Source organism: Cetorhinus maximus, chromosome 13 (assembly GCF_964194155.1).
Source record: "Cetorhinus maximus chromosome 13, sCetMax3.hap1.1, whole genome shotgun sequence".
NCBI classification, from domain to species: Eukaryota; Metazoa; Chordata; class Chondrichthyes; order Lamniformes; family Cetorhinidae; genus Cetorhinus; species Cetorhinus maximus.
The window spans coordinates 73,252,654-73,396,832 of NC_135891.1; the positions used below are offsets into that span (position 1 = coordinate 73,252,654).

A 144,179-nucleotide genomic window follows, 5' to 3' on the forward strand; every position below is an offset into this window, starting at 1 on the left:
CAAACATTAAACCAAAATGTGATTAAAGGGGTCAACAAAACACCCCAGTCCCCGCGTGCCCACCGGGCACGGAAGGCCTTAAGAAGATGTAACTCTTTCGAGTACATTCACAGTTCTTGGTTTCCGGGAGTGGGACATGAACCCACAACCCTCTGATTCAAAGGCAAGGGTGCTATGAACTGAGCCACAGCTGACACCTCTCGTTAAGAAGATGTAGAATCTTTTGAGTCAAAACAATAAACTAAATGAGCAAAAACAAGGGAGAAATCAAGCACAGCCCCTAAGTCAGGTCAGCTGTAAAATCAAGGAAAAACTTTAAAGGAACCTTACAAACATCAAACTAAGATGTGATTAAAGGGGTCAACAAAACACCCCAGACCCCGCGGTGCCCACCGGGCACGGAAGGCCTTAAGAAGATGTAGTTGCACAGCCTGGGCACAAGTGTTAATCACTTGTACATAATATTCACTATTGTCAATTAACTCCCAAGAATGTCTCCCTGCCTATGGCTCCTTGTTCTGATGAGCAGTGCTCTAGTCACTCAGATGTGAAACCATTCCGAGCTGAATTTCTGAGATGGCCCTGATCATGGAGCACAAGCGAGCTACCCACGGCCAGACAGGAGTCAGATATTCTCAGAGGCTCCCTCACAATTTACTTTCCTACCTATCTTTGCATCATCAGCAAATTTAGCAACCATACCTTGGTCCCTTCATCCAAGTCATTTATATAAATTGTAAAAAGTTGAGGCCCCAGCTCTGATCCCTGTGACACACCACTTGTCACATCCTTCCAACCAGAAAAAGACCCATTTATGCTGACTCTCTGTTTCCTGTTAGCTAGCCAATCTTCTATCCATGCCTTTAGTTTTGTCCTTTTATTATTTTTGTACCCTCTAGCTTTATCTGCTGATGTACTCCTGGATTGGCACTCTCTGTCCCTTCCTGTCACAGTCTGTATATCATTTCCCATTTTAATACCTGTCTCCCTTGCCTTGTCTCTCCTCTTTGGTTTGCCACATCTTCCCAAATTTGATCCCTTGCCCCCACTATTCAGTTTAAAACCCCCTCTACTTCCTTATTATGTGGCTCGCAAGGACACCAGCCCCAGCACGGTTCAGGTGTAGATCGTGCCAACGTTACAGACCCCACTTTCCCCAATACTGGTACCAGTGCCCCACAAACCAGAATCCATTTCTCCCACATCAGTCTTTGAGCCACGCATTCATTTCTCTAATCTTATTTGTTGTATACCAATTTGCACATGGGTCAGGTAATAATCCAGAGATTATTACCATTGAGGTTCTGTTTCTTAATTTGGTGCCTAGCTCCTCATACTGACTACTCAGAGCCTCCTTCCTCATCCCGCCTATGTCGTTGGTACCCTCATGGACCATGACCGCTGAAACCTCCCCCTCCCAATGCAAGATCCTCTCCAGCCCTGAGCAGATGACCCGATCCCTTGCACCGGGTAGGCAACAAGGCCGTCTGGACTCTCGCTCTTTGCTACAGAGAACAGTGTCAATCCCCCTCATTATACTGTCCCCTACTACACTACATTCCTTTTTGCTCTCCCCACTTGGATGACTTCCTGTACCACGGTGTCATGGTCAGTTTGCTCATCCACCCTGCAGCCCCCAGTCTCATCCAAACAAGCTGAGAGAACCTCAAACCTATTGGACAATTGCAGAGGCTCACACTCTTGCTCTCTGGGTCCTCTTACCTGCCTCACTCGCAAGTCACACCTTCCTGTCCCTGGCCACTGACCAAATCAGAAGTCCCTATTCTGAGTGGTGTGACTGCCTCCTGGTATAAAGCATCCAGGTAACTTTCCCCCTCCCTGATGTGTCGCAGAGTCTGCAGCTCAGCCTCCAGCTCAATGAATCTGAGCCAATGTTCCTCAAGCCACAAACACTTACTGCAGACGTGTTTTCCCTGGATCACAATGTTATCCAGGAGCTCCTACATGCTGCAGCCTTGACACATCACCTGTCCTGCCATCCTTAATGTGTTTCAAATAATTACTTAATTATATTAATCACTTATTTATGTTGCCTTCTTATATATTTTATTAACTGTACCACCAAATTGTGCACTACTTTAAACCTTTGGGATATAATAGAACTTACCCACTTACCAGATACTCACCAAACAGCCAGCTCCTGTTAGAGCAAGAACCACTTTCTGTGGGGTGAGAAAGTTAGAAAAAGGAAATGAACACCTCCTCCCCCTTCACTGAACTGCCCCTCTCACCAAACTCCAAGGGCGGAAATTTTTGTACCCGCTGACAGCGGGTGTGATAGATGGCGTGAGCAGACAATATGCTGTGATCGGTTTCACGACAGCAGGAAGGCAGGTCGCGACACCGCGTTTCCCACCAATAGACATCAGGAACCTCATTGTAATACATCAGCATATCATTATCAGGCCAGCCCGCCAGGGTCTTGCACACCCACTGGATCGTCCATCCACATCAGCGGGAAAGCACTCCGACATGTTTCACAACAGCACACAGGCGAGGTGCACTTGGCAGCCTTCACTTTGGGGGAACTGGAGGTGAGTGAACAGCATCGTTCTGCAGAGCTCGCCAGGGCCGCCTGTTGCTTTGCAGGCTTCAGGTGCCCAGGGGTGCAGGGGTGAAGTGCCACCCTGCCACGGAGGTGACTTTTGAGGGTGAGGGGTAGCGGGGATAAATGCTGCCTTGCCATTGCGGTGGCTTGTGAGGGGAGGCAAGTGCAGCCTTGCCGTTGAGATGACTGGTAGCGGGGTGGTGTGATGGTTAAGGGCAGCCCTGTCTCTGACAGGGGCTGGGGGTGGGCATGTGCAGCCCTGCTGTTGAATATAGTGCACAAGTATTTGAGGTTGGGGGGACGGGGGGTGGGTGAGGGAAGTGACCATGGACTCGGGAAACCTGTAGAAAGTGACCAATCCTCTGCAACTGAGACAGTTCGGGCGCAGCCACATTGATATGGTTGGAGTCGGGCTCCTAGCAACGCAGAGGCATGAAAGTGCCACCAAGTTCTGCAGAGCTTCCCCCCAACACCTGCCCCCCACCCCCCTTCCCCTGGCACAGACTGCAAATTCATGAGCATTTTAGTGGACAGCAGAACAGTTGGACAACTGCGCACATTGTACAATCTCCTTGCTAAATGTAGTAGTCACTGCTGGAGGCGCTCACAGCCCCTTGCAATGTCGTCATTCCGGTTTGGACCAGTCTCCCCCACGGTTCAGGCTAACAGGGCAGCCAAGCAGTGCACTAATCTTTGGCCATCCAAGTGGTGGCCAGCACTCTCCAGGAAGCATTTTAGGGGCCGTTACACTTAACCAGGACAGGTTCTTGGTACAGCCATGCTAACCATGTATCTCTGTCTTTCATCCTGAAGGAGGAGTACATCAGGATCATGGAGCCTGGTGAACTAGCTGTCTGCCTCATGGCCTACAGAGCACAAAAATGACAGAGGAGAGAGCGACTGAAGCTCCTGGCTGTGCAGATGCAGGAACAGCAGCCATTGGAAGAAGGGCACACACTGCCCAAAAACCACAGCGAGCCATTGCAGGCTAACGCCTAGCAACACCCAGGATCTATAAGCACCGCCTTTCATTCCTGCAGATGACTGAGAACCAGTGTCGCTGGAGAATGTGCATGTCTAGGGACCTGGTCGGTCATATCTGCCAGCTGCTGCAGGATTTGGCACCACGGGGACATGGAGGGCATCCACTGCCAGTGATCATGAAAGTGACCGTGGCACTCAATTTCTATGCCAGTGGCTACTTTAAGGGCTCTACAGGTGACCTCTGTGGGATATCACAATCCTCCAGCCACAAATGCATCCATGAGGTCACGGATGCCATCTTTGCGAGGGCACACAACTTTGTGCATTTCGCCGGGGACCAGGACAGCTAGGATGCAACAGCGATTGGATTTGCCCAGATCTTGGGTTTCCCACAGGTGCAGGAAGCCATCGACTGCACTCACATGGTGCTCAGATCTCCATCACAACATGGGGTCAACTATATCAATCACAAGGGATTCCATTCGCTGAATGTTCAGTTGGTGTGCGACCACAACAAACGCATACTGCAGGTCTGTGCACGGTTTCCAGGGAGTGTGCACGACTCCTGCATCCTCATCAGTCACAGATCCCTGACGTCTTCCAGGGTCCACAGAAGCTGCAGGTTTGGCTCCTCGGGGACAAGGGCTAACCACAGAGGCCGTGGCTGATGTCACCCGTGTGGCAGCCTCAGACTGCAGCAGAAACCATCGGGATGCTGAAAATGAGGTTCCGGTGCCTGGACTGGTCTGGTGGAGCCCTGCAATACAGTCCACAGAGGGTATCGCGTATCGTCATCTGCTGCACCCTTTACAACTTGGTGCTGCAACGAGGTGAGGGGCTGGCTTAGGAGGAGATGGAGGAGGTGAACATCTCCTCCGATGAGGAGGACGCTGATGAGGATGAGGGTGAGGAGGTCCTCGGAGGCGACAATGAAGGGGATGAGGCTCTTGCATTGGACAGACGAGGCAGGCGCATTTGGGAGGCCCTCATAGCTGCTAGATTTGTGGAGGATGATGACGACATGCAGTGAGGTGACCCCATAGATCCTCACATCGCATTTGTGAACGTTTGACTCCAGTCTGGCTTATGGCAGCGCGAATACCCTCTGTGAGAAAGCTCCTGTCATGGAGACATGATAGAGACCCTAATAGTCACTCGATTGCAGGAGGATGATGACGACATGCAGTGAGGACACTCAATAAATCTTCACACAGCCTCTGAGAATGCTGACTCCTGTCTGGCTGAGGGCAGCTCGCTTGTGCTCCATGCTCAGGGTCATGTCAAGAGATGCAGCCATGAAAGTTTAGAAGCATCTGATGCTTTGTCCTGTGAAAGAGGACAGATCACTCACAGCATGGTTGTCTGATGGATGTTGCACTGCTGGAGCCTCACTTAGTGGAGCAGCACCGACCTCACCGTCAGCACAGGAACGGTCCAGATCCTCGTTGGCCAGCTGGATGGCTCTGTTTTCAAAGTCCATGAGGACCTTGATTACGGGCATTCCGCCACCGGCCTGCAACCTCTCCCTCTTGTCATGTGCCAGCTTGTCCTGCATGAATAGAGATGGAGAAATTATAAGCAGGACACCTGCCAGGCCAGATAATAAGTATGCCTGGCCTGTGTGGGTGGTGAGTGGTCCCATGGATGGGATGAGGACAATGAAGGTGTGTGTGAGAGGGTGATATCCCTTGCCCTGGCAGTGAGTGAGGGCCCTGTGGATGTGTGATGGGTTTGTGAGTGTGTGAGTTGGGAGTGATGAGAAGAGTGACTTACCCTGGTGGAACGGAGGAGACCATTCATCTTCTTGTGGCACTGGGTGGCTTGTCCTCTTTTGCAGGGCATGTGTGCTGACCACTGCTACCATTGCCTCCCAAGCCGGGTTAGTGCTGCTGCTGCCCATCCTGCGGCCAGAGCAGGATAGAGGACATCCCAGTGAACCTCCACTGCATCCAAAAGTCGCTTGAGAGACATGCCACTGAACCTGGGGGCTGCAGTCTTCTTCAGCTTCAGGGCTGTGTCTTCCCTGTAGCAGTGGTGAGCTGGAAGCAATGAACGCTGTGCTTGCGGCTGGACTTTAAACATGGTGCCCAGCGTGATGCAGCAAGGGAGTGGGTAGCGGCCGGCAAATGAGAGCCCGCCCGCCATGGAATCGACGTGTTTCCTGGCAGTGCTTAAATAAGGAGGCGGATTTGGGACGATACAGTGTGAAAACCCACCATTGTGGCCGACGTGTAAAACTTCGTTTTACCCGCCCGCTACCTCACTTAGTGCAAATTTGGGAAAATTCTGCCCCAAGACTTCACTCAATTAGTCGGCTGCACTAAAGAACCCTGAATTTATAGTAAACTGAACTGGGACTACAGTAATCAGATTCACCCAGTTAGCTAATTAACTACTCAGCTCCTATAACTGAGAGTGACTTTACCCTATCTAAACTGCAAGAAAAGGAGAACTTAGCCTGCTTACACAGTACTTTCCAGTTACTGCTAATTACAGACTCGTTTGGATTTTAAGAGGAAAATTTCAGAACAAAATTAACACTCTCACCTCACTGATACATTGTTACCCAGCACAAGACTGCAGTGTGACAGGGAACGTGGCATCCCAGGATATATATTCACATAACAGCTAGTTCATAACTCTTAATAAATAATCTAACAATATAACAGTGTTCAGAAAATATAGAAAATGAAAAAGGGAGGTGGGGTGGCAGTACTGATTAGGGAAGGCATTGTAGTGCTGTAAAGAGAGGATGTTCTTGATGGGGTAAGGACAGAATCCATTTGGTTAGAGTTGAGAAGCAAAAAGGGTACAATAACACTACTGGGGGTATTCTATAGGCCTTCAATAGTGAGAGAGAGTTAGAGGTGCAAAACTGCAGGGAAATCACAGGGATGTGCAAGAACTATAGAGGTGATACTGGGGGGCTTTAATTACCCAAATATTGATTGGGATAATGTTAGAGTAAAGGGTAAAGAGGGGGAGGAATTTATGAACTGTGTTCAGGAGGAATTCCTTGACCAGTATGTTCGGTCCAATTAGGAAGGAGTCATTACTGGATCTGGAGCTGGGGAATGAGGTGGGCCTAGTGGAGCAAGTGCCTGTGAGGGACAACTTGGGTAAGAACGATCATCATATCATAAAGTTTAGATTGGTAGCAGAACCAAAACCAGGGCTGCTTGAATGATGAGGGAGATAGAGATTATGATGGAACAAAAAAGGAGTGTGTATGATGCATGTCAGGTGAATTCTTCAAGTGACAACCAGGTCAAATAGGTTGACAGGAGAGGTGAAGAGTAAAATAAGAGAGTATGAGAATGGAATGGCTGTCAACATATTAGGGAACCCAAAATTCTTCTACTGGCATGCAAATAGTAAGCGGGTAATAAGAGGTGGAGTGGGATCTATTAAGGACAAAGAGAGTGATATTTGCTTAGAGGCGCAAGGCAAGGCTTAATGAGTTCCTTGTATTGGGCTTTACTAAGGAAGAGGAATGTGACACAATATCAGTAGAAGCAGAGATATACAAATAGTTGTTTGGTAGTACAGAACTTGAGCATTGCTGAAAAAAAGAGACACACAAACTTTTCGTTTTGCACTCATCAGGACATTTCACAAGAATACCAACATAAGGGGGAAACAACAATTTATACTGTATGTGAAGAGAGTGCTGATTGGTAGAGGGGTTGTCATGGAGAATGCTCCAGTGATGGTGACTGACAGTTAACTGCCAAGCATTGTTTGAAATTTAAACCAGGCTGCTTGACCCAGATTGGTCAAGGCAGTGCCCTGAGGAATGAGTCAGCAAATGGCTGTCACTTATTTTGTTTAGTTGAAACAGATGCAATGTGTGTACATGTTCTTTCTGTTTGCAAAGAACAGGGCCTGTGTATTAATATACGTAGCTTCCAGTACACGCAAATGCACCACACTGCGGGCCCAACTGACAACCTTAAAATGGTTGTCAGCGTAATTCTTAGCACACAGGATTATTTAGCAAGTGTTGTCCAATCACAGAATCACATCCAATGTTGCTCACTGCATTTTGAGTTTTGTAACCATGGGCTGGGGTTGGGTATGGTCTGTATCTTGCCCATTACGAGGGTCAGGGACAAGCTGTTTGATATGATCCACCAGTCTTTGGGATGTATGGCCTACATGCCTAGCATCACGCTGGCACTGAAATTCATATACCACATTACTCAATTGTGAGATAGGCAGAACATCTTTTTGGCTTGACGGCAGCATCCTGTTAGTGGGGAAAACAACTCGTGTTGCCACTGCATAGTAGCAGCGTGAAACAGCTAGGCTTCACCTGTTGCTCAAATTTTTGAGATACCTTGTCCTTCCAGGGTAATCTGAGGTAGACTGGGCACTTCTCAGAGCCAAAGTGACGGCCTTAGGCCCGTTAATGAGTCTGTGTGATACACAGCATGAAATGATCTGATCAGGGTTACCATTATCCTGCAGGATGTCTTTGATGCACCTATTTCAGCATCAAGCTTGTATGGTGAACAAATGGTTGTTATTGCCAATTTTTATCATTGATAAGACCAATCTCATAGTGTGTGGAACTGTAAAAATCCCAACGCGTATACTGACCAGTGAAGGCAGGCTTGTGGTAGACCGTAGAACCATAGAACCATAGAACACTACAGCAGAGAAAACAGGCCATTCAGCCCTTCTAGTCTGTGCCGAAATATTATTCCGCTAGTCCCATTGACCTACACCTAGTCCATATATATATATTTAAAAAAATAAAAAATAAAAAAAAGTTTTTTTCAATGATTTAAAAAAAGACAACCCCTGGCAGATTTCTCAACTAGTTCATCAAGGAATGAGAGTTCATTTGACTGCTCCATTTCAAAGGTGAATTTGAGTGCAGGATGGAGCCCATTAAGACATGTAAGGAAATTATTACATGCAGCTGCAGATTTAAATACAATAAATGTATCATCCACATATTGGAAATATGTGAGGGGTAGAAGGTTAGGTGTCATTCCATCGAAGATGCGTTTCTTATGGAACCCAACAAAGATGTTTGCAAGAGCTGGGCCTAGAGGGGATCCCATGGCAACACCATCTATTTGGGCAAACATGGTGCCATTAAAACTGAACTCAACTGTGTGAGTTGCCAAGTTTACAAACTCAATGAATACTGATTCACGCAATGGTGGCGGGTCTAGATTGCCATGATATAGTATTGCAGTGCAAATGTGTATGCCTTCCTTAAGTGGAACATTGTGAATAGGCTAGCAATGTCAAATGAGCACATGGACACAGCATTGCTACTGATATGCAAGTCCTATGTGGCCTTCACAAATGTGAAAGAATCCTTCACCGTGAATGTGGAAAACCTAGTCAAAACTGGTTGTAACAATTCACCCACTTGGCCAATTCATGTTGTGCAGGATCATAGATAAGATAGGGTGTAAAGGGACATCACTTTTGTGTTGGGCAACCCATACATACGTGGACACAGTGAGCTGTGAGGACCAACTCTGTCATATATATCACACGGTAGCTCATTGCTCTTACACAAATCCAGAAAGTGATTTTTTTAGTTTACTTTCGAGCAAGACTATCAGGTCATGTTGAGCAGCAGGTCCAATGGATACAAATTTTGGCATGAATTTTGTTGATATCGTTATGGCAGGCGGATGGTAAATGCCAAGCTGCCCAAATCCCAGAGGGAAACTTGAAGCAGCTGTCACAACTATTTGCAATTTGTACTTATTTTGAGATGCAGGCTTTGAAGAAGGCCATCAAGTCTTATAGGTTTCTTACAAAACTAAATTAAACTTTTATTAATAGAAGAAATGATTTTGAGGACTTACATAGATCTACAAATTATTATTATGATAACTTCTAAACCCCCTAATTAATCTAAACCCACCTCCATTAAGGCAATAGTGAGACACAGATTTTAAAAGACCCAGGCAAGGAACACACAATACCCTGAACAGTCAAATTCAAAGTGAGTTTTTCTCAGCTTAAGTTCCTTGTAGACAGCAGCTTGAGGCTTAGATGCTGGAGGCTTTTCACACTTGTTAAATCTTAGAATACCTTCCCTTACACACAGCCTCCTCTCCTTTATACATATTTTCTCCTTTGAATGCAAATTCCCATTGTTCCACTATGTCTTTGGACTTTACCTCTCTAAAAATAAAATCTATCATAGTACCAATTTTACCAGTAATCTTTGGGGAAAAATAAACACACTGTTTCTTAACTTATCCTAGTTAGGTGAAACATTTAACTCCCTCTTTGGAATTCAAGCTAGTCTAGTTTATTTAAAAATGTAAATGTTCCCTTTACCTTACATTCTAAAACTTCCCCCATGTTTACCGACTTAACATTTCAAACCTAGTTTATCTTCTGATACATCAAAGCTTTCAGATCAGCTGCCTTTAATTCAATTAAGTCCCACACACACACACACACACACAGACACAGACCCCACTATTACTCTACAATAAATTCCAATAACATTATGAAAATTATTATATCTTCCTGACATCCCCCTCCTTATTAAAAAATGAACCACCATAATCTAAAAAGATGGCATTATTTTCTGGACCCATCTTACATTACCTCCTATGCTTATTACACTATTAAACTACCAGATGCATGTATTAACATAACAATGGGCAGAATTTCACCCATGTCGGGCAGTCTCAGCGGGGGCGGGAGGGGGCGGCTGGAAAGCCAACCGCCACCCGCGATCGGGGCCGGACTGCCATTTCACACTGGCAGGGGGAGGAGGGCAAGCAGGGTATGCGTGAACTTCGCACATGCACGTGAGTCCGCGCTTCATGATCTCCCGGAGGCATAGAGTTGCCTGAGGGAGATGAAGAGTTATATTTAAAAAAAATAAAGAAAATAAAAATGTAATGAAACATGTCCCCTCATGTGACTCTCTCATTTGAGCAGGGACATGTTATTAATTAGGTTTTAAATTTTTTATTTTTATTTGCTTTAGGAAACCTCATCCTGCCCACGGATGAGGTTTCCTAAAAAGTGCAAAGTCCGCTTGGCCTTTTCGCCTGCCCACTAATTGTAAGGTTGGATGGGCAGGGAAAAATTCAACTTAATTAATAATTTAATGGCTTTAACAGGCCTTTTAATTGTTGGTGGGCACGCTGCCAACTCTGGTGCGTGGCCGCCGAACTAAATATCGCGCGACTGTCTGTTGACGGCTGGACACTCGCCCAAAATCAACGCGCATCATTTTACACTCAAGCAGGTCTGACATGTGCTCACCCACTGAGCTAAACATTTTTCCCAATATATATACAAATCCTTGGTATCAACAGAAATCATTCCAGTCCAGTGTCCATGTTTTAAATGTCTAACTTTCCCTTTAAGCTTCAAACCCTTGACAATGCACCTGCAATCAGAATTTCCCATCCCGCCACATGTATAACCTGTAGATTAAATGGTTGCAGTAATAAACTCCATATGAATAGCCTTACACTTCTGTCTTGAAATTAGTCCAGAAACTTTAAAGGATTGCGATCTGTATAAACAATTGTTTCTGACAAATTTTTTACAACATAAATTTCAAAATACTGCAATGCTAACACCAACCCCAAAGTCTCCTTTTCGATTGTTGAATATCTTCTCTGTTGTACATTCAACTTCTGTGAAAAATACCCTGTCGGTTTTTCAATTCCAGTGTCATTGTCTTATAACAGTACGGCCTCAATGCCTATATCGCTTGCGTCAATGGTCAACTTGAATTGCTTGGCATAATTGGGTACTGCCAAAACTGGTATCGTAGTTAATACAGTTTTCAAACTGTCAAATGCCTTCTGTCACTCCTGTGTCCATTGAACCTTCTTGTTCCTTCTTAATAGTTTAGTCAATGGAGCAAACACACTGCTGAAATTTGGTTCAAATTTCCGATAAAACCCACTGATGCCCAGAAATCTCAAAACTTCTCATTTTGTTGTAGACACTGGGAAATCCACGATAGCCTTGACTTTCGCATCTCTCAGAGCCACCTTACCATGTCCAATCATCACTTGCGCTTTTGCAAATTCACCTTTAGCCAAGTTCACCACCAAATTAGCTTCTTGTAATCGATTAAATAATTCTTCCAGATGCTATAAATGCTCCTCCTGCGTCTGACTGAAAACTATCAAAATATACAGAACACTTGCCCAGACCTGCAGTTACTTTGTCAATCCTTGAAATGTTTCAGGTGCATTTTTCATAACAAATGGCATGAATTTAAACTGATATAGTCCATCTGACATCACAAAAGCTGATATGTCCTTTGCTCTCTCCGGTAACACTACTTGCCAATATCCTCTTAGCAAGTCAATCTTTGTGATAAAATTGATTTTCCCATTTTCTCAATACAATCTTCCAACCATGATATAGGATATGAACCTGCTTTTGTCACTGTATTCATCTTTTGATAGTCCACACAGTCTTTGTGTTCCATCTGGTTTTGGTACCAGCACAACAGGCGATCTCCAGTTACTGCAACTGGACTCAATGATATCATTTTGAAGAATGAATTCAATTTCTTTCTGTTCTTGTGATAACTTTTCTGGATTTAATTTATAAGGATGTTGCCTTATCGGATGTGAAACTTCTATACATACATCATGCATAGCTAAATTGTCCTTCCCGGCTTATTCCCACAAATAGCTTTGTGTGACCGCAATACCTTTTCCAAATCACTTTAACACTTGTCTGGAAGGTAACTCAATGTTACATTTAAATTTTCAAGTACCCTCTCATTATCCAATTTGATTAGAGGGAAATCAATTTCAGAATCCTGCATTTCTACCTCTTTCTCAGTACCTACCACCGCTAACACCTCCTTTTGGTCCTCTTCCTTGTCAAAGTACTTTTTAAGCATATTTACATGACACACCCTCTGCTTCTTTCTTCTATCTGGAGTATTTATTAAATAATTTACTTCACTCAATTTCTTTTCAATCGTGTAAGGCCCACTAAACCTTGCCTTTAACGAGTCACCCAGTAGTGGTAACAGGACTAGCACTTTCTCCCCAGCAACAAACTACAAGCTGTAGCTTTCCTGTCTGCCTTCACTTTCATCACTTGATGTGATAGCTTTAAATGTTCCCTAGCTAACTCACATGCTCTGTCCAATCTCTCTCTGAAGTTTGATACATAATCCAGGAAAGTAGTTTCTGAATTTTAACCCACCAATTTCTCATGAATCAATTTCAGTGGTCCCCTTACCTCATGACCATAAACTAGTTCAAAAGTACTAACACCAGTCGATGCATTAGGAGCATTCCTAATAGCAAATAACAAAAATGGAATTCCCATATCCCAATCCCATAGATAATCCCGACTATATGCCCTCATCATAGTTTTTAAAGTTTGATGCCATCTTTCCAAAGCCCCTTGTGACTCCAGCTGTTGACTTAAACTGTTTTATCCTCAAACTGTTCAGTACTTCCTTAAACAGCTGTGACATGAAATTTGAACCCTGATCTGATTGTATTTATTTAGAAAAACCATATCTTGTAAAAGATTTAGTCAATTCTTCCACAATTTTCTCTGTTGTAATATTTCTTAAAGGTATTGCTTCAGCAAACCTGGTACACACACCTTTATTGTCAGTAAGTACTGATTTCCACTTTTCGTCTTAGGTAGGGGGTCCTACACAATCAATCATAACCTTAGTAAAAAGGTTCTTCAAGTGCTGGAATGGGAATTAAAGGTGCCGGCTTAATCACTGCCTGTGGTTTCCCCATCACCTGACATGTGTGACATATTCTACAGCATTTGACTACATCCCTATGCAATCCAGGCCAATAAAAATGTCTTTTTAAATCTTCGCCTGTGTCTTTCTAACTCCTAAATGTCCTAAATTTGGAATTTCATGAGAAAATCAGATTCTCATTTCTATATCCAAATGGTGTTACAATCTGATGCACCTCCCTCCAACTTTCATTTGCTGAAGCATGATAAAACCTCCATTTTCTCATAAAAAATTACCATTAAGTTAATAACATTCTGGAATACATTTTGCCTCTGTTTATGACTAAGCTGCCTGATATAACTGTTTTAATTGTGAATCCTTTTTGCATAACTCCACTAACTGCCTTGAGTTAAACACTTCAGCTGCATTGTCTTCCAGTCTTATCACACAATCTGGAAACAATCCAGAATGCGCTCTCTGCAACTCTTCTGTTGAAAATACTTCTATAGGCTGCTCAACTACCATAGGCATCACCCACATCTGTGATACAGCTATATCATCACCCAAAATAAACTGAACCCCTGCAATGAGCAATTTTTCCACTACTCCAACAATCGCTTCACCTGCTTTCTACTTACTCTTTAAATTTAGCTCTCACAATGGAATAGGTTTAGCATTTCCATGAACCCCACTTATTATCACTGTTCCTGCAATAATCCCTCTGAACAACAAATGTCACTATCCCACAACATTAAGGATTGACTTGCCCCTGTATCTTTTAAAATTTTAACATCTTACCTACTCCGCCCTATACACATGGAAAGACTTTCCCTTCACACATAAAATCTTTAAACCCATTTCTGCAACCTGCTCCTCAGAACTCTATTGGGTAAATTGGGAACAAATTCCCATTTCTTTATCTATCACTGATTCTCCCTGTTTTGTCTGTGCACAAACCATTCGTTTTTCCTGTGCTTGAACCTCAGAACCCACAGTGCTTTTACTTCCATAACTTTTCTGCACCCCTATAATTCCAACAGATTTTTCCATTTCCATTTTTCCATTTTTGCAATTTCTAACACACTGACTTCATGTGCCCCACTTTATTACAATCATAACACCTCAATTTTTGAATGTCACTTCTACCCTCATTCTACACACCTTTTTATTTTGAGACAAAACTTCCTGGAAATTTCCACCTACACATTCTCTTCCCTGACTACCCTCCTTCCCACTTTCTACCCATCTCTGATTTAATAGGGTGATCAAAAAAAGATTTAGCTCTATGAACTAATCCATAATCATCAGCTGTCTCTGCGACTTGTCTTACCGTTGGAACCTACTGTTCCTCCACGAGTTCTCACTACCGAAGGAATTGAATTTTTTAATTATTCCAAAAGAAATACCTCTCTAAGAGTTGCATATGTCATCTCTATCTTTAATGTCCATATCCACCAGTCAAAATTACTTTGTTTTATTCTTTCAAACTCAATATAAGTTTGCCCAGGCTGTTTTCTCATATTCCTAAATTTCTGCCTGTATGCCTCAGGAATCAACTCATATGCACTCAAAATAACCTTTTTTACCACATCCTAGTTCACCGACATTTCTTCTGGCAGTGAAGCGTAAACCTCATGCTCTACCCATGCTCTGAAGAAGAGTCATATGGACTCGAAATGTTAACTCTGTCTTTCTCTCCACAGATGCTGTTAGACCTGCTGAGTTTTTCCAGCATTTTCTGTTTTTGTTTCAGATTTCCAGCATCTGCAGTAGTTTGCTTTTATGTTCTACCCACCAACCTGGATTGTAACAAGAATGTCTAGTTTCCCTGTGGCCATTTCATCTGTTTAGCTATCTTCTCAATTGAAATAAAGAATGTTTCAACATCTCTTTCCTCAAACTTTGGAAGAGCTTGTACAAATTTAAACATCTCCCCACTGGGTTTTAGGTTAAAGGTTTTCTCATCATCAGAACTTTCCTCAGAATCTGAGATCTCTTTTTTTAACTTCCAGCCTTTTAAGCAGGTATGCCCTTTCTCTTTCCTTTTCTCTTTCCCTTGCCTTTCTTTTTTTATCTTTCTCTCTTGCCTGGAATTCCAGTTCCAGCGTCCTTTCTGCCGCTTGCTCCTTTTGAAATGCCCTTTCTTTGTCTTTTTCTGCCCTTTCTTTTTCTATTGCCTCCAGCTCTAATTTTTTTCATTTCCTCTGCTTGTTCAAGTTCAAACTTCTTCATTTCTAACTGAAGTGTCGCTATCTCCAGCTATGACTCACTAGTGTCAGGTATTACTTCCAACTTTAAATGCTGTGCTACACCTTCAATTATATCTGCTTTCTTAGCCCCTGCAGGTAATCCCAATTGTAATTTATCTGCCAATTCCATTAAGTTAACTTTAGTTACCTTTTCTAAACCAGCCAAAATTATAACTTCAACTCCCAGACAAGTCTTAGCAACTGCCCAAGCCATACTGCAGTCTCAACACTTAAAATCCCTCACACCAACTCCTGAATTCAAAGTGTTTCTTGTACTCATAACCTTAAGGCTCACCAACTCCAAACCAATCAAGGAATTTCAAATATATCCCGCAAAGAGCCCCCAATTTCTGTTATGGCAGGCAGATGATAAATGCCAAGCTGCCCAAATCCCAGAGGGAAACTTGAAGCAGCTGCCACAACTATTTGCAATCTGTATTTATTTTGAGATGCGGGCTTTGAATTCAGTAAAACAATGGCAACCAAGTCTTATAGGTTTCGTACAAAACTAAATTAAACCTTTATTAGGAGAAGAAATGATTTTGAACACATACATAGATCTACAAATTACTACTATGATAACTTCTGTCACGACTCACTAGGGATAGTGCACATCAAGCCCACTGTTCCCTGAGCCACAACAAATGTGAAACGTATGACCAAACCACCAATTTTACCTAACTGTTTAATTTAGGTTAACAGAATACGAGAACCAGGTTTGTAAACTTAATAAGTAAATAACTGTTTATTGAACAAACTGCAGTTAACCAGTGGCAAAAGAAAGAAATATGAACGGCTAACTTCTAACATGATAAATTAAACTCTACCCCCTTCTTAAATCCCTATACACATACAAGACATAAGTCTCTGAAATGTAGCTGGGGCATATTTAAACCCAAACAGGATGATTAGACATTGATACCCATTTGGTGTAACAAAGGCGGATATTTCTTTAGCCTTTGATGTTAATGGCACTTGCCAGTACCCCTTCAATAGATCAGTTTTAGAAAGAAATGAGGTACTTACAACACTATCGATGCAAGCTTCTAATTGAGGAATCGGGTACAAATCTGTCCTCATTACTACATTCACTTTCCTGTAGCCTATACAAAATCTAGTGGATTCATCCGGCGTAGGAACCAGCAATATCGGTGAACTCCAGTCACTTTGGCTAGGCTCAATCAATTGATTGTCCAGCACATATTGGATCTTTGTTTCTAACTGAATTTGTTTTTCTGGGCTCAACCAATGATGATGTTGTTTTATCGGCACTGAGTCTCCTACATCCACTTCATGTTTAGCTAATGTAGTATATCCAGGAGTATCCCTACAAATTTCCTTATACTTCTTAAATTACCTTATTGGATCTTCCCTTGGTCCTTCCTCTAAATATGAGAACACAGTGTCTAACTGTCCCAATATTGTTGTATTGGCTAGTCGAATTGTAGGAGGTTCGCTTTGGGCACTGTTTACTTCTCCTTCTACTTTGCCCTTACTGTCTCTGTCATCCTCCATTACTCCTACCACCTGGCACACTTGCTCTGTCTTATCATCTTCTCTGCGATGATATGTTTATGTGACATAATCGTTTCTTCTTCCTACGTTCAGGAGTATCTATCAGATAAGTCATTTTGCTAACTCTTCTAACTATCTTGTAGGGGCCACTGAATTCCACTTTCAGGGGTCCACCCTGCAAAGGCAACGATATCAATACTTCATCTGCTTCTTGAACGTTCTAGTTGTAGCATGTTTGTCTGCCCATTCTTTCATTTTGGCTTGGGAAATTTTTAAGTGCTCTCATGCTACTTTACATGCTCCTGTAAGTCTAGAAACATAGACACTTAAACCAACATGGAAGATTCGTCTTTCTGCTTTCGGAACTTATCCTTAATCACTATTAAGGGATCTCTTATTGCATGACCATGGATCAATTCGAATGGATTAAATTCAGTTGATTCATTTGGAGAATCTCTGGTAGCAAATAGTAAGAAATCTAATCTTTTGTCCCAATCCTTTGGGTATTCATGGAAATAGGTCTTAATCATAGTTTTGAGGGTCTGATGTTATCTCTCTAAAGCTCCGTGTGTCTGAGAGTGGTGGGCGGTAGACTTTAGTTGTTTGATACCCACATTGCTGATCATGTCCTGGAGAATTTTAAACATGAAGTTAGATTGTAGTCAGATTGTATTTCAATTGGTAGGCCATAATGAGCAAAAACTGAATTAACTTTTCCGCTACCAGCTTAGCTGTAATTGTCCTCAAAGGAATAGCTTCTGGAAATCGACATCCATGATTGTGAAGATATACTGATGTCTTGCTTTCGTTTTGGATAATGGTCCTACACAATCTGCTAATACCCGACTGAATGGTTCCTCAAAAACTGGTATGGGTATTAAAGGTGCTGGTTGATGACATGTTGAGGTTTACCTATTACCTGACATGTATGACACATTTTACAAAATTGCACTACGTCCTCATGAAGTCTTGGCCAGGTAAAATGTCTACTTATTGATGCTTGGGTTTTCCTTATTCCTACATGTCCTACATAAGGAATTTCATGTGCTACTCACAATATCTCCTTGTGATATTTGGGCAGTACCACTATCTGATGTACAACTGTCCATTCCTCATCCACAGGTCTGTGAAGGTGTCTCCACTTCTGCATCAGAACTCCGTTTTTAATGTAACAGCACTCCGGAACTCCATCAGCCTCAGCTTCTGTGTGAGCTGATTGTGCTAACTTGTTTATCTCTGGATCTGCTTTCTAAGCCTCAATTAATGAAGTCCTGCCAAACACTTCCTTGAATTATCCTCATCCTTAAAGAAAGTTTGGGCTACTCTAACATCTGCTCATAGTGTTACTTTGACCTCTGGAGATGGATTTTGTTTAGCCATTGCTCTGGTTACCACACATGATGGAACAATACCAAGAGCTTGATCTTGTAACTGCTCTGTCTCTTTAGCCTCTCTTGGACTTTCTGTAATTATGGGCAAAGCTATAACCTTCACTCCTGTCAAATCATTCCCCAGGAGTAAATCAACTCCATCCACAGGTAATTTCTTAACCACTCCTTCAGCCACCGATCCAGACAACAAACCACACTCCAATTGCACATTGTACAATGGAACCGAGATATATCCACTTATCCTGTTTACCAGTACTTTAGCTTTCATTGACCTCTCTGGAGGAAAAACTAGGTCCTTCTCCAGCAAAAGAGTTTGAGTAGCTCCTGTGCCCCTTAATATAGTTATGCGTTTGACTGCATCATTTGATGAAAAAGGGGTTACCTTCCCTTTAAACAAAAACCCTTTGTATCTCTCATCTGCCTTATTCACTTCACCTGCATTCACAGCAGTGTTTACCTCCAGTCCCTTATTTGTAGTTAAAGCTACAATTTGATCTGTGGCAATTTCTTTTTGAGTTCCCTTTTTGGACTCATTCTTATGAACTGCAAAAAGTCCCATGGGCTTCCCTTGCAACTTCCAGCATTCTGAACGAATGTGTCCCACTTTATTACAATGGAAACACTTAGGCCTTTGAGTTACATCTCCACCCTCAGTACCTTCCTTCCTGATCTGGGGAGGAGGTCTCAAGGTATCCCCAAATATCCATTCTTTACCCTGGCTACTCGCCTTCCTTTTACTCTCCCACTGTCTATCCTTTTCAAATTTATTGGGGTGATGGGAAAAAGATATAGTTTTATGGATTAGCTCATAATCGTCAGCCATTACTGCTGCCTGTCTAGCAGTTACAACCCTTTGGTCTTCCACATGGGTTCTTATTACAGAAGGTCGGGAGTTTTTAAATTCTTCCAAGAGAATGGTCTCTCTGAGAACTTCATAGGTAGTTTCAACTCCCAATGCTCGTATCCACCTGTCAAAACTACTTTGCTTAATCCTTTCAAATTCAGTGTAAGTTTGCCCAGGCTGTTTTGAAACTTTTATTTTTAAATTTTGAAACTTTTGTCTGTATACTTCTGGGACCAACTCATATGCACTCAAAATTGCCTTTTTCACTACATCATAATCCCTACAAACCTCCTCTGACAATGAAGCATAAATTTCCTGTGCTCTACCTGTCAATTTGCTCTGCATGGGCAACGTCCAGTTTTCCTTTGGCCAGTTTATCTGTTTAGCTATCTTCTCAACTGAAATAAGGAATGCCTCAACAAACCTTGCCTCAAATTTTGGAAGAACTTGTAGAAATTTAAACATCTCCCCACTGGGTTCTGATCTGGAAATAAGTCCTGCCTCACCTACTGGTGTCTCTTTTTTAACTGTCAGCATTCTAAGCTGGAATTCTCTCTCTTTTTCTCTTTCCTCCCTTTCTAACTTCACCATTTCTAAGTCCCTTTGAAATGTCCTTTCTCTTTCCTTCTCTGCCTGTTCCCTTTGGAATGCCCTTTCTGCCTGTTCCCTTTGGAATGCCCTTTCTGCCTGTTCCCTTTCTCTTCCCTTTTCTGCTGTCTCTAGTTCCAATTTTTTTATTTGCAACTGATTTGAGCCCATTCCAATGAACCGCCTCTTGGAGAACTCGGTCTCTCGGGTATTCCTTCCAATTTCAAATGCTGTGCCATCTCTTCTATTATCTCTGCCTTCCTAGCTTTGGCAGCCAATCCTACTCTTAATATACTTGCCAATTCGATTAACCTGCCTTTTGGGATCCCTTGTAAAATTGTTAGGGACATCTCTTCCACTTGCAGGAAAGCTTTAGCAGTTTCCAGTGCCATCTTATTTTTGACAGTACAAATCTGGTGTTTCCTTTTTAGCTTTTATTACTTACTAAATCTACACCCACATCGTTGTTGCCTTTTGTTCCAAAATATCCCAGACCCAAGCCCTCAAACTTTGTCATAACTCATTGGGGATAGTGCGCTATAATATCAAACCCCATTCTTCCCCGAGCCGCAACAAACGTGTAAAGTTTGACCAAACCACCAGATTGCCCCAGTTCTACCTAACTGTTTAATTTAGGTCAACAGAATACGAACACCAGATTTGTAAACATAATAAGTAAATAACTGTTTATTCAACAAACTGTCGTTAACCAGTAGCAAAAGAAAGAAATATGAACTGCTAACTTCTAACACTATAACTTGAACTCTATCCCCTTCTCAAATCCATACACACACACACACACACACACACACACACACACACACACGCAAGACATGTAAGGCACACAAAACATGAATTTTAAGGGTGCGATAAAACAGTTTAATCTGGAGTACAGGATTTGGTGGGTTGATTTTGATGGATGTCTTCCAAGTTCTTTCCAGTTCTTGTTGATGGTCGTCTTCCAGAACTTTCAGTATTGAGTTCACTGGTTGAGAACTTGCTTTTCAATGTCTCTAACAGTGGTATACCCCTTTTCATTTTTTCAGCGGTTTCCTCAGAGCGACAGCAGGTTATAGAGATATGAGGAAAAGAGATTTAGGATGTTTTCTCTTTGCAGGCCAGGAGCTTTCTGCTGCTCTGCTTCTCACACAAACCCTAGTCACCTGGTCAGGAGCCAATTAAAATGTTGTTGTCAGGCAGCTCCCTTGGTCCAGGGCTCCTTTCCGGCACCATTCTGTCTTTCATAGCACACCCTGTTCAAGGACTACAACATTGTATATGTCTCTCATCCTGTTCCAGAAGACATGTCTGTCAACCTGCAGCTGTTGTAATTTTAACCCACAGTCCAACAGAAAGTAAAATGACATGTTCCTTACGCTTCTAAATCTGCTAATTAATCTAAACCCCTGTTACACCTCCGTTAAAGCAACAGTAAGACACATAGGTTTTTAAAAGACCCAGGCAAAGTAACATGCAATACCCTGAACAGCCGAATTCAAAGTGAGTTTTTCTCAGCTTTGGTTCCTTGTAGACAGCAGCTTGAGGCTTAGATGCTGGAGGCTTATCACAGTTATTATATCTTAGAATTCTTTCCCTTACACACAGCCTCCTCTCCTTTATACATATTTTCCCCTTTGAATGCAAATTCCCATTGCTTCACTATGTCCTTGGACTTTACCTCTCTAATGATAAAATCTATCATAGTGCCAATTTTACCAGTAACCTTTGGGAAAAATAAACACACTGTTTATTAACTTCTCCTGGCTAGGTGAAAAACTTAACTCCCTCTTTTGAATTCAAGCTAGTCTGGTTTATTTAAAAATGCAAATGTTCCCTTTATCTTACATTCTAAAACATCCCCCATGTTTACCTACTTAACATTTCAAACCTAGTTTATCTTTTATACATCAAAGCCTTCAGACCAGCTGTCTTTAATTCAGTTAAGTCCCACCCCCCCACCCCCACATGTATACATCTTCCTGACAATATATTCACGCTTGTTAAGGATGAGTATTTCCCTCCTTTTAGGGTTTACTGATGTCTATGGCTGGGTTGGACTTGAGGCCTCACAACGTTGTAAAACATTTGGGCTGCATGTGAAAATCAGGCAGGTTGTTTGCAATCCTGCAATATGCAAATGCTAGATCAGCTAGGCAGGCTTTCAGAGATTCAGTATCCTCAGTGGGCACTGGTTTAGAACCATAGAAAAGTTACAGCACAGATGGAGGCCATTCAGCCCATCTTGCCCATGCCAGCCTGAGGACACCCAGGTGCCCTTTCTAATCCCACCTTCCTGCACCTGGCCCATAGTCCTGCAGCTTACAGCACTTAAGGTGCAGATCCAGGTACAATCCAATCTCTCCTCATAGCTACACTTTTCTAACCCTGGCAACATTCTTGTAAACCTCCTCTGGACTCTCTTCAGAGCTATTACGTCCTTCCTGTAATGTGGTGACCAGAACTGCACACAATACTCCAGTTGTGGCCTCACCAGTGTTTTATACAATTCCAACATTATATCCTTACTTTTATATTCTATACCTCTGCCAATGAAGGAGAGCATTCCATATGCCTTCTTTACAACCTTGTCTACTTGAACTGCTGCCTTCAGGGGCCTGTGTACTTGTACGCCAAGGTCTCTCATTTCATCTACCCTTCTTAGTATATTCCCATTTATTGTGTAATCCCTGTAACTGTTTGACATCCCTAAATGTATGACCTCACACTTCTCTATGTTAAAATCCATCTGCCACTTTACCGTCCACTCCACCAACCCATCTATATCATTTTGGAGATTATGGCTATCCTCTACACTATCCACTACTCGGCCAATCTTTGTGCCATCTGCAAATTCCCCAATCGTGCCCCCCACGTTCACGTCCAAATTATTAATATATAACACAAACAGCAAGATTCCCAACACCGAGTCCTGTGGAACACAACTTGAGACAACTTTCCATTTGCAAGGGCATCCATCGACCATTACCCTTTGTTTCCTGTTACAAAGCCAACCTTTTATCCAGTTTGCCACATTACCCTGAATCCCATGGGCTTTTGCTTTCCTGACCAATCTGCCATGTGGGACCTTGTCAAATGCCTTGCTAAAATCCATGTACACAACATCCACTGCACTACCTTCATCAACCCTTCTTGTCACTTCCTCAAAGAATTCAATCAAATTTGTGAGGCAAGACCTTCCTTTAACAAATCCATGCTGACCATCCCTGACTAGTCCATGCCTTTTCACATGACAGTTAATCCTTTGTGATGAGATAGTTGGGAATAGGGGAGTTCAAACTCAGCAAATATTGGTGCATTCTCAAAGGCAACACCTCCAGCAATCAGAGTCCATTCTCTTCTCATACAGTATCAAGTAGTGAAGTCTTGCTTCAATTATATAGAAGCTTAGTTAGACCTCACCTGGAGTACTGTGTGCAGTTTTGGTCCCCTTACCTCAGAAGGGATATTATTGCCATAGAGGGAGTGCAACGAAGGTTCACCAGACTTGTCCCCAGGATGGCGGGACTGCCTTATGAATAGAGATTGGGCAAACTGGGCCTATATCCTCTAGAGTTTCAAAGAATGATAGGTGATCTCATTGAAACCTACAATATACTTAAAGGAATAGACAGGGTAGAAGCAGGTAAGATGTTTCCCCTGGTTGGACAGACTAGAACCAGGATGCACAATTTCTAAATAAGGGGGAAACCACTTAGGACTGAGAAGAGGAGAAATCTCTTTACTCAGAGGGTTGTGAATCTTTGTAATTCTCAACCTCATAGGGCCATGGAAGCTCAGTCATTGAGTATATTTAAGGTAGAGATTGATAGATTTCTGATTAACAATAACGTAAAGGGTTATGGGGATAGTGTGGGTAAAAGGCATTGAAGTGTTTGAACATATTGAATGGCAGAGCAGGGTTGATGGGCTGAATGGCCTTCTGATCCTAAGTTGTTGCTTCTCCTGACATTGGTATTCTTGCGATGGTCCTGATGAGTGCAAGACGAAAAACTTTGACAAAATATATTTTTCAGCAATAATCTATGCTGTATGAGAAGAGAGTGCTGATTGGTTGGCAAGTGGACTCTGATTGGTAGGGGCATTGCCATGGAGAATGTACCAATTGATGGTGTCTGACAGTTAACTGCCAAACATTGTTCAAAATTTAAACCAGGCAGCTTGGCCCTGATTGGTCAAGGTATTGTCCTGAGAAATGAACCAGCGAATGGCTGTCACTTATTTAATTTAGCTGAAACAGGCGCAATGTGTGTACATGTTCTTTTGGTCGGCAGAGAACAGAGCCCTGTGTATTAATACATATAACCTCCAGTACCCACAAATGTGACACACTGCGAGCCCGACTGACAACCTTAAATTGGTTGTCGGCATCAATATACACGTTGGAATTCTTACAGTTCCACACAATAAGATTGATCTTATCAGCAACCTCATAAATAGGGCTTGAGCCATTTGCTCACCTTGCAAGCTTGTTGCTGAAATAGGTACATCCTGCGGGATAATAGTAACCCTGATCAGATTGAGTCTGCGAACAGTGTCCTGCAGTCAGCATCGCAGTGAAACAGTCTGGGGAGAGTGTCCTACAGTCAGCATCGTGGTGAAGCAGCCTGGGAAGAGTGTCCTGCAGTCAGCATCGCGGGGAAGCAGTCTGGGAAGAGTGTCCTGCAGTCAGCATCGTAGTGAAGCAGTCTGGGAAGAGTGTCCTGCAGTCAGTTCTTCTGGAAAATAACAAGAGTGGCATCACAAGGCAGCGCGAGAGAACGGCGCAGAAATCAGAACCAGCATGAGTGCGAGGAAGCTTCAAAAAGTGACATCAAATGGCACTTCAAAAAGTGAGAGCTGATTGGTGAGTAGTGGGTAAGTGTTTTTCTCCAGTTTAAAATAGCTTAAGCTAAGGAAAGGTAAGAGTTCTAATTTTTATTTAAAGTACAGAAATAATTTAATAATTTTTTTACTGTATTTAACTTAAAGTAAGGGTTTTTTTCAACTAGAAGCATGGCTGGGCAGCTCAGTCCCGTGTTATGTACCGCCTGCAACATGTGGAAAGTCCTAGTTGCTCCTTGCGTTCTGACCGACCACGTGTACAGGAAGTGCCACCAGCTGCAGCTACTTGAGCTCTGAGTTTCGTGGATAGCATGTTTTTAGACGTGGTCACCCCACAACTTATGGAAGTGCAGACAGGGAGGGAATGGGTGACCAGCAGTCAGAAGAAGGGTGTCAGGCAGGTAGTCAGGAAATCCCCAGGGTGCATCTTGCTTGAGAACCATTTTTCTGTGTTGGAAAATGGTGAGATTGACGGTTCCTCTGGGGAGTGCAGCCACGCTCATGGCACTGTGAGTGGCTCAGCTGCATAGGGCTGGGGGGGGGAGGAAAAAGAGGGGAAGAGCAATAGTGGTAGGAGACTCGATATTAAGGGGAACAGACAGGCGTTTCTGCAGCCATAGACGTGACTCCAGGATGGTATGATGCCTCCCTGGTGCCAGGGTCAAGGATGTCACTGAACGGCTGCAGGGCATTCTAAAGGGGGAGGGCAAACAAACAGAGATCATGGTACATAATGGTACCAATGACATAGGGTAGAAAGAGGGATGAGGTCCTGCAAGCAGAATTTAGGGAGCTAGGAAGCAGATTAAAAAACAGGACCTCAAAGCTAGTAATCTCTGGATTACTAACGGTGCCACGCGCTAGTGAGTATAGAAATAGGAGGTTAGACAAGATGAATGCGTGGCTGGAGAGATGGTGCAGGAGGGAGGGCTCTAGATTTCTGGGGGTGGTGGGACCTGAACAAGGTGGACAGGTGGGACCTGAACAAGGTGGACAGGTTGCACCTGAACTGGAATGGGACCAACATCCTTGTGGGGAGGTTTGTTCATGCTGTTGGCAGGGGGGGGTTAAACTAACTTGACAGGGGTGTGGGATCCTGAGAGGGGGTTCAGCAGGGGGAGATGCACAGCCAAAATTAGAAGAGAGAGCAAGTAAGTCTGGAAGGCATAGAAATTATAGGCCAGTTAAGGCACAAGGGAGCTTGGCAATGTTGGATGGTATTTATTTTAATGCAAGGAGTCTGATGAATAAGGCAGATGAGTTGAGGGCACAAATTAACACATGGAAGTATGATGTCATTGCTGTCACAGAGACATGGTTGAGAGAGGGGCAGGATTGGCAGCTCAATATTCCACGATATAGGGTCTTCAGGTGAGACAGGGAAGGAGGTAAAAGAGGGGGTATCGCAATATTGATCAAGGAATCAATTACAGCAGTAAGGAGGGATGACATCTTAGAAGGTTCCTCAAATGAAACCATATGGGTAGAACTGAAAAACAAAAAAGGAGCAATCACATTGATGGGAGTGTACTATAGGCCCCAAACAGTCAGAGAGAAATAGAAGAGCAGCTATGTAGGCAAATTTCAGAGAAGTGTAAAAAGTAATAGGGTAGCAATAGTGGGGGATTTCAACTTCCCCAACATTAATTGGGTTAGTCATAGTGTGATAGGTTTAGAGGGAGGAGAATTTTTAAAATGCATCCAGGAGACATTTTTAAGCCAGTACGTAGAAGGTCCTAGAGTTTTAGGGAATGAAGCCGGGCAAGTGATAGAGGTATCAGTGGGGGAGCATTTTGCGGTTAGTGATCATAACTCCGTTAGATTCAAGGCTGTTATGGAAAAGGACAAGGATGGGACAGAAATCAGAGTTCTAAATTGGGGGAAGGCCGATTTTAATAAGATCAGATATGATTTAGCCAGAGTGGACTGGGAGCAGCTACTTTTAGGTAAATCTGCGTCGGAACAGTGGGATTCATTCAAGAAGGAAATAGGGAGCGTACAGGGCCAACATATTCCAGTAAAGACAAAGGGTGGGGCCAACAAATCCAAGGAACCCTGGATGTTGAGGGATATACAGGATTGGATAAAGAGAAAAAGGGAGGCTTATGGCAGATACCAAGGGCTCAAAACAGCGGAAGCCCTAGCGGAGTATAGAATGCATAGGGGGGAAACTTAAAAAGGAACTGAGGAGAGCAAAAAGGGGGCATGAAAAAACATTGGCAGGTAAAATAAAGGAAAATCCAAAGTTATTTTACAAGTCCATTAAGAGTAAGAGGATAACTAGGGAAAGAGTAGGGCCCATTAAGGACCATAGTGGTAACTTATGTGTGGAGCCGGAAGATGTAAGTAGGGTTCTAAATTAATACTTTGTGTAGGTGTTCACAAGTGAGAGGGACGACGTGGGCATGGAAATCAGGCAGAAGGACTGTGATATAATTAAAGAAATTAACATAGAAAGGGAGGAGGTTCTAAGTGGTCTGGCAGGTTTAAAAGTAGATAGATCTCCGGGCCCAGATGAAATGTATCCCTGGCTGTTGAATGAGGCAAGGGAGGAGATAGCAGGGGTGCTGGCAATAATTTTCAATACCTCTCTGGCCACAGGAGAGGTGGCAAAGGACTGGAGGACAGCCAATTTTGTGCCATTATTCAAGAAGGGAGGAAGGGATAAACCAGGGAACTACAGGCTAGTCAGTCTAACCTCATTGGTGGGGAAGCTATTGGAAGCAATTCTGAGGGACAGAATTAATCTACTTGGAGAGGCAGGGATTAATCAAGGACAGTCAGCATGGTTTTGTTAAGGGGAGGTCATATCTGACCAATTTGACTGAATTTTTCGAAGAGGTGACCAGGTGTGTAGATGAGGGCAATGCATTTGACATAGTCGACTTAGACTTCAGCAAGGCTTTTGATAAAGTCCTGCATGGGAGGCTGATAACGAAGTTAAGAGCCCATGGGATCCAAGGCAACTTGGCAAATTGGATCCAGAATTGGCTGAGTGGCAGGAAGCAGAGGGTGATGGTTGAGGGGTGTTTTTGTGACTGGATGCCTGTGTCCAGTGGGGTTCCACAGGGATCGGTGTTGCGTCCCTTGCTGTTCGTGGTATACATAAACGATTTAGACTTGAATGTAGGAGGGTTGGTCAGTAAATTCGCGGATTACACGAAAATTGGTGGAGTGGTAAATAGTGAGGAGGATAACCTTAGACTACAGGAGGATATAGACAGGCTGGTCAGATGGACTGATCAGTGGCAAATGGAATTTAATCCGGATAAGTGTGAGGTAATGCACTTGAGCAGGACAAACAAGGCATGGGAATACACAATGAATGGTAGGACCCTGCGAAGTACCAAGGAGGAGGGTGGCCTTGGTGTGCATGTCCACCGGTCCCTTAAGGTAGCGGGACAGGTAGATAAGGTGGTTAAGAAAGCATATGGAATACTTGCCTTTATTAGCCGAGACATAGAATATAAGAGCAGGGAGGATATGCTGGAACTGTATAAAACGCTGATTAGACCACAGCTCTGGAATCCGCATTATAGGAAGGATGTGATTGCACTAGAGAGAGTGCAGAGGAGTTTTACCAGTATGTTGCCTGGGCTGGAGAGTTTTAGTTATGAGGCGAGATTTGATAGACTGGGGTTATTTTCCTTGGAGCAGAGGAGATTGAGGTGAGACATGATTGAGGTGTATAAAATTATGAGGGGTAGACAGGAAGGAACTTTTCCCCTTGGTGGAGGGATCAATAACCAGGGGGCATAGATTTAAGGTAAGGGGCAGGAGGTTTAGAGGGGATGTGAGGAAGAATTTTTTCTTCCCAGAGGGTGGTGGGAATCTGGAACTCACTGCCTGAAAGGGTGGTAGAGGCAGAAACCCTCATAACATTTAGGAAGTATTTGGATGTGCACTTGCAATGCCATGGCAAACAAGGCTATGGGGCTAGTGCTGGAAAATAGGATTAGAATAGTTAGGTACTTGTTTGACCGGCGCAGACTTGATGGGCCAAAGGGCCTTTTTCTATGCTGTAGACCTCTATGACACTATGACAGATCATTTCACGCTGTATATCACGCAAATTCATGAACAGGCCTAAGGCCGTCACTTTCAGTCCTTAAAAGTGCCCAGTAACCTCAGGTTACCCTGGAAGGGCAAGGTATCTCACAAACTTGAGCAGCAGGAGAAGCTAGCTGTTTCAAGCTGCTACTATACAGGAGCAACATGAGTGGTATTCACCACTAACAGGATGCTGCCATCAAACCAAAAAGCATTCTGCCTATCACACAAATGAGTAACGTGGTGTATGAATTTCAGTGCCAGTGAGATGCTAGGCCGTACATCCCAAAGACTGGCAGATTGTATCAAGCAGCACGTCCCTTTCGCTGTTTGCAATGAGCAAGGCACAGACCGTACCCAATCAGCCAATGCAAAACTCAAAACAGTGTCCAACATTGGATGTGATCCCGTGATTGGACAACATTTGCTAAATAATCCTCAGGGTGCTAAAGATTATGCTGACAACCAATTTAAGTTTGTCAGTTGGGCTTACAGTGTGGCACATTTATGCGTACTGGAAACTATATATATTACTACAAGGGGCTCTGTTCCTTGCAGACAGAAAGAACATGTACACATATTGTGCCTGTTTTAGCTAAACAAAATAAGTGACAGCCATTCGCTGGTTCATTGCTCAGGGCAATGCTTTGACCAATCAAGATCAAGCTGCCTAATTTAAAATTTCAAACAATGCTCGCAGTTAACTGTCAGTCACAATTAACTGGTGCATTTCCCATGGCAACACCTCTACCAATCAGAATCCACTTGCCAACCAATCAGTCCTCCCTTCTCATACGGTATAAAGTTGTTGCTTCCCCTGACATTGGTATTCTTGCGATTGTCCTGAGTGGAAAACTTTTTGTTTTTGCTTTGACAAAATGTCTTTTTTCAGCAATATTCAAATTCTGTACTACCAAACACCTATTTATATAACAGTATAGATTGTTAGATTGGTATTCTTGTAAAGTGTCCTGATGAGTACAAGACAAAAAGCTTTGACATTTCTCTTTTCTCAGCAATACAGAAGGGAGTGGAGATAGCAGAAGGGCTTGCCACAATCTCCAATCTTCCTTAGAGAATGGGGAGGTGGCAGAGAATTGAAGAGTGGTAAATGTGGCACCCTCATTTAAGAAAAAAACAGTGTTAGAAACTACATACCAGTTAGTTTAACATGAGTGGTGGGTAAGTGTTTTAGAAACAGTAATCAGGAAAAAAATCAACAGGCACTTGAAGGAATTTGAGTTCATTGAGAACCAGCAAGGATTTGTAAAAGGCCGATTATACTTAACTAAACCAATTGAATGTTTTGATGAAGCGACAGAGGTTGATGTAGAGAATGCAGTGGGTGCTTTCTATATGGATTTTAAGCAAGTGTTTGACATTGAAGGCTGGTTACCAAAATTGAGGCTCATGGAATGGTGGGTCAGTGTCAGCTTGGGTATAAAATTGACTTAAGGACAGAAAACAGCGAGTCATGGTAAATGGTTATTTTTCAGACTGGAGGATGTAGACAGTGATTTTCCCCAAGGGTCAGTGTAGGATTGACTACTGCTTGTGCGATATATAAATGACTTGTGTTAGGAAATAAGGTAGTTCAATTAAGTTATAATATTTGCATTTGTGGGTGTTAGGAATGAGTTTTAGCTTTACAGTTTGAGTTTGTTTTGTATTTCTGTATCTGTGTATTAAGAAATTGAATTTTAGTTTCACTTTAAAAGGTGCCTGCATTTCTAATGAGAGTTTTACGACAGTAAGCTAAGTTAAGCAAACAAGAGTAGAAGAACAGTGCTGTTGGGGCAGGTCCCTCCCACAGACACACAGAAAAACTAAAGGAACAGCAGTTTTAAGTTCAGTTTGAACTTGAACCAGAGAGACTAAACACTGGGAGAGGGAGCTGCAGATTTCCCAAAAGAACCAAAAGGTCCCAAGGTGAGTGAGACAGAAACAGGGGAAAATCTCAGGCAGACCTTCTAGTCAAAGAAAGGACAGGAACCTGGAAAAGTTTCTGTTAAGTGAAGAGTGAGGGGCAGAGAGAAAGGCTCCAAGCTTCTGATTTAAAGAGACAAAAGCTGCAGAAAGCAGATTTAAAGTGAGAGGCCAGAAGGACCAAAGAGATGGCTGTAGGTCTGTAACTCTTTGCTATGGGCATGCAAAACAGTGGAGTACTGTTGACAGCTGATTCAATGAGACAGAGTGCGGGGAAGACAGCTTGAATGCATGTGGTGACCCAGGAGAGTTTGAAACCCTGGGGATGAACCCTTGTGGAAGGCGTCTGAGTGAAAGTATTGGTTTGGGAGAAGATTGCAAGGTGAGGTCTTGGAAAGTTGAGGTTGGAAACCCTGGTGTGAAAGATGGAATTCAGTGAGACTTGTTGGCTCATGGTGTGACAAGCGTCTGAGGGGAGTTGAGGAGAGATAAATAGCATCTGACTGAGTGGCATCTGTCACTTGGTTTCAGAGTGTGTTGTGTCCGAGCGCAGGGTGCCATAGATTTACATGGGCTGTGTACTTACTGTGGCCAATAGTGTATAAGAAAGCTTTCATAACTTGTGTTATCCTTACAAATCTGTATATATCTGAAAAGGTATAGTTGTGGGTGAATGAGTATTGTAACATAGTTCATCTTTCCTTATTTAATAAATGTTTTATTCTTTTGTTAGAAGTTCATCATCTGACTCCTGTGACTCTATACAGCAGCTACTCTTCACGTATCTAAACAAAAAAAAAGTTAGGATGCATCAAGCTGGGTTCCACTCTGGGATCAAGCTTGTCCTGGGGTAACCTCAGCTGGGATCGTAACACTTGGATCTTGGAAAATGGAGTAAAATTTCAAGATTTGCTGGTGATACCAAACAGTGAGGATGATATAAATCAGCTACAACAGGACATAGATAGGCTAGCAGAATGAGCAGAGGAGTGGCAGATGAAATTTAATACATAGAACTGTGAGGTGATGAATTTTGGCAGAAGGGATAGGGTGCCACAATGTAGACTAAATAGCACAGTTCTAAAGCACGTGAAGGAGCAGAGGGACCGAGGAGTTCATGTGCATTGATCTTTGAAGGTGGCAGAACATATTGAGAGAGTAGTTAGCAAAGCATATGGGATCTGGGCCTTCACAAATAGAAGCACTGAGTACAAAAGCAGGGAAGTTATGTTGAATCTTTAGAAAGCTCTGGTTAGGCCACAACTAGAGTATTGCATCAAGTTCTGGTCACCACACTTTAGGAAGGTTGTGAGGGTCCTCATGACGGTGCAGAGCAGATTTACCAGAATGGTTCCAGGGATGGGGGATTTTAGTTACAAGGTTAGGTTGGAAAAGTTGGGATTAATGTTCTTGGAGTAAAGGAGATTGAGGGGATTTTGATTGAGGTGTCCAAGATTGTGACAGGTTGAGATAAGGTAGGCAACAAAAAACTCTTCCCATTAGTTGAATGTATAAGGACTAAGGACACAGGTTTAAGGTATTGGGCAAGAGATACAGGGAAAACGTGAGGAAGGACCTTATACGCAGATAGTGATAGTGGCGTGAGTAGACAATGTGGCGCGATCGATTTTACAACAGTGTGAAACCAAATCGCGATCGTCCACTCAGCCCACCATCAGAGGTCGGGAACCTCATTGTAATACATCATATCATTATTAAGCCTGCCCGCCGGAATCGTACCCCCTGCTGGATCATCCGCCCACGTTGGCGGGAAATCACACTGGTGTAGAATACGTCTTGATAAATGTGACATGCAGAAGCAGGGAATTACCCGCCAGGGCTTTGCTCACATCGTGGACATCCGAGGAGCAGGAGATGCTGGAGCCCGATATCAACGGCACACCAGAGGAATGTCCACCGCATCCTGGGTGGATTCTCACGGACATGGCTCTGTTGCGAAGCAGCACACAGAATTTGGATAGTCACCGTTGATGCTCACAACAGGTGATGGTTGAGGGGGTGGGAGAGAAAGGGTTAGGATCAGCTGGGAGAGAAAGAGGTGTCGGGGGATGAGGTTGGGAGGGGGAATGAAGGTGAGAGGATGGGGTGAGGTTGGGGGGGCGGAATGAAGGTGTCAGTATGGGGTGAGGTTGGGAGGGGGAATGGGGGAGAGGGGAATGGAGAGAAAACAGCAACTGGGGAGGTAGGTGTAAGGGAGTGGAAGGTGCAAGGGAAGGGGTGAGGAGAGGCGAGGTTGTCCGGGAGGAGGAAGGAGGGGAGGGAGTAAAGGTGGAGGTAGAAGTAAGAGTGGAAGAAAGATTCAGGAAGGGGCTAGGAGTAAGGCTGGAGGAAGAAGTGAGGCTGGACGAAGAAGCTGGAGGAAGGAGTGAGGAGAGGGAAGGACTCAGTGTGGCCGAAGAGGTAAGGGTGGAGGAAGGGGTCAGGAAGGAGGAGGGACTAAGTGGGGGGGGATGGGGCAGAGAGTCCGGAGGGGTTGTGTGTGGGAGGACTGGGGGGAAGGGGTCCAAAGGTGGGGAAGGTTTGCAAAAGGGGGAAGGGGTGTGGAGGTGGAAGGAGTGTAAAGGGGGGAAGGAGTATGAAGGGGGAAGGGGTGCGGAGCAGGGATCTGCAGGTAAATGAGCACAGGAGGGGTCGGATAGGTCCATGTCTGCCTCCTGGGAGAGAACTGAGGGTGGGTGTGGTATGGAGAAAGGGCGAAAATGACTGAGGGCAGGGTAAGGCAGTAGGGTGGGAGGGTGAGGGTTTGACGGTAGTGATAGCAGGGACAGTGAGAGTGGTTGGTGGGGACCCAGAAGCAGACAGGGACCCTGGGGGTGGGAAGGAGGTGGTCAGGGAGATGGATGTGGATGGGGGTGGGATTTTCGGGAAGGAAGGGAACATGCACGTTCTCCTGGGCATCCCCGAAGGAAAAAGGTTGTGACTGGTAGTTAACAGAGAGAAGGTGGAAGGTGATGCTGGGGAAGTCAACTGTGATGTGGGAGAGGAAATGGGTAACTGGGGGAGGGTTAAAATGGGGAGCGCACAATGCAGTGAAACCAGACTATGCTTGTTAAATCGAAAGTGAAACGAGAGTCATGGTGGGTGAGATCATGTGCTGCATGGGAGTGCGATCAGTGGGTGGCGGAGATGCAGGTCAGCTGAAAGCGAACCCCAGCAGGCATTTAAAATGCTCAGGACATTGAGATGAGTATGACACGTGAAGGATCCATGTGCATGTGAGCGTATTTGCACGAAGCTCCGAAAGGCCCCGCCACACACACTTTTCCCTCCAGAATCACTCATGGGCTGGCTGTTCTTTCTGTGGTGATGGGTCTTCTGGGCTGCTTATTTCCACCTCTTCACCGGAGTTGTCCTCTTGGCTACAGATAAGGATGCGGATAGAGCTGAGGGACTGGCTGGCTGAGGATGTCGATCGCTTGACAGAGCTCCCTGTGAACCAACATAGAGATAATTAGTGCATGGCAGCAGAGTCAAAAGCAGGAGAGCGAGCACTTTCAGTTGTGTCGAGAGAGGGATGATGTGGTGCAGGATCCTTAGGTGGGTGTTCACCGCCTACCTCACCATTGCCGCATCCTCACCAGTCAACACAATGGCACGCTCCTCAAAGTGAGTGAGGGGCCTAATTTGGGCCACTCCACCCCCAGTCTGGGACTCCTCCCTGCTGTTGTGAGCAGGCTTCTCCTGCATGAAAACAGATGGAGAGTGTGTGAGCAGGGCACATGGAACTGCGTTTATGTTTGTGTGGTGAGCGGAGACATGGACGGATTGAGGATGTGAGCTCCAGAGGATATGAGCCTGATGGAGATGTGAGGGTGTGTGTGAGAGTTAGTGGTGTTGTCCCTTGAGGTCTGAGATCCCTGTGGATGTGTGATGTGTTTCAGTGTGAGAGTTGAGTGTGATGAGAAGAGTGGCAGAACAGATGAGACCATTCATCCTGTAGCGGCACTGGGTGGCTGTCCTCTTTTGCAGGCATTGGCGCTGACCACTGCCTCCCAAGCCTTGTTAGTAACACCGCTGCCAGAGTGGGGGTAGAGGACAATCAGGCAGGGCTGACACAGCATCCAAGCAGCATTCCAGTGACACGTTGCCAAACATGGGGGCTGCAGTCTTCTTGCCTTTCGTGGACATCCTCCCTGCAGTAGTCATGGCCTGGAAGCACTGAGATATGTGTGCGTGCGGCTGGACTTTAAATAAGGCGCCCGGCATGGAAACGGCGTATTTTCCGGGAATGCATAAATAACGTGGGAGGTTTGGGATGAGACAGCACGAGAACCCGCCATCACAGCCGGTGGGTAAAATGTCATTTTACCTGCCTGTTACCACACTTAGTGCAAATCTGGGACGATTCTGCCCAGCGTACTGACACTGTAAACTGTACAACGTAGTTGGGGGCCAATCTGTCTTTGTGTGTGAATATATCTGTGAAGTTGTCACCTGAACAAGTTTAAAATGGAGCTTGACTGGGCTCTAAGGGGTCTGTGTCTCCAGCATTTATAGCTTCTGGGAGCTTGCTTTCCTCTCTGACAAACAATGTTCCACAAATTATTAATGTTTCATTAAGTCGCACGAGTGATAGAAAGACTTTCTGCTGGGTTCACTTTGCCTGGAACTATCCGAAGAAGCAGGAATCCACATATAGGGATTTTACATCTCTCTGCAACTCATTATCATTTCATTATTAGACACAGGATGGTCCTGGTCAGGAGGACTGACTCCTGCAGAGGAGTGGGGGATTCTCACAGCATTGGGATACACAGCATGTTGGAGCCATCCATCAGGGCATTGGTGAAATCTCCTAATTCCTCATATGGCCAGCCCACCCCTTGTCTTAGGGAGGCAGGATTGTAAGTGGGCTCTGTAAGATACCACATCATTAATAGACTCTTACTAGGATGAAGGATAAGTATGGCAAGTTTCATGAACCTTGGATAACGAAGGATATTGTGAGATTAGTCAACAAGAAAAGGGAAGCATTCATAAGGGCTAGAAGGCTGGGAACAGATGAAGCCCGTGGAGAATATAAAGAAAGTAGGAAGAAACTTAAACAAGGAGTCAGGAGGGCTAAAAGGGGTCATGAAAAGTCATTTGCAACCAGGATTAAGGAAAATCCCAAGGCCTTTTACACATATGTAAAAAGCAAGAGGGTAGTCAGGGAAAGGCCACTCAGGGACAGAGGTGGGAATCTGTGCGGAGCCAAAAGAAATGGGAGAGATACTAAATGAGTATTTCTCATCAGTATTCACCAAAGAGGACTTAGTGGTTGATTTGTCTAGGGAAGAGTGTGTAGATAGCCTGGATCATGCTGAGATCAATAAAGATGTGTTAGGCATCTTGAAGAATATTAAGGTGGATAAGTCCCCAGGGCCAGATGGGATCTACCCCAGAGTACTGAGGGAGGCAATGGAGGAGATTGCTGGGGCCTTGACAGAAATCTTTGTATCCTCACTGGCTACAGGTGAGGTCCCAGAGGACTGGAGAATGGCCAATGTTGTTCCATTGTTTAAGAAGGGTAGCAGGGATAATCCAGGAAATTACAGGCCTGTGAGCCTTACGTCAGTGGTAGGGAAATTATTGGAGAAGGTTCTTCGTGACAGGGTTTACTACCATTTGGAAGCAAATGGGCGTATTAGTGAGAGGCAGCATGGTTTTGTGAAGGGGAGGTCGTGTCTCAGTAACTTGATCGAGTTTTTCAAGGAAGTGACAAAAATGATCGACGATGGAAGGGCAGTGGATGTTATATACATGGATTTCAGTAAGGCCTTTGACAAGGTCCCTCATGGCAGACTGGTACAGAAGGTAAAGTCGTACGGGATCAGAGGTGAGCTGGCAAGATGGATACAGAATTGGCTTGGTCATAGAAGACGGAGGGTAGCAGTGGAAGGGTGCTTTTCTGAATGGAGAGCTGTGACTAGTGGTGTTCCGCAGGGATCAGTGCTGGGACCTTTGCTGTTTGTAGTATACGTAAATGATTTGGAGGAAAATGTAACTGGGCTAATTAGTAAGTTTGCAGACAACACTAAGGTTGGAGGAGTTGCAGATAGTGAAGAGGATACGAGATGTAGATCGATTGGAGACTTGGACGGAGAAATGGCAGATGGAGTTTAATCCGGACAAATGCAAGGTAATGCATTTTGGAAGGTCTAATGCAGGTAGGAATTATACAGTAAATGGCAGAACCCTTAAGTCCATCGACGGGCGGAGGGATCTGGGTATACAGGTCCACAAGTCACTGAAAGTGGCAATGCAGGTGGATAATGTAGTCAGGACGGCATATGGCATGCTTGCCTTCATTGGCAGGGGTATTGAGTATAAAAGCTGGGAAGTCATGCTGCAGCTGTATAGAACCTTGATTAGGCCACACTTGGAATATTGCGTGCAATTCTGGTCGCCACATTACCAGAAGGATATGGAGGCGTTGGAGAGGGTGCAGAGGAGGTTTACCAGGATGCTGCCTGGTCTGGAGGTTATTAGCTATGAGGAGAGGTTGGAGAAACTCAGATTGTTCTCACTAGAGCAATGGAGATGGAGAGGCAACTTGATAGAAGTTTACAAAATTATGAGTGGCATGGGCAGAGCAGATAGTCAGAAGCTTTTTCCCAGGGTGGAAGAGTCAATTACTAGGGGATATAGATTTAAGGTGAGAGGAGAAAACTTTAGAGGAGATGTGCGGGGCAAGCTTTTTACGCAGAGGGTAGTGAGTGTCTGGAATTCGCTGCCAGAGGAGGTGGTGGAAGCAGGTACGATAGTGGTGGTTAAGAGGCAGCTTGACAAATACATGAATAGGATGGGAATAGAGGGATACGGACCCCGGAAGTGCAAAACATTTTAGTTTGACAGGCAATATGATCCGCGCAGGCTTGGAGGGCTGAAGGGCCTGTTCCTGTGCTGTACTTTTCTTTGTTCTTATATTCACAACCAGGAGCAGTTCAGGCCAGTGATGGTTATTATTGTAAAGAACCTGCTGCTAAAATAACTCTTCTCCTTCTTTGACATAACCCCTTAGATGAATTTCTGAACCATCTTTTTACATTTAACCATGAGGGGAACTTTGCAGCCTTATGGCGGCGGGGATAGGGCTGGGGCTGTAAAATGCAGTGAGCTGTTCAAAAGCCCAGCAACTTCGGTGGGATCTTCTGGGAGGGGCTGTAAAATTCTACCCCATACGCAGAAATACTTAAAATGTCTACTGTCTTCAGGAGGAAAGAATTAGCACTTAACAAAGCAATTTTCACAACCACAGGTGCCCCCAGTGTGTTTTACAAGTGGACCTCTTCATATCAACACTCTGATAGTACAGCACCCTCAGCCCTCCCACTCTCAATACTGCATCAGAGTCTGAAGTGAAGTGTTGTGCTGAAGACTCTGGGGGGAATAACCTTCTGATCCAGTTCCAAAATTTTGACCCAGCAACCATGAATGAATAGTGATATGTTTTCAAGCCAGGATGGTGAGTGGCTTAGAGGAGAACTTGTAGGTGGTGGTGTTCCCATGTGTCTGCTGCCCTGGTCCTTCTAGAGGTCACAGGTTCGGAAGGTGCTGTCAAAGAAACCTTGGCACACAAGGTGCTGCAGTGCATCTTGTAGATGGTATACACTGCTGCCACTGTGCACCGTTAGTGCAGGAAATTAACGTTTAAGGTAGTGGATGGGGGGCCAATCAAGCAATCTGCTTTGCCCTGGATAGTGTCAAGGTTCTTGAGTGTTAGTGGAACTGTACCCAGAACAAAAGAACATGGGAAATAGGAGCTAGAATAGGCCATTCAGTCCTAAAAGCCTGCTGTGCCATTCAATCAGCTCAAGATTGTGATCTACTTCAACCCCAGTTTCCCCGCACCATCCCCATATTCCTTAATACCCAAGGATTTATTGATCTCGGCCCTGAACATATTCAAAGACAGGGCATCTGCAGCTTTCTGGCATAGGGAATTCCAAAGATTCACATAAGAAGAAATTTCTCCTGATTTTAGTGCTAAATAGCCAACCTCATATTCTGAGACTATGACCCCCCTAACTCTAGATTCCCAACCAGAGGAAACATTCTTGTAGCATCTCCCATAGGAAGTTTACATGTTTCAATGAGATCTCCTCATTCTTCTAACCCTAGGGATTTTTTTTCTTTCATGGGATATGGGTGTCACTGGCAAGGGGGTCCAATAGCGAGAAATTATTTCCATTGGCAGGAGGGTGGGTAAGAGGCAGTGACAGATTTAAGATAATTGGCAAAAGAACCAGATGGGCAATGAGGAGAAATTCTTCTTCCACAAGCTGTTGTTATGGTAATGTATGCACTGCCTGGAAGGGTGGTGGAAGCAAGTTCAATAATAACTGTTAAAAGGCAACTGGACACATAATGATGTTCCAAATGTTGTCCTCCTGTGCTGTTAGATTCTACGGTTCCATAACAGGTGGAGAAAGGTTTCAGTAAGAATTTCACAAGACATGTTCATTTTCTAAAATATTAGCCAAAACATAATGCTGATTACAATATACACTACGTATGGGGACTACACAGTACATGGAACAAGATTGCTCATTCTTGTCTCAGAAAATTGAACATATCCTCTGGAAGACTTCAGGTGCTGCATGTTTCTGGATCTATGAGTGATTGACAATTCTGTGATTAGAGTGACTGTCAATTCAGGTGTTTACCTTTGTCCTGGGGCCAATACCGAGACCATGACCCTGCTGTGTCACTTTTAGTTGCCTGGTTCTTCTCGGAATAGTCACTGGTCCATTCAGATTGTTTTAGTACTTGGAACCAGGGTGATGTGGGACATCTCTTAGAAATCGGTCATGGTTAGCTGTCTATTTCAGAAGCAATGTGGGAGACCAGGCACAGAAGTCACAGTTCAGAGCAGTTGAAGATTTGGCAGAAGCTCCCATTTCCTGGAGAATCAGTAGAGATTTTATACATTCATTCAAACCCTGGGGTCCACATGGGAGAACCAGTGACCCTGGGTCAGTGTGAAGGGCATGCAGGAGACTATCAGGGACCCTGGGGTCAGTGTCGAGGGGTTGCGGGGGTGGGAGGGGTGTGGTGTGGAGGACACTATCAGTGACCCTGGGGGTCAGTGTCCAGGGGTGGGGAGGACCATCAGGGACCCCTGGTTCTACCCTTTTGTTCGCTGTAGTTAACTGGCTAAGGCTATAAATTGGACTTTGGAACGATGAACATTGTTTCTGTCCATCTCCATGAGAACAGTGCAACTTGCCTAATCACAAACTCTGCTGATGTTGTGAGAGGAAACAAGTATATGAAGAGATCTATGGAAAACAAAATATTAATCTGACAAAATCCTTGCATGCAGAGGAATCTCCAGAGTTGTCAGTCAGTGGCCTGCTCTGGCTGTGGGGTAGGGCGGGGGGAGGGGTGTAGTTCACGCCTGCAATATTCTTTCCTTAATCCTCTGATATTCCTGCAGGAATTGGAGAGTAGAATCCAGTCGGGTGTAGCAGCCACCTCAAACAGACATGTGTTATACCGGTCCAAGTGTGACTGTGTATTGCCCAGGCCTTTCCTCTCATTCTGTAAATTCATGATGAATTCTCTCCCCCTGTCCCTGTCAGAAGGAGGGGCAGTCTGTGTCTTTAGAATACTCCTGAAAGCTGACATGCGCTCTATCTAACATCGAGCCTCTCAATCACACAAAATTAAACTTCTTCACAGTGAAAGGCTGACTTCATTTAACTCTCGTGTTACAGCCAGATGTTTATTTCCAGGGGCACATTTAAACTCCAGTCAGTGCAGAGTAACCACTGCTGAACAGAAAAAGAAATATGAATTAATGATGGGAATAGGAAGTATCTCGGAAGCCTTTGGTCTGATCTTGGTTTGGAATTTCTTCCATTCCCATGTGAGGCTAATCTGGAGGCATGTCTGGTCGAAGCAGTAAGTTTAGATTCATTTTAAGGCAATGGCCCTTTCTATTGTGGATGAGACGCTGGTATTTCAGTAGCACACTGTATGTCAGGGTTAACATTGGCAGAGAAGACCTGGGTCCAAACATTGTTCAATCTCTTCCAATCCAGTCAGTGTAAGCTGAGGACTCCATACAGATTCCAGATTCAATCTCACGAAGTCCAGGATAATCAGGGAACTCGATACCAAATCCTAGAACACAAATGTACACACTTGGCTGAACCAGCTTCAGGATCTCTGCAACAAGAATTAGTTCTTTCACTAATGTGTTGATCATTTGTTTGCAGGAGGGATTTTAATAAAATTTACAGAACAGAAACAAGCCATTTTGGCCCAACTAGTCCATATTGCTGTTTATGTCCCATACAAGCCTCCTCCTCCCCTAGCCCTGTCAATTCCTTTCTCCATCATGTGTTTTATCTTAAAAACATCCCTGTTATTCAGCTCAATCACTTCATATGAAAGTTCTAACTACTAAGTAACCAAAGTGAATTCCAGATTGGATTTATTGATGACTATCTTATATTTATGACCCCTAGCTTTAGACTCCTCCACAAATCTTCTCTCGGAATACCCTGTCAAACTCCTTCATAGTTTCAGAAGCCTCCATCAGGTCTCCCCTCAGGCTTTAAGCAAAGGGAGTCTTTCCTTCTAGATAAAAACTCTCCTTGTATTTTTAAAAAATTTTCTCCAGTGCTTCCATATCCTTTTTGAATATGGAGACCAGAATTGTGCACAGTGCTTTAAATGTGGTCTAACATAATTTCTCTGCTTTTGATTTCTATTCATCTATAAATGAAACCCAGTGCTGGTTAATTTTTTAAAAATTTACCTGGGTTGTTACTTTTCATAATTTATGGACCTGTACTCCAAGTTCCCTTTGGACCTCTACCTCATTTAGGCACATATAATTCAAGTAATATGTGGCCTCCTTGAAACTTCTACCAAAACATAAATGAATTTCAAAATGGATTGAAGTAATGTATCACCTTACATGCTTATTCTCCAAGGTTATTAATGACTTAGTCAGCATAATACATTTATTAATAAGTATTTCGTTGCAGTCCTCTTAGTTTTAAGCATAACTCCATTTGATACCATTCATAAATTTTGATTTTGTACTTCTGATTCTAAATTATTTATGTAAACGGTGGAGAACAGTGTTCCCAGCACTGATCCTTGTGGAACATCACTTCCCACCTATCCCAGTCATTTGGGAGCGAGTTACATTTAACTGGTACGTTTTAAATCAAAATGGCTTCACACAAGTTTAAAATTCTATTCAAGTTATAAACTGCAGCCACCAAGGCAGAGTGATTTCCTGGTTAATGAACCATATGTGTATTAAAGTTAGATGGACCAGTTTATGGAATACGCTGTACACTCCTCTCCCAGGCATGTCACTAATGCCTTCTGTAAGAGTAGCTCAAGTTGATAGATATAAAACACAATAATAACGGCTAATGGAGCATTGGCCTTTGTCTCAAAGGAGCTGGAATCTAAAGGGATAAAAGTTATGTTAGCTACGTAAAGCTCTAGTTAAGCCTCATTTCGATAATAATTCTGGGAGGCTGCAGAAGGATTTGGACAGGTTAGGAGAATGGGCAAAGAAGTGGCAGATGGAATACAACGTGGGGAAATGTGAGGTCATGCACTTTGGTAGGAAGAATAGAGGCATAGACTATTTTCTAAATGGGGAGAGAATTCAGAAATCTGGAGTGCAAAGGGACTTGGGAGTCCTAGTCCAGGATTCTCTTCAGGTTGAGTCGGTAGTTAGGAAGGCAAATGCAATGTTGGCATTTATTTCGAGAGGACTAGAATATAAAAGCAGGGATGTGCTGCTGAGGCTTTATTAAGGCTCTGGTCAGACCACATTTAGAATATTGTGAGCAATTTTGGGCCCCGTATCTCAGGAAGGATGTGCTGGCCCTGGAGAGGGTCCAGAGGAGGTTCACGAGAATGATCCCAGGAATGAAAGGCTTAACATTTGAGGAACGTTTGAGGACTCTGGGTCTATACTCGATGGAGTTTAGAAGGATGAGGGGGGATTTGATTGAAACTTACAGAATACTGAAAGGCCTGGATAGAGTGGACGTGGGGAAGATGTTTCCATTAGTAGGAGAGACTAGGACCCGCGGGCACAGCCTCAGAACAGAGATGAGGAGAAACTTCTTTAGCCAGAGAGTGGTGAATCTATGGAATTCATTGCCACAGAAGGCTGTGAAGGCCAGGTCATTGAGTGTATTTAAGACCCAGATATATAAGTACTTGATTGGTAAGGGGATCAAAGGTTACGGGGCGAAGGCGGGAGAATGGGGTTGAGAAACTTATCAGCCATGATTGAATGGCGGAGCAGACTCGATGGGCCGAATGGCCTAATTTCTGCTCCTATGTCTTATGGTCTTATTAATACAGTTCTGGGCACTGCACCTCAGGAAGTATATTGGCTTTGGGGGTAAAGTGCAGATTCACCAGAACGACACCATTGAAGACAGGTTGCATAGAAAAAGCTTGTATTCTCTTGAGTAAAGAAGATTAAGTGGTGAGCTGATAGAAATGTTTAAATTGATTGAATAAATTGAAAGGGTAGATTCCTTTGGTGGGGAAGTCCAGAACAAGAGCGCATAACATTAAATTTAGAGTTAGGTCATTGAAGGTGATGTCAGAGAGCACTTCTCACACAATGTAATGAAAATCTGGAACTTACTCCGCAAAAAGGTTTTTGAGGTCAGGAGTCAATCTAAAATTTGATAACTGAGATTGATGGATTTTTAAAATAAAAACAGAAATTGTTGGCAAAACTCAGCTGGCCTGGCAGCGCCTGCAGAGAGAGAAACAGAGTTAACTTTTTGAGTCCAACATGATTTTTCTTCTGAATGCATGGATGGATTTTTGTTGGGTGAGGTTATTAAGGGTTACAGAACCAAGGTGGAAGGAAGAGTTAACACTGCACTTAGAAAAGCATAGTATGATTAGAACAAGTCAACATGGTTTTACTAAAGAGAAATACTGTTTGATAAATTTTTTAGTTTTTTTTGAGGATGTAACTAGTAGGGTAGATAAAGGGGAACCAATAGATGTAGTATACCTGAATTTCCAAAAGGCTTTCGACAAAGTGCCATACAAAAGGTTAATAGGCAAGATAGTGCGCATGGAGTTGGAGGTTATATATTAGCATGGATAAAGGGTTGGTTAACAGATAGAAAGCAGAGAGTGGGCATAAATGGGACTTTTTCAAGTTGGCAGATAGTAAATAATGGAGTGCCGCAAGGATCAGTGCTGGGGCCTCAGCTATTTAATCTATATTAATGACTTAGATGAAGAGACAGAGAGTAATGTATCAAAGTTTGTGGATGATACAAAGTTAGGCGGGAGGTAAGCTGTCGGGAGGACACTAAGAGAGTGCAAAGAGATATAGACAGGTTAAGTGAGTGGGCAACAAGATGGCAGGTAGAGTATAATATAGTGAAGTGTGAATTTATTCACTTTGGTTGTGAGAATAGGAGAGCTGAACATTTTTTAAAGAATGAGAAGCTTGTAAGTGTTGATGCTGAAAGGGACTTGGTTGTGCTTACACAAGGAACACAGAAAGTTAATGTACAGGTACAGCATGCAATTAGGAAAGTAAATGCCATTTTGGCCTTTATTGCAAGGGGATTGGAGTACAGGAATAATGAAGTCTTGCTAGAGTTGTACAGGGTTTTGGTGAGACCACATCTGGAATACAGTGTGCAGTTTTGGTCTCCACGTAAGAAAAGATATAATATAAAAGCAAAATACCGCGGATGCTGGAAATCTGAAATAAAAACAGAAAATGCTGGAAAAACTCAGCAGGTCTGACAGCACAGAGTTAACGTTTCGAGCCTGTATGACTTTTCTTCAGAGCTAAAGAGAAGTAGAAATGAGATGGAATTTATACTGCTTAAGGGGGTTGACCAAGTAAAGCAGGATAGGTCAGCGATAGGTGGGACTAAGGAGAGATTGACAAAGATGTCATGGACACAAGACAAAGGGAGTGTTAATGGTAGTGGTGAAGGCTAAAGAAGGTGCTGATAGTGGCATAAAGATAAAGCAAAATGTGTGAATTAAAGAACAAGGGTCAGCACTCTGTGAAAGAACAACATAGAACAAATGATAGATGGCCTGTTTGTGGGATGGGGAGGTGGTTGGGGGAAAAAGGATACAAAAATGGATAAAAAGGAATCAAACAATGAATAAAAAGTAAATAAAAATAAATTTAGAAAAAAGGGATTTAAAAAGGGGTGAAGATAGAGGAGAGTTCATGGTCTGCAGTTGTTGAACTCAATGTTAAGTTCGGAAGGCTGTAAAGTGCCTAATCGGAGGATGAGGTGCTGTTCCTCCAGTTTGTGTTGGGCTTCACTGGAACATTGCAACAGGCCAAGGATGGACATGTGGGCATGAGAGCAAGGTGGTGTGTTGAAATGGCAAGAGGCAGGAAAGTCTGGGTCATGCTTGCGGACAGACCAAAGGTGTTCCGTAAAGTGGTCACCCAGTCTGAAAGTAAGAAAAGATATACTTGCATTGGAGGGGGTACAGTGATGGTTCACTAGATTGATCCCTGGGATGAGGGGATTGTCCTATGATGGGAGGCTGAGTAAATTAGTTTTTTTTCCCTCTGGAGTTTAGAAGAATAAGCAACTATTTCATTGAAACCTACAAAATTCTGACGGGGCTTGATAGGGTAGGCGTCGAGAGATTGTTTCTGCTGTTCGCAAATCTAAAATACGGGGGCACAGTCTCAGGATAAGGGGGTAATCATTTCGGAATGAGATGAGGAAATATTTCTTTACTCAAAGGATTTGTGAATCTTTGGAATTCTCTACCTCAGAGGGTTGTGGATGTTCCATCATTGAATATGTTTAAGGCTGGGATAGACAGATTTTTGGTGCCTATGGGAATTAAGGAACATGGCAAATATGCAGGGAAGTAGAGTTAAGCCCAAGATCAGCCATGATCATATTGAGTGGCAGAGCAAGCTAGATGGGCCAGATGGCCCACTCTTGCTCCTATTTCTTGTGATATTGTGGGATTTAAAAACAGAACCATCATGATATAATAGAATTGAAGAACAAGCTTGAGGGGCTGAATGGTTCACTCCAGTTCCTCTGTTCCTTGTCAGACGGCAGCAAGGGCCATCAAGCTACAGGAAATCTCCATGATTGTTGACCTACTGATTGTCCTCATGTGCAATGCATCCAAGTTTATCAAGCACCAATTGTGTAGTTGATGATAGACACAACTTCCTGAATTGCCGACAGGCTGGGAGGTGCCATGATTATTTTATACTTGGTCAGTGCATCATTTCAACAGCAGAGGTAAGGAGCAGCTTGGCTGCTGGGTGATGAAGGATATTTGCTGTTCTCCTGGATCAGGGCACCTGTGTATATGTGCTGCAGGGAAGTGCCACACTCTGACATACACATGAAGTTAAGGGCAAGAACTGAGTGAGACTTCGGCTTGTCCAAAAGAAGGTTCTAGCATCTGGTTAGGTCTGAGTGGTGCTTTTACTAAGTTCTTGTGTCAACTGAATTTTCTTCGTTTGTCCTGTCCACTACAACATCAATTGTTATTTATATACAACCTTTAATATAATATGTCATAAGGCACTTCACAAGAGAATTATAAAATTAGCCACTCAGCTAAAGATTAGGATAAAAGGCCAAAAGCTTGGTCAAAGAGATAGGTTTTAAGGACAGTCTTAAAGGAAGGAGGAGAGACAGGTTTAGAGCATGAACTCCAGAGCTTAGGGCCCAGGCAGTTGAAGCCACATTGGTGGAGCAATTAAAATTAGAGATGTTTAAGAAGCTAGAATTAGATGAGCGCAGATATCTCAGAGATTCTGTATCCCTTCCAGAGATAGGAAGAGGAGAGGACATGGAGTGATTTGAAAACAAGGATAAGAATTTTAAAATCAAAGCGTTGCTTGATTAGTGAGCACAGCGGTAATAGGTGAACAGGGCTTGGTACAAGTATAGACACGAGCAACAGAGTTGGATGAACTGAAGTTGACAGTAAAATGTGGGAGACCAGCAGGACAGCATTTGAATAGTCAAATTTGGACATAACAGACATAAATGAGGTTTCAGCATCAGATGAGCAAAGTCAGGGTGAAGTTGAACGATGTTACAGAGGTGAAAAGGGGTGACCTTAGTGATCGTGCAGATGTATGGGCAGAAATTCAAGCTGTCAAAGAGAGAGGCTGAGTCAATAGCTAGGGAACAGAGTTCGGAGCAGCGGTCAATGACGATGGTTTCAGTCTTCCCAATATTTAACTGGGGGAAAATTTTGCTCACCCTGGATGTCAGTGAAGCAATCTGATAATTTAATAGAAGGGATCGGATGGGGGTGTCAGGGGCGGGGCATCCTTCTCACTTGTTTGTAGCCTTTGAATATAGTTGACCACACCATCCTCCTCCAACACCTCTCCACTGTGATCCAGTTGAGTGGGATTGCTCATGCTTGATCCCAATTCTTATTTTTTTTTTTTTTATTCGTTCATGGGATGTGCCCATCCCAGAGTCAACCACATTGCTGTGGGCCTGGAGTCACATGTAGGCCAGACTAGGTAAGGATAGCAGATTTCCTTCCCTAAAGGGGATTAGTGAGCCAGATGGGTTTTTAAGACAATTGGCAATGGTTTCATGGTCATCGTCAGACTTTTAATTGCAGATTTTTGTTGCATTCAAATTTCACCATAGGCTGCAGTGGGGTTCAAACCCTGGTCCTCAGAGCATTACCCTGGGTCTCTGGAATACTAGCCCAGTGACAATACCACGATGTCACCAACTCCCCTATAGCCAGAGCATCAATTGCAATTGCTTCTCAACCTGCTCCTGCACCATTACCTCTGGTGTCTCCCAAGGATCTATTCTTGGCCCCTCCCATTTCTCATCTACTTGCTGCCCTTCCGCAACATCACATGAAGCTAATTTTCAAATGTACGCTGAGGACCACCCTCTCTCTCGACCCCTCCACTGTGGCCAAATTATCAGACTGCTCATCCAGTATTGGATGAGCAGAAATTTCCTCCAATTAAACATGAGGAAGCTTTAAACCATTGTTTCCGGTGCCCACTCTAAACTCCGTTCCCTAGCTATTGACTCCAGTCTGCGGTCAAGCCAGTCTGTACTTAACCTTGATCCGAAGATGAGCGTCTGACCTCACATGCATAACATCACAAAGATTGCCTATTTCCACCTCTGCAACATAACCCAACTTCGCCCCAACTCAGCTCATCTGCTGAGAACCTCACCAATGCTGTCATTACCCTAAACTCGACTATTCCAATGCACTCCTGGTTGGTCTCCCACATTTGACCTTCCGTAAACTTGAATTCATCCAAAACTCTGCTGCTCATGTCTTAACTTGCAGGAAGTCCCGTTCCCCCCTCATCCCTGTGCTCACTGACCTACATTACCCCCCAGTTAAGTAACGTCTTGACTTCAAAATTCTAATCCTCGTTTTTGAATCACTCTATGGCCTCATCTCTTCTTATCGTGAGGCAATGTGGGGCATCAGCAGCAGCAGAATTGTACTCAACCACAATTTGTAACCTCAGGTCCAGCATATCCCCCACTCTACCATCAAGCCAGGGGATCAACCCTGGGTCAATGAAGAGTGCAGGAGGGCATGCCAGGAGCAGCACCAGGCATGCCTAAAAATGAGGTGCCAACCTGGTGAAGCTACAACACAGGACTACATATATGCCAAGCTGCAATCGATAGACAGAGCTAAACGGTTCAACAGCTAACGGATCAAATCTAAGCTCTGTAGTCCTGCCACATCCAGTCGTGAACGGTGGTGGACAATTAAACAACTCACTGAAGGAGGTGGCCCCACAAATATCCCCATCCTCAAATGATGGGGGAGCCCAACATATCAGTGCAAAAGATAAGGCTGAAGCATTTGCTACAATCTTCAGCCAGAAGTGCCGAATGGATGATCCATCTCCGGAGATCCCCAGCATCACAGATTTGATTCACTCCAAGTGATATCAAGAAACGGCTGAAGGCACTGGATACTGCAAAGGCTATGGGCCCTGACAATATTCCAGCAATAGTACTGAAGATTTGTGCTCCAGAACTTGCCGTGCCCCTAGCTAAGCTGTTCCAGTACAGTTACAACACAGGCATCCACCTGGCCAATTACCATCCCATCAGTCTAGAGTCGATCATCAGTAAAGTAATGGAAGGCATCATCAAAAGCGATATCAAGCAGCACTTGCTTAGCAATAACCTGCCCAGTTTGGCTTCCGCCAGGGCCACTCAGCTCCTGACCTCATTACAGCCTTGGTTCAAACATGGACAAAAGAGCTGAACTCCCGAGGTGAGGTGAGAGTGACTGCCCTTGCCATCAAGGCAGCATTTGACCAAGTGTGGCATCAAGGAGCCCTAGCAAAACTGGAGTCAATGAGAATCAGGAAGAAAACTCTCTGCTGGTTGGGGTTATACCTAGCACAAAGAAAGATGGTCGTGGTTGTTGGAGGTCAATCATCTCAGTTCCAGGACATCACTGCAAGAGGTGGCGGCATAGTAGTATTTCCACTAGTATTCCAGAGACTCAGTCATGCTCTGGGGACCCAGGTTTGAATCCCACTATGGCAGATGGAGAAATTTGAATTGAATAAAAATCTGGAATTAAAAGTCTGATGACAACCATAAAACCATTGCACTTGTCATAAAAAAAATACAATCATCTGGTTCACTAATGCCCTTTAGGGGAGGAAATCTGCCGTCCTTACCTGGTATGGCCTACGTGTGACTCCAGGCCCACAGCAATGTGGTCGACTCTTAAATGCCCTCCTAATGAGGGCAATTAGAGATGGGCAATAAATGCTGGCCTAGCCAGCGACGCCCACATCCCATGAACGAACTTTTAAAAAATGTTCCCCAGTGTCCCTTACTGCTTCATCAATGACCTTCCTTCCATCATAAGGTCAGAAGTGGGGATGTTCGCTGATGATTGCATAATGTTCAGCACCCTTCGCGACTCCTCAGATACTGAAGCAGTCCATGTCCAACTGCAGCAAGACCTGGACAACATCCAGGCTTGGGCCATCAAGTGAAAAGTAACATTTAAGCCACACAAGTGTCAGACAATGACCAAGAACAAGAGAGAATCTAACCATCACCCCATGACATTCAATGGCATTACTATCGCTGAAACCCCCACTATTAACATCCTGGGGGTTACCACTGGCCAGAAACTGAACTGGACTAGCCATATAAATACTGTGGCTACAAGAGCATGTCAGAGGCTAGGAATCCTGTGGCAAGTAACTCACCTCCTGACTCCCCAAAGCCTGTCTACCATCTACAAGGCACAAATCAGGAGTGTGATGGAATACTCTCCACTTGCCTGGATGAGTGCAGCTCCAACAGCACTCAAGAAGCTTGGCACTGCCCAGGACAAAGCAGCCTGCTTGATTGGCACCCCATCCACAAACATTCACTCCCTCCACCACCGATGCCCAGTGCCAGCAGTGTGTACCATCTACAAGATGTACTGCAGGAACTCTCCAAAGCTCCTTAGACAACACCTTGCAAACCCACGACTGCTACCATCTAGAAGGAGAAGGAAAGTAGATGCATGGGATCACCACCACCTGCAAGTTCCCCTCCAAGCCACTCACCATCCTGAACTGGAACTATATTGCTGTTCCTTCACTGTCGATGAGACGCCCTCCCTAACAGCACTGTAGGTGTACCTACACCACATGGACTGCAGCGGTTCAAGGCGGCAGCTGACCACCACCTTAAGGGCAATTGGGGATGGGCAATAAATGCTGGCCTAGCCAGTGACACCCACATCTCATGAATGAACAAAAAAAAACATAGGTGGCCATGTCTTCAGTTGCGAAGGTCCCAGCTCCGAAATTCCTTCCCTTCATCTCTCCGCCTCTCTACTTCTCTTTCCTCTTTTAAGACACTTTTTAAATCTTACCTCTTTGACCAAGCTTTTGATCATCTGGTGTAATATCTCATGTGGCTCAGTGTCAGAATTTATAATTCACCTATGAAGCACCTTTGGACATTTCATCACATTCAAGGTGCTAGATAAATATAAGTTATTGTTGTTGTGGGGAGAGATCTGAAGTTAGTTGAGATTATATTAGATTTCTTTGTACCTTACACTTACTGTGTGTAGAACACAGCGGTGATTCAACGTTCCATACCTGGGGATGTCTAATCAGTGTTTTCAAGCCTTCTGCTGAAAATTGGAGCAGTGCACAAGATGGCATCCGCAGAAAACAACATCCAGAGCAAATCACCCTATGTGCAATTGTCTCACCAAGGGATCAGATGGTGAGGAGTAGAGGTTTAGGTTGGTTATGGGAGTGACCAGCACTATTGTATCCAAGAGAATACCTAAGGGTTCCCCAAAATTGTAAACAACCCTGTGCAGTTTCATCTGAATATTGCAGGACTCATTGTTCAATCCCTTAACAAGAAAGAACACACCCCACACTCTACGCCATCACTCTGCACAACCCCGGCCCTACTCTCCCTGTCATCTCCCTCATTCTGCCCTTTTACATTCTCGGTTGTGTTTCTGCTCCTATTAATTGAACATTTCAAATCAAACAATCGCACTATTTTACCTTCTGTCCTCTCTGGGCAGTTAGGTGTCAACAGGAAGCTGGGCTTCAATGTCCACGCGGCAAATTGGACACTTCTTACTGGTGGCCAACCACTGGTCCACACAAATCTGGTGAAAGAGGTGCATGCATGGCAGACGCCTACAATGAAGAACAAACAGTGTTATGGCTGGCTGAGTACCTCAACAATCACTGACACAATTCACAAGTTTAATTCCTCAGCGATAAGTTGGGAGATTTTGATCATTAATTTTGGTAAAGATCACCCCTTGACGGTCAATTGCATTACCATCACTGAATCCTCCTGGGGGTTACCATTGGCCAGAAACTAAACTGGACCAGCCATAAAAATACTGTGGTTACAAGAGCAGGTCAGAGGCTAGGAATCCTGCGGTGAGTAACTCACCTCCTGACTCCCCAAAGCCTGTCCACCATCTACAAGGCACAAGTCAGGAGTGTGATGGAATACTCCCCACTTGCCTGGATGAGTGCAACTCCCACAACATTCAAGAAGCTTGACACCATCCAGGACAAAGCAGCCCACTTGATTATTTGTGGATGGGGTGCCATTCACTCCCTCAACCACCAACGCACAGTAGCAGCAGTGTGTACCATCTGCAAGTTGCACAGCAGGAGCTCACCAAGGCTCCTTAGATGGCACCTTGCAAACCCACAACCTCTATCACCTAGAAGGACAAGGGCATAGGAACACTATCACCTGGAAGTTCCCCTCCAAGCCACTCACCATCCTGACTTGGAAATATATCACCGTTCCTTCACTGTCGCTGGGTCAAAATCCTGGAGCTCCTTCCCTAACAGCACCATGGGTGTACCTACACCACACGGACTGCAGTGGTCCAAGAAAGCAGCTCACCCCCACCTTCTCAAGGGCAATTAGGGATGGACAATAAATGCTGACCTAACCAGCAACGCCCACATCCCATGAATGAATAAAAAACACATACAGGTTCAATACAGGATACAGATTCTATGTCTCGAAAAGCAAGCTTTACACTGTAGCCTAACTTCTTTTGGATTTGAGGTCAAAAGGTTAGTGGCAACACAGGGTTTGCAGCATAAAAATATTTGGAAAGAGGAACAGGAGATGAGTGTAAATACAACAGGAACAGAGGCCACTCTCACACGGGGAGAATCTGAAAAAGTGATGTCAGAGGAGAGGTGGAGCCCAAGGAGCTATAGGCAAGTGATTAATTGGGATGGGATCCAATTAAACGAACATGGGGCTTGCGTTCTGGTCAATCAGATATCTAAGACAGGTATAGTGGGGTTGGGGAGCGCGCCCAGACCGGGGGGAGGGGGGAGGGGGGCGGGGAGCGCGCCCAGACCGGGGGGAGGGGGGCGGGGAGCGCGCCCAGACCGGGGGGGAGGGGGGCGGGGAGCGCGCCCAGACTGGGGGGAGGGGGGCGGGGAGCGCGCCCAGACCGGGGGGAGGGGGAGCGCGCCCAGACCGGGGGGAGGGGGGCACGCACACAGACGGAGGGGGGAGCGCGCACAGACGGAAGGGGGGAGCGCGCACAGACGGAAGGGGGGAGCGCGCACAGACGGAAGGGGGGAGCGCGCACAGATGGAAGGGGGGGTTAATTTCAGATACAGCCACATTCCAAAGAATAAAAAAATCTGAAGAATTAATTGATAATTTTATATAAATATACATTTTCTTAAGCATTTAAAATCCTATGAGAAAAATGGTCAACGTGTGGGTGACAATAGAAGTTAAAGGTAGTATTAGATAAAACAGAGAGCCTCCATGTTGCCTGAGGATTGGGAGGATTTTAGAGTTCAACAAAGGAGGACTAAGAAATTGATAGAGAAATAGAAATGGAGTGTAAATTAACAAGAAACATAAAACAGATTGTAAATATGTTGAAAGGAAGATATTGTTATTAAAGAAATAGTATTGGAAAAATTCATGGGACCAAAAGTCGACAAAATTCCTTGGATCTGATGGTCATCAACCTGGGGTTTGCAGAGTTAGCTGCAGAGATAAGTGCACTGACTTTAACTGTACAAAATTCTCTCAATTCTCCAAACATCCCCATGAATTGGAAGGTAGCAAACGTAAAGCTGCTGTTCAAGAGAGGAGGGGGAAAGAAAAAACAGGAAACTACAGGCCAACTAGCTTTGTATGAGTGAGAGAGAAAATCTTAGAATCTTTTATTTGGGACAGTGCACTGGAAAATCATAATATGATGGTGTAGCGTCCACTCAAATTTATGAATAGAAAATCATGTTTCAAAATCAGTTAAAGTTTTTTGAGATTGTAACTACCATTTGATAAGAGATTATTACACAAAATTAGGGCTCATAGGATTGGGTTCATATATTAGCACAGATTAAGGTCAGTTAACAGACCAAAAACAGTCGGAATAAACGTGTCATTTTCAGGTTGGTAAGCTGTACTACTGGGCCTACTGTAAGGATCAGCACTTGGTCCTCAGCTATTTACAATGTATGTTAATGACTTAAATGAGGGAATACCATGTAATGTTTCCAGGCTTACTGACGATAAGTTTGGTGGGGAAAGACAAGGCTGTAAAAGGATAGAGACAGGTTAAGTGAATGGGTAAGAACATGACAGGTTATAATGTGGGGAAGTGTGGAGTTAATCCCCTTTGGAAGGAAAAATGGAACAGCAAAATTTTTTTTAAATGATGAGAGACTGGAAAATGTTGGCACAAAGAGGGACTTTGATGTCCTTGTACAGAAATTACAAAGTCAACATGCAGTTACAGCAAGCAATTAGGAAAGCAAAATGATACTCTAACACAAAGGGATTGGGGTATAGGAGGAAAGGAGTCTTATTGCAATTATATAGAGTGAGACCACACCTAGAGCAGTGTGTACAGTTTTGGTCTCACTTGACTGATTGCTGGGATGAGAGGATGGCATTATGAAAAGAGATTGAATAGACTAGGCCTAAATTCCCTAGGGCTTAGAAGAATGAGAGGCAATCTCATTGAAACATATAAAGTTCTTGAGGGGCTTGACAAGATGGATGCTGGGGGGATGCAGCAACAACTTGGAGCTCTGCTGGGATTTCTCACCGAACATCTTCTCCTTCCTCCAATGGTGATAGACAGATTGTGCATTTCTCTTCCACCTCAGATGCCTCCTTCCCCTCTGCACAGGTCTCCAGTGTCCTCTGAAAAATGAAATCAGTTGAGTGAAACGCACAAACGAGCATAAGATTTTTTAAAAATTCATTCACGGGATGTGGGCTTCGCTGGCTGGGCCAGCATTTACTGCCCATCCCTAGTTGCCCTTGAGAAGGTGGTGGTGAGCTGCCTTCTGCAGTCCATGTGGTGTAGGTACACCCACAGTGCTGTTAAGAAGGGAATTCCAGGATTTTGACCAGCGACAGTGAAGGAACAGCGATATGTTTCCAAGTCAGGGTGGTGATTGAATTGGAGGGGAACTTCCAGGTGGTGGTGTTCCCATCTATCTGCTACCCTTGTCCTTCTAGATGGTAGTGGTCGTGGGTTTGCAAGGTGCTGTTGAAGGAGCCTTGGTGAATTCCCGCAGTGCATCTTGTAGATGGTACACACTGCTGCTACTGTGCGTCGGTGGTGGAGGGAGTGAATGTTTGTGGATGTGGTGCCAATCAAGCGGGCTGCTTTGTCCTGGACGGTGTCCAGCTTCTTGAGTGTTGTGGGAGCTGCACTCATCCAGGCAAGTGCAGAGTATCCCATCACACTCCTGACTTGTGCCTTGTAGATGGTGGACAGGGTTTGGAGAGTCAGGAGGTGAGTTACTCGCCACAGGATTCCTAGCCTCTGGCCTGCTCTTGTAGCTACAGTATTTATATGGCTAGTCCAGTTCAGTTTCTGGTCAATGGTAACCCCAGGATGTTGATAGTGGGGGATTCAGTGATGGTAATGCCATTGAACATCAAGGGGCGATGGTTGGATTCTCTCTTGTTGGAGATGGTCATTGCCTGACACTTGTACTAATCTCAACAATGCTACACTTAGAAGAATTTAAAGATCATGTCTGGGGAAAGAGACTGTGGTCACGCAGACATGCACAGCCCCCATCTACTCACCGCTTGCTTCCAATCTACTAACTTGCACAACCAGCAGCTTCCAATCAATATTTCTTAAAACCCCAAAGCGATACAGTGGGAAGATTGTTGCGGGCAAAAGCTAGCTGCAAAAAACCCCCTCACCTTTTCATACTTATGCAGGAACGTGTATCTTTCAATGGTGCTTTGCGATGCTCCATGGTTTAAATCACTAAACTGATCCTCCAAGTGCAGCAGGTCCTCAAAATGAAAGAAGAGATCAGGTCACAAAACAACTCCAGGCTGTAGTGTCCAATGAGGATGAGCCTCTCTGTACACAGTATATCACTATTGACCCATTTATATAAATTGCATTGTTCACATTATTGCAATAATGAAACGAGACAACAGGAACTATTGATTAGGCATTTATCCCTTCATGTTGGGTGCAGTTATTGTCTACTCCAATTTACATGTTAACTGCAGCTCATTGGGTGTCACTCTTAGCTTAGTCAGGGCATGGGTTTAGGCTCCACTTTTGAATCATAAGTACGTTATCCATGCTGACACTCCAGCACAGTACTGAGGGAGTGTTCTACTGTTAGAGGTGCCATCTTTCAGATAAGACATTACGCCAAAATTAAATTTTTTTCCCAGGTAAAGGATTTCAGGTACTCTTCAAAGATTGGGGAAGTTCTTCCCAGTGTCTGGGCTTTTGTTTATTCCTCAATCATTAAAACAGGTTATCTAGTCATTTATCTCACAGCTGTTTGTTGTGGATACATAGAATGGTTACACAGCACAGGAGGCAGTTATTTAGCTTGTCATTAACATGTTTGAGGGATCTTGCTGTGCATAAATTGGCTGCTGTGTTTCCTATGTTACAACACCAACTACACTTCAAAATGTACTTAATTTAGGACATACTGAGATTGTAAAAGGCATTATGTAAATACAAATTTTATTTTCATCTGACCCTCCTGTTCACCTTACCTGGACATGATGAACTTACTAGGGCCAGCAACAAAGCTCTGAAATTGAAATGGATGAGGTAATATTCCAGGTATGAAACAGTGCAAGGGCTGCTTAGCAGAAACCACTCTTGAAAAGTTTATCCATTCCCTAGTTGTTAAGAATGAAGATAAGTGGATACAATTGTTCATCAGTTCTTCATTCCCACTTCATCTACTTCTTATTTGTATATTGCGTATATACTAGTTTATATATTGTGACACATATACTTTAATGAGAAACGCTGTCAACGGTTGGTGTAGAACAAAAACAGCGGAAGAGTAGCTCAGCAACAAAGTTTATAGATTGTTTCCTCGAGGCGAGGGCGAGGGGCTGGGGAGGGCGAGGGGCAGGAGCTGATGTGGGAGAGAGGGAGAGGCTTGGTGGATTATGTGTTGGAATTTAAGTATGGCAAAATGCTGGGCACTATTATTTGATACAACCTCTTATTTGAACATCCCAATTCATAGCTGGATAGTTTATTGCACCCGATCTTCAGCACCCAGCTCTCCCCTGTGGGTCCTCATAGCTGCTTGTACATGGCAGTGGCCACACCCTGCGCTAGTTCGCAGGCCAAACCAGATGAGGGTAGTGTAGTATAAAGGGTTAATGTTAATGGGGTGAAATTGTTCTACAATAGCGCCTCGTGCTACATCCATGTTCTACACAGTTAGTATCATGTTCAACACAAGGTCCTTTAACAACAGCCTCCAGCCGTACTTTATAAGTCCAGATCGTGAACAACCTCATTTAAGACCCACAACAATAACAGATGGTGGGAGTGGAAATCATGATGAAAGAAGCAAGAAGAGAAGAGCCCAGCAACTGGAAGAAGCAAAAGAAACAACTGCAGGACAAGGACAGCAAATCTTCAACGGAATCAGAAAAGGCTACAGTGACGGGAAGCCATGGAGAAAATCCTACCTTTACCAGAGTGCTTCAACCACGTGGAAGACCCGCATCAAGCTGAGGAGTGGCAGAACTGACATTGCACATTTTAACCAGATACAGAACAGCTTCAGGACTAGCAGAGAAGATTAGCAAGGAACATGTCAGTGCCTTTCTCTACACCATAGGCTGCAGCGCAGGTGACATAATGGTCAGACATGGCATAAATGAAGACACAGCAACTTAGGAAGTAGTTATCAAAGCCTTTGATACTTATTTCAGTCTTCAAAAGAACAACATTATAGATAGAGTAAAATTCAAAAGGGGCACCCAAAGACTGGGTGAGTGTGTAGATTCCTTCATTAATGATTTATATCGATTAGCTGAGAATTGCCAATATGGAGCTCTGAAAGACAAATTAATTGGGGATCGCATTGTTGTAGGAGTCTTAGCAAAGACTTTATCAGATTTTCTGTAGTCGAAGGCTGTGCAGAAAGCAAGGCAGGCAGAAGTCAGAAAACAAAATCAATTGTTTATTTGAGGCGAAAAAGAAATCTCGTGGAGAAAAATGACTGTGACAATGCAGTTTATAACATATAGAAGCAACAGCGCACCCAAACCAAAACAAGGAAAAAGTTAAGAGAGCACCATAATGGTAGCTGCCATTATTCAGTGTTCTCACTGTGGTGGGAAAAGAATATCCCACCAAAAATGCAGAGTACCATTCCTGGAAGAGCAGCACCATTTTAAATTGGTACGCCACAGTAAAAAGCTCCTAACACAGAAATAAAAAGAGAAACAACTAAAATCACGTACCATCCTAGAAGTTGAACAAGAAAAAGATAATGAAGTGCCATTCTTGGGAACTATTGGAGATTAGATATTAAGGTCAGCGGACATAAAACAAACTTCAAATTAGACATTGAAGCAGGAGTTTCAATTCTTTCAGGCACAGAACAGTTACTAAAACAAGACTTCCTCCAGCCATCAATCATAAGACTCCACGATCTGAGTGGCATTCAGCTGAATGTCAATTGCTAAACTCCAGTACAAAGGAAAAGAAATCACAGAAACTTTCTATGCAGTCCACAAACAAGGATATTCACTGGTAAGTCAGAAAGCTTGCACAGATCTACAACTCATCTATAAAAAGTTGATGAATTGGAAAGACCAGAAAAATCAACAGAATTCAGGACAGAATTCCCAAAACTATTCAACGGTCTGGAAAAGACTGAAGCCAGTACTCAGAAGCAGGAGCCCCAAAACCCAGTAGAGCTACGTAAAAACCTGGAGAAAACCGGGCAGAGCATGTCCCATGGACAGCAGGTGAAGGAACCACAAGGACGAGCATCAAGCAAGAAACCAATAGATGAACATGTCCAAGACAAACAACAAAGAGATGTATTGAGAAGTCTGAACAGGAGGACATAAATTTCATTGATGACTTAAAGCCACATATCTCATTGACTACAAAATTCCTACCAACAACAACAATGAATGAAATCCAACAAGCACAAAAGGCATATGAAGAAGGTGCTAAATTTGATAGTTCTGCAAAAATGGATGTCCAGAATATGTTCCAAACAATCTCATCCTGAAACAATACTTTGAGCAACAAAGACGTCTCATTGTTGTGGATGACTTTCTCATTTATTATGAGAGGTTGGTGCAGTTCTCAAATTCGAGATCTTCAGAGAATACAACAGGGACACCCAGGCATTACAAAGCGTCATGCCAGAGTGTGAAATTCAGTCCGGTGGCCACGGATCTCAAAATCACCACAGGAAATACTTTTGAGCTGCATCATCTGTTCAATCTATCGTCAAGATCAAAAAGACCCGTTGATGGTATCCTCATTCCCATCCAGGCCATGCAAACGTCTCGGAATGAACCTTTGATTTCCAGAGGAAGGCTTTTTAAAAATTAATTAATTAGGTGTGGGCATCGCTGGTTGGGCCATCTGAGCTGCCTTCTTGAACCGCTGCAGTCCATGTGGTGTAGGTACACCCACAATGCTGTTAGGGAGTTCCAGGATTTTGATCCAGCGACAGTGAAGGAACGGCGATATATTTCCAAGTCAGGATGGAGTGGCTTGGAGAGGAACTTCCAGGTGGTGGTGTAACCATGTGTTTGCTGCCCTTGTCCTTCTAGGTGGTAGTGGTTGTGGGTTTGCAAGGTGCTGTTTAAGGAGCCTTGGTGAGTTCCTGCAGTGCATCTTGTAGGTGGTACACACTGCTGCTACTGTGCGTCAGTGGTGGAGGGAGTGATTGTTTGTGGATGGGGTGCCAATCAAACAGGCTGCTGTGTCCTGGACAGTGTCAACCTTCTTGAGTGTTGTGGGAGCTGCACTCATCCAGGCAAGTGCAGAGTATCCCATCACACTCCTGACTTGTGCCTTGTAGATGGTGGACAGGCTTTGGGGAGCCAGGAGGTGAGTTACTCATCACAGGATTCCTAGCCTCTGACCTGCTCTTGTAGCCACAGTATTTATGTGGCTAGTCCAGTTCCATTTCTGGTGAATGGTAACCCCCAGGATGTTCATAGTGGGCGATTCTGTAATGGTAATGCCATTGTATGTCAAGGGGATATGGTTGGATTCTCTCTTGTTGGAGATGGTCATTGCCTGGCACTTGTGTGACCCGAATGTTCCTTGCAAATCCTCACAGTTGTTGATTATTACGCTGGGTTGAGGTTAAACATTTTCATGGTACCTCTGAAGCAGTCATTAATTCACTAAAAGAAATGTTTGCCATACATGGCATTTCAAACAATGGTCTACAGTTTGCGAATGAATGGTTCAAGAAGCTTAAAGATTATGGATTTGTCCCACAAGGAAATGAAAGAGGCATAAAAATGGTTAAAGCTTTATTGAAAAAGAATGATGATATCAATTTCTCAATGTTGAGTTAGCATTCCCACACCACTCCAGAATGGTTTTGCTCCATCAGAAAATCTGACGGGATGGCGACTATGGAATCAACTTCTGTTCTTCCACATGCGTTCATGTCTAAAAACAACTGACAGAGAGAGAGTAAGAGAGGAGGATGAGCATCATGCAAATGGAACCAGAAACTACAATCATTGCCATAGCGTGCATGATTTACCAGAACTCCAACCAGGTGAATCAGTCTGGATCAGTCAAGAAGGCCAAGTACTGGGAAAGACAAAACCTGAGACCTTATCTTGTAGAGATTGAAAATGGGATAGTGAGAAGGAACGGGAAGGCACTTATCTCCACAAGACAATGGCCATCACTGGAATGGACTAACTACCCATACAATCAGAAAGAAAACTTGAACTGAGAACCAATAGTCTCTGGTGATTTACAAAATACTCGACAGAGTTCAAGAGAGAACATGCAGCATTTGAATCCTATACAACCCCTGAGAGAGCTGAGAACAAAGTCAGGGAGATTAGTGAAATCACCACTATGTTTATTTCAAGAAGCTTGACGCTTGATAAGGACAACGGGGATGAAGGCAGAGACTTCAGGGGGCTGGCGGGGGGAAGGTGTAGAACAATGAAAATAATGTCTTAAGTAGAGTCAGAGACTTGGAGGAGGAGATGTAGTACGAAGGGATAATGTTAAATATGTAAATATATAGTCTACATTAGCAGTGACATAAGGTCAGGTGATAACAGAGCATGGAGTGAGACAGTTCTGTGTAGAGCCTCATGCTAAGTTTGATTTGTGCATAGTATTGTGTTCAATAATAAGTAGAGTTTACAAACACCTTGTCTCCAGCAGTATCTGTAAGTCAAGATCATGAATAACCCCATCTAAGTACCAGAATAATGAAATCAGAGGTAACATGCAGCTGGTGCTCACATATGAGGGAGAATGCCCATCTCCAACTACCCACCACCCTCGGTGCTAAAAAGAAGCTGCCTCAACAGTTGTAGCAGAGGAAATGGGTTTCCCTTACTGGTACTGAAAGCACTGCAGCACAGTTGTGAGGACAATTGTAAAGCTCAATGGCATGGACACAGAAGGTGCTGCTAGTCATCCACTGCAGTCAACCACATCCCCAGTCATCTTGACTTGCCCAACACCAGGAGCAGATGTACAAGACCAAGAGAGTGGGGCTGACCAAGTGCAATCCATCTCCACTGTCATCAACTCACACACAGGTGTTTCTTGTGTGCACACCTTATCAACTCCCTCACACACATCCTGTTGTATCCCAAAACACACTCCTTTAGTATTCACCCCACACTATGGTATATTGGTGAGACAAAAAAAATAGAAACAGGAATTCTACTCAGTTTATTGAATTGCACAAATCATACTTGATAAGGGACAACAGCTCCCGACCTCAGCACAGAACTGTTCTGGCTGGCTATTGTAATACAAAATTGGCATTCCTGCTTTTGGTAAAACTTGCCTAGCAGAGAAGGGCCAGCTATCAGCAGGCTACACATTCTATTGGAGAAGCAATTCAGAGCAAGAGGCAGATGTTAGCTTTGTTATCAAGTATGATATTGCAAGAAGTTTGGACACACACCCTACGGGCATAAACAATTGCCTCATGATTGCATACCTACCTCTTGAGAACAAGTGTGCGACAATCATCAGTGCATACGCCCCAACAATAACGAATCCTGAGGATATTAAAGACAAATTCTACGAGGACCTGGGCAGAGCAATTGCAAATACTCCACAGGAGGACATGCTCATTCTGATGCTTCTATGCAAGACTAGGAGCTGATTATCAGGCTTGGAATATCCTGGGGAAAGCGAGGTGTGGGAAAATGCAACAGTAACTGGCATGCTTCTCACGAGATTTTTTACCTGCTGGAATATGTCAATCACCAATATCATCTTTTGACAGGAGGCCAAGTACAAAAGCACTTGGATACATCCAAGATCTAAACACTGGCTTCAGATTGACTTTATCATCATCCAGCAGAGCAACATAACCCTGGCGGTCATACATTTTTCAAGAGAGGAGTGCAATGCTCTACAGACCACAGGATGCTGTGTTCCAAGACAAAATTTACTAAATCATCGAAAAGGCAGCCAACATACACTAGCCCCCAACAAAGCTAGATGGGGAGCCAGTGGCAAGTGGTAATGTCACACACTTTCAATTCAGAGGCCCAGACTTTCAATCCCGAGGCCCAGACTAATGCTCTGGGGACAAGGGTTCAAATCCCACCATGGCAGCAGGTGGAATAATTAATAAATCTGGAATTAAAAGCTAGCCTCGGTAATAGTGACCATGAATCAATTGTTACAAAAACCCATCCTGTTCACTAACGTCCTTCAGGGAAGGAAAACTTCCATCATTACCTGTTATGACTTACATGCGACTCCAGCCCCACAGAAATGTGGTTGACTCTTAAATGTCCTCTGAAATGGCCTAGCAAGCCACTCAGTTTTATCAAACTGCTAAAAAGGAATGAAATTGAACGGACCACCTGACATTGACATTGGCACTGGAAATGACAGCGGCAAACCCAGTCCTGCCAACCCTGCAAAATTTCCTTATTAACTTCTGAGGGCTTGTGCCAAATTGGGAGAGCTATCCCACAGACTAGTCAAGCAACAGCCTGACATGGTCATACTCACAGAAATCGGACCACATAGACAATGTCCCAGACACCACCATCATCCTTCCCTGGGTATGTCCTGACCCACTGACAGGACAGATCCAGCAGAGGGGGCGGCACAGTGGTATACAGTCGGGAGGGAGTTGCCCTGGGACTCTGACTCTGGACCCCATGAGTGGCATCAGGTCAATATGGGCAAAGAAACCTCCTGCTGATTATCACCTACCACACCCCTCAGCTGATGAATCAGTGCTCTGCCATGTTGAACATCACTTGGAAGAAACACTGAGGGTGAGAAGGGCACAGAGTGTACTCTGCGTGGGGGACTTCAATGTCCATCACCAAGAGTGGCTTGGTAGCATCAATACAAACCGAGCTGGCCAAATCCTAAAGGACATAGCTGCTAGACTGGGTCTGTGGCAGGTGGTGAGGGAACCAATAAGAGAAAAAAAAAACATACTTGAACACATCCCCACCAATCTACCTGTCACAGGTACATCTGCCCATGACAGTATTGGTAGGAGTGACCACCGTACAGTCCTTGTGGAGATAATGTGCTGTCTTCACATTGAAGATACCTTCCATCTTGTGTGGCACTACCATCACTCTAAATGGGATAGATTTCAGACAGATCTAGCAACTCAAGACTGGGTATGCATCAGGCGCTGTTCACCATCAGCAGAATTTTATTCAACCATAATCTGTATCCTCATGGCCCAGCATATCCCCCACTCTACCATTACCACCAAGCCAGGGGATCAACCCTGGTTCAATGAAGAGTGCAGGAGGGCATGCCAGAGCAGTACTAGGCATACCTAAAAATGAGGTGTCAACCTGGTGAAGCTTCAACACAGGACTACTTGCGTGCCAAACAGTGGAAGCAGCATGAAATAGACAGAGCTAAGCGATCCCACAGCCAATAGATCAGAACTAAGCTCTGCAGTCCTGCCACACCCAGTCATGAATGGTGGTGGTCAATTAAACAACTCGCTGGAGGAGGAGGCTGCACAGATATCCCCATCCTCAATGATAGGGGAGCCCAACATATCAGTGCAAAAGACAACACTGAAGCATTTGCAATCATCTTCAGCCAGAAGTGCCAGGTGAATGATCCATCTTGGCCTCCTCCGGAGGTCCCCAATATCACAGATGCCAGTCTTCAACCAATTTGATTCACTCGCTGCTCCAGTACAACTACAACACTGGCATCTACCCGGCTATGTGGAAACTTACCCAGGTACGTCACATCCACAAAATGCAGGACAAACCCAATCCGGCCAATTACTGCCCCATCAATCTACTCTCGATCATCAGCAAAGTGATGGAAGGTGGTGTTGTCGACAGTGCTAACAAGAGGCACTTCAGCAATAACCTGTTCACTGCCGCTCAGTTTGGGTTTCGTCAGGGCCACTCAGCTCCTGACCTCATTAAAGCCTTGGTCCAAGCAGGGGGAAAACTCACAGCTGGTTGGAGTCATACTTAGCACAAAGGAAAATGGTTGTGGTTGTTGGAGGTCTGTCTTCTCAGCTCCAGGACATCACTGCAAGAGTTCCTCAGGGTAGTGTCCTAGGCCCAACCATCTTCAGCTGCTTCATAATGACCTTCCTTTCATCATAATGTCTGAAGTGGGGATGTTCACTGATGATTGCACAATGTTCAGCGCCATTCGCGACTCCTCAGATACAGAAGCAGTCCATGTTCAAATGTAGCAAGACCCGACAATATCCAGGATTGGGCTGACAAGTGCCAGGCAATGACCATCTCAAATAACAGAAAATCTAACCATCGTCCCATCACATTCAATGGCATTACCATCGCTGAATCCCCTGTTATCAACATCCTGGGGTTACCCATTGGCCAGAAACTGAACTGGACTAGCCATATAAATACTGTGGCTACAAGAGCAGGTCAGAGGCTGGGAATTCTGCAGTGAATAAGTCACTTCCTGACTCCCCAAAGCCTGTCTATCATCTACAAGGCACAAGTCAGGAGTGTGATGGAATACTGTCTGCTTGTTTGATGAGTGCAGTTCCAACAACACTTGAGAAGCTCGACACCATCCAGGACAAAACAGCCACTTGACTGGCACCCCATCCACCACCTTCAACATTCACTCCCTCCACCACCAATGCACTGTGGCAGCAGTGTGTGCCATCTACAAGATGCAATTCAGGAACTTACCAAGGCTCCTTCAAAAGCACCTGCTAAACCTACCTCTACAACCTACAAGGGCAGCAGATGCATGGGAACACCACCACCTGCAAGTTCCCCTCCAAGCCACCCATCATCCTGACTTGGAAACATATCATTGTTCCTGGGCTAAAATCCTGGAACTCCCTCCCTAACAGCACTGTGGGTGAATCTGCACCACAGAGACTGCAGCAGGTTTCTCCAGGGAAATTAGGGATGGGCAATAAATGCTGGCCTAGTCAGTGACACCCACATCCTGTGAAAAGAATAGATGTGGAAACCGGCGTCTGCAGAACACTGTGAACTCAGGCTCAGATTGAGGAGCAGCCATCCTCCAAAGAAAACCAAAGTGATGATGTTGAAGTGGCATGGTCAATCTTCAAATCAACAGTCCCAAAAGCTGCCAATAATGTCCTGGGAACACAGAAAAGAAACCATAGAGATTTGTTCGATGAAAACAATGAACCAATTAAAGAACTGCTACAGAGGAAAGTGCAGCATAAGTAGCATGGCTGGGAAACTAAGATACATCCGCTGCTAAGCCACTCCAGAAGAGCAAAAGGAACCTGTAACAGAAGCTGTGTGGGATGCAAGGCACATGGTGGGCCAAAAAAGCCAGGGAGCTTCAAGCTTAAGCTGATGAGCATGAGATGAGGAATTTCTATGAAGCCCTGAAGAATGTGCAGTCCTCCCTCATGCAGCTACTCACCTGTTCTCAGTGCTGAAGGGGAATCTCTCCCAACAGGCATGGCATGCTTACTACAGGCCGGGAGGAAAATGCACATGAAGGAACTACCTGGGGAGCGAACTAAAGTGGTGGCATTGCTTCCTTCAAACTGCAAAGTATACAGGCAGCTAAGAATAAAAGATAAGCTAGAAAGACCCAGCAGCCCCAACAAAATCAGACAATTCATCGTCACCCACACTGTGGAAAGCCATGCGGCTCTGCAATTGGTCTCCACAGCCATACTGGAACACACAACAGATGACTGTATATACATGAGAAACAGCCATCTCCGGTAATGAATGGAAACCAACGACAATTATTCAAAATCTATTCTTTGTGCTAAAAATGAAGATTCACTAGATTTGAATGAAAACATTTTATAAAAGCTGTCAGATGAATTAAAAGACGACATTATTATTGATTCTGTAGCCGAAGATGTTAACAATCTGTACCCTACACAGAGTAGCTCCAATAGATGTGCCACCATGCAAATGTAGACCCAAGGAAGCAGCAATGATGATGTTTCTACGTGAATCCTAAAAGCACATTGTCATGGAACAGGATTGATAGCTAGAAAGCTGCTTTCTGCAATGATGGATGCTCAAACTATAACATGCACATTTCAAGGAAATAGAGGGCTGTAACTTCTGAGTTCCAGGGCAATGTAACTGGGGGGCACCCCAGGATGCATTGGGGAGCCCTGCCCCCACCACTCAAGAAGTTCCAAGGTTTGCATAGCAATTGCCCAGGAAATGCAAACTTCTGATGGGCAATTGCCCTGCACTGGGAACCATCCAAAAATGTGACTTACAAATTTTGAACAATTCCAACTGTCTTAAGTCAACAGTTACACAGAAAAAGTTAGAAGAATAAAAACCACTTTTAGCTTCTAGGTAACTGTTGTACAGACCCACACGATACCTCCCCCATGGGAATCCCCTGCACCACCTCCCCCACGCCCCCGACTACTACCCTCCCCCCAGAAGACATCCCCAACTCATCTCTCATCCACCCTTAACTACCACCCACCCCACTGGACAGCCCCAATTACCCTCCCCCAACCCCGCCAAGACACTCCCACCGCCCCCCCGGCTACTCTTTCCAATATGAGGCTCCCCCCAACCTCCAGGGACTCACCCCACCTCTCAATCACTACCCCCCCCGTACCTCCCCTCAACCCTTGACTACCCCCCCAGGCCCGACACCACGCGAGTGCCCAACCCCCTACCCCCACCGAGTGCCTGACCCCATCCCAAGAGTGCCCAAAACCCCAACTCCAGCCCCCCGAAAGTCTGATCCCCTTCACCCTCCCAATCGAGAGCCTGACCACCTCCCTAACCTAGCGCCCGTATCCCCCAAGTGCCAGACCACCCCCGTCCCAACTGAGCGCCAGACCACCCCCCCCCACCCCAGTAAGTTTCCGACACCCCAGCCCAACCACTCTCCCAACTTAGTGCCCAACCCCCCCCAAATTCTAAGCACTTATCTGACAAACCTACCTTCTCCCTGGCTGGACCTTTAAACCTACCTGAATTATGGCAGCCAGTGCCATTAAAACGGCTGCGTGGCCTCCTTCCCTCTGACTCTCCAGCACTCGACTAGAGGCCCAGGGAACGTGCTGACCTGCATAGTTTTCGCCCAGCCTGAGTCAGATGGTCGGGCAAAACAGGAATGAAAAAATTTTTAATGTGAAAAGTAGGAGCAGAATGGCAATTCAACTCTGATTGCCACTCTGAGGGAGTTCAGGCCCGGAGTGCTTATTCCTCAAATAATATCGAACCCATCAGATGTAAACCTGCCTTTTCAACTCAGGAGGAAACAGAGTACCATATTCAATAACATAAATAATTCACAAGGCCAGACTCTTGACAAAATTTGTATTCCGATTTTACACATGGACATTATGGAGCTCTTTCTAGAGTGAGAAATTTTGATCTTTCGTGAAAGGGCGAGAAATCCTGTATTTAAAGAAGCACATTATTGTAATATTGACTGCAAATGTTTTGCGCATCTCTGCTAGCTGCTATTAAATGCATCTCCAATACAAGGTCTTTACCTGGTAACCCCTGTGCATCGTGACATGGCTTTGCATGCCTCGCAGTCCATGATGGGGAAAGACTTGTAAGTGTGGGTGCATGAAGATATCAGGCATCACCTGGTATAATGAGAGAAATGAGGAGTCACTGTAAATTTTCAACAGCCTCACAGTTATACATTCAAACACACAAAACATTCAGCTAAAATCTAAAGATATAGAGTACAGTGTGCAGCATTGGGCTCACATAAAGGAAGGCTATTGGAACTTAAGAGGGGGTATAATTCATTAGGATGCTGTCTAGAATGAGAAGATACATATGACAGACCTAAAATTGGATCCTTTTTCTCATTTCAACAATGCAGATTAAGGGGCAATACAATAGAGGTATTTAAAATTATGAAGAGATAAAATAGTGTAGACAAAACAAGGTTCATAGATATAGGATTAATCGTGAGAGTTTTAAAACTTGAGGCAGGAGAACAGGATCGAACATACCTATACAGTAAATGAAAACAGAAAAATGCTGGGAATCCTCAGCAGGTCAAGCTGCATCTGTGAAGAGAGAAACAGAGTTAATGTTATCAACCCAAAATGTTAACTCTGTTTCTCTCTTCACCTGCAGGGGATTTCCAGAACTTGGTTTTTATTTGAAATTTTGCTTTTGGATTACCTGTAAAATAACATTTTTTGTTTAAGAAATGTTCCCAAGAAATGCCTTACTTATAACGACTGTGCTTCGTATAAAATATCAGAACTTATAATGAGATAACCCTGCTAAAAAGAATATGTTATGGTACAAATACAATGTTTATAAGTTTATGCTTTAGAACTGTATAATTTAAGGTAAAATAAGAGTAGTGAAGGGAGTCATATGAGTTGCTTTGAATACTGCTTGACAAGAAGCCTGGATGGCTTGGTTGCTATGGGGACAGTGAGGCCCAGGTTGTTTTACTGGGAAGAAGGTGCACAATGTTTATACCTGTAGACAATGGGAAGAGCTTTTGTGTCAAAGTTGGGTAGGCTGTTAGTCTCCAAGTCTCAAAGGGAGGTGTGAGGAATGTCAAGCTTTATAAACGGTTATGCTTTAAACTGTCTAATAAATTCCAAGACAGAATGGAGTTACAGGGGTCAGAAGATAGTTAATCAGCATTTCTACCTGGATAAAGGGCAATGTGATTCATATTGCCACAGAGATGGGCTTTGAGAGGACGAGGAAACACATTGTGATATTGGGTGCAGGTTTGTTAAGAAACCTCTGAACCTCAGACAGATCTTCAAGGATGAGCACATGAGAGCGAGGGCGCGTGAGAGCGAGAGAGCAAGCGACAGCGCGCGCGAGTGAGCGCGCGCGCGAGCGAGGATTAGAAGTTATCCGGCTGGAAAAGGGAAAAGGAAGCACGCCATCGGGAGTGGAGAATAGCTTTGGGCTGGTGCCTGGAAAATGAAGAGTCCACTTAAGGGACAAGTAAAGTATAACCATGGAGGGAGATTTTCAGTCATTTCAAATGTTAAATAGGGGGTCTTTTGTGTAGTTTAAAGTGTAAGCTGCCCACAAAAATGGTGCTTAGTTAATGTTGCCTTCAGTTTATTTATTACAATAAAAGCCTTAAAACTTGAAATTTTGTTGAGATCTTTACAGTTGATCACTGGAATTTCAAATATCTTTTTAAAGTTTTCAGTCTCTAGGGGAATAGTAACAGTTAATATATTCAAGGACTGCTGCTTGTTTTGCAGAAACAGCATGTTACACAGGTGACAACTGCGCTTGAAACTTTTATTATTCAATCTTTATAGTTAGTAAAATATACTCTGAATGGTACCGCCATTACAATCTCAGAACCCAAAGCAACCAGTAAGAAACTAACAATGGAAATTCTGCAGCTGTTTTGCAATATTCAAATTTCAAGGGATGCCCTTTAGGGTTGTTGGAAATATCTGATGAATAAAAGATGCAGAACAGTTTAATCTTTCCATACATTTTATATACTTTGGCCCTTACTTTAAAACTGACACCTAAATCAAATGGATAGTAAAGGTTAAGAGCTGGTTCCCCCTGCTACTATATACAGTTTATTCACGTGAAGGGCATACATTTTTCCATCCGCTTAAGCTGGCTGAATAAACATCATCTTCTAGGGTCACGCGTTCCACTATTTCTCAGATTCCTTACAAATCCCTTTCCAAATAGTTTAAAGTGAGAGATTGTTGTACTTCCACCCTCCAAGACTGTAACTGCAGACCTGGGAGAAGTCCCATGCGAGATTAACTTGCTATAAAGTGAGAATTCATCAATCCTCTGAATACAGCAGCTGATAGGTGCAGAGGGGACTGTGCCTAGTTTTACATATTGTTTGATCTGGGCCGCAGTGCTTGTAAGATGTATGCAAAATGTCTTTGCACTTAGTAATGTCAGCAGCTTTCACCAGAGAGAGAAGCAAGAAGTAATTGGTGGAACTGTCAACAACAGCTCCACTTTCCATCAAACCAAAGCCTACTGAATATTCCTAATCTTCTGAAACGAAGTAAACCAAATATTTGGCTAACAAAAACAGCTGGAAAAACTCAGCAGGTCTGACAGCATCTGCGGAGAGGAACACAGTTAACATTTCGAGTCCATATGACTCTTAATCAGAACTAAGGAAATATAGAAATGAGATGAAATATAAGCTGGTTGAGGGGAGTGGGACAGGTAGAGCTGGATAGAGGGCCAATGATAGGTGGAGGCAAAGAAGAGATTGCCAAAGATGTCATAGACAAAAGGACAAAGGGGTGTTGAAATATTTGGCTAGGTTGGCAAATGTTACTGGTTCTGCTTACTCCAATTACAATACATGGAATGGAAGTATGACAAATTGATCTGCAGTTGCCTGCGCTTGTTTGTATATGATCGTAGAACAGATATAGCACAGGAGAAGGCCATTCAGCCTGTCACGTCCATGCTGGCTATGTGCAAATCAACTCAGCTCGCCCCACTTCCCTGCCCTTTCCCTGTAGCACCGCAATTGTTTTCTCTGCAGAAGCTTATCCAATTCCCTTTCGAATGTCATGGTTGAATCTGCCTTTACCACACCCTCAGGCAGTGCATTCCAGATCCTAAACACTCGCTGTGTAAAAACAAAGGAACTTAGGAACAGTGTTGCCTTTGCTTCTTTCACCAATCACCTTAAACCTGTTGCCTCTAATTGAAATTTTCACAAGAATATATAATACATATTCTGTCATCAGAAAAGATGTCAAAAGAAAAGTCTTTGCATAAAAAAGCTATGTATAAAATAACTTAGCAAAACTGAAGCCCGTGGCATAAAAAGGGGTGTAGCAGCATGGATACAAATTTGGCTAAGGGAAATATGCAGTGGTGCTGCCCAGCTTTCAGTCCTCGAGCCACTGCTGTTCTTGATATAAATTTATGACTTGGAAAACTTGAAAGTGTAATAAACAGTGAGGAAGATGGTCACAGATTTCAAGATATAGGCAGGTTGGTGGAATAAGCAGATGCATGATAGGTAAAATTCAATGCGGAAAAGTGTAAGGTGATATATTTGGTTGGTGGAATGAGGGGAGACAATTTAAACTAAATGGTATATTATTTTATTCATTCACAGGATGTGGGCATTACTGGCATTTATTACCCATCCCCAATAACTCTAAACGGGATGACTTGCTGGACCAATTCAGAGGGTAGTTAAGAGTCTCTACCACATTGCTGTAGGTCTAGAATCATATATAGGCCAAACTAGGTATGGTCGGCAGATCTTGTTCTCTGAGGGATATGGATGAGCCAGATGGATTTTTATGATAATCCAGTCACCATTACTGATGCTAGCTTTTTATTCCAGGTTTATTTACTAACTGAACTTAAATTCCCCAGGTGCCCTGGTGGGATTTAAACTTTTGTTTCCAGATCATTAGTCCAGGCCTCTCAGTTACTAATCTAATAACATAACAACTATGCTAGCATTCCCTCATTTGAAAGAGGGTGTAAGAAGAGAGAACCTGGACAGTAGTTGCGCATAAATCTTTGATTTGTGGCAGGGCAGATCAATAAAACAAGTTAAGAAAGCCTGTATCATCATAGGCTTTATAAATAGAGGCATGGAGTACGAAAACCAGCAAGTTATTCTAAATGTATATAAAACACTCATCTAGCCCAAACGAGAATGTTGTGTCTAATTCTGGGTATCAGGCTTTAGGAAGGAAGTGAAGGCTTTGGAAAGGGCGCAGAAGAGATTTACTAGAATGGTTCCCAAGTATGAGGGAATACAGTTATGTAGATAGACTGCAAAAGTTGGTGTTCTTCTTCTTAGGGCAAGAACACAGAGCAGATTTGATTGAGGTGTTTAAAATCTTAAAGGCTTTAAATAGCGTCAATAAAGGGAAACTGTTTCCAAAGGCTGAAGGGGTAATAACTGAGGACACAGATTTAAGCTGATTGACAAAAGAACCACAGGCAATCTTTTTTAAGCAACGAGCGATTAGGACTTGGAAAGCACTGCCTAAAACAGTAAAATTTATCATGTGGCATGTACAGGGAATGGATGATGCCGGATAATCTAAAATGCAGGTTAACGGAGAGTTCCGTTTAAACAATGGAGTCCAGCACAATACTTGTAGCATGAACTAATCTGCAAATACTCAGGAAGTAAAGAACAGTACTCTTTTTACTTGTACATTAAAACATCACAGAATCTTTACAATGCAGGAGGCCATTTGGCCCATCAAGTCTGCACTGGCTTTCTGAAAGAGCATTTTACCTAATCCCACTCCCCTGCCTTATCCCCATAATCCTGCACATCCTCTCTTTTCAGATAGCAATGCAATTCCCTTTTGAACACCTTGATCGAACCTGCCTCCACTACTCTCAGGAAGTTCATTCCAGACTCCAACCACCCTCTGGGTGAAAAAAGTTTTCCTCACATCACTTTTACTCCTTTTGCCAATTATTTTGAATCTGTACCCTCTAGTTCTTGATGTTCTCTCGAGTGGGAACAGTTTCTCACTATTTACCCTGTCCATATCCCTCAGGATTTTGAATACCTCTATCAAGTCTCCTCTCAGCCTTCTTTTCTCCAAGGAAAACAGCCCCAACCTGTCCAATCTATCCTCATAGTTAGAGTTCTTTATCCCAGGAATCATTCTTGTGAATCTCCTTTGTACTCTCTCCAATGGCTTCACATCCTTCCTCAAGTATGGCATCCAGAACTGGACGCAGTAATCCAGATGAGGCCTAATTAGTGTTTTATACAGGTTCAACATGACCTCCTTACTCTTGTACTCAATACCTTTATTAATAAAACTTAAGATACTATATACTTTATTAACTGTTCTCTCAACATGCCCTGCCATCTTCAATGACTTATGTACATATACACTGTTCCTGCACCTCCTTTAGAAGCTGACCCTTTATTTCATACTGTCTCTCCATATCTTTCCTGCCAAAATTAATCACCTCTCACTTCTCTGCATTGAACTTCATCTGCCACTTGTCTGCCCAATCCACAAACATGTCTATGTTCTTTTGAAGTTCAAGACTATCCTCATCACAGTTGACGTTTCCAATCTTTCTATCGTCTGCAAATTTTGAAACCATGCCCTGAACTCCACAGTCTAGGTCATTAATGTATATCAGGAAGAGCAAGGGTCCCAATACTGACCCCTGGGGAACTCCACTACAGACCTTCCTCCAATCTGAACCACTATTTATCACTACACTCTGTTTCCTGTCACTCAGCCAATTTCTTATCCAAGTGCCCACTTTCCCTTTTATTCCATGAGCTAGAATTTTGCTTGCAAGGCTGCGGTGTGGCACTGCATCAAATGCCTTTTAAAAATCCATATAGACCATATCTACAGCATTGCCCCTATCAACCTTCTCTTGTTACCTGCTCAAAAAACTCCAAGTTAGTTAAACATGATTTTCCCTTAATGAACCCATGCTGGCTTTCCTTTATTATCCTGCACTTGTCTAAGTGATTATTGATTTTGTCCCAAACTATAGTTTCCAGAAGTTTTCCTACCACTGAAGTCAAACTGATTGGTCTGTAGTTGTCGGCTTTATTCTTGCACCACTTTTTGAACAAGGATGCAACATTTGCGATTCTCCAGTCCTCTGGCACCTCCCCTGTGTCTAAGGAAGACTGGAAGATTATCACTAGTGTCTCTGTAATTTCCACTCTCACTTCCCTCAGTATCCTTGGATGCCTCTCATCTGGTCCTTATATATTTTAAGTAAAGACAGGCTTTTTAAAGCTTCCTCCATCTCAATTGTAAATTCTTTGAGTGTACCAGTTACTACCTCCTCTCACCTCAGCCTGGGTAGCATCTTCTTCCTTTGTAAAGACAGATGCCAAGCATTTATTTAATATTTCTCCTGCCTCCATGTGCAAGTCCTCTTTTTTTAATCCCTGATCGGCCCTATCCTTTCTTTTACCACCCTTTTATTATTTATATGCTTATAGAAGACCTCGGGATTCCCTTTTATGTTGTTGACAGTCTCTTTTCATGCTCTCTCCTTGCTTTTCTTATTGGTTTTTTCACTTTCCCTCAAGCCCTTCTACATTCAGCCTGATTCTCGATTGTATTTTCTACCTGACATCTGCCATACATGCACGTCTTCCTTTTCATCTTTATCTCTATCGATCTAGTCATCCAGGGCACTCTGGATTTATTTGAACTGACTTTCCACTTCAAGGGAATATACCTTGACAATGCCTACAATACTTTTTCTTTGAAGGTAGCCCATTGATCAGCCACCGTCTTATCTGCCAACATTTGATTCCAACTCACTTGGCTCAGGTGTATTCTCATCCCATCGAAGTTCGCTTTCCTCCAATTAACTATCTCTGCTCTGGATTGCTCCTTGTCCTTTTCCATAGCCAACCTAAACCTTATGATACAATGGTCACTGTCACTTAAATGCTCTTCCACTGATATTTGATCCACTTGGATCACCCAGCACATTCCCCAGAAACAGGTCCAACAGTGCCTGCCCTCTCGTTGGACTGGAAACATACTGCTGCAGAAAATTATCTTGAACCCATTATAGGAACTTGCGTCCCTCGTCATCTTTGCACTATTCCAATCTCAGTCTATATTTGGATAATTGAAGTCCCTCATTACAACTGTTCTATAATTCTTGCACCTCTCTGTAATTTCTTTGCAAATTTGTTTCTCTACATCCCTTCCACTGGTTGGTGGCCTACACACTACACCGAGTAATGTTATTACACCTTTTTCATTTCTTACCTATAGCCAGAGAAATTCCGTCCTTGACTGCTCCGGAACATCCTCCCTCCAGTACTGTAATACCATCTTTAATTAATACTGGCACTCCGCCACCACCCGCACCGCACCTCCCCTCCACCCACTGCCCCCAACCTTTTCTTCCATTCCTAAACACCTAGTACTCAGGAATATTTAACACCCAGTCATGCCTTTCTTTGAGCCAGGTCTCTGTTATAGCAATATCATCATAGTTCCATTTGTCAACTTGTGCTTGTAGCTCACCAATCTTTTTAACCACATTCTGTGCATTCACATACATGCACATTTAGGATAATTTAGACTTTTTTTACTTTCCCCCTTACTCTGACTCTATCTAATGACTTATTATTGCCTTCTCTAGTTTTATCAAACTTTCCAAGTATTCTATTAACATTGATACTACTCTCTGATATATCCAGCTTATCAGTTAATACTTCTCTACTTCCCAAACTAGTTCTTCTCCTCTGAATTTCCCTCAAACTCCCATCCTCCTGTCATTCTAGTTTAAACCCTCCCTAACGTAAATGAAAGTATAAAATAATACAGTATACAGGCACAGGTTCCAGATAACTTCATAATTGCTTCCAGTTGGTAAAGCGATGATTCGTATCAGGGGAACATCAGGAATTCTGATTAGTAGAGAATTGCGGTTGGTAGAGTGCCGGATAACAAAGTTTACTGCACTCTAATATGGTGAAAACAGATTTAATAGTAGCTTTTAAAAGGTAATTAGATAAATACTTGAAGCAGGAAAAAATTGCACAGGTTAGCATCTGATTGCAACTCACTGTTTTTCTTCCATTCAAGGATTTAAATGTTAGACATCATGTTGTAAGTATTTTTATATCACTTTGAATGTTTGCTTGCTAATGAATTTCTTTCAGATTTTAAATCTAATGTAATGCTGAAAGCTTTCGAAGACAGGAGAGGAGGAGGAGGAGATATGATAAATTCCAGTAGCTTAAACGTAATTATCAGATAGGATTGCTGTTCATTATTTTAGACATCATTGAAAACTTGCCTAGATCTCAAAACTAGGACAGGCACAGTGCAAGGCGTAGGGTGGGTGAGATTCAGCAGAACAAGAAACAAGAACCCGGGTAAACTAGAGCTAGGAAGGTTAAAAGCAACCAGGGATCAAACCATCTGATCGTCTGTAGTTCTGACAGGTAAAGGCTTGGCACAGCCCTGTTAAGGATTTACCCTTGGAACCCTTACATCTCTTCCCTGATAAACATGCTATATGACAGTTCCACTGAATGTAAATTTCTTTCACTTGTTCCCTTGTGTATACACTAATAATTTTAGATTGATCTGCAGTCAACTATCTCAGCCTTCTGTGACTTGGTTACCTCACGATCCAAATCCTTCTGAATCTAATCATATTGATCCTAATGATTTGTCCTACCTATTTTGGCATAATTTTCCAAGTACAAGTCCATCACTGTACAGAACCAACCAAAAAAGCAACAGAATGGTGAACTTTATGGATAAGTCATTTGAGTGTGTGAGAGAGGGACATCATTCTGAAACTGGCTCTGGCGAGAACAAAGAATGCGCGTTTTCAAGAAAGCATGGGGAGACAGTGATGTAGTGGCAATGTTACTGGACTAGTAATCCAAAGGACCAGGCTAATGCTCTGGGGACACGAGTTCAAATCCCATTACAGCAGCTGGTGGAGCTCAATTATTAATAAAAATCTGGGATTGAAAACTAGTCTCAGTAATGGTGAACATGAAGCTATCAATTGCCGTGTAACCCATCTGGTTCACTACTGTCCTTTAGGGAAGGAAATCTGCCATTGTTATCGATTCTGGCCTACATGTGAGTCCAAATGCACAGCAATGTTGTTGACTTTTAACTACCCTCTGAAATGGCAAGCCACTCAGTTCAAGGGCAATTAGGGATAGACAACAAAAGCTGGTCCTGCCTGTGATGCCTACATCCCATGAGAAGAATAAAGGAAAACTGCCACCCATGGCGACTTCAGCATTTTACAAAAGCAACGTCAGCCCAAAATGGAAAATGTAGCTCAATTTGCTAACCAGGGAGAAAGCCCATCACTTGCACCTGGATCAAAATTATAAACACCAATGAAGATGGACCATCGACCGCCAAAATCCAGCCTCTAGCAGGATCCCTGTGCACTGGGGAAGGTTGCAGTTTCTCCTGCAGCCTTGAAACATTGGTTTCCTCCTGTGTAATGCTATTACAATCTGAAAACTCAGGCCAGCTCCAAGATTTTCCGGTGCTTTGATGTATGACACGTTTCCTGATTTCGTGAGGGAATCTGTTCATGTGGGCTTCCAAACTGGCTTGCCGCTAGGCTTCACATTGCTGAACTTACCAGGAAGCAACATGCAACCTGGCCTGGAGAATTAGTGAACTCTTGGTGTTACTATCAATCAATCTACTTCACCTAGAACTGTTCTTCAATGCAACTGAAGCTTTTCCCTAAATTACTATCCGGTTTCATCCTTCTTGTTCCTACTCTTATCAAGCACCATCATTTGGACAAATCTTTTGTTTCTTTATTATTCTGTGAGGGACTAAGATCTCGCTCTGTATATCTTTCTTATAAAATATATAGAGATATGCTCATTGCTGTCTCTAAAAATTTTAAAACTGGACAAAGACCTAACATGGCTGAATCTGTGAGCCTTGAACAAAAGAAGCTACCTGGCAGTATCAGGAAACTCACACTTCATTATCTCTGAAAAACCACTAACACCACATTGTGGGCCGCACAGACCAAATTCAAAGAGATACACAAAGGCCATCTGCATTTCATAACCCAGGCCGGCCAACAGAAGTCTGCTCGTCTGCAAAGACAAAGGGTCCCGCTACCTTCCTTTCAATTCGTAATGGTTGAGACATTCAATAATCTTGAGCACTCAGATGAGGTATACACACCCTTTGTCAAAGACGGTGTGAAGATTGCTGATAGAAGAGACCTTTTTTTGTTGAAGCTTTTCATCTTGCACTCATCAGGACAATTCACAAGAAAATACCAATGTCACGGGAAACAACATATTTATACTGTATGAAAAGAGAGAGTGCTGATTGGTAGAGGTGTTGTTGTGGAGAATGCACCAGCTGATGACTGACAGTTAACTGCCAAGCATTGTTTGAAATGCAGCAGTAACACGAGTGGCATTCACCACTAACAGAACGTTGCTGTCCAGCTAAAACCATATCACACAAATGAGTAATATGGTGTATGGATTTCAGTGTTAGTGTGATGCTAGGAATGTAGGGTGTAAGTCCCAAAGGCTGGACGGATCATATCGAACAGCATGGCGCTTCTGCAGTTCATAGCAAGCAAGGTACAGACCGCACCCAACCAGCCTGTGCTTGCAAAACTTCAAACAGAGTGTCCAATATTAGATGCGATTCCGCAATTGGACAACATTTGCTAAATAATCCTCAGTGTGCTAGGAATTACCCTGACAACCAATTTAAGATTGTCATTTGGGCATTCAGTGTAGTGGATTTGCATGTACCAGAATCTACCTACATTAATACACAGGGCAGATCTAAAGAACATGTACAGATTGTTTCAGCTAAACATGCTTACAGAAATGACTCAGCCTTGAAGGCTTTGGCACAGACTTTCCCGGATAAGCAGTGTAGATGGGACCAGGTGTCCTGGACCAGCGCTCTTTGTTTGTGGTACTGCTAGTTAGATGACAAAATGGCAGACTTTGCAGTACAGAAAGGCAATATTACCGGTTCCACAAACCAGAGACCCATGTCATATGACTCCCACCTCTTCACACTGTAGTTGTTTGGTAATACAGAACTTGAGTATTGCTGAAAAAAGAGTTTTTTTTGTTGAAGCTTTTCATGTTGCACTCATCAGAACAATTTGCAAGAAAATACCAATGTCAGGAGAAACAACATATTTATACTGTATGAAAAGAGAGTGCTGATTGGTTGGCAAGTGGACTCTGATTGGTAGAGTCGTTGCCATGGAGAATACACCAGTTGATGGTGACTGACAGTTAACTGCCAAGCATTTTTGAAATTTAACGCAGGCAGCTTGACTCTGATTGGTTAAGACATTGCCCTGGGGAATGAACCAACAAATGGCTGTCACATTTCTGTAAGCCTCTCTCATCATGTGAAGTCAACAAGCCAGAAACGTGAATTATACAGCATCGGTTTTTAGCTCGCCGACCTCCAGGAAGAAATACCTCACTGGGCTTTGATTCTGGACTCTGGAACTCACATGAAACAATATTTTTTTCTCTGTGATCTCTGCACTGTAAACCTTTCCTTTCTCTATCCCTCTTTTACTGTACGAGTACAAGGAAAGCAATGTTGCGACCCTCCTCCCACGTTTTAAGTGGGTGCATCCTATCTCATGTTTGCAATAGAAAACTGGATCACACCAAAGCTGAGGGGTTGGGAAATACGCCACTGCTTATAAAGGAGGAAGCAAATCAAAACCACCTTTCTGTTTACGGATGGGTGATGAGAGGAGAAATTAGCGCTGTTTGAATTATCCCCCCTCCTGTCCGTAACAGATACTGGCAGCTCAAATCTGGGAATACCCATTTGAATTTGACCAGAGTCCAAGTTTAGACACAAGCCAATTGGAAACCAAAAGGGAAAAAATTCAAGTGGCTGGAACAAATTTAAAATTTTTTAAAAACACACAACTTACAACAGCAAGTTCCTTTTCCCCTAACACTAAGAAAATGGCAACATTTGATGCCCAGGTGTGGGTTAAGCAAGGAAATTTGAACGGTGAAACTTTAGCGGCCCTTAGCACAGAGTAGCTGAATGCTGTAGCTAGAGAGGTACAATTAAAATTACCCAGTAAAGTGATGAGAAGTGAACTGATTCAGTTGTTGGTAGAACATTTGGATCCGAGAGAGCAGTTAGATGCAGAGCTCAACCATGACTCTGAATCACCTCCCCTAGCCAAACTTGAGCTAGGAGAGCTCAGAATACATCTAGAATTTAAGGAGAGGGAAAGAGAGACAGAGAAAGGGAAGTTCAGGAGAGAAGGGGAAAGAGAGTGTAAAGGAACAGGAAAGGGAAAGAGAATTCCAGCTCTGAAAGTTAGAAATGGAGCTAGTAACTCAAAGGGAGAGAGAGAGAGAGAGAGAGAGAGACACCAGATAGCTGGAAGCTGCGAGGGGAAATCTCTCCTGCCCGCCACTCTATCACAGGCATTCTCTTTTGTTCTTCCTAACCTTTCCCCTTTCACTTGCTCAAAACTTACTACATTTCTCTTTCCTCAGGTCTGACAAAGTGCCATCATCGACCTGAAACATTACTCTTTCCGCTCCACAGATGCTGCCTGACCTGCTGACTATTTGCAGCATTTTGTTTTTATACCATTATTTAAATTTGTTAACAAAAAAATGTTTTTGATAGATTTATTTTGAAAGCTGGTGCCTCATTTCACGTGAAAGATCAAACTTCTTCCTCTTATAGTGGTTATAGTGGATTGGAAGGTAAGTACAGAAGTTGGTCATTCTGCCTCTCAACCTTGCTTCACCATTCAATCAAATTACAGCTGACTTTTACCTCAAATCGATTTACCTGACATGTACCTCAAATCAATTTACTTGTGTTTGCTCCATGTCTCGGGATACCCAACAAAAACTTATTGATAAAAACAAAAAGCTAAAAGCTACTGCGGATGCTGGAAATCCAAAACAAAAACAGAATTACCTGGAAAAACTCAGCAGGTCTGGCAGCATCGGTGGAGAAGAAAACAGTTGACGTTTCGAGTCCTCATGACCCTTCGGCAGAACTGAAGTATAGTTAGGAGAGAGGTGAAATATAAGCTGGTTTAAGGTGGGGGGCGGGGGGAGAGAGAAGTTGAGGGTGGGGTGGTTGTGGGGACAAGCAAGCAGTGATAGGAGCAGTGAATCAAAAGATGTCACAGACAAAAGGATCAAAGAGGTGTTGAAGGTGGTGATATTATCTAAGAAAAGTGCTAATTAAGAATGGATGGCAGGATACTCAAGGTACAGCTCTAGTGGGGGTGGGGTGGAAAGACTAACAAAGTATTAGTTGTAGATTTAAAAATAATGAAAATAGGTGGGAAAAGAAGAATCTATATAAATTATTGAAAAAAAAAGGGGATCTCAGTCTTGAATATTTTAATTGATTCCTGGCATCCACAGCCTTTTTGGGGAGCAGGTTCAAGATATCCACTATTCTCTAAGTGAATGATGATTTTGGATTTTTCTCTTAAATGGTCTAGCAGTGATTTTAAAAATTATGCTCCCTTTTCTGGATTCCACTACCAGAACCTGTCAAAGTAAGAGGTGAATTTGTGACAGTCAACTGCTAGCATAGCAGAAGATCTACAGATACTAATGGATAATGAATGAATGAATGAATGAATGAATGAAGTGGTGAAAGCTTAGGGAATGAAAATGAATGTAAAAAGGACAAGTTATGAAGAAATAATGCTGGGAAAGTAGAGGTCGAGATGAATGGTCAACAGTTGGAACAGGTATCATAATTTAAGGATTTAGGAAGCATCTGGTCAGAAGATGGTTACAGCCGTAAAGAAATCAGAGCTAGAATAACAATGGCAAAGAATGTATTCTCCAAGAAACAAGAATTTTTCAGCAGAAGAACAAGTCGAGATCTTAAGAAGGGAATTATCAAGATAGTGATTTGGAGTGTCTTGTACAGAACTGAAATGTAGACCTTGAGAAAAGTGGTCATCCAGAGACTAGGAAGTTGTGAAATGTGGTTCTGGAGAAGGATGGAGTGGGCCAGTTGGAGAGAACAGAAAAGCAAGGAAGTAGTTCTCAGGATGATGGAGGAGGAAGGATTATTAGTGAATATCAAGAAAAGACAACAAGGTTGGACTGGCTATATTCTAAGGCATGAGAACTTGCTGAAGGGGGTGACTAAAGGAAGGTTAAAGGGATGTAAACCATGAGGGAGAAAGAGAATGATGATATTAGGCACCTCGACTTTGAAAATGGAAGACCCCTATGAGAAACTGAAAAGAAAAGCACAAGGCCATGAGCTGTAGAGAACTGTGCAGAAGAGCTGCCCTTAGGCAGATCATATCTAGTATCTACCAGAAGAATCTGCCCTATGAACTCAGTTCATCAGTTTAAACAACCCAATCCAATCATTCCTCAACCTTGTATACTTAAGAATCAGTCCATGCAACCTGTCCTCATAGCTTAACTCTCAGTCCCCATATCAATCTGGTGAATCTGTGTGGCACCTCCTCCAAGACCAATATATCCTTTTCGAGGCTCGGGGCCTAGAACCGGATAATGGTTTGGCCAAGGTTGTGCAACGGAGCATAACTTTTGTATTCCAATCCTCTCATAGCCTTTTTTTCTTTAGGTTGTACACTATACAAAAACTTTCAGCGATTTGTCTACATTGACACCTAAATCCCTCAGCACCTCTGGAGCCCCTTGCCATTTAGAAAACATTTCCAATTTGACTTTTTGAATCCAAAAAAAATTCTCACATTGAATTCCATCTGTCACATTTTTCCCACTCACTTTGTCTGTTTATGTCCCTTTGCAATGCCCTCCATCTACACATTTTCTGTGCTCCTAACTTTGTGCAAACTTGGATATACAATTCTTTATTCCTTCATCCAAATGTAGTAAAAAGCCAAGGTAATATTAACCTCTAGGGTGCTAGCCAGAACTCTGGCTACCCCAGATTTAATTGACTCTATCTATTTTTCACTGTTCTCTTCTTTGTCTAAGAGAATTGTCCACTACCCACCCAATTCTCTGTGACCTTTGCCTCTTTTCTCTTGTAGGAACTGGGAGAGGGTATTCCAGCAAGAGAGTCAAGCCACTGAAAGGTTGCACAGGTAAACAGGACAGTATAGGTAGAAGCATTCAGAGCAGGAGCACCTTCTTCATCTGGAGTTTTTGAGGCTGTGGAATTCACATGTTAGGTCAGATTGAGGCAGAAACTGTGCCAACATACAAGATTAAAATGGATGACTGGATGAAGGAAAGAGATATGGGAACAGTGTGGGTTAATCAGGTTAGAATTATTTGCTCATGTGGAGGGTAAATGCTGACATGGGTTGATTGGGCTGAATGGTTTGTTTCTTTATTGTAATTTCCATGTATTTTTATTACTGGAACTATTTATTACTAAGAGGGCCACCAGTGTGTATGCCCTCTCTCACTGTGGAAACTTTGTAGCTGAATTGCATCAAACTCCCCAGCAACCACACATGTATATCAGTCTAAATAGTGATTAACGTAGCATAAAATGTGCATCACAGAAACAAGTCATTCGATCCAGCCACTATAATGCATTTATGCTCCACTCTAGCCTTCCCCATTCCTCCTTATCCAACTCTATCAGCACAGTCTTCTACTCCCTTCTCCCTTGTCTAACTTCCCCTTAAATGCATCTATATTAATCACTACTACACCTCCCCTGTGGTGGCGAGTTCCACGTTCTCGCCACTCTCCAGATAAAGAAGTTTCTCCTGAATTCCCTATTGGATTTCTTGATGACTATCTTCTATTGATGGCCTCTTCCCCTGAAAAGTAGAAACAGACACTCTTTGCGTACTCTATCAAAGCTTCTCAGAATTTTGAAGACCTCTATTAGGTCACTAATGAAACTTCCCATTTTAACAAAGGAACTCAATCTGTTCATGCTGTCCAAATATGTATAACTTGCCAATTCTGCGATATCCTTGTAAATCTTCTTAGCGTACTCTCCAGAACCTCTGTCCTTTTTATACTATGGCGAACAGAACTAAGCACAGTACTGTAAATCTGCTCTAACCAAGATTTGATGAAAGTTTAACATAAACCTCTCTACATTTCAATTTCTGTCCCTCGAAAAAAATACAAGTACTCAATTTACTTTTGGAATGGCGATAGTGACCCACATCGCTATTTCAAAAATTTGTCCATTTGTACTCCCAGAACCCTTTGCTCCTCTACCCCATAAAGAGTGAGAGCGGCTGCAGTATAAAGAGAGAGACCAGTAGTGGGAACAAAGTGAGAGCGGCTGCAGTATAAAGAGAGAGATCAATAGTGGGAACACTGAGAGTTGCAGCAGTATAAAGAGGGCGGAGCTACCATGTTTGAAAAAAAGATCAGTGTGATGTCATAGTATAGCGGTTGTAAATAGTTAATTTGAAAAGGAGCGGGAACTAAGCAGCTAGGGCTGTGTGGGATCGAGCTGTCCCGGAAGCAAAATGAAGTCACAGTACAAGATCATGTGGGGTGAGTTGTCTGGTAAATTTTTCATTTAATCTAAATTGATCAAAGATAAAGACCAGAGAGATGATCTGCAGAGGGAGAGAGGTGAGCAATTAGGTGATTGGTTGTTGAGTTTCAAGACTTTTCTTCTCCCTCTAAACTAAGGCAGTAGCTTAAACTGGTGCTGGGGAGATACAAGTATTGAATTAAGTTCATAGCTCAACTAGTGAAACTAATTAATGCAGTTTAAAATAATGGTTAAGTGATATTTCTAAACTTGGAACCTGTAATAAAACACAATAAAGGTGGCAGGACAGGCGATGTGTTGCAGCCGTAGCATGTGGTAAACATGAGTATTCTCCACAGTGACCACACGTGCCTGTAACTCAAGGGACTTCAGCTCCAAGTTGATGAGTTGGAATCCAAGCTTCAGCCACTGTCATGATCAGGGTGACGGAAAGTTACCCAGAGAGTTCCAGGAAGCAGTCCTTAGGTTAGGTACTTCTGATTTGGTCAATGATCAGAGACAGGAGTGTGTGACTGCGAGTGAGGTAAGCATGGGGATCCAGAAGTTAGCAATGCAGGCCTTGCACTTGTCCAACAGGTATAAGGTTCTTGCTGCTTGTGCGATCGAGTGCAGGGGTTGCTTAGAGTGACGGAGATTGAGGGGCGACTTGATAGAAGTTTACAAAATTATGAGTGGCATGGACAGAGTAGCATGGACAGAGTAGATAGTCAGAAGCTTTTCAATTACTAGGGGACATAGATTTAAGGTGAGAGGAGAAAACTTTAGAGGAGATGTGCGGGGCAAGTTTTTTACGCAGAGGGTAGTGAGTGTCTGGAATTCGCTGCCAGAGGAGGTGGTGGAAGCAGGTACGATAGTGGTGTTTAAGAGGCAGCTTGACAAATACATGAATAGGATGGGGATAGAGGGATACGGACCCCAGAAGTGCAAAATGTTTTAGTTTGACAGGCAATATGATCGGCGCAGGCTTGGATGGCCGAAGGGCCTGTTCCTGTGCTGTACTTTTCTTTGTTCTTGTTCTTTGATGGGTAAACTGAGCACAGCACCATGGTGCAGGGGCCATTCAAATGTGAGCAGGGAAGTGGGGGGAAGGAATGTAATTCTAGTCGGCTTCAGTATAGTTAGGAGCATAGATTCTGTTCCCTGCAGCCAACAGCGTGAATCCTGAAGACTGTGTTGTTGGCACAGTGCCAGGGTTAAAGAAATCTCCTTGCGGCTGGAGAGGAACTTGTGGTGAGGCGGGGGGGGGGGGAAGGATCCAGCTGTCGTAGTTCTCGTGGGTATCAAGGGCATAGGTAGGGCAAAGAAAGAGGCCCTGTTAAGGGTGTCATGAGCAACTAGGGATTAAATTAAAAGTCAGAACCACTACCTGAACCAAAAGCAAGCTGTCACAGGGTAAATAAGATCAGAGAGTTGAGTACGTGGCTTCAAGGTTGGTGTGGGAAAGATGGGTTTCAATTTATGGGGCATTGGCATCAGTACTGGGCAATGAGGGAGCTGCACCAAAGGGACGGCCTTCATTTGAACCACGCTGGGACCAGAGTCCTGGTGAATTGTAAAACTAGGGCTGCAGAGGGGGCTTTGAACTGAATAGTGTGATGGGTTGAGGGTTCATGAGGGAGGTTTGGAAAGTCAAAGGGAAAGGACAAGCCAATAGTACAGGCGGCGATGGAGATAATGATAACCAGATGTGACAGGAAGGCACAGAGTATACAACATGAGTGTAACAGCAAATAAGGTCAAAGGAGGGAAACAATAGTCAAAACACAGAATTAAAAGTCCTTTATCTGAATGCATGCAGCATTCATAACAAGATAGATGAATTGATTGTACAAATAGAAATAAGAGTATATGATAGGGGAGATGGTGACATCGTAGTAATGTCATTGGGCTAGTTTACCCTGGGGCCCAGGCTAATGGGGATAAAGGTTCAAATCCCACCACAGCAGCTGGTGGAATTAATAAAATTTTAAAAATCTTGTATCAAAAGAAGTCACTAGTGGAAATGGTTTAAAGGAGAAAGAGTACAAATCAAGGAATAATGGGGCCTTATAAAGAAAGGTATTGAAATAATCATGGGCGATTTGAATCTTCTTATAGATTGACCCAATCAAATTAGCAAAATTAGCCTAGAGGATGAGTTCACAAAAGTATAATCAGGACAATTTCTTAGAACATCACGTTCTGGAACTAACCAGGGAACAGTTTATTTTAGACCTGGCAATGTCTAATAAGATAAAATTAATTAAAGACCTCATAGTAAAGGGTGCTTTAGGCAAGAGTAATTGTAACATGGAGAATTTCACATTCAGTTTGAAGGTGAGAAATTTGGGTCCAGATCTAGTGCCTTAAACTTAAATAAAGGCAATTACAAGGGTACGAAGACAGAATTGCCTAAAGTGGAGTGGGAGATAGGTTAAAAAGGTAAGACGGTAGACAAGTGGCAGCAGGCATTTAAGGAGATATTCCAGTGAGAAAGAAAGGCTCCATGAGAAGGATGCAACATCCATGGCTTAACAAAGGAAGTGAAGGAAGGTATTAAATTGAAAGAAAAAGTGTACAATGTTGCAAATATACTTTGATGTAAGGTTGGCACATCATCACCCACCTCGCCATTTAAAACTCCAGGAATTTTGCTTTTCGCAAATGTTTGGAAAGTAACCTCCTGTTGGACTGTTGCTTTTGTGTTTAATTAGAGTTGAAGTACTTGCAATTTTTGGAATGCTTTTTTTGAATGATTGCCAGAAGTTGCCAGAAGATTGAGATTTTTTTAGAAACCAGCAAAAGAATTCAAAGAATAGAGAAAAATCAAGAGGCATAAGGGAGGAAGGAACTTAAAACAATCTCTATCACAAGAGAAAAAGTACTGGGAAAACTAATGGGACTAAAGGCTGATAAGTCCTCCTACATCCTTGGATCTTAAAAGAAGTGGCTGCAGAGATAGTGGATACCTTGGTTGTACTCTTCCAATATTTCCTAGATTCTGGAAAGGTCCCAGCAGATTGGAAAATCACAAATGTAACACCATTATTCAAGAAAGTCTAACATCTGTCATTGGGAGAAAGCTAGAATCCATTATTAAGCAGGTGCTAGCAGGGCATTTAGCAAATCATGATACAATCAGGCAGAGTCTTGGTGGGAAGAGTGGAAAAGCAGAATGTTATTTAAGTGGAGAGAGACTGCAGAATGCTGCAGTACAAAGGGATCTGGGTGTCCTTGAATCACGAAAAGTTCATATACATGTACAACAAATAAATAGGAAAGCAATGTTGACCTTTATTGCAAGGTGAATGGAGTATAAAAGTCTTGCTAGATCTGTACAAGGCATTGGAGAGACCACACCTGGAGTGCGGTGTGCAGTTTTGGTCTCCTTACTTAGGAGGGATATGCTTGCATTGGAAGCAGTTCAGAGAAGGTTCACTATGCTGATTCCTCAGATGAAAGAAAGGTTGAGAAAGTTGGGTCTTTACACACTGGAGTTTAGAATGAGAGATGATCTTGTTGAAACATACAAAATTCTGAGAAGGGCTTATCAGGGTAGATGCTGAGAGGATGTTTTCTCTCATGGGGAAATCTAGAACCGGGAGCACAGTTTCTAAATAAAGGGCCTCCCATTAAAGACTGAGTTAAGGAGAAATTTCTACTCTAGCAGGAACCACGTACAAATGTCAGCTACCATGGGAGCCAGGAAGCAAAGATGGATGGTCAGTAGTTTGATGAGGATAAGATCGAGAAAGCAGGGGCTGGGTCTCTCGACAAGATGAGCATGAGGTGAAACAGATGAGAAATTCGAGAAAGATGCGGGTTCAGAAGCATTAATGTCTCCCTACCCTGGAGACATTGAGACCAATTATAACATGATTCTTGCCCATCAGGTACCATCCCCAACCTTTTCAAATCTTCCTCCTCAAAAGAAACCACACTTGGTCCCTTTGTTTTTGCAAACTACCATCCATTCCTATTTTACTGTGTTATAGCTGCTATATAAATACAGGAGACTAGGAGAGAAGTCAAAGAAAAAACAACTGGAAGGCAACAAAAAACTATGACATTAAACTACCAAGGGACATTAAAGATGATCTTGTTGAAACACATAAAATTCTGAGAAGGGCTTGTCAGGGTAGATGCTGAGAGGATGTTTTCTCTCATGGGGAAATCTAGAACTGGGGGCACAGTTTCTAAATAAGGGCCTCCCATTAAAGACTGAGTTAAGGAGAAATTTCTACTCTAGCAGGAACCTAGAACCAGGAACCAACTAAAGAGTTGGGATGGGAATAGGGCCACCATTGATGGTGAGAATAAATTCATAGGCAGCAATAATGAAATGGCAGAAATCGTAAAAGAATTATTTTCCCCCTACCAGACAACCAGCTGAGATCTGCTCATTCACTGTAGCCCTGAAATCAGAGTTGGAATCCTTTTGGTATATGGTGGACAGTACGACACAAAGCAGGGCTCTGAGTCATTACTGAGTCTGTTCTTTTCATCACTCACTTGTTCATCAGTTAAGTATTGTTATGCTACAAGTTTCTTAACTTCCTCTCTCAAGAGTCTACAGTTGAAATCTCATCAACATTAGTAAAGGATAACTTGCTTGGGTAATCTGACTGTTTAGTCATTTGGCCCTATTCCTAAGGGTGTGACTTGGATCTACTTCTTCAATTCCTGTGTAACATGCACATTTGTAAAATGTTTCCAAAACAAAATTTATGAAAAAAAAGAAACCTCTTTTAATGGGCATGGGCAGTTGTAAAAGTACAATTTAAATTGAAGAAATATGAAGATGAATTCACTCCATCAGAGCTTGTTTATTTCTTACCACAGGAATGGAGGGTGTTGCCATGGAAACCAGGTGTAGCCTGGGTGGCACCAACTGGTATCGGTGCAGGTGGACATGTCCAGAATGGTATTGTGGGAAATTTGACGTCACCCTTTCTTCCCTGTGAACCCATACACAAAGATTAGTGATTACACCAAATGATCCAGTTTACATCACAGGTCTGTGCTCGAGAAGAATTCAGTAAGTGAGGTTCTCCATTCCACAAGCAACATGCAATTACATTCCAGCCAGCAATGACTGAAGGACTATCAAAGACTCGAATCGACATTCGTTAATGAATTATTCAGTGTGTCAAAATATCCTTCTGGTTCTAGGAGCAAGATCAAAAATCAGAAAGGGAGGTGTCTCTGATGAAAAATTGGAATGTGTGGTGTTGGGGCAGGGGGGCTTAAGACACTATCTTACAATGAGGGACTTTCATAGCTTGGGACCAGCGAGATTCAAATCACATGAGCAACAAATGATTGAAAGCAAGCCAAGTTGGAGACATTATTCAGTCATCATTGTGGAACTTTATAAATGTAGTCATGAATAATGCAACGTAATGGGCGGAAAGAAAGTGTCATACTTTGAATCTGCCGCTTGGACAAAGCAAGTTCTCAAAGTCCTGTCGTTTCCAACAGATAAAGTAATGGGAGTTAACTATTCAAACCCAAGATTCGGATTGCTGTGAGACTTACCACAAAGGGAAGTAACACAAGCGATTGATTCATTAGCATCTCAGAATGGTCAACGGTCTCACAGAATCTTTACTTGGGTTCACAGAATAAAATGGTTTCCCCTCTCAAATGAGCTGCACCCCTCAAACCAGTCTCTGTGACAGAAAGAATGTTGCTACTCTGCAGTATCACTAGAAAGGACAAGCTGTATTCGCCTAATATTAAGCGAGTAACACTTCTTACCTGACTGTCTCCATCCAATGGTTTCTTTGGATCTCAGGGCCTCTCTGCTGGTAGACCGAACACTGTTGTTGCTGCTGATACACGGAGCACTGTTGTTGCTGCTGGTACACGGAGCACTGCTGCTGCTGCTGGTACTGGTACACAGAGCACTGCTGCTGTTGCTGGTACACAGAACACTGTTGTTGTTGCTGATACACGGAGCACTGCTGTTGTTGTTGCTGATAAACTGAACATTGTTGTTGTTGTTGATACACAGAGCATTGTTGCTGCTGTTGTTGCTGTGGAGTACTGGCTGGCACTAATGGAGTGTTCATTAGCAGAGAGGGAGCTGCTAGAGGCGGCTGCTGAAATGGCACCATGTGTAATGGCGGCACTGGCTGCTGAGAGGTTGGCACAGTTGGAAGCTGTTGGGAAGTGGTAGGCCTGTATGTTGTTGACAGACCTGGTTGGATGCGAGCGTGGTAAGATGGCACTGGCCGGGCAATGGGATAACTAGTTGATGTGGGAGGTTGACAGGATAGGCTTGCTGCCTGAGTAGTGGGTGTGGGACGAGCTAAAGCCCTTGAGAATGCGGAGTCTGCAAAACAGCAAAATAAATTCAGGTTAGGAAGATTCATTAGAATAAATGATACTGATTCATGAAATATGAAAGGCTACTAAATCTGTTTCATCGCATTACAGACTAAGCAATAAACTTCAGAAAGTTCAAATAGCAAGCGACCTGGTTGCTGGAAAAGGTATCACTAATTCCAAAATACCATGCATCCCTGCAAAGACCAATAAAATATGCTGATTCTATCCTGTCACACAATTCCAAACAGACCTGGCAGAAAGCTGCACCAGCAAGAAAACCCAATCGTGTTTTCATCATAGCCTTCTCAGCATTCACACCTGCACACCCTATCAGGGCTAACTTGCAATTCTGCAAAATCACTCATGACAGGAGTGCAGAAATACAAAGAATTACAGCACAGAAACAGCCCAACAGATCTTTTACAGTGTGAATGCTCAGTAAGGTTCCCTTCTATTCCTTTCTCCTAATGTACTTATCTCACTTCCATTCAAATACAACTCTTGCTATTCACCTCAATCACATTCTCACCACTTTCTGGTTAAAAAAGTTCTTCCTGAATTCCCTCTTGGATTTATTTGTGATTATCTTATATTTATGGTCCCTAGCTTTGGACTCCCTGCTCAACATCTTCTCTATGTGTACCCCTATCAAACTCCTTCCTCTCAACTTATGTCATCTCACCCTATCGACATATCCATCTGTTCCTTCCCCCCTCGTATAATTTACTGGCTTTCCCTCTTTAATGCATCTATGCTGATCACCTTAACCATCCCCTGTGGTAGAGTTCCATATTTTCAGAGCTGTTTAAGTAAAGGTGTTGCCCCTGAATTCCTTATTGGATTTATTGGTGACTATTTTAGTTTGATGGCCCCTAATTCTGAGTCTCCAAAAGTGAAACCATCTTTCCCCTAGTCTTTAATCCTTTCACAATTTGAGAGGCCGCTATCAGTCTGCTCTTTCCCCGAGGATAGAGCTTCGGCCTAATCAGTCTATCCTGACAGTTGTCAACTCTCTGTTTTGGTATCACACTTCTGAATTGATTTTACACTTTATCCAGTGTAATATGGAGAGCATAGCTGTGCACAGTACCTCAAGAGCGATCAAACCAAGGTTCTATATGATTTAAGCATAACAACTCTGCTTTTGATTTCTATTACTTTAGAAATGAAGCCTAGTGTTTTGTGATTTTATAGCATTGTTAACCTACTTGATATTGTAACTATTTGTGTGTCTGTACCCCTACATCCCTTTGCACAACTAACCCCATTTAAACTCATATTTCTGAGAAGTGATGACCTCTTTATTTCCACTACCAAAATGCACCACCCCACACTTGCGTATAATGAAATTAATTAACCATTTACGCACCCATTCTGCCAAGTCTTCCAAAACTCTTGATTCAGGAATTGTGAGATTGGATTGGAAGTTTGCTAATGTGACTCCACTATTCAAGAAAAGTGAGAAAGAGAAATCAGGTAACTACAGGCTTAGATAAGATAAATAGGCAGTACTCACCAGCCAATCACCTACCTGCTTCCATGTGATGTCACACCTCGATCTTTCTTTCCAAACACAGGCTCTGAACCCAGACTGGATAGGCTAGCCCCAGCCCACCACTGTCTCCCCCATTCTTTCCTTCTCTAGAGCCTTTAAGTCCCACTGTCTCCCATTCTCTGCACTCTCCCCCTCTCGCTCCTTTAAGCCCTGCTGTATCTCCCATTCTCTCGCACTCTCTCCTTTAAGTCCCACTGTCTCCCCCATTCTCTGTCTCCTTTAAGTCCCATAGTATCTCCGATTCTCTCGCACTCTCCCCCTCTCGCTCCTTTAAGCCCTGCTTTCTCTCCCATTCTCTCGCACTCTCTCCTTTAAGTCCCACTGTCTCCCCCATTCTCTCTCTGTCTCCTTTAAGTCCCATTGTATCTCCCATTCTCTCACTCTCTCAAGTCCCACTATGTCTCCCATGTCCCCATTCTCTCTCTCTCACTCCTTTAGGTCCCACTGCATCTCCCATTTTCTCTCTTCAAGGCAAGCTGTGTCTCCCATTTTCTCGCACTCTCCCTCTCCTTTAAGTCCTACTGTCTCCCTCATTCCCTCTCTCCTTCAAGACCCACTGTGTCTCCCATTCTGTCTCACTCCTTTAAGCCCCACTGTGTCTCCCATTCTCGCTCTCTCTCCTTTACGTCCCACTGTGTCTGCCATTTCCTCTCTCTACTTTAAGCCCTACTGTGCCTCCCACACACTCACTCGCTCCTTTAAGCCCTAATGTGCCTCCCATTCTCGCTCCTTTAGCCCCGCTTTGTCTCCCATTCTCTCGCACTCTCTCCCTCTCTCTCCTTTAGCCCGCTGTGTCTCCCATTCTCTCTCTCTCGCTCCTTTAAGCCCCACTGTGTCTCCGAAGTCTCTCGTGTTCTCTCTCATTTGTTTCAGCCCTGCTGTGTCCTCCTTTGAGTTTACATTCCCATCTAACTTTGCATCAACAACAAAATTAGATGCATTACTCTCGGTCTCTTCCTCTAAGTCATTAAAATAGATTGTAAATGACCGTGGCTCTTGCAGCATTCCCAAAATCCCTCTGCTTCTCCTCCTTTAAGACACTCTTCGATGAAGATTTTGGTCTCCATTCCTACTCCTCTTTTGTCTCAAGAGCACTCTTTTGATGATGCTTCTGTGAAATGCTGTGGGATAGTTATTTTCCAATTTTAAAGAATACTTGGGAAACAGTGACCACTACACAAAAAGATTTAGTATAAGGATAAGGAAAAAAAACTTGAGGATACAGATATTTAACTAGAAATAAACAAATGATAGTTAGATGAAAGGTTCTGCACCCAAACTAAACGGAAAGTAAAAGTGGCAAACAACCATTGTTCAGCAGATGGCAAGGGTACAAATCAAATCAGTTCCAGCAAAGAGAAAAGGATTGCAAAGAGTAAAAAATAAACATGAAAACCAGGATAACCACCCTTCATTTCCTAAACCCTTCCCGGAACTTTAGTCTCCCTCTCTTCTGTCCTCATAAAATTAAATTTAAAATGTATTAACAGGTGACTAGGGAAAAATTTAAAACAACTTGTGTGTATATTATATTAGATATATAAAATATATATATTTATAGATTATATTAAAATGTCCCAAGGTGCTTAACAGGAGCAATGTCAAACATGATGCAAGACAAAGGAGATGATAATTGAGCAAATGACCATACAGCTCAGCGCCCAGGCAACTCAATACACCAATGGTGAGGTGAAGGAACCAGGGAATGTGCACAAAAATCTTAGGTGGTTTGTAGAGCTTGAGGGGGTCACAGAGTTAGGGAATGGTGTGACCATGGGGGATCTGAACTCAAGAATAAGAATTTTAAAATCAAAGCATTGGCAACAAAAAAATTGAGAAATGCGTTCTGAATTTCAATTGCTGAAACTTCCCCCAGTAGTGGTAGCATCATTCCTGGTTCCTGCACAACAGTAATCATGACAACTAATTGATTACCTTACAATGCAAAATGTCATTGAGGGAATATTTTCAGGCAGGATGGTCAATGGTGAAAGGCAACTGGGAATGTTTGAACACTGGAAATCCAATAAAAGTTTACCTCTAAAATGGGACCTGCAGCATAGGCCTTCAAATATTATAGACAGGAAAGCAACTAAAAGGGAGATTAGAAAGGTCAAGGGGAGCACTACTTCAACAAAATAGAATATATAGCACAGAAACAGGCAATTCAGCCCAGCTAATCTGAGTTAGGTTTATACTCCATACCAGTCTCTTCCCATTCCATCTCCCTCATTTTCAGCCTCTCTCAATGACTTTCTATTCCTCTTTCTCTCATGCACTTGTCTAGTTTCTTTATGAAGTATCCAAGCTATTGGCCTCATGCACTTCTTGTGGTAGCGAGTTACAAATTTTAACTACTGTCTCAGTGAAGAAATTTCTCCTTATTTCCCTATTGGATTTATGTTTTGGATTTTCTGACAAGTGGATATCTACCATGCCAATTTCATTCATAATTTTAAAGGCCTCCATCAGATCTCCTCTAAATTTTCTCTAACATAAAAAGCCAACTCCGTATAATCTTTCTCTATAGCTAAAATCGTTCAGTTCTGGTTCCATCCTTGTAAATCATTTTTCCACTTTCTCTCGTTTTTCCATGTCCTTTTTAATAGTGTGTACACCAGAAGTGCAAATGGTGCAGATGACCAAAGTCCTATACAAGTTTAGCATAACATCGCTCCTTTTGAATTTTATATTTCTAGAAACAGCTCTAGAAACAAATGCTTTGTTAGCATTTTATCTGCTTTATCAACCTGCTTTCAACGACTAGTTAAGCTGTACTGTATCCCTAGATCCCTTTGCTCTTCTACCCCACCTTATTTTCCAAGCCGTAGGTAATGTTTCTCCTATCAAAGCACATCGCCTCACACCTATAGAACCATAGAAAAGTTACAGCAGAGAACGAGGCCATTCAGCCCATCATGTCTGCGCTGTCAGAAAAAAAAAACAAAAAAACTAGCTGCTCATTTAATCCCAACTTCCAGCACCCGGTCCATAGTCTTGCAGGTTACAGCACTTTAGGTGCAGATCCAGGTACCTTTTAAATGAGTTGAGGGTTTCTGCCTCCACCACCAAACCAGGCAGTGATTTCCAAACACCCACCACCCTCTGGTCCTCTAATCCTTCTACCGACTACCTTTGGTAATTGACCTCTCTGCTGGGGAAACAGGGCATCCCTGTCTACTCTATCTTGGCCCCACATAATCTTGTACACCTCAATCAGGTCACTCCCTCGGTTTCCTGAGTTCCAAGGAAAACAGCCTCAGTCCATCAAATCTTTCCTCATAGCTGCAACTTTCAAACCCTGGCAACATTTTTGTAAATCTGCTCTGCATTCTCTCCAGAGAGATTTTGTCCTTCCTGTAATGTGGTGACCAGAACTGTACACAAAATTCAGCTGTGGCCTAACCAGTGTTTTATACAGTTCCATCATTACATCCCTGCTTTTGCATTCTACACCTGGTCCAATAAAGGGAAACATTCCATATGCTTTCTTTACCACCTTTTCTACCTGTCCTGCCACCTTCAGGGACCTGTGGACATGCACTCCAAGGTCTCTCACTTCCTCTACCCCTTCCAATATCCTCCCATTTATTATGTATTCCCAGGTTTTGTTTGCCCTCTCAAAACACAATACCTCAGACTTCTCTGGATTGAATTCCATTTGCCACTTTTCCCCCCAACTCAACCAAATCATTGATATCATTCTGGAGACAACAGCTATCCTCTTCACTATCAACTACATGGCCAATTTTTGTGTCAACTGGTAATTTCCCAATCAATCCGCCCATATTTAAGTCCAAATCATTAATATATACAACAAACTGTAAGGGACCCAACATTGAGTCCACGGACCACCACTGGAAATGTTCCATTCTCAAAAACATTACCCTTTGTTTCCTGTCGCTGAGGCAATTTTGGATCCAACTCGTGACATTCCCCTGTATCCCATGGGTTTTTACTTTTCTAACCAGTCTGCCATGTGCGACCTTCTCAAATGCCTTACTCAAATCCATGTAGACCACATCCACTGCACTACCTTCATCAATCCTCCTTATAACTTCCTCAAAAAAATTCAATTAAATTAGTAAGACATGACCTTCCCCTAACAAAACCATGCTGACTATGCCTGATTAATCCGTTCCTTTCTAAGTGACAGTTTATCATGTCCCTCAGAATTGATTCTAATAATTTGCCCACCACCGAAGTCAGACTGACTGGCCTATAATTATTTGGTCTATCCCTCGCACCTTTTAAAAATAATGGTACAATGTTTGCAGACCTCCAATCCTCTGATACCTTGCCTGTATCTAGTGAGGATTGGAAAATGATCCTCAGAGAATCTGCTATTTCCTCCCTGGCTTCCTTGAACAGACTGGGATACAATCTATCTGATCCTGGTGACTCATCCACCTTCAAGGATGTCAGTCCTTCCAGTACATCCTCTCTCAATATGCTTATTGTATCTAATTTTTCACAGTCCTCCTCTAACTAGAATATCTGCTTCATCCCTTTCCTTATTGAAGACAGAGACAAAGTACTCATTGAGAATTCTACCCACATCTTCAGCATCAGAGCACAAGTTACCATGTACATCTCTAATTGGCCCTACCTTTTCCTTAGTTTTCTCTTGCTCTTAATGTACTGGTAAAATATCTTTGGGTTTTCTTTGATTTTACCAGCCAATATTTTTTCATATCCTCTCTTTGCTTTCCTAATTTCATTTTTTACTTCACCCCTGTATTTTCTATATTCCTTCAGGCTTTCCACAGTTTCAAGTTTTTTGTGACTGTCATAAGCTCTCTTTTTCTGCTTTATCTTACAATGTATGCTTCTGGATTAGAAGGGGCACTAGGTTTGGCAGTACCGCCTTTGTTCTTTGTGGGGACATGTCTACACTGTACCAACAGAATCTCGCTTTTGAATATCTCCCATTGATTTGACACCGTTTTCCCTTCTAGTAGCAATGTCCAGTCCACTTTCGCCAGTTAACCTCTCGGTTTTATAAAATTGGTCTTCCCCCAATTTAGAAGTTTTAATCCTGTTCTATCTTTATCCTTTTCCATAATTACATTACATTTAACTATATTATGGTCACTATCTCCAAAATGGTCACCCACTGCTACTTTATCCACTTTCCCAGCTTCATTTCCTAAGACTGAATCTAGAATTGCATTCCCTCCCTTTGAGCTTATGTGCTGGCTAAAAAAAGTTCTCTTGAATGCAGTTCAAAAATTTTGTGCCCTTTGTGCGTATTACACTATTCGTATCCCAGTTGACATTAGGATAGATGAAGTCCCCAAATATTATTGCCCTATTGTTTTTGCACTCAGAAATTTGCCTACATATTTGCTCTTATATCCCCCTCTCACTATTTGGGGATCTATAGTACACTCCTAGTAGTGTGGCTGCCCCGTTTTAATTCCTGAGCTCAACCCAAATGGCCTCATTTGATGATTCATTTAGTATATCATCCCTCCTCACATTGATTGATTCTTTAACCAATAACGCTACACCCCCACCATTTTTTAGCCCCCTCTCTATTCTGCCTGAAAATCCCATATCCAGGCATGTTGATCTGCCATTTTTGCCCCTCTTTAAGCCAAGTTTCCATTATAGCAATGATATCACACATCTATCTGTGCCCTCAGCTCATTAGCTTTGTTTGCTATACTCCTTGCATTTAAATAAGTAACTTTTAACATTGCCAAGTTCCCGTGCTGTAAACCTTTTAACCTTTGCTTCTCCTGTCTTTCAGAGTCACCCACTACTTTTCTGTCTCTAGCCCCCTACTCTGAATTTGTCCTATCCGACTCTGCCCTCAGGTTCCCATCCCCCTGCCTATCTAGTTTAAACCCTCCCCAACATTAGCAAATCTCCCCGCAAGGACATTCATCCTGGTCCTATTCAGGTGTAATCCATCTGGTATTGGAATCTGGTATGGAAGGTCCCACCCTCCCCAGAACCAGTCCCAACGCCCAGAAATCTGAAGCCCTTCCTCCTGCATCACCTATCTAGATAATGTTTATTTGCCACATAACTGCCCAATTTAAAATTTGTTCTCTAAGATCCCAAAAAAGGCATTAAAAATGCTTTCTACGGGTACATTAATCACAACATGGTAGTCAATGGAAAGGTCATTGAGCAATCATACTGGCAATGAGAGGGGAGAAATAGCAGAGTTTCTAAATCTCAATCTCAGATTCCAGAGATGTGGAGGGCATTGCGATTATAGAATAACCAGAGGATAGTGTGCAACTATTACTGAGGGTGAGAGTGAGAGATGGGACTAATGGAGTTAAATAGACGTAAGGTAGAGAAATCATAGGAACCTAACTATTTTTATCCAAGGATCACAAGCTCTACCCAGGCAAAAATCGTTGAGGCGCTGAGTCTAATTTTCCAAACTTCTGTGGGAGAGAAAGACATTACAAAGGCCTGGAGGGAGTTAAATGTCACTTCCTTCTGCAAAAACAAAATGATGGGGCATCAGGAAGGGAATGATTGGTCAGTTTGTTATACATCACCTGTGATACAAGATGGAACTAATTAATTAACCGGGCAGATTCTGTAAGATAGGCATAGCTGACAATCTTATAGGATTCTTTAAAGAGTAAGAGGTGATAGAGAAAAGAACCCAGTGGATGTTGTTTATGAGGATTTTCAGAAAGCATTCAGTGAGATGCCACAAAAAAGACATACTGCAAAAATAAAACCACATGGGATTGAGGATGTGGCCACAAGGATAGAGGCGGCAAAAGATCTGGGCACCAGGAGTGTTGGATTAGAAAGATGTGGTGAGCTGTATCCCAAAGAGGTCAATGTTTTTCAGATTTACAGGAATGACCTGGATTTTGTAACTGGGGGAACAATATGAGAATTTACCGATAACACCAAATCCGCCTCATCAAATGCTTATTAATAATTCATATAAACCATATCCAACTGGAATGGCAATAAGGATTCTGAAGAACTAAAGGAAGAATTAAGCTACCAGAATCGATCGACAGATAACAGATGCACTTCAATGTAGGAAAATGAGATGAAATGCATCTTGGAAGCAAGAATGGAGAACTGAAAACCTCTTAAATGGTGAGATTCTAAAAGGATAACTCAGAGGGACGTGGGTTTGAAGATATGAGGGCATTAAAGGTGGAAGCACGTGGAGATAAGGACACTAGTTTTGTACCAAAGACGCAAAACCAAGGAGGTTTTAACTTGGACAGGACCCGAATAAGGAGCCAGTTGAAGGCCTGTGTGCAGCTCTGGACCTTCTATAACATGAAACCAATGGGAGTAGCACAGCCTAGATTCACTGGTACCAGGAATGGTAGCAGGCAGGAGGAGTCACACTTATTGCAGCAGACTAGGAAAATTAGAGATTTTCATTGGCGTTGACAAGGTCAAGTTTATGAAAGGCAAATAGTGATAGAATGTTTCCCCCAATTAATGGGAATGCAAGGGAGGGGAGAGGCCTGTAAGAGAGCTGCAAGAAATTAAAAGGTATGGTTAGAAAAATGTCTTGAGCGTGGTTAGAAATTGAAATTTTCTGTCATAAATTGTGAATGCAGAGTCCATAAATTCCGTTAAAAAGGAATTAAATTAATCCTTGACAAAAGGAATATTGAAGAGTACAGTGAATAAGTGAAAGTGTGGCAGAGAAGCGGGGATAGCAAACGACTTATGGAGTGAGCAGGATGAGCAGATATTAAAGTATATGAGGAGTGAGTGGAGGGTGAGAGACTCCGTGGGATATTAAAGGGTAAGGGGTATAAGTTGAGGGTGGAATTAGATTAGTTGACTGTCCAGTGAAGATTGAATGGACGGAACAGCCTGTTTCTGAGTTCTTAATTCCACTGAAGCAAAACCCTGCAACTTTAACAGTCCTGATTGAATATACTTGTGAGAACCACAAAGAGGATTATTATACATACACCCTGAAACACATGGGTGACTGGGGGACTGGTGAGGTGCACTATGCCCTTGGTGACCCTGGGTTTCAATTGCTGCCTGGTTGCTCCAAATCTCACTCAATTGGATGGTGGGCTGTTGCCAAGATGTTGAAGTGACAAAGGTGGTTGAATGAACAGTGCTGAGATGTTCGGAGTCAGATTGGCTGCTATTACCATCATTTGGGGAAGAGTGCCAAAGGGGTGGTGACAAAACGGTCGGCGTCTGCGTGGCCCTGGGTTGGGCTATAGCGGACCGGCTTGCATTGACTTCCATTTCCTCAGAGTTGTGGGCATGCCAAGATGGTGTCTGGGCACGGCTCTTCTGGGCAGCTTCAACCCCATCAACATCCTCGACAAGGTTAGTGAGGTCACATGAAGAGGCCTAAAGTTGTTGTAAGGAAAACAATCAGTAGAGGCACCACAAGGACAAGGTACCAGCTTTACATCAACACTGTACTCAATAACAACATCAACATGAACAGCATTACAAGAAATTAGAAGTAAAACAAACATTCCTCACCCAGACAGGGCAGGATTGGTACATATGCACTCTCATACCTATTACCTTTGGACTAGAATGATGCGTACGTATATGTGTATGTACACGCGCAAACAATCCCTGGGCAAGGATGCATATCATCCAATAAATCAATAATGACCCATGAGCAGGATTTAAGGCAGAGGGTGTTGCTCTGGTAGATCTCTGAGACTGTGGCTTCAGGGATGTCACAAATTACAGCTAAATTTCATCAACAAGGCTTCTCCATTTAAAGGACTGGACACAATAAATGGTTGAAGTTAAAGCATGATTTAGTAGGCATGGACATCATGTCCATCTCAAAATACAGGATATGGGGAAAATGTTTGTTGGACACAACTCAGGAGTTACATCATACATCACAGCTTCTCAGGGTCATAACTATGAAATCACTCACACCACACCACTAGACAATTGGCTCTCCATCTTACTGGCATTGGCTAGAAATCTGCTTACCTGATTCTCCTGGCTGGCTGAGGTCTCCCCTACTCGCAAACTGAGCACAGACTGTGGCCTTCCTTGTTGAACATGCTGGAACTCTGATGGTGGGAAGTGCGGGTGAGATTGGTGGGTCCAGGCCAGATGGCTCTGATTGAGGAATTGTGTGTGGGAATGGAGGTGATGAGGCTGTGAATACTCAGCTTGGTATGTTTGGCCCTGGACTTGCTCCATGTGACACTGCTGGAAGTATGAGTGGGCAGGGCAGGGCCGCTGAGACCCCAATCTGGTGGAACTGCACCGGCAGCGCTGGGAGCAGCAGGCAGCATATTTCGATGTTCTCTGATGTTGGCAGGATGGTGACGCTGAACTGCCTGAGGTCATTGCCATCTCCCCTGTAAAACAATCATTGATTAATACCATAAGACATAGGGGCAGAAATTAGGCCATTCGGCCTATCGAGTCTGCTCCGCCATTCAATCATGGCTGATAAGTTTCTCAAACCCATTCTCCCGCCTTCTCCCCGTAACCGTTGATCCCCTTACCAAGAACCTATCTATCTCGGTCTTAAATACACTCAATGACCTGGCCTCCACAGCCTTCTCTGGCAATGAATTCCATAGATTCACCACTCTCTAGCTAAAGAAGTTTCTCCTCATCTCTGTTCTAAAAGGTCTTCCCTTTACTCTGAGGCTGTGCCCTTGGGTCCTAATCTCTCCTACTAATGGAAAGATCTTCCCCACGTCCACTCTATCCAGGCCTTTCAGTATTCTGTAAGTTTCAATCAGATCCCCCCTCATCCTTCTAAACTCCACTGAGTATAGACCCAGAGTCCTCAAAGAGTCCTTAAGCCTTTCATTCCTGGGATCATTCTTGTGAACCTCCTCTGGACCCTCTCCAGGGCCAGCACATCCTTCCTGAGACACGGGGCCCAAAATTGCTCACAATATTCTAAATGTGGTCTGACCAGAGCCTTATAAAGCCTCAGCAGCACATTCCTGCTTTTATATTCTAGTCCTCTCGAAATAAATGCCAACATTGCATTTGCCTTCATGACTACCGACTCAACCTGCAAGTTATCCTTAAGAGAATCCTGGACTAGGACTCCCAAGTCCCTTTGCACTCCAGACTTCTGAATTCTCTCCCCATTTAGAAAATAGTCTATGCCTCTATTCTTCCTACCAAAGTGCATGACCTCACACTTGCCCACGTTGTATTCCATCTGCCACTTCTTTGCCCATTCTCCTAACCTGTCCAAATCCTTCTGCAGCTTCCCCGCCTCCTCAATACTACCTGTCCCTCCACCTATCTTTGTATCATCTGCAAACTTAGCCAGGATGCCATCAGTTCTTTCATCTAGATCATTAATGTATAAAGTGAAAAGTTGTGGTCCCAATATTGACCCCTGCGGAACTCCACTAGTCACCGGCCGCCATCCTGAGAAGGACCCCCTTATCCCCACTCTTTGCCTCCTGCCAGACAGCCAATCTTCTGTCCATGCTAGTACCTTGCCTCTAACACCATGGGCTCTTATCTTACTGAGCAGCCTCCTGTGCGGCACCTTTTCAAAGGCCTTCTGGAAGTCCAAGAAGATAACATCCATTGGCTCTCCTTTGTCTAACCTACTTGTTACCTCCTCAAAGAATTCTAACAGATTTGTCAGGCATGACCTCCCCTTGATGAAACCATGCTGACTTTGCCCGAGTTTACCATGCACTTCCAAGTATTCTGAAATCTCATCCTTAATAATGGACTCTAAAATCTTACCAACGACCGAGGTCAGGCTAATCGGCCTGTAACTTCCCGTCTTTTGCCTCACTCCCTTCTTAAACAGGGGGGTTACATTAGCGATTTTCCAGTCCTCTGGGACCCTCGCTGACTCCAGTGATTCCTGAAAGATCACCACTAACGCCTCCACTATCTCTTCAGCTATCTCCTTCAGAACTCTGGGGTGTAATCCATCTGGTCCAGGTGATTTATCCACCTTCAGACCTTTCAGTTTTCCTAGCACCTTCTCCTTGGTAATGGCCACCATACTCACCTCTGCTCCCCGACTCTCTTGAACTTTGGGGATGTCAATCGTGTCTTCCACTGTGAAGACTTACGCAAAGTACCAATTCAGTTCCTCCGCCATTTCTTTGTTCCCCGCTACTACTTCTCCAGTGTCATTTTCCAGCGGCCCAATGTCCACTTTTGCCTCTCTCTTACCCTTTATATATTTTAAAAAACTCTTGCAATCTTCTTTTATATTACTGGCTAGTTTACCCTCATATTTAATCTTCTCCCTCCCTGTTTCTTTTTTAGTTGTCCTCTGTTGGTCTTTGTAGGCTTCCTAATCCCCTGGTTTCCCACTGCTCTTCGCCACATTGTATGCTTTCTCTTCAGCTTTTATGCTGTCCCTGACTTCCCGTGTCAGCCATGGTTGCCTCCCTTTAGTATGCTTCTTCTTCCTAGGGATGAATTTTTGCTGTGTCTCCCAAATTACTCCCTGAAACTCCTGCCATTGCTGTTCCACTGTCTTTCCTGCTAGGCTCATCTCCCAGTCAATTCTGGCCAGCTCCTCCCTCGTGCCTCTGTAGTTGCCTTTATTCAACTGTAATACCGTTACATCTGTTTCCAGCTTTTTCCTCTCAAATTGCAGGGTAAATTCTATCATATTATGGTCACTTCCTCCTAAGGGTTCCTTCACCTTAAGCTCCCTTATCAAATCTGCCTCATTACACATCACTAAATCTAGAATTGCCTGTTCCCTAGTGGGCTCCATCACAAGCTGCTCCAAAAAGCCATCTCGTAGACATTCCACAAATTCCTTTTCTTGGGATCCACTACCAACCTGACTTTCCCAGTCTACCTGCATATTGAAATGCCCCATGATCACTGTAACCTTGCCTTTCTTACACACATTTTCTATCTCCTGGTGTATCTTGTGCCCCACATCCTGACTACTGTTCAGAGGCCTGTACATAACTCCCATTATGGTTTTTTAACCTTTGCGGTTCCTCAACTCTACCTACACAGATTTTACATCATCTGACCCTACATCATTTCTTGCTATCGATTTAATTTCATTTCTTACTAACAAAGCAACCCCACCCCCTCTGCCAACCTGCCTGTCTTTTTGATAGGATGTATATCCTTGGATATTTAGCTCCCAGTCCTGATCCCCTTGCAGCCATGTCTCCGTGATGCCCAGCACATCATACCTGCCAATTTCAATCTGCGCCACAAGCTCATTTACCTTATTTTGTAAACTGCGTGCATTCAGATACAACACCTTCAGTCCTGTATTTCCCGTCCTTTCTCATTGTCGTCCCTTTATCTGATGTGCTTGAAGTTAGACTCCTAGCCCTTTCCAAACACTCTGTCCTATTTTGTGTTCTGGAGACTATAATAGCCTCTCCTTTCTTTTCAGTTTTTTCATAATTTTCCATGAAGTTGAATCCACCCCCCCACATGCTAACCTGCTGCTTTGTTTCCCATTAGTCATACTTCTTGGAGTTTTACCCTTTCCTCCCCCCCCACTTTCTAGTTTAAAGTCCTGTTGACCACCCTATTTACTCTTTTCGCTAGAACATTGGTCCCGTGGAGACCGTCCCAACGGTACAGATCCCTCCTGTTCCAATACTGATGCCAGTGCCCCACGAAATGGAACCCCTTTTTCCCGCACCACTCCTTTAGCCACGTGTTTACTTCCCTTATTCTCACGTCCCTATGTGTACAACACATAGGGAAAGGAAGGAGATAATCCGAATGTCAAGTGGCAAATAAAGCAGAGAGGGTCACAAAGCTTTAAACTCTTACTTCAGAAAAATCAACCTGTTCACTTTCAAAAATTGAAGTTTCTTGCACAAGGTTGAGTCATTATCCAAGCCAGCAACGTGGGATGTGGATCACTGAGCAGGGTCTGTGTTTGCTGCCAGGGCCCTTCTGTCCCATTGTAATCCAGTCCAGTGACATGCAATGCCAAACCTTGATAGCTGCAGAGATAGAAACAGGAGGCGGCCATTTAGCCCCTCCAGCTTGCTGTGCTATTGAATGAGATCATGGCGGATCTGTACCACAACATATTTCCTAACCTTTAATCCATGTGCCTTAATACCTTACACAACAAAAATCCATCAGTCTCAGTCCTAACTCCAACTGATCAGTAGAATTACTGCCTTTTAGATTTCTACATTCCTTTCAGTGAAAAAATGCTTCCTGATTTCACTCCTAAATAGCCTAGAGATCGAATTTAAAAAGTTTCCCTGTACCTTCCCTTTTGAGTCCCATTAACATTTTGAAACAACAATTAGATCCCCCCATAACCTTTCAAACTTAAGGGTATGCTAGTCACGTTTATTGGACCCAATCTCACAATTCGACCCTTGGTATCATTTTGGTGAATCTGCTGCATTCCCTCTAAGGTCAATTTATCCCTCTTGAGGTACAGTAACCAGAACCGACCAGAGTGCTTTAAATATGGTCTGACCAAGGCTCTGTACAACTGAAGCATCAGTTCCTCTTCCTTTGTATTCCAGCCCCTATGAGATAAAGGCTAGCATTCCATTAGCCTTCAGATTCAGCAATAACTATAATCACAAAAGTAATTTTCCTATTGAACAGTATGTGGCATCTCAGTGGAAATTTTATTTGAATCTTGATGAAATGCTGAACCATGCAATGAGTTTTTGGCATTTGTTTCTTGTGATAATCCAAAGCAAAATGATAGGAGCAAGTTCTCTCTCTCCTGGCTATGAAAATATTATTTAATTTATTTTAAATGCAGCGGTTCCAGGAGGCAGCTCACCACCACATTCTCAAGGGCAACTAGGGATGGGCAATAAACACTGGCCCAGCCAGCGAAGCCCACATCCCGTGAATGAATGAAAAAAAAAGTTAATTTGGATTTCAGCATCATCAACTCCAATAATAATTATTAAACCAAAGAGCCCCTTGGTTATCTAGAAGCATACAGGGTAAGATAAAGCAGAAAAAGAAAACTTAGGACAGTCACAAGAAAATTAATATGTTAGAAAGTCCAGAGGAGTATAGAAAGTACAGGGGTGAAGTAAAAATGAAATCAGGAAAGCAAAGAGCGGATATGAAAGAATATTGGCAGGTAAAATCAAGGAAAACCAAAAGATGTTTTACCAGTACACTAAGAGCAAGAGAATAACTAAGGAAAGGGTAGGGCCGGTCAGAAATGTACATGGTAACTTATGCATCGAGGCAGAAGATGTGGGCAGGGCTCTTCATGAGTACTTTATCTCTGCCTTCACGAAGCAGTGGCATGATGCAGACAGTCCAGTTAAAGAGGAGGAGTGTGAAAAATTAGATACAATAAGCATAACAAGAGAAGAAGTACTAGAGGGATTGACATCCTTGAAGGTGGATAAGTCACCAGGACCGGATGGATTGTATCCCAGGCAGTTAAAGGAAGCCAGGCAGGAAATAACAGATGCCCTGGGGATCATTTTTCAATCCTCACTCGATATAGGCGAGGTACCAGAGGATTAGAGGTCTGGGGACATCGTACTGTTGTTTAAAAAGAGTCTGAGGAATAGGCCAAATAATTATAGTCTGAGTTCTGTGGTGGGAAAATTATTAGAATCAATTCTGAGACACAGGATAAACTGTCACTTGGAAAGGCAAGGATCAATCAGGGACAGGTTTTGTTAAGGGAAAGTCATGCCTTACTAAATAGGATTTTGTGAGGAAGTAACAAGGAGGATTGATGAGGGTAGTGCAGTGGATGTGGTCTACAGGGATTTTAGTAACACATTTGACAAGGTTGCACATGGCAGACTAGTCAGAAAAGTAAAAGCCCATGGGACACAGGGGAATGTGGTGGGTTGGATCCAAAATTGGCTCAGCGACAGGAAACTAAGAGTAATGGTCAACAGATGTTTTTGTGAATGGAAAGCAGTTTTCAGTGGCGTTCCACAGGGCTCAGTTGGGTCCCTTGCTGTTCCCGGTGCATATTAATGATTTGGACTTAAATGTGGGAGGCATGATTGAGAAATTTGCAGATGACACAAAAACCAGTCGCGTAGTTGATAGTGAAGAGGATAGCTATGAACTCCAGAATGATATCAATAGTTTAGTTGAGTGGGCGGAAAAGTGGCAAATGGAATTCAATCTGGAAAAGTGAGAGGTAATGCACTTTGGGAGGGTAAACAAAGTAAGGGAATACTTAATAAGCAGGAGGATATTGAAAGAGGTAGAAGAAGTGAGAGATCTTGGAGTACATGTCCACAGGTCCCTGAAGGTGGCAGGCCAGGTAGATAGGGTGGTAAAGACATATGGAGTGCTTTTCCTTATTGGATGAGGTATGGAATACAAAAACAGGGGTGTAATGATGGAGCTGTATAAAACGTTGGTTAGGCCACAGCTGGAATTTTGTGTACAGTTCTGGTCGCCACATTACAGGATGGACATAATTGCTCTGGAGAGAGTACAGAGGAAATTTAAAAGAGTGTTGCCAGGACTTGAAAATTGCAGCAATGAGGTAGGCTAGGGTTGCTTTCCTTAGAACAGAGAAGGCTGAGGGGCGACTTGATGGTGGTGTACAAAATTATGGGGGGCCTAGATAGAGTAGATAGGAAAGACCTGTTTCCCCTAGCAGAGAGATCAATTACCAGAGGGCACAGATTTAAGGTGATGGGTAGAAGGGTTAGAGGGGATATTGGAAAAAACCTTTTTCACCCAGAGGGTGGTGGGTGTTTAGAATTCGCTGCCCAGATTGGTGGTTGAGGCAGAAACCCTCAACTCATTTAAAAGGTACCTGGATCTGCACCTGAAGTGCTGTAACCTGCAAGGCTACAGACTGGGTGCTGGAAGGTGCGATTAGAATGGACGGCTAGTTTTTTTTTCAGCCGGTGCAGACATGATGGGCTGAATGGCCTCTTTCTGTGCTGTAATTTTCTATGGTTCTGTGGTTCCTCTCCACTGCTCCAAATTCTCTGCTCACATACTGAAGTGATCAGAGTAAAAGTCATCCCTGCAGTGCCCAACAGAACATCTGCTTCACCGGTGCAACATTTTTAATCCCAAACCAACCATCCTTTTGGCCCAAGGATGATTTCCAATTTACTGCTTTACTCTTGACAGTACTACCCTTTGTACTGTTACTGAGGAAACCAGTTTATGTAGGAACAAGACACTGGCGATTTTAGAATGTAAAGTACGGAAATCGGTAATTCGATCCGCACAAGTTTCTTCCCACCCATCAATGTAGTCTCCTATTCCTTTCTCCCTCATGTTTATCCAGCTTCCCCTTAAATGCACCATCCTGGGATGCATTCAAACTCAGGTCCCAGAGATGAACACACAAAAGTCCAACGAGCACCCATCTAACAGCACCTCAGAGGTTCAAACAGCATCACACTGATGGGCAGTCGGAGAATAGAATCACTGAATTCTGTTAAGCAGCAAACAAGGCCAAACAATAAAACACCACTTGTGATTATTAGTTGCTGAATCTGGAGGTGAACTATATATGGAGAGATTATACAGAGCAGTTACTGTAAACAGAGCAAAGCAGCACTGTATTTTAACAGTTAATTTTCACAAACTTGATCCCAAATACAAACCTACATTATTGGAGCAGGATTGAGAGCTTTCCACAAAACATTTGGGAACCTCCAAATCCTCATCTCCAATTCTTTAAAACATAAACTGCAAACTATCAGTATTGATATTGGACTGACTCTGCCAACTCTGTCCCATTCGACTCTGACAGGGTTTTCTAACCTCAGAAAACTTTGACCAAGCAGTTGGTTGTAGTTTTCTGTGCTCTGCTGAATTTCGCTGTCAGCCCCATGTTTGATCAGAGCCTGTGCTATAATCAGCCCCTTCTGACAGCCACTGGAAGCCTGTGGAGGAATTAAAACCCCTCGCCCAAGCAACAGAGAAAGGAACTTTCCTATATATTCATAGTTGCTTTTACAGCAACTAAATTTATTAGACTGGTGGAGGATCGTAGTCACTCATTTAAACCTCAGGTTCACTCTTTATTTCCTCCACTTGTTTAAGATCTGTTTCCTTCTGTAGTTCCACTACAACCTGCAACCCAAATAAGTCAATTCAGTGGTACAAAACTCTCATAAGACCTTGGATCAGAACCAGTGCCAGACAACACCAACAATAAAACCAAAGCAATGCCTAGCCCTGCGCTTCCAGTTGTTTGTCATTTTAATTCTTTATCTTGCTCCCACTCTGACCACTCTGTCCTTGGCCAGTAAACATGTTCCAGTAAGCTCAATGCAAGCTCGAGGAACAGCACCTTATATTTTGACTGGGCACTCTACAGTCTTCTCGGCTCTACATGGAGTTCAACAATTCTAGATCATTACCTCTGCTCCCATTGTGTTTCATTCTTTTCTCCTCCTGCTTCTGGGCAGTAATTATTTAAGATCTTGTCATTCATACCTCCGCTAGGCATATTTTTATTTTTTTACTTAGAAACATAGAAAATAGGAGCAGTAGGTCATTCAGCCCTTCAAGCCTGCTCCGCCATTCAATATGATCATGGCTGATCCTCTATCTCAACACCATACTCCCGTGCTCTCCCCCATACTCCTCGATGTCTTTAGAGTCCAGAAATCTATTTCCTACATAAATATATTCAGTGACTTGGCCTCCACAGCTTTGTGGTAGAGAATTCCACAGGTTCACCATGCTCTGAGTGAAGAAGTTTCTCCTTATCTCAGTCCTTAATGGTCTACCCCATATCCTGAGACTGTATCCCCTTGTTCTAGACCCCCAGCCAGAGGAAATATCATCCCTGCATCCAGTCTGTCCAGCCCTGTCAGAATTTTATATGTTTCAGTGAGATCTCCTCTCATTCTTCCAACTCCAGTGAATACAGGCCTAGTTGGCCCAATCTCTCCTCATATGACAGTAGGTTTGTCAAACATGATTTCCTTTTCTTAAATCCATGTTGACTTTGTCTAATCCTGTTGATGTTTTCTAAGTGTCCTGCTATCACATCTTTAAAATAGGCTCTGGCATTTTCCCTACTTCTGATGTTAGGCTAACCAGTCTGTAATTAGTTGCTTTCTCTCGCCCTCCTTTTTAAATAGTGGGGTTGCATTTGCCACCCTGCAATCTGTCGGGACTATTCCAGAATCTACAGGATTTTGAAAGATGACAACCAATGCATCCTCTATTTCCATGGCTACCTCCTTTAGTGCGCTGAATGTAGATTATTGGGAACAAACACAGAAAATGCTGGAAAAACTCAGATCTAACAGCATCTGTGGAGGGAAAGAAAAAACAGAGTTACGTTTTGAGTCCTTATGACTCTTCTTCAGAGCTTTTAAGAACAGTCATAAGAACACGAAATGTTCATTTTTTTCCCTCTTCCCCCACAAATGCTGTTAGACCTGAGTTTTTCCAGCATTTTCTGATTTTGTTTCAGATTTCCAGCATCCGCAGTATTTTGCTTTTATATTATTGTAGATTATCGGGTCCTGAGGATCTATTGGCTTTCAGTCCCATAGTACTATGGCCCAATTTGCTGCAAGCCCTTGTTTCCTCATTTTTGCTTTCTATTTTTCCGTTCTCCATTCCTATCTTTATTTCCCTCTCGTGTCTCCCCACTCAGGTTCCTATCCCCTGCCGATCTAGCTTAAACCCTCCCCTACAGTACTAGCAAATATCCCTACAAGGATATTGGTCCCTGTCCTGCTGGAGTGCAGCCTGTCCAGCTTGTACAGGTATTTGTCCGACTACCACTCCCCTGTGCCTTGCACCATGAAATCTTTTGTTATTTAATCTCTTTCCCTCCACCTTATCACAGGCCTTCTCCTTTTCTTCCTCTCCCCACCCTTTCACTTCCTCAAAACCCATTACATTTCTAACTTTTTCCAGTTCTGTTTCAGCAACCTGAAACATTAACTCTGCTTTTCTCTCCACAGGTGCTGTCAGGCCTGCTGAGCAATGCCAACAGTTTTTGTGGTTATATGTGTTATAATTAAAAAAAGGTTCTTTTGGGAGGAAAAGGGTAGTTGGAATTGCTTTCAAAATCAAACACTGAGCACAGAGAGAACAACTTTCTAGGGTTATGGTTAGAAGTCCAGTGTGGAAGGTTTCACTGTTTTATTTAAACAAATTGCATGTTGCCAGCCCCAATCCTAAGCCCATCACTGTCAAGTTTTGGAAGTGGTACCAAGCGCACAAACCAGCCAAGAACTTCTGAATAGTTAGTTAAGAGCAGCACTGGCAACAGTCCAACTGCAGGCTAATTGGGAATGATGTGAAAATATTCAGACAGGGAAGCTTAAAATAGTGAAAAAGAGTCAACAATAACCAAACACTGACAGGACTGAATAGTTACTGCTTGGCACAATGTTACAGGGTACAATACCAGGACTGGATAGGGACTATTTGGTGCAATGTTACAGGGTACATTGCCAGGACTCGGCAGATACTGCTTGGTGCAATGTTATAGGGCACAATGTCAGGACTGGATAGGTACTACTTGGGGTAGGGTAAAATTGTAAGGGTGAGAATGGATAAGTAGAAATTCAATACAATACCTGACACCATGTGGGAAGCTGCTAAGGTGACTGTAGATGTACAAGCAGCAGTAGCACTGAAGGATGCACATGGTAAGTTTGTTGCGGCAATGCTAACAGACAACGAGACTCCTGATGGTGGAACTTTCACCAAATCTGGCTGCACGATTTCAGGACTACTAAGGGAGTCATCAGGAGGGACATCACCCAACATAGTTAGTGTATCTGGCACAATGAAAGACAGGACAAACAGTAAAGCAACATATCCAAATACATGTTCACCTGGTCCAAAATATATTTTTAGAATTGAATTATTAACCCACCCTGCCCAGTCACTGAGTAAATAAACTCCACTCTCCTGGTGAGAATTACTAGGAATCCATCCCATGCATTTCCCACATGATGACATATGATAACAGCAACGTCATCGAAACACAACCTGACAGATTTTAAGTAATGCAACCACAATTAAATAATAGTCTTTTTGAAACAGCTCCCAACAAGTGGCCAAGTCTGGATTAACAGTGTACCAAACAGATCCATGTTAACCAGTCTAGATTAACACTGTATTGAACAGATCCACATTAACCAGTCTGGATTGACACTGCACCAAACAGATCCACATTAACCAGTATTACCAAGGTGTAATAATTTTCATAATATTTTTCTGGTTTTTTGTAAAGTAGGTTTATGGGTGTGAGTATAATTGGGTCCGTGTGATTTAATTACATTTGAAGTCAAGTAGACTGAAAGCATGAAATGATCAAAAGAAACTTGGTATAGAAATGTGCTTGAAGTGCTAATGAGTAAACATGGCGCTGGTTTAGCATGTAAGGTGTGATGGGAATTTGCATTTTTAGATAAATGACAGGATTGTTTGGATTTCAAAGGGATATTAATCTGTTTACAGCTAATCAGATAAGTAAGGCTAAGGAATGTGTTTATTTTCCTCAAAAGTTACAGACAATATTGGCAACATGAAGGTTTTTATATTATGAGAAGGTTGCAGTTTCATTCATATGGAACAAGAAAATTCACATATTAAAGAGAGAAACATATAAAGGAGAATGAAAGGCTGTGTGGAGAGGACCATGTAAGATCTAACAGGTGTGTGAGAAACAGCCTGCAAGAAGTCTGCAGCCATTTGTGCATCAGCCTATTATGTCCAGTAACTGAAGTTGGGGAAAGCCATTTGGAATTCCACTGTCAAGTGGGTACTGTGTTAACTTGCTGGTTTTGTTTTTAAATCTAAAATCTAACTTGGGCTGTTGCTTAAAGCGGGTGTGTAACTGGGAGTTAGGTTATTTAGGAATTTTAGGAGTTGTTATAGTAATTGCAGTCTTATGTATGTGCTTGAAATCAGTTTGTGGATAAATATTTTAATTTAATTTTTAAAAGGTCTTGGTGGACTCATTATTTCAGAATTCAGTGCACACACCTCCTAGAAAATACTGAACAGATCCACATTAACCAGTCTGCATTAACACCGTACTGAGCAGATCCACATTAACCAGCCTGGATTAACACCGTACTGAGCAGATCCACATTAACCAGCCTGGATTAACACTGTACCAAACAGATCTACATTAACCAGTCTGGATTAACACCATACTGAACAGGTCCACATTAAACAGTCTGGATTAACATTGTATTGGGCAGATTCACATTAAGCAGTCTGGATTAACACCGTACTGAACAGATCCACATTAAGCAGTCTGGATTAACACCGTACTGAACAGATCCACATTAAGCGGTCTGGATTAACATCGTACTGGGCAGATCCACATCATGTACTTTACTCATACCACAGTTAGAAACACAAAGAAATTGCTGAATGGGTTGATAAGGATACTAAATCCAGCCTGATCACCAGTGACAAAGCTAATGTGTACTTCATGGGCAGCAATTTGGCCTGAGTCAAGAGGTTGTGGGTTCAAATCCCACACCAGAGGCTTCAGCAAAAAATCTAGGCTGGCACTTCAGTGCAGCAGTGAGGGCATGCTGGGCTCTCAAAAGTGCTTTCTTTTGGATGGGATGTTAAACTGAGATCCCATCTGTCTTCTCAGGTGGATAGAAAAGAATCCATGTACTATTTTAAGACCACCAGGGGAGCTCTCCCTGGTGTACTGGACAATATTTATTCCTTAACCCATACCAATAAAACAATTATCGGGATCTATCTCATTGGTAATCGTGAGATCTTATTCAGAAAATGGCTTCCAGATTTCCTACATTACAATACATTTCAAAAAGTATTTAATTGGCTGAAAAGCAATTTGAGAGCTGCAGAGATTGTTAAATGTGCTGTGTAAATGCAAGTTCTTCCTTAGTTGAAAGCAGAGAAAATAATGCAACTCAATGGCAAATCATTCAAAATAGGTTCTAAATGGAGTCTAAGTACAAAGTACTCCATAACCAGCTCACTGGGAGCAGAGATACATCTGCCTGCAACCATCTTCTGGAGCAACTGTTACTAAATGTACAGCATCTCTATCAAACTCCAGCCATTGGCAACATAGATCAGGGCTCCTCACTGGGATACTAGCGTAATTAACCGCACGAGTGGGTAGTTTGAGCTGAAAAGAGTTAGAAGTAGGCTGTCTCTGTCAGTATGTGGCTGAGAAGGCAGAGTGATAAATATGTGGCAGCGTTACACAAAAACGTCAAATCTTTACCATTATCATCGAGTGTCAGGTCTACGACCTCTGCAGAAGTGGTTTGGTGTCCAGGTGGAGCCTGCAGCCTGGAGCTGGCTGGTTTCTTCACAGTATGGCCAATCCACGTTCCAGACACCGAGGGCCTGCATGGATGCAAGCAGAATTAGAGCAATGATGCAGGAAGGAGAATCTTACAGTTCCTATCACATGTCTCAGACACTTTAACATGTGAATCACATGCGAACACCAAAACAAGCTGTGGTACTGTCTCTAACATACAACCGATCTGTAGTGTGACACAGGAGTGCACCTTGCTAATAACTGCATTTTACCCCAACTACGGCCACCAGTGAACCCCGTGCTTAATCCCACTTGCTTAAACAACTGGTAGAAGGCATTGCCTGCATCTAACCTGCAGTCTCCTAAACAGGAAGGGATTCAGGCTACACTCATCATCTCACCTTTCATCATCTACAACATTGATGATCTCCACCTCGCTGTCACTAGATGTGATGTTCACTTCCTCACTAACTGGCAAGGTGGAGCTGGTCAGTGGCTCAACGACCAAAACATCATCTTCATCCATTGGGTCTGTGGAGAGAGCAGATGACTTCACACAGTTTGATTATTTCCAAAGGTAACTACAACCTAGGGGGCCAGTTAGATAGCAAGCTTGTGGATCATATTAACACCAACAGCACAGGTTTCAATCCCTGTTACGGCTGAGGCAGGCTTGGGGTCTGCCTCCTTGTCTTACCCATAGTAGGAAAAAAATCATGGTACTTTGCTGTGTTCAGCAAATAATTGCCAAGGGTCTGTCTTCAGGTAGAGAACTCAAGAAAGAGGTCTACAATCTCCTGATTATTTTGAACTTCGGCACCGTTCTCCAAAACAGTCACCATTTTAGCCTTTGTTGTGTGTAATCCTCTGGGACATCACTGTTATCCAGTGCTGATCGTATACAAGTAATTATTGTAATTACAAAAGTATTACAAAATGTTTTCAGCCCAACAGGTTCATGCCAGTATTTACGCTCCACTTGAGCCTCATTCGACCTATCAGCATGTCCTGCTATTCCTGTAAAATACAAGTTCAGCCCCTGCTGGAGCATTGTGCTGAATTCTGGGCACTACTCTTTGGAAAAATGTGAAGGCTTTGGAGAGACTACAGAAGATATTTATTAGAATGGCTCCAGGGATGTGGGATTAGAGTTATATGGAGAGACTGGAGAAGCAGGGCCTGTTCTCCAAAGACCAGAGGGGCTTTGAGGGGATTTGATAGATGGGTTCAAAATCAGGAAGGGTTTAGATAGAGTAGATCAAGAGAAACTTTCAAGTGGCTGAGAGATGAATGACCAAAGGGCACAGATATAAGGTGATTGGCAAAAGAACCAGAGGCAACATGAGGAAAACTCTTTTTATGCAGTGAGTGGTTAGGATCTGGAATGGACTGCCTGATTAGTTGGTGGATACAGATTTCAATTGCAGCCTTTACAAGGGAACGGGATAAACACTTCCATCGAATCTCCTCTCGATTTTCTATTAGCTAAAAAAGCCCAGCTTCTCCAATCTATCCTTGTAACTGAATTCTCTCCTCCCTGGAACCTTCTGCACCCTCTCTAAAGCTTTCACACCCTTCCTAAAGGGCGGTGCCAGAACTGGACACAATAATCCAGTTGATGCTGAAGCAGTGTTGTATAAAGGTTCATCATAACTTCCTCTCCCCCAGAGGGTTGTGGATGCTCCATCATTGAATACATTTAAGGCTAAGAAAGAGGCAGATTTTTCTGGTCTCTCAGGAATCTAGGCCAAGGGGAATGGGCAGGAAAGTGGAGCTGAAGTCAAAGATCTGCTACGATTGTATTGAATATCATATGGTCCATTCCGGCTCCTGTTTTTTATGTTCTTATGAGTGCAACAAAGGTGTACTTCCTGAGATGAGGGGATTGTCCTATGAGGAGACGTTGAGTAGGTCAGGCCTATATTCCCCAGAGTTGAGAAGAATGAGAGGGGATCTAATTGAAACATAAAATTCGTACAGGGGTCAACTAGATAGAAGCTAAGAAAATGTTTACCCCCTGACCAGGTATTCTGGAAAAGAGTATTAGAATTTGAGGTCAGCCATTTAGGACTGAAATTAGAAATTTCTTCATTCAAAAGAACTGGCTTTTATAAATCAGGGCAGAGTACAAAAAAAAAAAAAAAAAATTTATATATGTGCCCGCGCAGCCTCAGCGAGGGGACCGGGTGCCCGCGGAGCCTCAGCGAGGGGACCGGGTGCCCGCGGAGCCTCAGCGAGGGGACCGGGTGCCCGCGGAGCCTCAAACAGCCCATTATTGAAAGGACATTAATGCCAATGGAGAGCAGACAGTGCAAATTCACCAGAATGATGTCAGGGAAGGGGAACTATAGATATGAGGAGAGATTTGAGATACTGGGATTGTTTCCACTGGAACAAAAATGGTAAGAGGAGAGTTAATAGAATTAGAATGGCAAATGAGAAATAGTCAATTTATTATCAGAGAGTGATGGTTGAGGTTAGGAGGTATTTCTTTGCACAGAGGCTGTTTTCAGCTGAAATAACCTTTTAAACAGAGTGGCTGAGGCAGAGACTGCTGCATCTTTTTAAGTAAAAGTGAATTGATATTTAATACAGTGAAAGACACAGTGCTATGAGAACTATATCTTGCCCTACCCTGTTCCTGTGAGTCCTATGCCACTTTCACCTCTCTAATTCCCTAAGGTTAGATTCTTGAGCAACTTCCTTTCTATTTGACCAAAGATGGATTAAGGTAATGCACCCAGATGATCCTGATGGTTGGCCTGGCCATTATCACAGGTGATGACCTCATCGAGCTCAGAGTTACTGCTGGACCCGCTATCGCTGGAGCTGCCAATCCACTGTGGAGCACACTTCCTTCGAATCACAGCCTCCCTCGCTCTGCGCACCCGCTGCATCTGCTCCTTCTGTTTCTGGGTCCGCTGACATTTCTTCATCCGGGGCAGCTTTCGAGACGACGAGTTCACCCACTTCACGTTGGAGCTGGACTGGATGGTCTTAGCCACCCGGGCCCTGGAGGACGAGGCAAGTCCAGCCCTAGTGTATTGCTGCTGTTCCTCTCCACCAGTCGCCGAGGGGTTGACATTTGGGGGCCTGGGGACAAAGGTCAAATTGTTACACACAGCCATCTCAACAAGGCAAACTCCCAGAAATAGGGTAAAAGTGAATCATTGGAGCCCAAAGACATTGTGAACCTGCAACAGTTGCGCCTCAACTTGAATCAAACTCAGAGGAGGGTGGTCTTACTGAAAACAAAAAAAAAACCCTCTTCAATCTATTGTTCCATTTCTTACATTGTAGATGCCCCTTTTGCCCCCCCCGATTATCTACTATTATGAGATGCTCTTAGAGTATTCGACAATATGGACAAATACAAAATATTGGTTCAAAGTCTCTGCCATTTCCTTGCTTCATACTATTAATTCCCCAATCTCACCCTCTAAGAGACCAATATTTACCTCGTCTACTCTCTTCCTTTTTGTAAACTTATAGTTTTTACTTTACATTTTATATTTATTTCTAGTTTATTCTTGTAGCCTCTTTTTTCTCTCTATTTTAAGTTATCCCTTACTGCTTTCTGAAATTTTCCCAATCTTCTGGCCCACCACTAATCTTTGCAATATCGTATGCATTTCTTCCAATTTGACACCATCCTCAACTTCCTTCCTGAGCCACAGGTGGTTCATCCTTCTTAGTCTTTTTCAATGTAATATATCTTTGTTGAGAGTTATGAAATAACTCCTCAAATATCCGTCACTTCCTCTCTACCATCTTATCTTTTAATCTATTTTCCCAGGTCACTTTAGCCAACGGTCTTCGTAAACTTAAATAAAGGCAATTAGAAAAGTAAGACATAGTTTCAGAACCAAGATTCTCGCCCTCAAAGAACATAAGAAATAGAAGCTGGAGTAGGCCATTCGGTCCCTCAAGCCTGCCCCGCCATTCAATAAGATCATGGCTGATCTACCCTAGGCCTCAACTCCTCTTTCATGTCAGCTCCTCACAGCCCTCAACTCCCTGATATTTCAAAAATCTATCTACCCCCTCTTTAAATACTTTCAGTGATCTAGCCTCCACAAGTCTCTGGGGTTGAGAATTCCAGACATTGGCTCCCCTCAGAGAAGAAATTCCTTCGCATCTCAGTTTTAAATGAGTGTCCCCTTATTCTGTAACTCTGTTCCCTAGTTCAAGATTCCCCCAAGATGTGGAAACATCTTCTCAATATCTACCCTGTCAAGCCCCCTCTGAATCTTGTACGTTTCAATAAGATCACCCTTCATTCTTCCAAACTGTAATGAATAAAGGCCTAACCTGTTTATCCGTTCTTGACAAGTCAACCCCTTCATCCCAGGAATCAGCCTAGTGAATTTCTTTTGAACTGCCTCCAATGCCAGTATATCCTTTCTTAAATACAGGGACCAAAACTGTACACAGTATTCCAGGTGCAGCCTCACCAACACCTTGTACAATCGTAACAAGACTTCACTATTTTTAAACTCCCAACCCCCTAGCAATACAGGCCAAAATTCCATTTGCCTTCTTAATTACTTGCTGCACCTGCATGCTAACTTTTTGTGTTTCATGCACAAGAACACCCAGATCCCTCTGTGCTGCACTTTTTTGGAGTCTCTCTCCATTTAAATAATAGTCTGCCTTTTGATTTTTCCTACCAAAGTGCATGACTTCACACTTTCCTACATTAAACTCCATCTGCCAAGTCTTTGCCCATGCAACCTATCTAAATCCGCTTGCAGATTCCTTATGTCCTCATCACAATATGCCCTCCCATCTATTTTTGTGTCATCATCAAATTTGGAAACATTACACTCTGCCCCCTCCTCCAAGTCATTAAAATAGATAGTAAATAATTGAGGCCCTAGGACTGATCCTTGTGGCACTCCACTAGTTATGCCTTTCCAACCTGAAAAAGACCCATTAATCCGGACTCTGTCTTCTGTGTATTAACCAATCCTCAATCCATGCTAATACATTACCCTCGATACCATGAGCTCTTATCTTGTGCAATAACCTTTTATGTGGCACCTTATCGAATGCCTTCTGGAAATCCAAATACACTACATCTACTGGTTCCCCTTTATCAACTCTGCTCGTTATATCCTCAAAGAACTCTAGCAAATTTGTCAAACGAGATTTCCCTTTCATAAAACCATGTTGACTCTGTTTGATTGCGTTAAGCTTTTCTAAATTTCCTATTTCTTCCTTAATAATGGACTCTAGCGTTTTCCCAACGACAGATGTTAGGCTGACTAGCCTATAGTTTCCTGTTTTTTGTCTCCCTCCCTTCTTGAACGGAGCATCACATTAGTGGTTTTCCAATCCGCTAGGACCCTCCCGGAATCCAGTGAGTTCTGGAATATTTCCACCAATGCCTCCATTATCCCTGCAGCTTACTTCCTTTAAAACCATTGGATGCAGGCCATCAGGTCCTGGTGACTTGTCTGCCTTTAGTCCCATTAGTTTCTCAAATACTTTGCCCCTCATGACAGAGACTGTTACAAGGTCTTCCCTCCCATTAGTTCCTTGCTTATCTGATATCTTTGGAATGTTTATAGTGTCCTCCAGCGTGATGACCAATGCAAAATATTGATTTAAATTATCTGCCTTTTCCCTGTTTCCCGTTATCAATTCTCCGATCACATCCTCCAAGGGTTCCATGCTCGCTTGAGCTACTGTTTTTCTTTTTATATACCTGTAAAAGGTCTTGCTGTTTTGTTTTTATATTTCTTGCCAATTTACTTTCTTAATCAATTTTCTCCCTCTTTATTAGCTTTTTAGTCATCCGCTGTTGGTTCCTAAAAAATTCCTAATCCTCTGGCCTACCACTAGTTTTCGCCACTTTGTATGCCTTAGTTTTTGATTGGATACTCTCCTTGACCACCTTTGTTAACTATAAAGGGTGGTTCATCCTTCTCATCGAGTCCTTCTTTTTGGCCGGGATAAATTTTTGCTGAGCGTTATGAAATATCTGCTTAAATGTCTGCCACTGCTCATCCACTGACCTTCCCCTTAGTCTATTTTCCCAGCCCACTTTAGAACATTTCATATTCACTTTGGTGAATATGAAATTCTACTATGCTATGATCATTCTTGCCAGGAGGATCTTTCACTATGAGATCATTAATTCTGTTTCATTACACATTACCTGAGCTAGAATAACTAGAATAGTTCCACAACATATTTATGCAAGGAACTCTCCCAAATACTCTCTATGAACTTGTATTCGAGGCTACCTCTGCCAATTCAATTTACCCAAACTATATGAACATACAAACATATGAATCAGGAGTAGATCATTTGGCCGCTCAAGCCTGCTCCACCATTTGATAAGGTCATGGCTGGTCCGACTGTGGCCTCAACTCCACATTTTGCCTACCTCAGATAACTTTTGACTCCCTTGTTAGTCAAGAATCTATCTACCTCTGCCTTAAAAATTTTCAATGACCCTGCCTCCACCGCTCTCTGGGGAAGTGTGTTCCACTTACACTGGATGCTGGTGATGGTGGCACATAATTCTGACAATGAAGATAACCATAGTCAGCCATAACATCAATGGTAGCAGAGAGGCACAGCATGGGTTTCAGAACTTCTCAAGTCTCAGGGGTGGGTGTAGCTCTTAACACAATGGCGACACCATCTTCATCAGCAGCAGGGCCTTCAAAGACTAATGCTGAAGCAGCTGCCCGTGGCCCCATCGCCTTTCAAACTTTTAACAAAGAAACTTGGGGTGAAGAGCTACACCCACCCCACCATGACAACAGAGGCCTGTGTCAAGGCTGCTGGGGCTGTCGGCCCCTCAGCCATAGTAATGGCCTCCAATATGTATGGCAAGGCAGTCTTCTTACTGAAGGCTGAGTGGGTGGTGCACCTGGCCCTGCAAAAGGGGCTCACCATGGGTGGGTGTAGACTCCCCAAAGACTACTGAGCAGAAGGTGACAATTTCCAATGTTCCACCCTTTGTCCCTAGTGGGCTCCTCCTTCCCTACCTACACCATCCTGGGGCGGTCAGGTCCACAGATCCCTTGGCCTCAGGGAGGCAAGCCTACTCCTCCCGGCAACAGGTTTTCATCCAAATGGCCCGGGACGAATGCACAGAAGGAGTGTTTACCATTGAACACGAGGGGGCGCTGCACTGCATGTTAGGGGCGTCGTGTGATGCCACATCCGTAAGGGGGTGGCACTTGTTAGAAAGAATTGCCTTGCCTCCAAGGTGGCCACAGCTGGCAGTGTCGCACCCTTGCCCACCATCCAGCCCAGACCCCGCAAGGGGACACGATGACAGCAGCCAGCACCATCCCAGCTGCCAGTGGGGGGAAACAGACATCCATGTGGAAAAAAGGCATGGAAAAAATCCAAGAACACCGAGGCACGCATCAGCGTCATACCGACACGCGATTCCACATCTGTTGACACCTCAATGCCAAACCCCGGGTCCACTGTCGTATCTGCGTGCAGTCCCGTGTTAGACAATGTAAATGCACATGACGAGCCTGTGGTCACCTCACTACCTCTGTCAACACCACGTCCATGCCCGAGCCCCTGTCCAGTACGCCAGGCGATTCCTACTCTGGGGTTGGGCTCGGGTGCAGGAGCCCTGAACTCCAAGAGGGTGTGCAGGAGGAGGCCTCCAAAGGAATGGCAGAGGCAGGTGAGGCCCTAGAAGCTGAACTCGCCTAACAACAACCGAGCCTCCGACTGCCTGCCTGACCCTGAAAGGGGCCATGCTGGTGGGTCCCAAGACCCTGGGTTACAGAGCAATGGTGGCGAAGAGGAAGGCCCCTTTGCTCCCTCCAAACATTTTGCACCAAGCAAAACAGTCATAAGCTCGGATCTTTTCCACATACGCCAGGCGACTGGGTGCCTGGGGAGGGGCGAGGCCCCAAGTTGCTGCTGCCCTCTAACCCTCAACCCCCAGAAGAGCCCAGGAAGGACGCCTGTATTGTTGATCCTGGGGTTGGGATCAGAACTGAGTTGGGGCTGGTTGGTACCTCCGAACCATCCACCACACAATGTCAGAAGCTGGCGGCCATAGCCCAGAGGAGGATGGTGGCTCGGTGGGGGACACAGTCCATCGCCAGTGAGGCAGTGGACGCTCTTGTGCCCCCCCCATTGAATCTCCCCTCATGCCCCAGGGGAACTGCAGGACTTAAATGTAGGTCGCCGCAATAGAGTCCAACTGGCCCTGGGCTGATGGTCAGAGCTGGTGTTGCTCATCCGGTCTGTCCGCTCTGCCCTAAAAGCACCGGGTACAAGGAGGAGCAAAAATCAGAATGAGCAGCGCCGACTCAAATTGTTTCTCAATGGGCTCCTGAAGGAGTGCAGGGCTATGTCCTCCTGCCCTACTCCCTCTGCACATGAAGGTGTTGGCGATGGCGGCACAATTCTCCAGGCACGAAGATAACCATAGCAAACCTCAACAGTAACGGCAGCACAGATTCCAGAACATCTCAATGCTAAAGGGTGGGGAAGTACGTGGTGTACTTCCTGCAGGAAACCCACACCGTTCCGTGAGACAAAGCTCCATGGCTCTTGGAGTATCAAGGGGAGGTCTATATGAGTCACCTAGCCGTAAATTCTGGTGGGGTGGCTATCTTGTTGGCCCCACATTTTCATCTGGAAATCTTGGGGGTCAAGGAGCCTGTGCCAGGCTGATTGCTGCATCTCACCGTCTGCTTGGGGAGCGCAGCACTTCACTTTGTGAATCTGTACATTTCGCAGGCTGGGCCGCAGCAAATGACCTTCTTTGAAATGTCCACTCTTCTTAGCTCCACATGCAAGTGCATTTTCCCTGGACAGGGCTGGGTGGGGGGTTCCAAACGCACCTGAGGAGCGGGACCATGCTCGTGGCCTGCGCCGCTCAGCATCGATGGAAAAGTTGAGGGACCTCATCAGGTCCTTCAATTTGGACCATGTCTGGCGGAATCTCCACCGACTCCTGCGGCTTCACTTTTGAGGGGCCTGGAGTGGGAGGGTACAGAATCGACAGCCTTCACATTCCTAAGGCATTCGCGTCCTGTGCGGACCACCGTCTGGTGTGGGTGGAACTCATTCTGCTCAATGTTCGGATGGGGTCCACGTACTGGCACTTTAACAACCTGCTGCTGGAGAACGAGAGGTTCCTGGACTCGTTCTGTCATTTCTGGACTGGCTGGAGAAGGAAGCGGGGAGGCTTCCCCTCTTTGAGACTATGGCGGGACGTGGGCAAGGCTCACGTCCATGTCTTCTGTCAGGAGTATGCGAAGGGGTCGACAAAGAAGCAGAAATCCAGGATCGACGAATTGGAGAAGGAGGTGCTCGACCTGGAGGCACATCTCGGTCAGCCAAGGACCCAGCCCTGCATTTGGCGTATGAAGATGAGGGCGTGCTGCGGGACCTGCAGATCATCGGGGCCCAAGGCGCCTACATGAGGTCGCGGGTCCAGTTCCTTGAGGACCTGAACCTCAGCTCCCCCTTCTGCTCACTGGAAAGGCGACATAGGGTCCATCAGCAGCTCCATATGCTGCAGGCCGACGACGGATCCCTTGTTTCGGATCTAGTGGGAGTGAGTGTTCAAACCAGAGCCTAATACTCTGCTCTGTTCTCTCCAGAACGGTCCAGCGAGGATGCTTGTAGAGTTTTCCAAACGTACGAAAGAGGGGGAGAAGTAGGCCATTCGGCCCCTTGAACCTGCTTTGCCTTTCAGTAAGATCATGGCTTTGTGTTGAGTTCTACACTCCCATCCACCCCCGATAACTTTTGATTCCCTTGCCTAACAAGAATCTACCTACCTCTGCCTTAAAAATATTCAATTACCCCGCCTCCACCACCTTTTGAGGCGGAGAATTCCAAAATCGCACAGCCCTCAGAAAAAATTATTCCTCAACTCTGTCCTATAAGGGCAATCCCTAATTTTAAAATAGTGCCCCCCTAGTTCTGGACTCACCCACAAGAGGAAGCATCCTTTCCACGTACACCTTGTTAAGGCCATTCAGGATCTTAAATACTTCAATCAAATCACCTCACTCTTCTAAACTCAAAGCCTAGCCTGTCCAATCAATCCTCAGAAGACAACCCACTCATTCCAGGTATAAATATAGTAAATCTCCTTTGAACCGCCTCCAACACATTTACATCCTTCCTTAAATAAGGAGACCAAAACTGCACACAGTTTTCGAGGTGCGGTCTCACCAATGCCCTGTATAACTGAAGCATAACATCCTTACTTTTATGTTCAATTCCTCTCGTAATAAAGGACAGCATTCCACTAGCCTTCTTGAATACTTGCTGTACCTGCATACTAACCTTTTGTGACTCATGCACGAGAGCACCTAGACCCCTCTGCACCTCGGAATTCTGCATTTACCGTTTAAGTAATATTCTTCTACTTTTTTATTCTTCCTGCCAAAGTGAACAACTTCACATTTTCCCACATTATATTCCATCTGCCAAATTTTTGCCCACTCACTCAACTTATCTATATCAGTCTGCAAACCTCATGTCTTCTTCACAACATACTTTCCTACCTATCTTTGTGTCATCTGCAAATTTACCTACCAAGCCTTTGCTCCTCTCATCTAAGTCATTGATGTAAATTGTAAAAAGTTGAGGCCCCAGCACAGATCCTTGAGGGACTCCACTCATCACATCCTATCAATCAGACAGAAACCCATCTATGCATGCTCTCTGCTTTCTGCCAGCCAGCCAATCTTCTATCCATGCTATTATGTTTCCAGAATCTAGGCAATTTTGGAAAGTTAACACCAACACATCTACTACCTCATGAGCCACCTCTTTTAAGACCCTAGGATGAAGTCCATCAGAACCTGGAGACTTGTCAGCCGCAGCTCTATCAGTTTGCTCAGTGCTGCTTCCCTAGACATTGTAATTTCACCAAGTTCCTCTCTCCCCTCCACCTCCTGATTTACAGCTAATATTGGAGTGTTTTTTATATCCTCTGTAGTGAAGACAGAAGCAAAGTATTTGTTAATTTCATCCGTCATTTCCTTATTATCTACTAACTCCCCATTCTCACTCTCTCAAGGACCAACACTCACTTTACTTACTCTTTTCCTGTTTAAATACCTGCAGAAACTCTTGCTATCCATTTTTACAAGTCTAGCTAGCTTCCTCTCATACTCTAATTTCTTTCTCCTGATTAACCTTTTGGTCATTCTCTGCCGTTCTTTATATTCTGTCCAATCATCTGACCTGCCACTCATCTTTGCAGAGTTGTATGCTTTTTCCTTAAGTTTGATGCGTTCCTGAACATCTCCAGTTAACCACAGATGGTGGGTCCTCCCCTTAGAATTTTTCTTTATAGTAGGAATTTAATTACTGAGTATTCTGAAATATCCCCTTAAATGTCTGCCACTGCTTCTCTGCTGATCTATCCCCGGCCTTGTATCCCAGTTCACTTCACCTCTGTGGGAGGACCTGCTACACGTTGGCCCAGGGACCGGGGAGCATGATGCTCCGCTCACCTTGGAGGAGCTGACTGGCATCCTCAATAGCCCCTCCAGGGGCAAGTCCCCAGGACTGGATGGGCTGACCGTGGGGTTCTTCAGGGCGTTCTGGGACGTCCTGGGGAATGACTATATGCAGGTCCTGGGGGGGGAAAGAGTATCACAGCCAGGGAGATGCCCCTCCCGTGGCGCAGGGCCGGGATTGCCCTGCTGCCTAAGAAGGGTGAGCTCCGCCTGTTTAAGAACTGGCGCCCGATCTCCCTCCTCAGCATGGGGTGCAAGACCTTCGCCATGGTGATGGCTTCAAACCTTGGCTCCTGCTGGACCACACGATCCACCCTGACCAGTCCTACACAGTCGCGGATCAGACCATTTATGATAATATTCATCTGGTCTGGGGCTCGATACATTTTTCCCAGAGGGCTGGTCTGTTGAGCGCCTTCCTCTCCCTGGATCAGGAGGCGGCATTCGGCAGGGTGGATCACAAATATCTATTCGGGACTCTGCTAGCTTTCCAGTCAGGATGCATTTCGCCATCCAGATACTACTTCTGTACACTGCCGCAGCGTGTCTAATTAAGGTTAACGGGTCCGTTTGCTTTGGGAGAGGAGTGCGTCAGGGCTGCCCTGTCTGGCTAATTGTATTCGATTTGCTTGGAGCCTTTGTGCCTCCTGTGGAGGAGGTTGTCAGGACTGACTCTGCGTGGGCCGGACATGAGGGTAGTCCTCATGGCCTATTCTGATGACGTATGCTCATGTTCATAGACCCAGTTGACCTGCGGTGGATGCGAAAGTGCCAACAAGTCCACTCTGCAGCATCCGCCGCCAGGGTCAACTGGGACAAACGTTCTAGACTTAGTTGGTCAGCGGCAGATGGACTCCCTACCAGAGGAGCTCAGGCCTTTTGCCTGGAGTACTACCAATCTCCTCTATCTGGGAGTCCATCTTAGTCGGGCTGAGGAATCCTGGCTGGCGAACTGGCAAGAGCTGGAGGCCAAAGTCACCACTCGCCAAGGACACTGGACAGGACTGCTCCTAGTACTGTCCGTATACCAGCTGATCACGGCAATGCTGTGGTACTGGATGGTCACTTTGATCCCTCCCCTGGACTTTGTCACAAAAAATATAGAAGAGGCTCAATGACTTCTTTTGGGACAAAAGGACACACTGGGTTGCTGCTGAGGTTCTGTATCTCCTACTTGAGGAGGGTGGGCAGTCACTGGTGTGCCTTCACACCCAAGACTCCAGACCCTGCAACGATACCTTTACATCAAGCCCCCTCCATGATGGTGCATCCTGGCAACATATTTCTTCCTCCAGGTGCCTGGTCTCAACTATGACCTGCAGCTCCTGTTGATAGGCCTGGCAATTCTCCATGCCTCCTTGTAGGGGTTGCCTGTCTTCTACAGGGAACTGATCAAAGTCTGGAACATGGTTGCCTCATGCTGGCATTCTCACCCATCAGGAGTGGCGGCTGTCGTCAGAGTCGCTGCTCAGGAATCCTCACCTCCATCAATATGGATTCCGATGGCTAGCGGAAAAGAGGGCTTGGGCTGCTGGAGAGACCAGAATCAGGGATGCGCTGGATGGTGGAGGAGCGGGCTGGATGACGCCACAACAGCTTGCCAGGCAGGCATCTGTTGATGCCCAGCTCATGGCCAAAGCCACCCACAGTCTGAAAACGGTGGTGCTCTGATCCGACAGTACTCGTGGTGTCGAGGAGGCTCAAGCATGCAGCGGACTTCTGTCTGAACTGATCCCCGTTCGGTCAGAATTTCACATTGGTCCTGCATCCCAACACCTCCCTTGGGAATCGCAACCCACATTTTGAGCCGTCTCGCAGAAATTCCCTCCGTGCCTTTCCGTTCGGCATGGAGGGGTTTCCTGTATGGCCTGCTGCTGCACACCCTCCACTTCCCTGCCTTCTCCCATCATCAGGGCATGCTGTGGCCTCTGTCTTACCATCTAGAAGTGTGTGAGGTCCCCAGTGCAATGTGGCAGTCCTCCCTCTCTCCTTCGGGGACATGGCGTGGAGGATGTTGCATGCAGAAGTGCCACGCAATCATTGGCTAAAGCAGTTCACAGGCTCCCAGGCCGCATATGTTTTCTGAGGCTAAATGGAGTCCATGTTCCACATTTATGTGGAGTGGCCCAGGTGGCAGCCCCTTTTCATTATTTGAGGGGGCTGCTCCTCAATATTTGGCTGCACTTTAGCTCCACGCTCTTGATCTTTGGTCACCCAGCGTGGAGGGGGATGGGCAGAGAGGAGGGTTTTCTAATTAGTCTGCTCCTGGGCCTGGCCAAGGTGGCCATCAACAGCTCCAGGAGGCAGGCGGTCGAGGGGGTCATCCGACCCGACCTCTACCACAGCTATATTTGTGGCCAGGTGGCCCTGGAGAGAGAGCACACAGTGTCCACTGGTACGCTAGAGACCTTCCGTGGCCGGTGGGCTGGGGTGCATCATCACCCCGAGTAATGATATTTTGGTTTAATTAGTTAAGTTTCCTTTCACGTTTTTGTTTTAGTTACAGTGCCCCACCAGGGGCCGTCACCCACTCTCATTTATCAATTTTAGTTTAATTTATTGATTTTTTCACTTAAGAGTATAAATAGGGGCCATTCCGTGACCAATGGGCACCACAGGAGCTGGAGTGCATCGCTAGCCCCGGGAACGACATTTTAATTTAATGAGAAGTATCCTTTAAAGTTTTGTCCTTTGTTACAGTGCCCCTTTAAGGGGCCGCCACTTTTTAATTGTTAGTTTATTTTATTGGTTTATTGTTTATTTAAAAAAAGCATATAACTAGGGGACGGCTGGAACATTGGGCGAGTGGGGGAATTGTGGGACTGAACAAAGCCAATAAGTCTCTGTGAAGAAAAGGGTCTGTGTCATGGTTTCTACTCCACCACCCAGCTCAGATCCCATTAACATTGGTAGCAGAGGACGGTGGCCTAAAGATGGAAGATTGGAAACAAAGACTTCTTTCCAGACAGAAGGTTGTAATTGGAGTCACTTTGGAGAAGAATGGCTAAGACCAAGTGTAAAGGGTCTGACTGTCCACTGTTGTTCTGTGAAGCTGAACCACATGACCAATAGAAGAATGAAGTGGATATCTGGACACAGGTTACATCCTTACCAAAGAAAAAGAAAAGGTGTGGCCTTGGCACCCTCGCTTCCCAGCGGAAACAGAATCAAGTGCAAAGTATTTTCGAAGCTTGAGGCTCATCATTTGGATACTGAGGAAGGTTTGGATAATCTCTTGAAACTTATGGACAAAATTTATAAGAAAGATGATCTGTTAAATGCATAGCGGCATGGTCAGACTTTGATAAATTTAGCAGGATGGACAGTTATTCCATAGAAGAATACATCATGGAATTTAACAGGTTACATAACAGATTGCAGAAATTCTATTTGGAGATCTTTAATTCAGTGCTTGCTTTCAAGTTGTCAGATTGTGCTAAAATATTGATCATGGATAGGTTCCTGGGCCTGATTGGAATTAAGTTCTCAGGAAGAGATGTGTTTTTGGAACAAATGACTAGAGCTTTAAAAAATTTTCTGGAGAAACATTCATTTCCAGCCACTTTCATGGCACAGCAATAACAGCAATGTGGTAAATGTGGGCTCACCCTTAAGTTTTAAGAATAAATTGGATAGATACATGGATGGGAGAGGTCTGGTGGGTTATGGACTGGGTGCAGGTCAATGGGACTAGCGGAATAATATTTCGGCACAGACTAGAAGGGCCGAATGGCCTGTTTTTCTGTGCTGTAGTGTTCTATGGTTCTAACACACCAGGTGGAGGGTTCAATACGAACAGCATTTTAAGACTTGTTTAGATATGGGTGTAAGTATCAATATGAAAGAACAAACACAAACAAAAGGAATGAGGATAGAGACCCTTCTGGCAGCTCTAACAGGCAGCAGGAATTGAGTAACAATAGGAGATTAACCCCAGGAATAACCAAGGAATGGTTAACAGGTACTTTGATGTGACACAAAGCATCATTATGTGATAAATTGTCCGAAAGGGAATATCAGGGTTTTTTGAAATGACACATGACATGGAAGGATCGGAAGGGGAAGATCACAATACTGATCAGTCAGAAGGAACTGCACTGGGCACCAGAAGCTTTAGCCCGGGAATGGGTTGCGGACTCATTCAATTGTGCGTGGGCAGTAAATGCAAAGAATTGACTTCCAATGGTTGGGAGCTACAGTCTCTATCAATTAGTTTACGGGAAAAATCCAAAAATACCTTTGGTAGTGTGGGATTATCCCCACAGCATTGGAAGGGTATATGATTAGTTCAATTTTTTTCTGAGCACTTGAATGCTCTGCATGCAGGGAGAAGGGCATTTATCAAGGCTGAGATTTCAGAAAATTTGGCAAGCCTTATGGCACTGCATAAGGCCATCAGTAATACTTTTTAATCTAGGGGACATGGTACATTACAAAAGAGAAAGGCAGAAAGAATGGAAGAACCCAGGTAAACTTAGAAGCAGTGATTGAAAAAACAATTTTACAACATGGCAATCAAACAGTTAGGAAACATTCCGCAAGGCTAATTGGCATTGATGATACATTTATAGAATCTGAACAGGTAATAGAAAGTAAAGAGACACCATGCATTTCACATACACATATGTTGGACAATTACAAGGAGCAGAATATGGCAGATAAAGGGCTGATTGAAACTGGACAAAAGTGATACTGAAGTGCAGGATAAGGCTATTTATGCCCAAGGACAACTACCCCAAAGATACATACGATCAAACTAATTAGGAGCAGGATTCGGCCGCTTGGCACCTCGAACCTGCTCCACCATTCAGTAAGATCATGGCTGATCTGAAATTAACCTCAACCTCACACTCCTGCCTACCCCTGATAACCTTTCACTCCCTTGTTAATCAAGAATCTATCCACCCATTTGCTAATCAAGGATCTATCTAGCTCTGCCTTAAAAATATTCAAAGACTCTGCTTCCACCGCCTTTTGAAGAAGGGAGTTCCAAAGACTCACAACCCTCAGAAAAAAGTTCTCCTCATCTCGGTCTTAAATGAGTGACCCCTTATTTTTAAACAGTGACCCTGAGTTCTACATTCTCCCAGAAAAGGGAACATCGTCTCCATATCCACCCTGTCCACCGTTGGATCTTAAAGGTTTCAATTAAGTTGCCTCTTACTCTTCTAGATTCCAGTGGATACAAGCCTAACCTGTCCAACCTTTCCTCATAAGACAACCCACCCATTCCTGGCAATAGTCTAGTAAACCTTCTTTGAACTGCTTCTAACACATTTACATCTTTGTTTAAATGCCAGTACTGTACACAATACTCCAGATGCGGTCTCACCAATGCCCTGTACAACTGAAGCATAACCTCCTTACTTTTGTATTCTTGTATTCAATTCCCCTCACAATAAACAATAACATTCACAATAACAAGCAATTAGCTTTTCTAATTACCTCCTGTACCTGCATACAAGCCTTTTGTGATTCATGCACTAGGACACCCAGGTCCCTCTGAATCTCAGAACTCCTCAATCTCTCACCATTTAGATAATAAGCTTTGTTTTTATTCTTCCTTCCAAAATGAACGATTTCACATTTGCCCACATAATACTCCATTTGCCAGATCTTTGCCAATTCACTTAACTTATCATTATGTCACTTTGCAGCCTCCTTATGTCCTCTTCACAATTTACTTTCCTACCTATCTTTGCGCCATCAGCAAATTTAGCAACCATTCCATCGGTCCCTTCATCCAAATTATTTATATAAATTGTAAAAAGTTGAGGCTCCAGCACATCATGCCAACCAGAAAATGACCCATTTACGCCAACTCCGTTTCCTGTTAGCTAGCCAATCTTCGATCCGTGCCAATATGTTACCTCCTACACCATGAGCTTTTATTTTCTGCAATAACCTTTGATGTGGCACTTTATCAAATGCCTTCTGGAAATCTAAGTACAGTACATCACCCGTTTCCCCTTTATCCACAGCACATGTAACTCCTTCAAAGAACTCCAATAAAGTGGTTAAACATGATTTCCCTTTTACAAAACCACGTTGACTCTGCCTGATTACCTTGAATTTTTCTGTGCCCTTCTATAACATCTTTAATAATAGCTTATAACATTTTCCCTATGACAGATGTTAGGCTAACTGGGCTATAGTTTCCTTTGTTTCCCTCCCTTTTTGAATAAATGAGTTAAATTTACTATTTTCCAACCTAATGGAACCTTCCCTGAGTCTAGGGAATTTTGGAAAATTAATACCAATGCATCAACTATCTCACTAGCCACTTCTTTCAAGACCTTAGTGTGAAGTCCATGCGCACCTGGGGATTTGTCAGCCCGCAGCCCCAACAATTTGCTCAATACCACTTCCCTGGCGATTATAATTTTCCTGAATTCCACCTTCACTTCCATTTCCTGAATCACAGTAATTTCTGTGATATTACTCGTGTCCTCTATAGTGAAGACCGAGGCAAAATGCTCATTCAATTCATCCGCCATCTCCCTACTTTCCATCATTAATTTCCCAGGCACACTCTCTATAGGACCAATGCTCACTTTGTTAACTCTTTTCTTATTTAAATATCTATAGAAACTCTTACTATCCATCCTTATATTACTAGCTAGCTTTCTCTCATACTCTAATTTTTCCCTCTTTATTAATCTGTCATTTTTTGCTGTTCTTTATATTCTATCCAATCTTCTGAGCTGCCACCTGTCTTTGCGTAATTATATGCTTTTTCTTTAAGTTTGATACTATCTTTAACTTTTTTAGTTAACCACAGATAGTGGGCCCTCCCCTTTGGATTTTTCTTTCTCATTGGAATGTATATATTCTGTGTATTCTGAAATATCCCTTTAATTGTCTGCCACTGAACTTCTGTTGAAATATCCCTTAACCTCATTTGCCAGTTCACTTTAGCTCTGCTTTCATGCCCTCATAATTGTCCTTATTTAAGTTTAAAATACTAGTCTTGGGGGCACTTGTTTCTTCCTCAAAATTAATGAAAATTCAAGCATATTACGATCGCTGCTACCTAGGGGTGCCTTCACTAGGAGGTTATTAATTAATCCCATCTCGTTGCTCAATACCAGGTCCAGTATAGCCTGCTCTCTGAAACAAAAACAAAAATACCTGGAAAAACTCAGCAGGTCTGACAGCATCTGCGGAGAGGAATACAGTTAACGTTTCGAGTCCATATGACTCTTCATCAGAACTAAGAAATATAGAAACGAGGTGGAATATAAGCTGGTTGAAGGGGAGTGGGACAGGTAGAGCTGGATGGGGGGCCAGTGATAGGTGGAGGCAAAGAAGAGATTGCCAAAGATGTCATAGACAAAAAGGACAAAGGGGGTGTTGACGGTGGTGATATTAGCTGAGGAATGTGCTAATGGTGACATTAAGGGTAGAAAGCAGGACGAGCAAGGTACAGATAGCCCTAGTGGGGGTGGGGTGGAGGGAAGGGATCGAAATAGGCTAAAAGGTAGAGATAAAACAATGGATGGAAATACATTTAAAAATAATGGAAATAGATGGGAAAAGAAAAATATATATTAAAAAATATATATATAAAAAATTATAAATTATTGGAAAAAGGGGGATGGGGATGGAGGAGAGAGTTCATGATCCAAAGTTGCTGTCCTCAATATTAAGTCCGGAAGGCTGTAAAGTGCCTAGTTGGAAGATAAGGTGCTGTTCCTCCAGTTTGCGTTGAGCTTCACTGGAACATTGCAGCAGGCCAAGGACGGACATGTGAGCATGAGAGCAGGGTGGTGTGTTGAAATGGCAAGTGACAGGGAGGTCTGGGTCATGCTTGCGGACAGTCTGTGTTTGGTCTCTCCAATGTAGAGGAGACCACATTGGGAGCAGCGAATGCAGTAGACTAAATTGAGGGAAGTGCAAGTGAAGTGCTGCTTCACTTGAAAGGAGTGTTCGGGCCCTTGGACAGTGAGGAGGGGGGAAGTAAAGGGTCAGGTGTTGCACCTTCTGCAGTTGCATGGGAATGTGCCGTGGGAGGGGTTTGAGGTGTAGGGGGTGAAGGAGGAGCGGACCAGGGTGTCCCGGAGGGAACAATCCCTGCGGAATGCCGCCAGTGAGGGGTGAAGGGAAGATGTGTTTGGTGCTGGCATCATGCTGGAGTTGGTGGAAATGGCGGAAGATGATCCTTTGAATGCAGAGGCTGGTGGGATGATAAGTGAGGACAAAGGGGACCCTATCATGGTTCTGGGAGGGAGAGGAAGGTGTGAGGGCGGATGCGTGGGAGATGGGCTGGACATGGTTGAGGGCCTTGTCAACCACGGCGGGTGGAAAATCTCGGTTACGGAAGAAGGAAGACATGTCAGAGGAACTAAAAACAAAAAGCTAAAAGCTACTGTGGATGCTGGAAATCCAAAACAAAAACAGAATTACTTGGAAAAACTCAGCAGGTCTGGCAGCATCGGTGGAGAAGAAATCAGTTAACGTTTCGGGTCTTCATGACCCTTCGGCAGAACTGAGTATAGTTAGGAGAAAAGTGAAATATAAGCTGGTCTAAGGTGGGGGGGGGCGGGGGGAGAGAGAAGTTGAGGGTGTGGTGATTGTGGAGATAAGCAAGCAGTGATAGGAGCAGATAATCAAAAGATGTCACAGACAAAAGGATCAAAGAGGTGTTGAAGGTGGTGATATTGTCTGAGAAAAGTGCTAATTAAGAATGGAAGACAGGATACTCAAGGTACAGCTCTAGTGGGGATGGGGTGGAAAGACTAACAAAGTTTTAGTTTCAGATTTAAAAATAATGGAAATAGGTGGGAAAAGAAAAATCTATATAAATTATTGAAAAAGGGAGGGGGGAGAAACGGGGTGGGGATGCGGGGAGGGGGAGTTTAAGATCTAAAGTTGTTGAATTCAATATTCAGCCCGGAAGGCTGTAAAGTGCCTAGTCGGAAGATGAGGTGCTGTTCCTCCAGTTTGCGTTGGGCTTCACTGGAACAATGCAGCAAGACAAGGACAGACATGTGGGCAAGAGAACAGGGTGGAGTGTTAAAATGGCAAGCGACAGGGAGGTTTGGGTCTTTCTTGCGGACAGACCGCAGATGTTCTGCAAAGCGGTCGCCCAGTTTGCATTTGGTCTCTCCAAGACCGCATTGGGAGCAACGAATGCAGTAGACTAAGTTAGGGGAAATGCAAGTGAAATGCTGCTTCACTTGAAAGGAGTGTTTGGGCCCTTGGACGGTGAGGAGAGAGGAAGTGAAGGGGCAGGTGTTGCATCTTCTGCGTGGGCATGGGGAGGTGCCATAGGTGGGGGTTGAGCAGTAGGGGGTGATGGAGGAGTGGACCAGGGTGTCCCGGAGGGAGCGATCCCTACGGAATGCCGCCAGGGGGGGTGAAGGGAAGATGTGTTTGGTGGTGGCATCATGCTGGAGTTGGCGGAAATGGCGGAGGATGACCCTTTGAATGCGGAGGCTGGTGGGGTGATAAGTGAGGACAAGGGGGACCCTATCATGTTTCTGGGAGGGAGGAGAAGGAGTGAGGGAGGATGCGCGGGATATGGGCCGGACACGGTTGAGGGCCCTGTCAACGACTGTGGGTGGAAAACCTCGGTTAAGGAAGAAGGAGGACATGTCAGAGGAGCTGTTTTTGAAGGTAGCGTCATCAGAACAGATGCGACGGAGGCGAAGGAACTGAGAGAATGGGATGGAGTCCTTACAGGAAGCGGGGTGTGAGGAACTGTAGTCGAGGTAGCTGTGGGAGTCAGTAGGCTTGTAGTGGATATTGGTGGACAGTCTATCATCAGAAATTGAGACAGAGAGGTCAAGGAAGGGAAGAGAAGTGTCAGAGATGGACCATGTGAAAATGATGGAGGGGTGGAGATTGGAAGCAAAATTAATCAATTTTTCCAGGTCCCGACGAGAGCATGAAGCAGCACCGAAGTAATCATCGATGTACCGGAGAAAGAGTTGTGGGAGGGGGCTGGAGTAGGACTGGAACAAGGAATGTTCTACATACCCCATAAAGAGACAGGCATAACTGGGGCCCATGCGGGTACCCATAGCCACACCTTTTATTTGGAGGAAGTGAGAGGAGTTAAAGGAGAAATTGTTCAGTGTGAGAACAAGTTCAGCCAGACGGAGGAGAGTAGTGGTGGATGGGGATTGTTCAGGCCTCTGTTCAAGGAAGAAGCTAAGGGCCCTCAGACCATCCTGGTGGGGGATGGAGGTGTAGAGGGATTGGACATCTATGGTGAAGAGGAAGCGGTTGGGGCCAGGGAACTGGAAATTGTTGATGTGACGTAAGGTGTCAGAGGAATCACGGATGTAGGTGGGAAGGGACTGGACAAGGGGAGAGAGAAGGGAGTCAAGATAACGAGAAATGAGTTCCGTGGAGCAGGAACAGGCTGACACGATCGGTCTGCCAGGACAGTTCTGTTTGTGGATTTTGGGTAGGAGGTAGAAGCGGGCTGTCCGAGGTTGGGCGACTATCAAGTTGGAAGCTGTGGGAGAAAGATCTCCAGAGATGAGATGAGGTCAGTGACAGTCCTGGAAACAATGGCTTGATGTTCTGTGGTGGGGTCATGGTCCAGGGAGAGGTAGGAGGAAGTGTGGTAGGTGGAAGTCCCACTTATTTCCATTATTTTTAAATCTAAAACTAAAACTTTGTTAGTCTTTCCACCCCACCCCCACTAGACCTGTACCTTGAGTATCCTGTCTTCCATTCTTAATTAGCACTTTTCTCAGACAATATCACCACCTTCAACACCTCTTTGATCCTTTTGTCTGTGACATCTTTTGATTATCTGCTCCTATCACTGCTTGCTTATCTCCACAATCACCACATCCTCAACTTCTCTCTCCCCCCGCCACCCCCCCCCACCTTAGACCAGCTTATATTTCACTTTTCTCCTAACTATACTCAGTTCTGCCGAAGGGTCATGAAGACCCGAAACGTTAACTGATTTCTTCTCCACCGATGCTGCCAGACCTGCTGAGTTTTTCCAGGTAATTCTGTTTTTATGTCAGAGGAACTGTTTTTGAAAGTGGCATCATCAGAACAGATGCGACAGAGGCGAAGGAACTGAGAGAATGGGATGGAATCCCTACAGGAAGCAGGGTGTGAGGAGCTGTAGTCGAGGTAGCTGTGGGAGTCGGTAGACTTGTAATGAATATTGGTGGATAGTCTATCACCAGAAATTGAGACAGAGAGGTCAAGGAAGGGAAGGGAAGTGAAGTGTCAGAGATGGACCATGTGAAAATGATGGCGGGGTGGAAACTGGAAGCAAAATTAATAAATTTTTCCAGGTCCAGACGAAAGCATGAGAGAATTTCACTGAGAGAACAAATTCAGCCAGATGGAGGAGAGTAGTGGTGGATGGGGATTGTTTTTCCAGGTATTTTTGTTTTTGTTTCAGATTTCCAGCATCCGCAGTATTTTGCTTTTATCTTAGCCTGCTCTCTGGTTGGCTCCAGAACCCACTGTTCAAAAACACTATCCCGAAAACATTCTATGAACTCCCCATCTACGGTATCTTTGCCTTTCTGATTTTTCCAGACTATATGTAGGTTAAAATGCCCCATGATTATTGCTGTACCTTTCTGTCAAGCTCCCATTATCTCTTCTTTTATACTCTGTCCTACAGTGTAGTTACAATTAGGGGGCCTGAACACCACTCCCACAAGTGACTTCTTGCCTTCATTATTACTCATCTCAACCCAAACCACTTCTACATCCTGGTTTCCTGAACATAGGTCACCCCTCTCTGATGTGCTAATACCATCATTAATTAACAGAGCCGCCCCTCCACCTTTCCCTAACTTCCTGTCCTTCCTAAATATCACATACCCTTCAATATTCAGGTCCCAATCTATGTCATCCTGTAGCCATGTCTCTTAATGGCTATCAGGTCTCACTTATTTATTTGTATTTGTGCTATCAGTTCATCTGTTTTGTTTCGAATGCTACGTGCACTTAGATACATAGCCTTTAGTTTTGTCCTTTTATTATTTTTGTAGCATCTAGCTTTATCTGATTTACTCTTAGATTTGTACTCTCTGTCCCTTCCTGTCACAGTCTGTTTATCATTTCCCATTTTAATATCTGTCTCTCCTCTTTGGTTTACATCTTTCCAAACTTGATCCCTTGCCCCCACTATTCAGTTTAAAACCCCCTCTACTTCCTTATTAGGCAGCTCACTAGAACACCCCAGCCCTAGCATGGTTCAGGTGTAGATCGTGCCAATGGTACAGATCTCACTTTCCCCAATACTGGTGCCAGTGCCCCACAAACTAGAAGTCATTTCTCCCACACCAGTCTTTGAGCCACGCATTTATTTCTCTGATCTTATTTGTCCTATGCCAATTTGCACATGGTTCAGGTAATAATCCAAAAATTATCTTTGAGGTTCTGCTTCTTAATTTGGTGCCTAGCTCCTAATACTGACTATGCAGAGCCCCCTTCCTCATCCTGCCTATGTGTTGGTACCTACATGGACCATGGCCACTGGAACCTCCCCCTCCCACTGCAAGTTCCTCTCCAGGCCTGAGCACGTCCCGAACCCTGGCACCGGGCAGGCAACAAAGCCGCCTGGACTTTCACTCTTTGTTACAGAGAACAGTGTCAATCCTCCTTCCCATATTGTCCCTTACTGCCACTACATTCGTTTTGCTCCCCACACTTGGAAGGTTTTCTATACCATGGTGCCATGGTCAGTTTGCTCATCCACCCAGCAGCCCCCACTCTTATCCAAACAAGCTGAGAGAACCTCAAACCTATTGGACAATTGCAGAGGCTCACACTCCTGCTCTCTTGGTCCCTTTACCTGCCTCACTCGCAGTCACACCTTCCTGTCCCTGGTCACTGACTAAATCAGAAGACCCTATACTAAGTGGTGTGACTGCCTTCTGGTATAAAGTATCCAGGTAACTTTCCCCCTCCCTGGTGTGTCCCAGAATCTGCAGCTCAGCCTCCAGCTCAATGACTTAAATGCTTACTGCAGACGTGTTTTCCCTGGATCACAATGTTATCCAGGAGCTCCCACATGTTGCGGTCTTGTTACATCACCTGTCCTGCCATCCTTAATGTGTTTTAAATAATTACTTAACTATATTAATCACTTATTTATGTTGCTTCCTTATATACTTTATTAACTTTGCCACCAAATTATGTACTATTTTAAATCTTAGGGATAGAATAGAACTTACCAAACAGCCACCTCCTTTCCCAGCAAGAGCAAGAACCAATCGCTATGGGGTGAGAAAGATAGAAAGAAGAAACTAACAACTCCTTCTCCCCCATCTCATCAAACTTCAAGACTTCACTCAGTTAGTTGGCTGCGCTAAAGAACCCTAAATTTATAGTAAACTGAACTGGGACTACAGTAATCAGATTCACCCAGTTAGCTAATTAACTACTCAGCTCCTATAACTGAGAGTGACTTTACCCTATCTAAACTGCAAGAAAAGGAGAACTTAGCCTGCTTATACAGTACTTTCCAGTTACTGCTAATTACAGACTCGTTTGGATTTTAAGAGGAAAATTTATGAACAAAATTAACACTTAAAACTCCCCTCTCACCAAACTCCGTCTTCACTCACTCAGTTGGCTGCGCTCCGTTTGCCAAAGCTGCACTAAAGAGTTGACACTAGAATAATATACATGCCAGTAGGGCCAGTGAATGGAGGGATGTCACCATTATAGGGGGAGCAGGAAAAGTCACCAGAAAATACAAACACTGGCTGAAATGTGCAAGCTGAAGGACAGAAGGTAAGACCCATGGATTGGCAAAATGAGGTAAAGCTGTGGAAGGCCAGAAAATGCAGCGAGAGTTCTGAAAGTGGACCAGGAAGTGATCAAGAACCTCAGAAAACCGGACTTGTGAAAGGAGCTCTGATTGTAGGAGAGGGGGGTCGTGTAGCAGTCGTCCAGATAGGTTGGAGGGCAAGTAGAGGTCATAGTTTGACAAGAACAAGGACCACAGATCAAGCTAGGAATGCTACTAAAAGTAGAAGCCCTTATAATTGAAGTTTTAGTGGCTAACAAATCAGAAGATAACAGACAAACATTCGAGTTAAGAGTAGGACACTCGGCCCCTCAAGCCTGCTCTGCCTTTCAGTAAGATCATGGCTCATCTGATTGTAACCTCAACTCCACATTCCTGCCTACCCCCGATAACCTTTCACCCCCTTGCTTATCAAGAATCTTGAATCAAGAATAAGTTGATAAAGGATGCCAAACAAAGAGTTGGAAAGTATTTGGCATATATACTGAAATACACACAGGGGTCAGCCAGCTTTATCACACTGGTGGATATGCACAAAAAAGGTACTTCCTGATGGCACGTATAAGGCTAAAGTCAGACTTGTGGCTCAGGGTTTCAAAGAGAGATTTGGTGATCAAGATGTCAGAGTGAACTCCCACACTGCAGGAAAAGCGAGCTTGAAGATTTCCTGAGCTCTTTTAGCAACACATGCCTGAGAATGTAAAAGCTGTATTTTTGCAGGGTGAGAAATTTCAAAGGAAAGTGTTTTTGGTGATAAAGAAGGGAAACTGAACAAATGTGTTTATGGGTTGAATGATGCGTCAAGGGCGGGTTATTTCTCAGTTAGGTCCATCCTGCTAAAATGGGCAGTATTGAGCTAAAAACAGACCAGCAATGTTCTCTTGATATCACAAGGAGAAACTAGCAGGCAACTTTATGATGCACGTTGATGATTTTCTGTGGAGAGATCCTGCAGGACTTGAGTAAATGGGTGATAGTAAAGTAAAGGAGGAGTTTAAGATTGGAAGTCAGGCTTCGGGGGCCTTTAAATATATAAGGTTAGACATTAAGCAGAATAAGTCGGGACTGACCTTGAATCAACAGTCTTGTTTAGAAAATGTCAATCGCAGGCCAAGTCCTCACAAAAAGAGGAACCTGCATCTAAGGAAGAAATAGACCAATTAAGAAGTTTGATTGGACAGTTGAACTGGTTGTGCACTCAGACTAGACCTGACGGCAGTTATGATGTGTTGGAACTGAATACTATGGTGAAACATGCAACAGTTGAAGATGTTCTGAGAGCAAATAAATTATTAAAGAAATTAAATTCAGAAATGTGCACTCAAGTTTTCAGCCTTGTGTGATCCAGAAGACACGAAGTTAGTCATTTTTAGCGATGCTTCACATGCCAATCTTCCAGACAGATATTCTAGTACAGCAGGGTTTATCATATTCTTGGTGGGAAAGAATAACATGTTGTCCATTGGCCTGGGAAGCGAAGAAAATAAAAACTGTAGTTAAAAGCACCTTAGCTGCAGAAATACCGGCTCTAGTAGAAGCCATGGATATGGGATTTTACTTATCAAACATTTTGAGGAAAATCCTATACAAGGGGCACTCTGAGAAAAGTTTACCATTGAAGGTTATGTAGCTAACCATTCTCTATGGGATATTGTACATTGAAAAAAGAATGTGAATGAGAAAAGGTTAAGGATTGACCTTGATAGCAGAAAAGAAATATTAGAGAGAAAAGAGATCTCCAACATAAAATGGGTCAACACAACTCACCAATTATTCGACTGTTTTACAAAAAGGAATGCCTGCTTGAGGAAAGAGGTCCTGAAAGAGGGATGTCTTGTATTATGATGGGTTGTACAAAATGTGGAAAATCATTTTTTCTCTTTGCTTTGAAATAATGTGTGTTATAAAAGTTATTGTTTCAGAAAGAAAAGGGCATCTGTTATTTGTACATTAATTATATTGTTAAGATACACAGGTGAAGAGCATTGTTTAAGTACTTTGAGCACACATAAATAGGGGACAAGCCATAGTGTGGCTGAGTGGCCTAAGGTTTTGGATTTAGACTTCACTTTCCATGGAGTGTAGGCTCAAATCCTACCACTATCAGAAATGCAGCTGGCCTGCCATTTCACCAAATCCCTTATGGTGGGTTTGGGGCAGATGACGTGTGCTTTACCTACAATAACATAAATAGGGGACAGGTGGGACACTGGGGGTGTGGGAGGAGAGCTGCAAGACTGAACAAAGTCAATAAACTCTCTTAGTTTCACTTGGCTTGGATCCCATTAACATCCGTCTCATCTTGCCAACCCAAAAATGACCCATTTTTGGCTACTCTCTGTATCCTGTTAGCTAACCAATTTTCTATCCATGTTAATATGTTACCCCTGCACCATGCACTCTTATTTTGCGCAGCAACTTTTGATGTGTCACCTCATAAAATGCCTTCTAGAAATCTAAATACAGCACATTCACAGCTTCCCCTTTATCCACCTTGCTTGTTACTTCCTCAAAGAACTCCAATAAGTTAGTCAAACATGATTTCCCTTTCACAAAACCATGTTGACTCCGCCTGATTGCATTGAGATTTTCCTAAGTTTATAACCTGCTTAATAATAGATTCCAGCATTTTCTCTGTTACAGATATTAAGCTAACTGGTATGTAGTTTCCTACTTTCTGGCTCCCTCCTTTCTTGAATAGAGGGGTCACATTCACTATTTTCTAAGCTGATGGGACCTTTCCAGATCTAGGGAATTTTAGAGCTACCCCTCCACCTTTTCCTAGCTTCCTGTCCTTCCTAAATTTCATGGACCCTTGAATATTCATCGGGACCTGGGGACTTGTCAGCTTTTAGTTCTAATAATTTTCTCAGGACCTTTGCCATTATGATTGTAATTATTTTAAGTTTCTCCCTCCCTTTCACCTCCTGATTCACAATTATTTCTGGGATGTTATCTGTATCCTCTACAGTGAAGACAGGCACAAAATCATGCCTGTTCAATTCATCTGCCATTTCCTTATTTTCCATTATTAATTCCCTTTTCTCACTTGAGAGGACCAACACTCACTTTACTTAATCTTTTCTTTTTTAAAATACCTGTAGAGAGTCTTTACTATCTGTTTTTATATTTCTAGCTGGCTTTCTCTTGTACTCCAATTTCTCCCTCCTTAATCTTTTAGTCATTATTTGCTGTTCTTTATATTCTGTCCAATCTTCTGACCTGCCACTCATCTTTGCAAAATTATACACATTTTCTTTCAGTTTGATAGTATCTTTAGCTTCCTTAGTTAGCCACGGATGCAGTGCCTTCCCATGGAATCTTTATATCTCACTGGAATGTATCTTTTCAGAGTATTCTGAAATATCTCCTAAAAGTCTGCCACTACTCTCTCCTGATCTACAATTTCCCAGTTCACTTTAGCCAGCTCTACCTTCATGCTCTCATAATTGCCTTTATTTAAGTTTAAAACAATAGTCTTAGATCCACTCCTCTCTCCCTCAAATTTAATGTGAAATTCAATCATATTACGATCACTGCTACCTAGGAGTACCTTCACTCTCATATCATTAATTAATCCTGTCTTATGGCACTATGCCAGATCGAGAATAGCCTGCTCCCTGGTTGGTGCTGCACTAAGAAACTGTCCCAGAAAAACTCTATGAACTCATCATCCAGCCTATCTTTGCCAATATGATTTGCCCAATCTATATGTAGATTAAAAGCACCCATGATTATCGCCGTACCTTCTCTCAAGCCCCCATTATATTTTTCTGTATTCCCCGTCCTACAGTGCAGTTACTGTTTGGGGACCTATAAACCACACCCACAAGTGACTTGTTACCTTTATTATTTCTCATCTCCGCCCAAACAGATTCAATATCTTGATCTTCAGAACTAGTGTAATTTCTCTCTATTGTACCAATGTCATCCTTAATTAACAGAGCTACTCCTCCACCTTTTCCTAGCTTCCTGTCCTTCCTAAATGTCATGGACCCTTGAATATTCAGGTCCCAATTTTTGTCACCCTACAGCCATGTCTTTGTAATGTCCATCAGATCATACATAGTTATTTCAATTTTTGCTGTCAATTCATCTGTTTTGTTATACATGATACATGCATTCAGATAGGGAGCCTTTGGTTCTTTTTACTACTTTTTGTAACCTCCAGCCTTATCTGTTGCTGCACTCTTAGGTTTGTACACTCTGTTCCTTCCTGCCATGCTCTAATCATCATTCCCTTATTCCAAGCTTGCTCTCCTGCCCTGCCTTCTCTATTTAATTAATCATATCTTGCCAAATTTGATCCCTTGCCCCCACTATTTAGTTTAAAGCCCTCTCTACCGCTCTAGTTACATGATTCACCAGAACACTTGTCCCAGCATGGTTCAGGTGAAGACCGTCCCAGTGTTACAGCTCACACTTTCCCCAGTACTGGTACCAGTGCCCTATGAATCAAAGTCCATTTCTCCCACACTAATCTTTGATTGATCACACATATAACTCTCTAATTTGATTTACCCTATGCCAATTTGAAGATTAATGAATCAATAATGAAGATTAATGAATCAATAATGAAGATTAATGAATCAATAATGAATGAAGATTAAAATCACCCACAATTTTTGCAGTGCCTTTCTAACAAGCCATTATTTCTTAGTGTAGTAGCTACTGTCAGGGGCCTATAAACTACACCCACCAGTGACTTCTTTCCCTTGCTATTTCTTTCCACCCAAACTGATTCAACATCTTGATCTTCCAAGCCAAGATCTTTCTTGCTACTGTACTAATCTTATCCTTGATGAACAGAGGTACCTCACCACTT

At 43.6% G+C, this 144,179-nt stretch overlaps 1 protein-coding gene across 1 annotated transcript; it reads right to left on the minus strand.

Moving 5' to 3' along the window:
- Positions 1-40,358: 40,358 nt before the first annotated feature.
- LOC144688292 (uncharacterized) lies at positions 40,359-117,252 on the minus strand. The gene is made up of 13 exons (XM_078554724.1): positions 116,865-117,252; positions 114,526-114,655; positions 114,083-114,207; positions 111,429-111,632; positions 100,924-101,300; positions 100,104-100,311; positions 89,853-90,429; positions 88,930-89,050; positions 67,653-67,751; positions 55,393-55,488; positions 54,272-54,369; positions 51,210-51,347; positions 40,359-40,780 (listed from the first exon to the last, which is right to left on the minus strand). The coding sequence occupies exons 1-12, from the start codon at positions 117,250-117,252 to the stop codon at positions 51,230-51,232; spliced, it is 2,541 nt and encodes an 846-aa protein (XP_078410850.1). The 3' UTR covers positions 40,359-40,780; positions 51,210-51,229.
- Positions 117,253-144,179: the final 26,927 nt, after the last annotated feature.

Coding starts and splice junctions, on each gene's coding strand:
- LOC144688292 (XM_078554724.1), bottom strand. CDS start 117,252: ATGGCTGTGTGTAACAATTTGACCTTTGTCCCCAGGCCCCCAAATGTC. Junction 114,656..116,864: donor CAACCATCAGGATCATCTGG/GTGCATTACCTT, acceptor CTCTCTCCACAG/ACCCAATGGATGAAGATGAT. Junction 55,489..67,652: donor CGATGCACAGGGGTTACCAG/GTAAAGACCTTG, acceptor TTTCATTTTGAG/GACCTGCTGCACTTGGAGGA.